The 135,627-nt window shown below is 39.3% G+C and overlaps 6 protein-coding genes across 13 annotated transcripts in view; 4 read left to right on the forward strand and 2 right to left on the reverse strand.

The window, feature by feature from the left end:
- The window catches only part of LOC133442436 (LHFPL tetraspan subfamily member 6 protein), a 60,948-nt gene extending 54,703 nt beyond the window's left edge, over nucleotides 1-6,245 (forward strand). For both annotated transcript variants that reach the window (XM_061720430.1, XM_061720431.1), the window contains exons 3-4: nucleotides 265-363; nucleotides 5,411-6,245. In XM_061720430.1, the coding sequence (XP_061576414.1) occupies nucleotides 265-363; nucleotides 5,411-5,529 (218 nt within the window). In that variant the 3' untranslated portion in view covers nucleotides 5,530-6,245. The remainder of the gene's footprint in view (nucleotides 1-264; nucleotides 364-5,410) is intronic.
- A 15,984-nt stretch (nucleotides 6,246-22,229) lies between these two features.
- Nucleotides 22,230-32,325, forward strand: nek3 (NIMA related kinase 3). Its single transcript, XM_061720432.1, has 13 exons — nucleotides 22,230-22,537; nucleotides 23,721-23,814; nucleotides 23,924-24,021; nucleotides 24,104-24,187; nucleotides 24,477-24,544; nucleotides 24,636-24,722; nucleotides 27,142-27,196; nucleotides 27,360-27,560; nucleotides 27,801-27,906; nucleotides 28,010-28,177; nucleotides 28,266-28,397; nucleotides 30,811-30,928; nucleotides 32,079-32,325. The coding sequence occupies exons 1-13, from the start codon at nucleotides 22,421-22,423 to the stop codon at nucleotides 32,143-32,145; spliced, it is 1,395 nt and encodes a 464-aa protein (XP_061576416.1). The 5' UTR covers nucleotides 22,230-22,420; the 3' UTR covers nucleotides 32,146-32,325.
- A 15,767-nt stretch (nucleotides 32,326-48,092) lies between these two features.
- lpar6a (lysophosphatidic acid receptor 6a) lies at nucleotides 48,093-50,613 on the reverse strand. Its single transcript, XM_061719751.1, has one exon. The coding sequence runs from the start codon at nucleotides 49,789-49,791 to the stop codon at nucleotides 48,706-48,708; it is 1,086 nt and encodes a 361-aa protein (XP_061575735.1). The 5' UTR covers nucleotides 49,792-50,613; the 3' UTR covers nucleotides 48,093-48,705.
- An 11,001-nt stretch (nucleotides 50,614-61,614) lies between these two features.
- Nucleotides 61,615-74,721, reverse strand: rcbtb2 (regulator of chromosome condensation (RCC1) and BTB (POZ) domain containing protein 2). 3 transcript variants are annotated; one of them, XM_061719760.1, is made up of 12 exons: nucleotides 74,640-74,721; nucleotides 73,294-73,428; nucleotides 72,223-72,373; nucleotides 71,466-71,632; nucleotides 71,205-71,363; nucleotides 70,941-71,048; nucleotides 70,712-70,854; nucleotides 68,388-68,578; nucleotides 67,559-67,685; nucleotides 64,454-64,593; nucleotides 63,569-63,699; nucleotides 61,615-63,453 (listed from the first exon to the last, which is right to left on the reverse strand). In XM_061719760.1, the coding sequence occupies exons 2-12, from the start codon at nucleotides 73,417-73,419 to the stop codon at nucleotides 63,313-63,315; spliced, it is 1,584 nt and encodes a 527-aa protein (XP_061575744.1). In that variant the 5' UTR covers nucleotides 73,420-73,428; nucleotides 74,640-74,721; the 3' UTR covers nucleotides 61,615-63,312. The 3 variants fall into 3 exon arrangements, with proteins under 3 accessions (XP_061575744.1, XP_061575742.1, XP_061575743.1); XM_061719758.1 differs by having other exon boundaries at nucleotides 74,515-74,704; XM_061719759.1 differs by lacking the exon at nucleotides 63,569-63,699 and having other exon boundaries at nucleotides 61,615-62,354; nucleotides 74,515-74,705.
- A 2,500-nt stretch (nucleotides 74,722-77,221) lies between these two features.
- Nucleotides 77,222-119,873, forward strand: fndc3a (fibronectin type III domain containing 3A). Of its 5 annotated transcripts, none has more exons than XM_061719756.1 (26): nucleotides 77,222-77,281; nucleotides 81,745-81,888; nucleotides 92,824-92,899; nucleotides 100,791-100,867; nucleotides 100,953-101,184; nucleotides 101,353-101,643; nucleotides 101,993-102,051; nucleotides 102,903-103,069; nucleotides 103,157-103,216; nucleotides 103,299-103,437; nucleotides 104,669-104,722; nucleotides 104,818-104,942; nucleotides 105,103-105,277; nucleotides 105,591-105,677; nucleotides 108,609-108,747; nucleotides 109,290-109,358; nucleotides 109,453-109,571; nucleotides 110,527-110,632; nucleotides 110,840-111,015; nucleotides 111,867-111,980; nucleotides 112,072-112,221; nucleotides 113,116-113,462; nucleotides 113,927-114,139; nucleotides 114,351-114,517; nucleotides 115,980-116,104; nucleotides 117,344-119,873. In XM_061719756.1, the coding sequence occupies exons 2-26, from the start codon at nucleotides 81,778-81,780 to the stop codon at nucleotides 117,665-117,667; spliced, it is 3,702 nt and encodes a 1,233-aa protein (XP_061575740.1). In that variant the 5' UTR covers nucleotides 77,222-77,281; nucleotides 81,745-81,777; the 3' UTR covers nucleotides 117,668-119,873. The 5 variants fall into 5 exon arrangements, with proteins under 5 accessions (XP_061575740.1, XP_061575741.1, XP_061575737.1 ...); XM_061719757.1 differs by having other exon boundaries at nucleotides 77,231-77,281; nucleotides 81,748-81,888; XM_061719753.1 differs by lacking the exon at nucleotides 77,222-77,281 and adding an exon at nucleotides 77,454-77,817.
- Nucleotides 119,874-124,777: 4,904 nt separating this feature from the next.
- On the forward strand, nucleotides 124,778-131,245 carry mlnr (motilin receptor). Its single transcript, XM_061720433.1, has 2 exons — nucleotides 124,778-125,555; nucleotides 130,938-131,245. The coding sequence occupies exons 1-2, from the start codon at nucleotides 124,778-124,780 to the stop codon at nucleotides 131,243-131,245; spliced, it is 1,086 nt and encodes a 361-aa protein (XP_061576417.1).
- The last annotated feature ends 4,382 nt before the right edge of the window (nucleotides 131,246-135,627 follow it).

Genomic DNA, 135,627 nt, shown 5'->3' on the forward strand with positions numbered 1-135,627 from the left:
TTTTCCCCCGAATGAAACGATGAGGAAAAAAAACAACCGACAAGTGGTTTTGCATTTTTTATTCTCATTCCTGAGACGCGTCTCCACAAATAGCATCTCCCAAAAGCAACACCCAAGTTCATCGAGGAGCTTGAAGATGACTTTGTCCTCACCTCCGACGAGACAAGCCGTGTTTTATCACCTCATTTTGAGATATTTCTGAGCCTGCGCTGATGTGATGACCTAAAGCAATGTCTTCATGGTTTCTCTCCGTGTCCTCCTCAGGTCTGCTCATTGGGTCGGGCTGCGCCCTCTATCCTCTGGGATGGGACAGTGAGGAAGTACAACAGACCTGCAACAACAGCTCAAACCAGTTTCAACTCGGTGAGACGTCCGCCACACACAGATTTCTTCATAAACATGATTCGTGTTTGCAGGATGTCTGAGTCTCAGAGCAAAAGAATCTATAAAAAGAAAAAAGTATGACTTGCACCTAGCCCCTGACATTGCCCTCTCTCAGAAAACCTGTGCTGTCATATATACTGTATAATATAGACATGGAAGCACTTCTGTAGTGTTTAAAATGCACAACAAAACATCAAGCAACCCTCCAGTAGCTGGTGAGTGTTTTATAGCAATAAATATGTGCTGAGAATCACTAGGAGCTAGATTTGTGCTCTGTATGCAGCTGGCATTATCAGAGCCATCTCACAGACAGTAATATGCCACTTTATCAGACACCGGGGAAGTGGAAGAGCTTTTCATACCGCAGCTGCTCCTTTAATTAATACTAATCAAATAGTGCTTGATTTTTTTACAGGTCATTTAAATATTGTATTAAACGCTGCAATATTGGCAAACACTGTAAGAGAAAAGGGGGAATCATTTTGTGTTATTGAAAAATAGATAAATAAATACTTGGGTATTTTTTCCATTAAAGGAGCATGAGGCAGGATTGAGGCAGGATTTATGAAAAAAATTCGTAAACGTAAACAGATGAGGTTGTGTTACAGAAGAGGAGCACAAGTTAAGCAGGACATTCCTTGCAACGGTTTTTCTCTATTTTTAACTGTAAACTGTTTTTTTTATGTTTATGTTTTTTTATGTTTATGTTGTTATGTTATATTTTCATGGACAGCCTTAACATTTAAAGGAGCTTGAGGCAGGATTGAGGCAGGATTTATGAAAAAAATTTGTAAACGTTTTAAGTTTTCTAGTAATAATGTCAGATGAAGCGTTCCAAACCCAAAAGAATGAGCCCTCTAGCGTATTTCTCCATTGCCTTGAACAGGCTGTGTGCTGCAAAATGCACTGCAATTGTGACCCGAATTTCCCGCGCTGTCCTGTGGATGTGACGTCACATGACGCTGCATGTGCGTTCTCCCCGTTCTCCCGTGCCGGCTTCACTGTTGGCTGCAGTACCCCCGACGGCCGTCGTGGTGAAGGGTGGCGCTAATGAGTCATTTCTTAAAAGGAGCCTCATGCTCCTTTAAGGTGGCTCATCTTGTTTTGTTCTTTGACAAACAGATTTTGCCTTTTCAAATGGAAAATGTTTGTCCTTGTGGATCACGATTTAAGCCAATTATGTTGCTTTAATTCTCCTGATCGATTTGGATGTTTGGTATTGAAATCTTACCTTGATGTTGACTCCACTAAGACACCAGGTTCATGTCTGGTGGACCATGATTACCCACAGCCAGCTTCTGAGAAATTCAACCAGCTGTTTCTGTCCCGAACATCTGGTCAAGTCTATTCTCATCATAAATTGTGAAATGGCCCCAAAAGGAAAATACATTTGTTGCTTTTGTGTTGAAATATTTCCCAAATACATACTATTTCAACCAGTAGAACTGATACACACTCATTTCGGTCACAAGACCAGACACGTACATATGCTGTAATGTTCTGGTGTGTGGAGAAGTGGCACATCTTTACTCCCAGACTTTGGCCTTTTGACTCTTTTCTCCTCATTATAAAGACAAATGGCAAACCTTGTCCTCTCATATAGTTGTCAAAGTGAAAAAAATTACTATTCTGCTAAAGTTAAGTGCAATAATCTGGCAGTGCCATTTAGAAGCATGAGAGTAAGTGGAGGCCATAACCATCATACAAATTCAAATCTGTTATTATAAAAATATGCACAAATACACATATATGTTCACATTACAAGAGCACCTATACATGCCAAGTATTAGCTGCCACTGATCACAAAAGAGCAAGGATTGTTATATGGAATACACCCACTGCATGGTAATCAAAGTTAGCTTTGGCTACCAGCTCCTTCAGTGGATCCCTGCAGATATATATCCAGAGCTGCTGTCAGACATTCACGGCTGAATATACCGTTTAACATGTTCACGGTGGTGAAATCAAACATTACTGTCACATTTAAACAGTGCTGAGATAATAGAAACAGCTGGTTCCTTCATGTAGCATGATGACTACAGATGAGGACGTGATAGTGGCTAGCCAGTTGCTGAATTGACTGTCAATCATAGGCTATTAGAAATAAATGTATTGTTTTATATAAATTCTCCTGGCATGATTAAAAAAAATCCACCCCCCCCAAGAGTTGTTTTGGGTTTGAAATCAAATGATTGAGACCAAAACGTTGTTTTTAAACCAGGCAGCAGAGATTGACTTGCTTATGGGTCAATGCCTGCTTCAATGCGTGATGCCTATATTTTCTGAAAAACAGATTTTTTTTCAATTCAAAACAGGTTTAAATGGATAAAAAAATACCACATATATAAACTACCTGTCCCATATATGGACTCACTTGAATTTTACAAAAAATACTAGTTATCTAGGATTTTGTTGATATTTTAAGCGTCAAAATGTCATGTGGTGCGACCGTCCGACCAGGACTCTTGTTTTGAAAACTTTTTTTGAAATCACTCTAAATGTATTTAAATCAATCTTCTGCCCTATATCTGGCATGATTTCTGGTTTGTCTTGTAGTGTGTGAGATTCATACACATTTGTATTTATATTTCCATCATAATATACAAACAAAGTTTGACTGATGACGTCCATTTTATGAAATATCATGTGGCGCGACCATTAAAAAACAACCATTTTTGTATAATACTGAAAACTTGTAAAAAGATGTCAAGATGTTAAGGAAATTAGTTTATTTTAATATGAATCATGGTTGCACCACATGACCATTTTTAAGGCTAGTGCCAATTAATCTTGACAAAAAAACTCTGAAATCACTTAATTTAAAATTTTTATATGAATTTTTGTGTACACAACATGCTTAATGTTTGAACTACTGCAATAGATATTCTTTATTTTATTATTTTAAAATTGACCTGTTGAAAATCCTTATTCGTCCTTGACCCTTATGCAGCCAGCCACTAGCGGCCCAATCTTAGTTCACATGAGCCTCAATCCGGAAGTTAGATGGTTGGTCCGGACCAACCTGTGGTGCTTCATTCTGAAAGTTCATCGGGTCCTTGTGTCTGATTCCCTGGCTGCCCGAGCTGCAGTGTGTAAATTGACATGAGTCCAGCACGGCCAAGCACAAAATAGACGGTCACTTCTGGTCAGAGCGGACGGTCACTTCTGGGGCTCTTCTAAACCGCTCCGTGACGCCTCCACTAGGAACGCTCTCATTGACTAGAAATGGTCACAATTCCCAGGGACGAGTGCGACAGTACAAAGCCGCTTTGCAGCCCTTCTATGCCCAGTGGGACTCATTTATCTGTCACCCTGCTGTACACTGGTGCCTACGCTGTAGAATTATTTTCATGTCTGCCCAACATGAATGAACAGAGATCTCAGCGAGAGGTTTTTGTGATGTGCTACTCTGAACAGAGGAATCAAAGGATGAATGAACATCAAGTCACTTGACACCATCTGCAACAAGGCAAAAACAGCAATTGTGTTTGCTCTTTTTACTTTAAGGGGAAGAAATGTGATTAAAAAAAACAACACTACGTTTTCTGTTATGTGAATTTCTGCTTCACACAGATTACAGCAGCTAAGATGCCGTAACTATATATAAACCTCTTCTGTGTAATTAATTTGGATATAATTCTGGAGGACTTATCTCCCTAAATATAAACAAATTTCCATTGGAATTTCAAAGCACATCCTCAGAAGTAATTATTTTGGATATTCTCTTTTCAGTTTGTTGTTTCTTCTATGAAAGAGCTGACTCTTGGTTTATTATTTCATACTACGTCAGTGAGCTCTTCACTGCTGCAGGCAAATTAATTTTTTCTTGTTTAAGACTGTTGTTGTTCCGGTTTCACCCCGTCTCTTGATGAGATGGTAATTTAACACAAAGGATGTGTTCGCAAAATGTGAATTTCCCCGTCATTAATTCATTTCTCTTTTATTAATCACCTATAGAGAAGTCAGGTCTTGCACACTTTGAATACCAGTGAATGCTCCCTTTGAAAACGATCAACAATAAATGAAGTATGAAAAAGCCAACTAACTGTTATTGACTACATTGACAGCTTTAATTAGAAAATAGACAACCTGCAGTCACATTGTGAAAACAGCTGGGACTGTCCTTTTCTCTCAAGCGTGACACTGACACCGTGAAAATTGTGCTTGTTGCTAGAAGATATGTTTCTGAGAAGTAAGCATTTTCAGTTTTGGTTTTTCAATAAGGTTTCCAACGCGAGAACACAGCTGATTCCGTCCTCTCTCTCTCTCCTTCCACCCAGCTATTAATTAAAAAACTCTATACTCACTCAGATACTCTCACAAAATCGAAAGTTTATAATGAGCCGTCCGGGCACTCATTAAAATATTTTCCGAAAACTGGAATCAAATGTCTTTCTCATCCTGTTTCAAAACGTGAGTTCCTTCCAGGATTTATGCACTATAGGCCTTATTTTAAAGTTCTACTCAACAGTTTGTCCAACTTGTGCGCTTCTTTAGCGTGCATTTGTCACAAACCAGACTGTTTGCAAATGAGGTAAAACTATGTTTTGTGCTTTTAACAAGTTTCACAGGCACAAGTGAAATGTAGTGGCAGAATGAGCAAGAATGTTCATGGGCTCGCTCAATTTTCAGTCCTTAAAACTGGCACATTGTTAAAGAAAGGAACTAAGTTTTTACACAATACATGATGTGCACTGATTATATATTTCAAATGCACACAGGGATTTTGGTTTGACATGATTTGCAAAACGTTTTATTATTATTCGATACAAGGAGGATGTTTGGAGGACCTGCAAAGTTTGTATTCTCAATGGAGCTCTATTTTTAAATCGCCAAAGTGATGTATGATTTATTAGGGGTTTCCTTCATGGCTCTATAAATGTATATCAACTTGTGCACTTCTCAAACTCTTTCCTGTCAAACATAAATCTTTCCATTCACGGGTTTTTGTAGATTTCCTGTCATTCCGACAGATGAAATAAAGACTGTAAAAACATTCTACTGATTCTTCTGCTCCGCTCTGCAGGCTCCTGTCAGATCGGCTGGGCGTACTACTGCACGGGGGCGGGGGCGGCCGGCGCCATGCTGCTCTGCACCTGGCTGTCTTGTTTTGCCGGGAAGAAGCAGAAGCAGTACCCGTACTGACGAGAGCGTCGGAGACGGGGAACAGACAAGAGACCTCGGGCGGTTTACGACAAAAGGGAGAGGACTCCGATTCCGTGGGCTCGCACCGGGTCAGCACATCAGGCACCAAAGACACCAGGTCATCATGGTGCGCTGCACATCGTGGGACACTGCTCATCTGACAGCTGCAGGGACTCTTTCAGAACACGCACACACACACACACACACTCACACACACACGGCTCTGAGAAACCGGTACTTCAATGATGAGATGTTCGTTAATGACAAATGTATGGACCAATCCTGTTTGTAAAATGTTACTTTTTATTTAACGAAAAGAGGGTTTGCTTTCTTCTTCTTTTTTGTCCTCTTCTTCTACAGTCGTTGATGTTTATGTGTTAGTGTAACCTGTGATGAACAGAGAAGTCAGATTCCCTTATTGTTACCTGAAGTGTTTTGCGTCTCCTTAATTGTGTCTTTTTCTTGCCTTAAACACGACCTGAAATGCAATAATCCTTATATTGTTTAGCAGTGCAAAACTGACTGCCTGCCTGCCTCCTCAACTCAGACTTTTCAGATTTCCAAATATTTTAAGCATAGTTTATTTAACGCATTCATAAAGATATACATTGTATATTGTATTGTATTTTATCATGTTATCACATGTTTTGTATCCACTCTCAATTTATTCTTTGTCATTCTTTCCTGTTTTGTAAATAAATGTTTACTGAAATCCAGCTTTAAAGTAGGGTTTTTTTTATTCATTGATGGATGGCTCCATGCCCTGGAGCTAAAAAAGAACAGGCATTCCCACTCTCACATTCCTACGAAGATTTTCCCACGACTTTTCCCCCCCTTTTATCTCCATTCTGTACATAAGGGACTTTTTTTCTCCCCTTTTTTTAAAACCCCCAATCAATAAAGACGATAAGGAGAGACAGCTCTGTGAATTTACCTTTCCGTTGTTATTGATGATGTAAATCTAACGACCTGTAGTCAAGACTATTTGCCTTTTGATGTTTTTTTTTTTTCTTGCTTTAAAGTCTCAGAGCCTGGGATGAAACTGTTCCCCAGGAAATTGCGCTGCTTGGCATTCGCCTGTCTATCAGCATAATGTCCAGGGACACCTCGACGCGCATGCATGGCGTGAATAACGGCACCGATAAACCTTTAGTCGCAGTTGCCACGGCTGCGTGTGTGTCATCAAAGACGTAAACTGTGCCCAGCTTTTCAGTCACTATTTTTAGCCATTTGTTTCTCTGTTGATTTTTTTTCTTTTTTTTTTTTTTTTTGCATTCCTTTGATTAACAAACACCATCTCCAAGTCCAAGTGTTCTGTGCGAAGTCAGCTCATCTACAATGCAGCTGCTCTGCGTGCATTTGGCCCTCATTAGCAGTTCCATTTCCTCGCAACACTCAGCTTCCACCACATAATGGAAACACCCCCTCTCCTCCCAGCCCCACTCGAGAAATATCTCCCTGCACATCTGATGTTTAATGTCTCTGCATTCTGCTCGCGCTCTCTGATCTACTGTGCTGATTGATATCAGCTATGAATGTTACAGAGAGTCAACCAGATGCCTCATCAGCAAAGGCTTGTGACATATTGGGGTCAAGTCGGAGCATTCCCTCCTTTATATCAGCACCTGAACCTCAGACCGACAGAATGCGGCGGTGGGCCCGATAACGCGGGCGACTGATTGTCATAAAACATGCCAAATATGCGGCTACAGAGAATTACAGCTGCTCTCATAAACGGATATCAGAAACTGCTGGAACTGAGGAGAATTTCGACTGACAAGTGTGGATGTTCACTGTCGGCGTGTAATGTGGCTATGTTGTTAGGACCACACACAAAATTAAACTCATCAGCATCATTCTCTGACATATAAGCCGCAGGATCTGTTTCTTCTTCTTTTAATTTGATCCAACTTCTAACTTTTAAGAGCAACTGCCAAACCTAAAGATGCTAAGCGTTGGGATTGAAAAATGTAATCACGTTAAACCTCAATGGAGATAAGACACAAATACAAAGTTAGCCTGAAATGAAACGTAAGAGCTTTGTGAAGGACAGGCCAGCTCCTCCGGGCTGTAATGGAGTTCTGTATCAGAAGGTTTGCCGAAGTGAAGATAACTCAAGTTAACAACAGCTTTTTACTCCGAAGCCGAGAGGAAGTTACAGAACGCATGATGTTTTTTTTCATCTCTGGTGAGAATGACAGCTTCAGGAGAAGTGAACGATCACACCATAAGGTGTAAATGCAGACAACAAATCTCTGCTGAAGATGTTGTTACGTTTACTTGCAAGCACCCATGGGAGCTCAACGCTCTTCAACTTTAGAAAGTGTCTACTGTCAGACTGGTGAGGACATTTTATTAGTTGGTGTGTGTTTTGTCTGTTTGCATATAGTTTCTCAGTTATTTAAAGGGAAAGTTTTGTTTTTTACAACCTGGACCTTATTTTTCTAGCATTTTTTATGGTCGTATACTCACCCAGAAAAGTTTGGTGTCATTTGGAGTCCTTCGGAAGATATTAGGAGTTTTGTGCGAGCCGCTTATCCATATAATGGTAGCAAATGGGGGCACAGCGGGACACAGACGATGCAGCGTCTAAATAACACATTATTGCCGCGAAACTCGTTCATTTCTTTTGCCCACTCTTGCTACATCTTAGTCCCCAGGTTTTTATTCAGTTAAACACATAATAACTCACTAACAACAAGGAAATCAGTTTGTAAACAAGACCTCTGAACTCATGACGTCATCTCTGTGCGCGCATCCCGGACAGGTTCAGCTAGACTTAAAACGGTAACTTAGACTAAAAAACGGTAAGGACGTCCATCATATTCAAAGTCGTCGTCCACAACCTCAGAATTTGACAAATATTCAGACATGTTTCAAATAACTATCAGTAAACTAACAGTAGCGAACTCCAGCTGTACACAGAGCTGTGTCTGCGATGCGCGCACAGAGATGACGTCATGAGTTCAGAGGTCTTGTTTACAAACTGATTTCCTTGTTGTTAGTGAGTTATTATGTGTTTAACTGAATAAAAACCTGGGGACTAAGATGTAGCAAGAGTGGGCAAAAGAAATGAACGAGTTTCGCGGCAATAATGTGTTATTTAGACGCTGCATCGTCTGTGTCCCGCTGTGCCCCCATTCGCTACCATTATATGGAGAAGCGGCTCGCACAAAACTCCTAATATCTTCCGAAGGACTCCAAATGACACCTAACTTTTCTGGGTGAGTATACGACCATAAAAAATGCCAGAAATAAGGTCCAGGTTGTTAAAAAACGAAACCTTCCCTTTAATATTTAGATGAAAAGGTTTTCCCACATACATATACAGTAACTGTTTCCCTTTTGTCCAGTGGCCGAACCTTTATAGCAGGAGTAGAAAACACTGGTGCATATGTGAATAACTGTGCCCAGCTGTCAGAAAAGGCCCAAATCTTTTAAGTTACACTAACTTATTCAGATAATTCTTCTTGGTTTTTGCTCATTTTTTTCCACCGATGTTGCTGCAAAATCAACATCCTCGGACGCTCTGTCTTATCATCCAGTCGGAGGATTTTCTCAGGCGTTTAACATCCATTTGAGTTATATTAGGACTAAGGAGCCTCTTCAGTGTTTGTGACATGCTTGGCAGTCTTCTAAAAAAAAAAAAAAGAGGTACGTGGACACAAGTTCCTACACTGCTTACAGGAGATGCCAATCAGCTGTGAATGTTGCTTCAGAGATCTGAGGAATACCACGCTGAAGTGGACAGGGAAGCAAAGGGGGATCCACGATAACATACACGGGACAACCCGCATCAGCAGAGAGGATCAGAGGCTGTTTCTCAAAGCTCACACAGAGGCAAAGATGGATTACAGCTCAAGCTTCAGCAACTCACCCTCAGGGATACGCTGCCCATGGTTAGCAGGGTTTTTGAATTAGTAGTCTGAAGTCAGAAAAAGGTAAAGGTCATACAGGGAGAGGGTATTTGAGCAAGGAGAGATGTCTGCTCAGCTTTAATAGTGCCAGTGTTTACCTTTCAAAGACCTTGCACACACACACACACACACACACACACATACAGGTGTTTCCAATTCTGGACGATTATACTTCTACTTGAGTTCAGAGTGAGCGGAGCGACGGCGCTCGAGGCGAGAGTCCAGAGCAGGCCGGCAGATGTTTTGGCTTCCACAGGTGATGATAACAGCATTAGCCACGGCTCACTTCCATTCAAGTGACCCACTAAGTAATGACAATGTTACACTGAGGCATGATACACAACACCAGGGCCATGAAAAACGAAACACCCCGGACCTTTTCATGTTCTTACATGCAGAGGGAACGTTTCATTTCTGCCACATTAAAGCGACACAACGGAGGCAGAGAGTCTGAGAGATGACACATAGTCCCTAACAAAGGCCTATCTGGAATAAATTAAATAATTTATGTAGATTTAAAATGGAAATGCAAGCCTTTAATGTTTTTTGATTGAACAGAGAGATGAGGGTGATAGTCCCCCCTCAGATATCCATTTTATGACTATTTACTCAGCTGCAGCTAATTTGAAGGAGAAATTAAAGTCTGGTGTTTTCAATCAATGTGACGACAGTCACGTGTGGGTTGGTGACCTGTCTATTCCCAGACCAGCAATTTCCCGAAGTCTGAGCTAGTCTGCTAATGTATGTAAAAAGAATAAATTCTTGAGCCAAAACCAGCCGCCTCAAAGCAGCTTCTTCCCCCGAGCAGACACTCTGTTGAACACTCAGGAACAGCCCCCCCCCCTCACACCGAACAAGTCAATCAACACCCTTCAGCTCATCCACCGCATGTGTGCTGCAACCTCACACTTACAATAGTGTTATTAATACATTATCATTCCTCTGAACTGCCTTGCACTATATTTATCTTTAAATATACCTGACACCACCCATTGTGTCTATTTATTTATTTGCAATTGTACATACTGTATTTATTCTCATATAATATACCACCTTCATTATATTCTTATTGTTTTGTTTTGATTGACTTTACTCCTTCATGTTTATTTTTTATCCTTATATGTTAAGTGGCTGTTGTACTTGCAAGCAAAGATTAACTGGCGTCAAATTCCTTGTTTTTGTCTGCAAACATGGCCAATAAGCTGATTCTGATTCTGATTAGATCCATCTGTAAAGAGTATGGACCTGCCAGACCATAGTCAGACAGATAATGTACATGTTGCTTCCACTGCAACTTCTTATCAACTGCAAATCAAATCTGAAAAATTTGGATAACATAGAAATTAAAAAAGAAACAAAAAATAACAAAAAACCTGAATTTACTTGGGCTTTTATTTAATTGCAGATTCACGAATGCAAGATGTTTCACGTTTTGTCTCATCAGCTTTACTTTGTGTAAATACACATCTATTTCTACATTTTTAGGCCTGCAACATACTCGAAAAGATAGAATGGTCGAGGGAAATGTGTGAAAGTCCTTGATAAGTTTAAAAACAACATTCCTCAGAAAATATTGGAAGGAAATTGCAATATTCTCTGTACATGCATATTATTATTGATTGATTGATTCAAGAAATTTTGAGGAATTTCAGTGGGTAAAGGGCCAAGAGTGAACACTTGAGGTACACAACTGTGATCCGGCAGACGTTGTTTGTCGAAAAACTGGTTGATTTACCTAAAGCTGGTTCAAAGAAATGGAAATCAAAGATTGGAAACGCTTTGTCGAGCAACACAATATGGAGCTACATTCATGAGTGCCCATTAAAGTTTTACTGGGGAAAATGCTTTACGTTAACCTTGTCAAAGGCTGACATTGACATGTCTCCAGGGCATCTTGGGAACATCTGGAGACAGTACAGTACATGTCTGTTAAAATGTGCTATTCTTCAAACCAAAAGACAATAAAGGACGATCCAAAGTGTTAATCAGCAACAAAACCCCAGATTTGTGATGCTATGTGATGGTGTCAGTGGCCTTCGCAAAGCAATTTACACTCCTGTGATGGCAGCATTAACACAGAAAAGCCCCATTTTTACTGGTGCGTGCTTCTTTTGAAATCGATGATACAACCTCCCATAATCTAATTCTGAGGTCCAACAAATGCTCTGCCATGTGAAAATGGGAGGAAATAAAAATCAGCGAAGCTGGACAATTCTGATGAACTCTGTAAATCTGAACCACTGACTAAACTACGCATTTACACACTCTGACAGCCAAAGAGAACCAAAAAGATTGTTTAAGAGTTTTTGACACTCGAACTTATTCTCTCCAGCATAAAAAGATATTTTTGTAGAAAAGGCCCCCTTTCGTGCTCTAGCACCTATCAGGTGAGCCCAAGCTGTGTGTGGAGGTGAGTCCAACTGTATCTAGCAACTGTATCTAGTATCTAGAAGTTTCCACGACATTCCACGTCCCTGCCTTTTTCGGGCTGTTCCCAGCTAGACCCCGCGGGTGTAGACCCGGCCACCAGGCTCTCGACATTGAGCCCCACCTCCAGGCCTGGCTTTAGACGGGGCCCCGGTGACCCTTATCCGGGCAAAGGTGATCCATGTTTTTGTTGTTCATAAGGGGTCTTTTGAGCTGCAGTTCGTCTGGCTCCTCACTTAGGACCTCTTGTCTTGGCTGACTCCACCTGGGGGCAAAAAGGCCAGTTCAGAGTCATTCAGAGGAGAGGCAGAAGGTTTGGGAGTATAATATATTGTTTCCATCAATAATTTTGTTTGGAGCCAAAATTCAAATCACAATTAAATTTCAGCTGATTGAGTAACCTAATGTTAGGTCAAGATGTTGTACATCTGCATGACCTACTATGCTACGGTCGTTTAATGTCTGTAGCTGGCTGCTGCGGCTATTTTACCAGACCGTCGTTACCAGTGCCCTCTTTTTGGCGGTGGCATGTTGGGGGGGCAGCGTCAGCGCGGCAGGGGCAGCCAAGATCAACAAGCTGGTGAAGAAGGCTGGCTCTGTAGTGGGAGCCAGCCTGGACAGTCTGGATGTGGTGGCGGAAAAAAGGACAAGGATGAAGCTGCATGCCATCATGGACAATCCCACCCACCCCCTAAATGGTGAACTGATGAGGATGTGGAGCACCTTCAGCCACAGACTTGTCGCCCCCCGCCAGAGCACCAAGCGTTTTGGGCAGTCATTTGTGCCTGTGGCTATTAGGCTCCACAACCAGGCGTTGCCAACGGACAATCGCAGACAGGGAAGGGGGACCTGAGGACTTGTGTTTTTGCACACTTGCCCTTTTTGCACACTACTTGCTCTTGCACATGTACTGGACTTTTATTCTTTTTTAACTGTTTTTTATTAACAATTAATCTACTCTGCTTTTTAACTTAACTCTTTTTTAACTTATTTTAACTCTTCTTAACTGTTCTGTTGCTGGCTGACAAACCGAATCTCCCTACGGGGACAATAAAGGTTTTCATTCATTCAAGGGTAGCTTTATAGGTTAAATAGTCCAGTCCAAACACTGATCCACAGTACCTCCATACAATGAAGTTACCTCGGTCAAGATACCCTGTAAGATACTTCAACAGGCACTAGATAAGTGCAGATCATTCACCATTTACCATTCAGGAGCACCAAATTAATTAATCACACCAAGCACTTCAATCCCAGGACCCCCGTTCACAAATTTCCCTATGCACACAAGTCATTCAAACTTATTTGTCAAACTGTCTCAACTAATGAAAAAGGTGTCGTCTTTAAGTATATTTGTCTGTCTAGTCCAGAGTCTCAGTATCTGTTGTCAACCAAGCTTTCTTTCTCAGATACAGTGTCTGTAATGAAAGAGATGTGGGCTACACATCTGCACCACTTTGCCAATAACAGGTCAATTTCCTCAGGATGAGATAAACAGTTAAATCTCTGATGGCCTTCAACCTGGCTAACGTCTTCTCTTCACCTCTTCACTTCATCACCTTCTCTGAATTGCTTCCTAAAAGAAGATTGACATTGAAGACTGGAGGAAAGGAGCGTGATCCTCTTTTGGTACCCCTCCCCCCCTGATGGATGACTCCTGGAAGAGGCGCGCTGGCATCGCCGTTCATGCTTCTTTAGTTTAAGCCCAGGCTCAGGCAGCAGCAGCATATCCCGGCTTGGGTGAAACCTGGTTACAGCAATTCTATACTTCACAGAAGCCAGAAGTACTGCCTCACAAATTTCCAGATATCTGTAATTATATTTCTGGGCAGATTCTCCACTGTGCACTGTGAGTTGCTCAAGGCTTGCAGAATTGGCAGAGTTTTCATTAAATGCTGAATGGTGCTCAGCAGTGCTATTTAAAAAAAAATAAAAAATAAAACTCCAACTTTATATCCTCCTCATTACCCGGAGAGTAAAACCCCCTATAGAGTTTAAACACAACAGGCAATTAAGAGTGAAAATGTTTAAGGATCCCCTTTCAGACTGACTGTAAAGTGAGATTTACGCAGAAGGGATGCAACAGCAGCGTTCTCTGATCACCTAACTAAAAACTGTCACAACACTGCTTCTGTTGGCGTAATCAGCCCTGCTCTCAGCGCTCTGCAGAACAGAGGCCTACTTTGAGAAACACGCAGGCGCTTGATCTTTCTAAAATGCTTGCAAGATGGGGAAGGTGATGGTTTATAATGATTTTTAATATGATCTGTTAAGGGTTTCAGCCAAGCTCAGAATGCTGTTCCAGGTGGTTATTGATAAAAATAAACCCCTATCAGAAATGTTTAATCAATATTTTTTTTGGCAGCTCTGTATTCACTCTTAAACAGTGAGCTCTTCTTGATACTCTTCGGTTCAAGTTCAATTCAGTTCAGTCCAGTTGGATAGTGTCAGTTTGCATGAAAATGTTTTTACAGAGAAAGTAGTTTCCGTATTTTCTGGACTATAAGCCGCACCTGTATATAAGCCGCATCCATTTTATTTAAAAAAAAAGATATGCAAGCCGCAGATATTTATGTTGTTAGCTTAGATATTTACTACATGTACAGAACCATTTTGAACTGTAAATGATGTACATGTTTGTACCTAAATAGATCCTTTCTTAACAGTGTCTTTTAACACGGCAGCAACTTTGCTGATTAAAACTGGACAGAACCAAGAGAAAATAGCCGCTATTTATTTATCTATTTATCTGTTTGAAATCTGCTTCTACCTACTTCTATCTGCTAAAGAAGAAGTAGCGTATTCTTCTTTGCATTTATTTTGTCTTAGTTTTTTTTTATAATTCCGGTTAGCACTCCCCCTAGCGGTGGAAGAAAAATCCACAGAATAGCCGCACCTTTGTATAAACTGCATGGTTCAAAACCTATGAAAAAAGTAGCGGCTTATAGTCCAGAAAATACGGTATGTGCAATTTGAGTCCAGTTAAATACAGTCCAATTTATTACAGTCATACTCCAAATTAAATTTGAATCCAGTTTGTTTCAATCTATAATTCAAGTCATCCCTATTTAAATCATCCAACCATCCATTTACTATACCTTTTAATCCTGTACAGGGTCACGGGGGTCTGCTAAAGTCTATCCCAGTTAATTACAGGAGAAACGCAGGGGTACATCCTGGACAGGTCAGCAGTCCATTGCAGGGCCACATATATAGAGAAACAACCTCACGCGCTCGCACACATACCTACGAACAATTTAAAACCGTCAATCAACCTAACATGCATGTTTTTAGATTGTTGGAGGAACTCAAAGTACCTGGAGAAAAACCCACATGGGCACAAGGAAAACATGTAATCTCCACACAGAAAGACTCCTGTCAGGCCCGGAAGTCAAACCTGGAAACATGGAAACCAACTCATTATCTTAAATATCCCCTGTGATTTAATCCCCCATGTCGAGTTTTGAACGAGCCGGTGAGTGAAAGTGAAGAGCAGGACTCCTTTTTAATAGGAGGAGGGACAGACTCAGGGAGGATGGTCATCAGACAAAACTTGTTGGGATTGAAAAGATAACAAGCACAACAACATTAGCCCGCCAAGAATTCTTGTTTTGAGAAACTGAAAGATGCCCAGTGCATCATGGGAGAGTTCTGCAGTAACGTCAACATAGAGCAATGTGACTAAATAGACGTGTCAGAGTCACGTTAGCAGGCTCTGGCTGTAATTTTTATCAAGAGTGGAATGTGTAAATCTAATTGCAAACATACCGATGGCGCCTGCTGCCAAAACCCAAACAGAAAGTTGGTTCCACAAGAAAGGAAGCTGAATAATGAGGGCTCTGCCTCAACTTCTACTCTTGGAAACTTCAGGAACAACATGTAAGCCTGCAGCCTGAGAGCAAAGTGCTCTGTTTGAACTGGAAATTGTTGAGTTAATGATGGACCTTTGCCCTTAATATATATATATATATATATATATATATATATATATATATATATATATATATATATATATATATATATATATATATATATATATATATATATATATATTCTGGTTTAAATAAGGAGTCGATGCAAAGAAACTATAATTAGGGGGAAATGGGACGTTGTCTGTTAATTCTCATCACGTCCCTCACTCCCACATTTTTGGATTAGCTGGAGGCTTTCATATCATCGTACATCATTGCTAACTGTAAAACTTAACTGCAAACAGCTGTTTTTGGCTCCATGTTCCTATCAGCCACCTGACATTAACAGTTAATAAAAGGTGCGATTCATTCAGCCAGAGTACAATGTTCCTCTGCACTCCATCATAAAGGAAGCAACACATCTTTAACCACAGAAGATATCTTTTTTTTTAAAAAAACAACTCATTTGTCTTCAACAATGGGTTTCACATTCCACCAAGAGTGCTGTGCACAAACGCTGTAAACATGCTCTCATAAAACCTCTTTATTTAATAATTGTCAGACCTGAAAATAGCAGTCAACCTGGAGAAAAGAAAAAAACCTGGAAATCAAGCAGCAGCAGAAGAGGGATACTTACGTGGACTAAAACGTTCTTTAAATGATTCCCGCTGGTAAATACAGGCAACCATTAAGTTATTAAGTACAGACATCCACAGTTTATGACTTCATTTCCTCCAGCATTTCGTTTTTTTTCCCCTGTTACATTTTCATCTGGCATTTTTGTGATTCTCAGAGGGTTCTGTAGTGCAGTAAATGTTCCCCAAAATTGTTAACATGCCTCCAAAGACTGGGAAAGTACCCCTCAAAAATGTGCAATATAACATGGAAAGTATTTAATACATAGAAGTGGCTTAATAATGCCCTGTAAAAATGTGTGTAAAAAAATGCTCATTCTTTGTCTCACAAAGCTCTTATTTCATCTTAGACATTACAGAAGTGTTATTTTCCTGATCATCCCAGAGGAAAATCTGAAGATTTTCTTCCGAGGGAGACTGCACAGGTCTAGACTCTGATGCATTCATGGAATGAGGCTGTTTGTCTGGATAAGGTTTCAGATGATGAAATTGTTTGGTCTTTTTCGCTTCCTGTAAGTCTGATATGTGCTTTTAAGAGCTCCATCAAGGCTCCTGAAACTGCTGCTTCGAACATTACTGAAGTCTGTGTCATTAAAGGGTTTGCTGTTGTGTGAGCATGCGTAAGTGTTTTAACTCCTCTTCAAGCAGTATTTGAAGGGGAAGCTGCTGCTGCATGGGAGTGCCATTAACATATTGGGGTGGGTATGGCTGGGGATGGAGGCGGAGGAAGAAGAGGAGATGTGACTTGTCTGCAAAAATGTTTAGATAGGTGGCAAGTGTCAGAGTAAACTCCGTGGGAATGCCAGGATGGAGGTTTTCCCAGAATTTTGCATTGTGACAGTGTGGTATTGTGAGTGGTTATGGCTGAGTGCTGTTGGTTATGCATCAGCCTCAAAGAAAAGTCTTTGTAAATATTCTATTCCCCCAATTCTGAAGCCTCATCATGTGAGACTTTCCAGCTCCTTATTGAGACTCTGTGGCTCCAGGGAAGCCGATCATTGTCATGTGTTTTCATAAATGCTTTCTTGCAAAAGTTTCCTGCAAAACTGGAAGCCATTTTGGATGTGAAATTAATTTCAACTGTAAACACTTTCTTCCCAAGTTTCTACTTTCATCACCTGTAATGATGGAAACATAACAAATATTTATTTGGTGTATTACATGCCGTTGCAGGAAAAGCACTTACCAATAAAAAAGAAGCCATAAAAAAGATGACTCAAACCAGACCTTCTATTTTTAGATTGCCGTAGTATAACATATAACCTTATTGTAGAAATGAACCACATTATCCAAGAAACTACACGAAAGAAAGATTTGAAGAAATCTGTGAGAAATGGAGGCTGGAGCTGTGTATGAATCATTTCCTGGGTTTTCTGCTCTTAATGAAAAAAAAAAACAAAAAACAAAGAGGAATCATGATGTGAAAGTATTTTCCTTGAGACATCTTCAAAGTATTTGGTCATTCCACAGAAAGAAAGAAATATATATATATATATATATTTATATATATATATATATATATATATATATATATATATATATATATATATATATATATATATATATATATATATATATATATATATATATATATATATATATATATATATATATATATATATATATATTATTTTATTTTATTTATTTATTTTTTAATATTTTGCAGATAATACATGTTATTCAAACTTTTATGTTGATAGGGATTTGAATGCTGGGATTATGCTTGTAATAGTTGACCTGTTTTAAATTTAGGCAAACTTCAGATTTTTTTTCCTGGGATTTTAGTCCCAGTCAGTCTCGGGTCTCAATAAAATTTGCTCAATCAGTTTGTCAAGAGGGCTAGTGAATGACAACCTTCACTCTCACGTATGCACAAGACATTTACATCTGCTGCAACATCATGTTGCATATAAATATTTATTCATTTATTTTAAAAGGTTCTTTTGTCTATTTCGGCACTAACCCACCATCTATATGCAGACAGCTGAAAAAATAAATAAAACTAAAGTATAACTTTTGGTAAAATTACGTAAAAACTTTTGATTATGCTCCAAAAATGCCTCCACATCTTTAAAAATACAAATTAGCAGGTTTGTTTTCTTTCATTGACTCCCATTCCCTGTACCTGATTATCAAGATGATTTCATTCATAATCCTTTTGGTTCATCTGTTCATTGCTTTTGAAACACTGATCTTTTTTAAGATGTGGGCAGAGATCTAAGACGAGCTCCAACTTTGATGTTTCCTAATGAACCACCTGGTATCACTGAACAACAGTCTGTCTTGCTCTTCATACTTTTATTTGCTGTTTTCATGATATATCTCGCAGGGACATAATTTTGATATATGATCTATTGTACTCTAAAATGTGTCACCCAAAAAACAAAAATGACATTACGGTATATTGCAGCAGTATTTCATAGACACACATAAATACATGCATGCATCTGTGGTACTTAATGGGTCTCTGATGAACTGAAGTGCTCACGTTCTCAGACAATGACTTTCCAGCTGTGTTCACGACCGAACACTTAATTCCTTTCAATATAGTATAATCTTTCCTTTGAAATGAGGTTGGAAAGGTCGTCATCTTGATCCCCGGTCTGCGACAAAGCGTCCTTGGGCAGGATGCTGAACCCTACATTGTCTCCAATATGCTTATTCAGTGTCTCTGATAGTGGAGTGCATATATAAGCAGTGTATAAGTGCTTCTGTTAAATGGGCCACCGATTATAAAGTGCTTTGTGGAACACGGGGAGAGTTAAAAGGCTCTAAGTAATAAGTGCAGACCATTTAACGTTTACCATGTGACCGGAGTAGTGTACTCAAACATCCACGCTGAGCTCGGAAGTACTAAAAGTTAAAGTGGGAGATATTTCAAACAGTGGGAATGAAAGGGCTGAGATCTTGTGGGACTTCCAGATCGAGACTGATGCGCTGGTTAAGGCTCACTAGCTGGACATTGTAGTGGTTGACACACAAGGCGGCGATGATGGATGCACCAATCCCAAGACGACAGCCAGATGAAGAAGAAGGATCACAAGAGGCCCTGAAAAATACTAAGGGTTGAGAGGATGGGACATGAAAGCAACGGGAGAGCGGCTCCAGCAGATATCCAAGAACAACATCAGACAAGTGCAGGACCGGGAAATGCTCTGTAGGATACTTTGTAGAATATTTAAGTTTCCAGGTATCTGGTGGAGCACCCTGTTTGTTTTCAAGATGATGCTCTTCTCATCAGGATGCCATGTGAAGTGAAGTGAAGCCAGAATATTCTCTTTCAAGAGCATGATAAAAGTCTTGCAGGCATGAATCTGAATAAAAAATATAAATATATATAAATATATAAATATAATATATAAAAAATGTAAAAAATATAATATATAAAAAAATGGAATTAAAAAAATATAAACGATCAATAGATAATTCTTAATAGGTTTCTTCATCAGTGCAGCATGCAGGCCCGTGGGAGTCCAACCAGCTTGAGAAATGTTTACTCTAAAGGAATTTCATGTCATTTAATGTGATTTAATGTTTTTGTTGTTGTTATTGTTGCTCTACAGCTGCTTCATGTCGATATTTTGAAATTTATGAAGCGGCACAAACTAGGGAAGAAAAAGTCACAGCATCTGACTGATGCCATATGTTGTCATTTCTGATTTAAAGCCTATCAGCATCACAGACACAACAGCAATGCCCACTGTTGGAACAATTCGTTCATTACACCTCTTTTAAGTCGCAAATTAATCATTACACCAGATGCAAGACATTGCCCTCAACCATTTATCTGGAGAAACTCTGTTGAGATTTTTTAAGGGCTGCCTCCAGACCTAATGAGGCATCTTTTCACAAGCCGAGAAAAAAGCAAAAAACGCACACCGCATTTCCCCAAAACAGCTTGAGCAGCTTAATCCTGGAGCCCTGAACAAACCGCACCACATTGCCTCATTATTGTCTTTATTGTCCTCCAGTGGCTGACCATTTGCTGAGACGAGGAACCAGAACACTGCCCAAAAGCAAAAAGTACAAGGTAATAATGTACATATGACAAACTACACCCGCTATACTGTAGTTCACCAGCAATCTGTTTTGTTTGCATGGCACAGGGAGGGACATTTGCTGAACACTGAAATGTGTTTTCAAGTTTCTGCACCTGAAATGACAAATCACATACGCTGTAATTTGTCCAAGCGATTCACAAATTGACTCTTGCATTTCATTCATTAATGTGTGATAAGGAAATCAATCAGCAGATAATTTGCTTCAGCTGTGTAATCCATCACACTAAATGTCAACTCTCTGCTATTTGCTTATGTGTGGAGAGGTTTTTAAAAAAAAAATAAATAAATAAAAAATTCAGCACAGTGTTGTAATTTCATTATTTTAGCTTATGGATGTGAAAGAAAACCAGTGGAGGCTTTGAACAGATCACATGCAAATAAAGTCACAGCTAGAGGACACACAGATCATCTCCTCTGTTCTGTGGGAGCTTAAGCTTATTCAGCAGACTCCCTAAGAATGAAATATAATGAACCCACTGGATTGGAGATTTCTTCACTCCAAATATGGCCTGAGTAAATGCATTACATAGATTTTGGCTTGAAAGTGTTTGGCGAATAATGTCTTCTACACCTGACTGTTGACAGAAGGCTGGGATGGTGCCAGCAGACCACCCTGACTAAGAATAGGAAGAAGTGAGGATGGATGGATGGATGGATGGATGGATGGATGGATGGATGGATGGATGGACTCAATATCACATCTTTGCCACATCCTTGATGCCAGAATCATGTGAAAGAAGAAATTTAACTCTTTTTCATTCTGAATCATCTGCACGTTGGTGTATATATCTTCATATCTTTAAAACCTCTTTTCCACACTTGCAGATTGAGAAAGAAAAATGCCTCTCTGCAGCTTTTGTCTCTTAGACTGTACTGTTGCAGGGCCTTGAGATGCCATTCGTCATGATTTGGCACTATACATAAAGCTGAATTGATTTTGAACTGTCAGCACACCACTTTTATTTATTCATTTATTAGTTTTTTGTTTGGCTTTTTTCTAATTAGGCAAGATACCTTAGCTAATATCAAAAAGTCTCCATCAATATGAACTAACATTAAGCTACTCCTGGTATGGCTCTTCTTACACTGATGCCACAGCACAGGATCAGATTTTTACACATAGGTCTTCTCTCCTTCTTTCTTTTTCTTTTTTTTTTTTGTGTATGCTGCAGAGGAACATCTCAGCTACTCTCATTACATTTCCATCACGGCTCTCTACTTTTCTTTTTTTTTTTTTTATCTCTCTGCTGCCAGGAGGTGATCCCGCATCCAGACACATTCTGTCTGCTTCTAATGTGTGTTTAGTATTTATTTCAGGAGAAAAGCCTGTCCTTCCTCACTTTGAGGTCAGTACCTAAATAGATCACCAACACTATCCAAGGACCACTCCGGAACGGTATTTTTATTTTATTTTTTTCTGGCAGGGCATGTAATCCAGAGACATGAAACAGAACTGTTTTGTGGTGTAGTGGTGCTTGGGCGGATTGAACTATTTTTGAATTGTCAACATTTAAACTTTTCAACAGTCATATAAAATATAATGAATGTGAAACAGATACAAAACAACGAATCAGAGGAGAATTACTACAGAACAATTTCCAGTTTAAGGTGAATTATGAGTTATAGAAAAAAAAAAGGGGGAATTTATATTTAAGGAATTGAGATCTGCTGCCATCTAGCTGCCGTCCTGCGTACAGCGCGGCTGCGTCACGCATGACGTCATACAATAATAAGGAAGCTGCAACCAAACAAGTAAACACGCAGCAGGAGGAATACGTTTGTCCTCTTTTTTCCCTGATTGGAGTGTCATTTCAAGTTCTTAGGGCTAAAGCAACAAGGTCTGCCATTAAAGAGGGCCAGAGATTGTTTATTGCCCATGTTTATTCCGCGTGCTTTGTGTTTTGTTTCCCCTCTTTTGTGTTGTGCTTTGTAGGCGCTGAATGGAGAAGTATTGTCAGCTGAGAGTCCTTGGGGAAGGCTCTTTCGGTCGGGCTGTGTTAGTTCAGCAAAAAAACACTCGGGAAAAATGTGTAGTCAAGGAAATCCAGTTGCCAAAGGTGCGTGCAAGCGAAGGTTAAGATGCAGCCTGCATATTTTAGGTCTGTCCTCGTATTGTATTGTGCAATATTAATGGAAAATAACCCCTTCACTGTGGAATGTGAACATATAATAATGCAAAATGTGATAACCAAACCTTGATATAAGCATGGATGCAAAAAAATGATCTTTTCACTGATGTATACTAGGGATGGGCGGTATGGACTAAAAAAATTATCACGATAATTTCTGGCAATTATCCCGATAACGATAAAAATGACGATTAAAAAAAAAGACCAATTCAACTCCACCTTTGTAACTATAAAGCTATCACCACATTCAGTCTTTGGAGCCCCCAAAACACTGCTCTAAAAGAATACTAAATACTACTAAACTACACCAATTAAATTGCAAAACTGCAAAAACTGTAATGACTCAAATGAAACAAGTTTGAAATGTAAGAACAGATTCAACATTTATTCAAACTGTATGGCTTAAACAGTGGGATAACAGTGCAAACATCTAAAGTACCATTGTCCTTCAAGTTTTCTTAGCTTATAAAATCACAAAGTAGAAAAAAATACAACCCGATAAATAAAGAAACAGGACAAATAAATAAAAGTTCACTGAAAATAAAATCCAATCAGTGATGAACTCTTCTAATATAAATAAAATGTGCAAATTAAACTGGTTGGAACTTGCCACAAATTAGATACTATTGCAAATATTTTTTCGTAATAGTCAAACGTTATATCAAAATGTAACAACCATTTCCTTCTGTTTTTGCAGACTCTGCATATAATAGATGATGTTTGCTCCTCGTCTCTCTTTATAAATCCAAACCAGTTCCAGAGCTGGAGCCTCGTTTAACAACGAGCTCCTCGCTCTCAGATCCGCCTTCCGCCATGTTTGTTACACAAAAACGTCATCAACAGGAATTTATTGTTTTTACCGCGAGATGACAAATTCTTACCGTGGGGAATTTTTTTGACGGTATATCGTGAACGGTAAAATATCACCCATTCCTAATGTATACAGAGATGCTCAGGATACACCTGATTATATTAGGATCCAGACTGTGATTTGAAACTGAGGTCCAATGTCATTATGCAGCTTGCTGATACCAGATTGCTGCTGATACACAAACACTGTTTGTTTTGCATAACAGCCAGTGTATTAATGCGTTCATTTGCATGTTTATAGAGTCAGTCCAAATTGGCCAATTCAAGGAGAGAAGCCATCCTGCTGTCCAAAATGAAGCATCCTAATATTGTTGCCTTTAGGGAGGAATTTGAAGGTAACCGGCAAACACAATTCTCCCTTGAAAACGTATTACAAGATGGTTAGGGAGATACAGTTGGGATTGTTTGGATTGCAGAATAGGGAATGTGATTGTGTTTGTGCAGTGGACGGCCTCCTGTGCATTGTTATGGAGTACTGCGGTGGAGGAGATCTGCTCCAGAGGATTCGGCAACAGAAAAGCACCCAGTTCTCTGTTGATCATGTAAGTCTTTAATGCCTGTAGCCATGACTGTAGATATCCATCTGTTGCCTTATTCTTAATGATTTCTGTTTTAATTTCATAGATCCTGAAGTGGTTTGCGCAAATGTGTGCAGGTACAAAACATATCCACGATAAACGGGTTTTACACAGAGATTTGAAGTCCAAGGTATGATATTGTAGTTTATTTTGATCACACTTAATAATGAAAACTTTTTCAGGCTTATTAGATTTTGTCTATGAAGGAAGATAATTTAAACCAGAAGTCACTTATTTAGTTAACTGGTTGGGCGTGTGTTGATGGAGTCTCATCAGCTGAGCAATGTGGAATGAAATGAAAGAAAACAGGTTACCTGATTGCGATAAGAACATTATTTCCCACTTATGCATAATATAATCACCTTTTCCTCAGTTGGCTGCTTGTGTTAAATCAGTTTCCCTCTCGTTTCCTCCCACAGAACATTTTCCTGACGGATGATGGTTCACTCAAGCTGGGGGACTTTGGCTCGGCGTGTATTCTCAACAGGTACACCAAGCGACAGCATCGGCCCCTTTCAGATTAGGCACCCGGTGCTTTATTTATCTGTTTTTAAACTCGATTTGTAAATTTCTTCCAGCTCAAATGCTTATGCCAACACGTATGTTGGCACACCATACTACGTGGCCCCGGAAATCTGGGACAACAAGCCGTACAATAATAAGAGGTACGATACGGTGGTTGTTATGTTTTTGGGCTTTTTGTTTCTAATCCAAAAATAATATGTTTTCAACTCTATGAATGTTTCCAACCCATCAGCAGTACCTACATGTTCAAGGAATAGGCCAGGGGTCTGCAAAGCCTTGTAGCAGTCACACTGAATTTTTCAAGCCATTTATAAAAACTGAATGAAAAGGTGTGCTGAATTCCTGATAGCAAGGCGGACGTTTCCTCTTCTCTTCAGGAGTATGTGGTGTCTAGGATTTGTAAACATTATTTTAAACTGCCTACAGGACAGTTGGGAGGGAGGGGGAGGGGGAACTTGCAGGAACTGTGCTCACAAACCTCCAGATTCAGAAAGAGTTCATGTCCAAATACCAGAGGTGTCAAGTAACGAAGTACAAATACTTCGTTACCTTACTTAAGTAGAAATGTTGGTTATCTATACTTCACTGGAGTAATTACGACTTTTTTACTTTTACTCCTTACATTTTCACGCAATTATCTGTACTTTTTACTCCTTACATTTTAAAAACAGCCTCGTTACTTTATTTTATTTCGGCCTTTAAAAAAAACTATCCAGTTAAATTGCTCCATCCAGATAGAGTGAATTTGGTTGTGGTTGTTTCAGATGTTCTTGTCCAGTTTTGTTCTTACATCCGTTCCCTCAGATTCCTGCAACTAAACTTGGATGTACATTCCAATAAAGGTTAGGATAAATGATAACATGCCTCTGAAGTTTGACTTTTTGCACCATTACAATACTTATAGGCAACTAGTCATCATATCTTCTGCTCTCTGAAACACATGTTAATGCTCAATAGTACACATATATGGTTCTTTAATATATTTGCATTATACTAAGATGCATTCATTTTCAATGGCTTTTGTCCTTAATGGCTTTTTTCCCCCTTACATTACTTTTACTTTTATACTTTAAGTAGTTTTGAAACCAGTACTTTTGTACTTTTACTTGAGTAAAAAACTTGAGTTGATACTTCAACTTCTACAGGAGTATTTTTAAACTCTAGTATCTATACTTCTACCTGAGTAATGAATGTGAATACTTTTGACACCTCTGCCAAATAGTGACCTGCATTTTTAAACGCAGCACAAACAGGATTTATTCCAGCAGATAAGAGTGGTGATGCATAAACGCCAGCAGGTGGTGCTGGAACACCCAGAAATACTTACTGGTGACGATGCAAGGACGTCTTAAAACACTGCTGATCAGTATTTATGGATGCTGCTGTAAATATGATTTATCCCTAGTATTTGAGCTGGATGCGTATACACAAGGGGGTGATGTGGAAGCATCCAATAACATTTATTATGGGACATTCACAATAATGACTGTTGATTTTTGAAGCATTAAAGGGTTTTCTGCTGCTGCTGTCAGACAGTTCAGGCAGACGGTCTCCTCCACGGATCACTGAGGCTCGATTTAGGTGTCAAGTCTTTTGTAAATTCCTTTTTCTTTAGTTTCTTCTCTATTACCCTGACACTAATATGCTTTAACAATTGTGGATATTCCCCCCTTATGACACTGATATAACTCGTTTTTTCCCAGTGTAGTTTGGGTGTCAACATAGTATCGGTTTTCCTGGTTCTGAATGCTGTTTTTTTTGGACTGTGCGTCCAAAAAGCAAAATACCGTCTCTTAAGTTCGTCATTGGCTCTGAACCAGCGCTTGAATCCCGTAACAGGCCTCTAACAGAGATTTTTCTGAGGCCATTCTGTGGTTTTCTCTACAAAAGTTTATTTTAATTGCAGTTCTCCTTAAAGAAGTTATAACTAGCCAAACTGTTTTGAGTCTTTTTCCCTCCATACAGAGATTTCTCAAATTCTGCAGTCTGCTAATGAGTTTATGCACATTGGGTGTTGAAATATTACTGGGACAGTCGCCAGCAACTGATATGGAGGATGAATAAATATAGCACAATAATGAATTATTCATATAATCTTTTGCAGAATAAAATACTTTTTTAAAGCCCTGTTAAGTTACTCATCTGTAATCATACATCGGGTTAAAATCTCTTTGTTTACAGTGATTTATTGCCTTTAGCTCAAATAAAAAAAAAGAATGATTGGCTTCAAATTCCAAATGATTATCTTTTTAAAAAAAATCAATAATACCAATAAAAGTTCTGAATTTAACAGGGATATGTTATCTTTTAGTGTTAATGTAGCTTTAATAAGACATGAAAATCATTGCATTGTTTTTCTTTATTTACATTTGAAAAATAGTCCTTATTTTGTTATTTTGCGTGTCACTCTCAAAAAAATGCATCCAGTTTTTCTGTCGGCTCGTGTTCTCAGCTCCGTGGTGGTTATGTAACCTGGAGTTTTGTGTCTCCCTGACTGCCGGTACATGACGAACGTCTGCTGTGAATGAATAAACACCTCTCTGTCTTTGCGCTCCGCAGTGATGTGTGGTCGCTGGGCTGCGTCCTCTACGAGCTGTGCACCCTGCGGCACCCGGTACGCCCCCCAGATGTCGTGTGTGTGTCTCTGTGGGAAAACGGCCACAGCCAAGCGCTGATGGAGGCCTGATATGCTCAGCTCAGTTAGATACACTATTGCGTGTTTTTAGTGGCTCGTGGTTTGTTGTCTCAGAGATCCTCACGTCTCTTTCTGTGTCCAGTTCCAGGCTCAAAGCTGGAAGAGCTTGATCCTGAAGGTGTGTCGGGGGGCGTACCCCCCGCTCCCCAACCACCTGCCCTACGAGCTGCAGTACTTGGTCAAGCAGATGTTCAAGACCAACCCAAAAGACCGGCCGTCCGTGCACACCATCTTGACCTCTCACCGGGTTTCTCGACTCCTGCGCTCACATCTTTCCTCGCAGGTAAAAGCTCCCGCTTCCTGTTCAGTGTCAGTTTCTCAGTCGGCTGAAACTGAAGTGATTGTTATAACATCCACCGCAGCAACAACAACAACAACACGCTAAAGTGCGTTTAAACTCTTACGCAACTTCCTCAGCTGAGTCACCCCATGAGGAATTCGACCTCTGACAAGCTGCTGTTAGTTCAGATGGTGTCGGGGCTCATATTATGTATTTGATTTAGCTGCTCTGAAACCTTTACAGAACACGGAGGCGGGGGAGGCGGGGAGGCAGTGGAACAAGGACGAGGGGAAGAAGGTGGCTCATTTTCTGGCTGAGAAGAGTTTAATAAAATCATCCACATTTGAAGGTACACTCCGCTCCAGACTCCCCGTGACATCATGATGTAAGGGTTATATATAAGTTATTTGTGAGAGGATGAGCACATGTCTCCCAAATAATTGTTTACCCAGGCATGGAGTCACCCAGAGCCTGCTGTGAAAGCACAGAGCCCGCTTCTCGAAAACAGTGGGGGACTGAGCCGCCGGACGCCGTGCTGCAGGCCCTGGCCAACGCCAGCCTGGTTTCATCAGACAGCATGGCATCAGCTGGCCGGACAAACACCGGCTCTACCCATAAAAGTACAACAACAGAAGCTGTTTAATTTCCTGAGATGTACGAAGGAAAACTTTGGAGAATGAAGGTTCTTTCTTCCTTCTGTTTTTCCAGGTGTCTCGGAGAAGCCGGCGGACGGCAGGTCGAGGAGAGAATGGGACAGAAATCCTCCGGAGAGGCTTCTAAATCTGTTGGAGAAAGCCCAAATACACGAAGGCTTCAGCACCTTTTTAATAAAAAGGGGAGGTTTGTGAATGTTTCTTGATATATAGTCATATAAAACCTTTCACATAAAAGAGCACAGGAAGAAAAACCACCTGGTTTTTTAAGCTCAACCTCAAATAAGTACAGCACATGATGAGTAGTCGGTGTCAAACTTAGTGTACTCCATAATTCAGCAGCTTGTAAAATCACTCTTGGCAACAATAACTGACAGTAATCACTTTCTCTGCGATGTAATCAGTCTTTTCACATACAAGGAGGAATTTTGTTTCTTCTTTACAACATTCTTTTTTTAAATTTATTTAAATTTGCAAGCATTTGCTCTTAATGTCCTACACAACACTTCACTTAAGTTGAAGTAAGTAGGCTTTGAATGATGTCATGTTTTTTTTTTTTTTTTTTTTTTCAGCAAATTTCTCTGTTGTTGATGTGATGATGGGTTTGATATCTCTGTCCTCGCACGTGATTCCATTTCAACCAGGCTCCAGGTGTCAGATGCCCTCAAACTTTGACTATAGACCACTTTGATTTACAGAGGAGTTAATTGTTCACTTAGTGAGTGCAAGGTGCCTGGGTCCTGTGGCTGCTAAGGAAACCAAAATCATCATCCATCCACCAAAGTGTTTTACACTTTGCATGAGTTTTTTGTGCCGATTCGCTCTTTGATTTTTACTAAATATGGCACCATGCTTTATGGCCTGTACCTTTGGTGGGGTGTTGTCTGTCCAAAGGACTTGGTTCCACACGGTTTGTGGTTTGATAAAAGGAACCCTGGCTATTAAGACATGTAGGTCTTAAAAGATAAATGTTGGTATCAATTATAACAATGTGATATAAAAAACCTTGTTGATGTCTTCGTTTTTATAAAATTTGAAAATATAATTTAACTCGTAGGTCGCCATTGTTGTTTACACCGCAATGCATTCTGGGTAGTGACGTCAGACGGTGGCTCCTGCTGGCCCCCGAACACTGTTTTGACACCCAGAAACAGATGAAAACACAGCTAAACAGGTGACGGCGCAACAGAAACACAGATGAAAATGCAGCTAATCATTAAGGTGACGGCGCACCTACAAAAAAGTAAAAAAAAAAAAAAAAAAAAGTACAGCACCATACAGCATGAACTACAAAAACACGATAAAACTCAGACAGACTAACCGACCACACGTTTCAACTAGCAGATAGCCGATGCTACAATAAAAACCCCAGCCAGATCTGGCGTCATTAAATTAAATAAAGATGTTCTTGCCTATTTGACGGGAAGTCTGCGCCTCCCGTTTCGTCAAAGTCCCGGGCCAGTCCCCTCAGCCTCTGGTCTATCATCAAACGGTGGACCCAGCACCGAGGCCGGTTTTAGTGGGGCGGCAGGGGTGGGCTATGCCCAACCAAACGTGCATCCTGCCCACCGGCGTTAAACTAACGCGGCTTATCTTCCCACAGCCACCGCTCTACGTCATCGCCCCCAGAATGCATTGCGCAGGTAGAACATGGCGCCTCCCGCAGGTCAAAATATGTGATAAACATGGTAGATTTTTAAAGCAATTAGATTATTTTATGTGTTTCTAACAACATATTTTAGTATAAGAGAACAATTGTGGCTAATTAGGGACTACAAGTCTTAATAACCAGGGTTCCTTTTAAGATGCAACTTCTCAAACATCGGCCAGTTTTGTTTTTTTGTCTGCAATGTTCAATCATTTTTCTAATTCTAGAGTCATCAACGTCAGCAGTGATCATGCTAACTGAGGCCTGTAGACCCTGAGATGCAGCTGTTGTTTTTTGTTTTCCACTTTCACTGAGCATCACATAGTTTGCCTCAGGATACACTTGCTGGGATATCAACTCCTGGGAGGATTGGCATCTGTCTTGAATGTTTTCCATCTGCCAATAATCTTTCTCTCTGTACAGCGATAGACTCCAAATTGTTGGGAAATGGCTTTATAACCCTTCCCACGTTGAAGGGCCCAATATTTGCTTCTGGAAGGTCATTGCTGATGTCTTTCCCCTTTGGCACAATGTTAACATAAATCTGAGTAATCCAGATCATCAAAATGCCTTCTGGATTCATAGAGGTGCTCACACTTGCAGGTGACTAATTAATCACATGGAAGGAGTAAATGTGTACTTTAAATGGACCTTTTCTCCATTTATGGTTAGTTTTTGTCAAAATGACATACTGTAATATTCCATACGTTGTTGTTCACCTGAAATTGTTTTTATGTCATTTTAAGACCAGATAAGGACCAAATAATATTTTCAAATGTATATCCTGACACACAAACCACCAGATTAAAAAGGGGCATATTTTTTTTCATATAATTGTTGGAGCCATAGAGCATGTTTAAAGTAGTTTATTTACCTAAACATCTGAAAAAGGAGCATTGCAGTGTTGTAGCTGGCATAAAAGGCTCTGTATGCCCATGATTTCTATTTTTAGATGATGACCCTCTGGTGGGACCCCTCTCCCAGCCTCGGGGTGATGATACAGACGGCCCAGAGCCGGAAGTGGACACAGACGAGTACAGACTCCAGCCGCGCTCGGATGACGAGGACACGTAAGACTTATTGTTATATTTTGCCTGGCGTCACCAGTATTTGCATGACCAAACATGTGATATGGTGCATTAAAAGGACAAAAAACGAAATCAGCTGTTAGCTGTGAGTTCCTTTTTCTTCTTTTTACATCTTGACACAGCTTTAAAAGGTCACAGCAGTGTTTCAGTGTGGTTTAGCTCCCCGTGCAAAAACATGAAAGTGCAAGAGGCGTTTTATAGTCTTTACAAAATGTGGTGGACGGTGCAATATACACGGGGTATATCATGAGGCCAATGTGTGAACAGTGACGCAGTTTTTGTTTTTAGCTGTTTACCAAAAACACAATCTAACTTCCATACTAAGATTACAAACTCGTCAAAAGTTGCTGTGAAATGTCCTCTGATAATATCCTGTGTGTGAATAAAAAATCAAAAAAGATATTAAAAAAAAAAAAAAAAAAAGATTACAAACTCGGCTTTAAAAGTCCTTCTTTATTTATTTATTTTAAAGAAGTGAGGTGGGAACTGTTCAAACACAGAGCCACACAAGGACTTCATTGTCTCAAAACAAGTGAAACCACAGTTTCAAAGTGGTTTGGTTGAATGCTACACTGGGGATTTTTCTGCTGTCACTTTGCCTTCCCAAGGGCCAATCGTTGTAACTATGTTCTCAAACAAATCACATTGGTGTGGCCTTACTGCTAAATCCTGCAGCATACAGCTGATTTACTTTTGTAGCATGCTTTGCTACATTTGACTGAAACGGAAGATACGATATAATCAGGGGTGCTCGAGGCTCGATGCCCGGTGTCCTGCGTGTTTTAGATTTTTCCCTGAATAAACACACCTAATTCTTATCATCAGCTTGTCATCAAGGTCTGCCCAGGTCTGTTAATGACACAGCACTGTCTATCAGGGAGTGTTGAAGCAGGGAAACATCTAAAAACATGCAGGACGCTGAGCCTGGAGCACCGACTACGTGCACCTCTGGCTATAATCCTGTACATCTGCCGTCACAGCTTCAGTGGGTTTTACAGGCGATGCTGTTGCTTCAGTTTTTTTGCTGCAAGGCTGATGCATGTATGGGCTGTGCTTGATTTGTATCAGCTTATATAATGAGAGTCGTATGTGTATTGTTAAAATGTGTTGTATTGTGTATCTTTCCTCACAGGGACTTTGAGGAAGAATCTCCATGCGACTGGATGGATGAAGTGGAGAAAATGTTTTCAGAACACTAAAGCCCCTTTCCCTCTGAGTTTATACAATCACCCCACTGCGATTCTTAATGTTTACATTGCTTCTTTTTTTTTTTTTTTACAAATCTTAAACAATATTCCTGATGCTATTTTAAGCACTCATTTTATAAAACTGATGACTTTTGATTGCTGCAACAAACATTTGCTCTGAATTTGTTTGATTAAAACTTCTATAAAGATGTCTGGGCAGTGTGTGTGTGTTTGTGTGCTGTTTCTGATTTGGCTAGAATATGTGATGTTTGGGTGACCAGTAATTACATTCCCAGTGTACCGAAGGCTGTCTGGAAGCAGCTGCTCGGCTCTTCGTGAAGGCAGGAAATATTAGGCTCAGAAGATTGGAGCCTCCACAGGGTCACATTGTGAGCCTGCCAGCACTTTTTGGAAGTTTGTTTCCTTTGCAAAATGGAAAGTAGACTAAACATGCTCAGCCGCTGACATTGTCCGCCTTTTATTCTCTTGATGAAACACCACAAACCACAAACCCCTTTTACCATTGTGTCATTTTTTTTAATTTATTGAGACATTGGTGGAGGTTCGGGGATTATATACAGTCATGACCTTCCCATGTAAGATGGTAATTATGTGCCACTAGGTGGCATTAAAACAATTTAGAGCCTTTCGATGATTAAACTCTTACTGAAGCTCCTTTGGTATAAAATATTAGCTGTGCCAGTTTGAAAAACAGTTGTGATCAGATCTGATCTTTATTGTCCCTCATGGTAAATTTGGTTCTCAGTAGTGGCAATGTTAATATAAAAACACTATACAAAATGCATGACAGCACATGACACCGCAGACACAACCTAACAATGAGATATAAATGTCTTCTCATTTGTTGGCACAGTGTAAAAGTAGAACCTGCTACTGTCTTTGTTTGGCCAAATTAAAAGCTTGTGAGTGGAAGCGGACAATATTACAACCGTATGTTTGGCATCAGAGACGCAAAAGTCAAGCCTCGCCCATGACAATTCGGGCTCGACAGGATATAGATATAAACCATTGAGTCAACAAAGCCATAACGGTGCTGATTCATCAACAGTCACAGCAGAGGTGGATTATCCTGCTCCCAACGTTGAAACATCCCATTGGCTGGATGAAGAGCGCCACACCACCAGTCTATCTGCCCTATTGAGGAAGCTTTGTGCTGCAGCTCAGCTCTTATCTTGAAGGCGCAATGAATCAACATCCAGGGCCTGCAGTTCAGCCCCCTGCCCAGTTCTTTTTTTTTTTTTTTTAGAAATTATTTTTCATTTCCCTTTGCCCCCCCCAAAAGATGTTCATGTTCAGAAAAGATACAGATAAACCAGCACGGCATAGTTGCTGGAGTTTCCATGTCAGCATGCTCTGTGTCCTGCAGATAGGAGGGTCTCCCATCACAGGTCATGCTGTATTAGACAACTCTGTTTTATCCAAATAAGGCTAAAACAACAATTAAAACATGTTTCACTCTTCAGACATACTTATAGTTGTCAATTTCACTTGAATACACTTGAAAGACATTCAGGCATAGATTTTAATCAAAGAAGGAAACATTTCTGATTTCACCATTATTATACTTGTAAACATATTTGCCTATTTGTGAAAGAAAGGGTCGCTCTCAGGAGTTCAGTGAATTCCAGCGTGGACCTGTGATAGGAAGCCACCTGTGCAACAAATCCAGTCCTGACATTTCCTCGCTCATAAATTTTCCACAGCCAACTGTCAGCTGTATTATAACGTGGAAGTGTTTGGGAACTGCTGCGGTAGGCCGCATAAACTGACGGAACGGGGTCAGCAGATGCTGAGGCGCATAGTGCGAAAAGGTTGGCAACTTTCTGCAGGGTCAATCGCTACGGACCTCCAAACTTCATGTGGCCTTCAGATTAGCTCAGGAACTGTGAGCAGAGAGCTTCATGGAAAGGGTTTCCGTGGCTGAGCAGCTGCATCCAGGCCAGACATCACCAAGTGCAATGCAAAGTATTGGATGTGGTGGTGTAAAAGCACGTCACCACTGGACTCTAGAGCAGAGTAACGAATCGCACTTCTCCATCTGGCAATCTGATGGACCAGTCTGGGTTTGGCGGCTGCCAGGAGAACGGTACTTGTTTAGTTTAGTTTAGTTTATTTTGTTTTGGTCATTTACATTTTAAGATGTTTGCATATACAGTACACACTGTATATGTACAGTATACACACAGGTATAAATATATATATTATATATATATGTACACATTTCCTTTTTTTTTGGCCAAAAAGGTATAGGCTGAAGCCTCATGGCTTATTTTGCCTATCCTTTTCAACAAAAGGCAGACTTCAGAAACAAAAGATACCAATAAGAAAAAAACGGAACGAACGAACAAAACAAAGAAAATAAACAAAGAAGAGAAAAAAAATAAATGTGGTCACTCACGATTGAGGACAGCTGCAGGAGGAAAGTTGCATAATTTAGACAGTTTAATATGAAGATAATTTATATTAGTGTTTTATATTTATCCATTATTTTAGATTTATAATTTTTTTTAAATTTGTAAATTGAGCTACTTTTTTTAATTCCTCATCCAGGCAGTTCCACAGCTTCACCCCTTCGACACTGATACACCTTGACATTTTTTTTGTTCTTGGCCATTTCTGCTCAAAAATGCCATAGCCCCTTAGGTTGTGCCTGCTTTCCCTCACCTGGAACAACTCCAGGATACAGTGTGGGAGCATCTGGTTGTGTGCCTTGTACATTGTTATTGCTGTCTTGAATTTGATTAAATCGTATAATTTTATGGTGTTTGACCGGATGAAAAGTGGATTTGTTGGTGAGTAGTATTCAGCATGGTTGACAATTCTGATTGCTTTTTTTTTGGAGTAGAAATATTGGATTTATATTTGTTTGATAGTTGTTCCCCCATATTTCCACACAGTAACTGATGTGTGTCTGATTATGCCGAGTGTAAAGTTTGGTGGAGGGGGGATTATGGTATGGGGTTGTTTTTCAGGAGCTGGGCCTGGCCCCTTAGTTCCAGTTAAAGGAACTACAGAGGACATGTTGGACAATTCCATGCTCCCAACTTTGAGGGAACAGTTTGGAGCTGGCCCCTTCCTCTTCCAACATGACTGCACCAGCGCACAAAGCAAGGTCCTTCTGGAAGAATGGTCAAAAACTCCCATAAACACACTCCTAAACCTTGTGGACAGCCTTTCCCAGAGGAGTTGAACCTGTTATAGCTGCAAAGGGTGGACCGACATCATATTGAACTCTATGAATTAGGAATGGGATATCACTTACGTTTATATCAAGTCAAGGCAGGTGAGCAAATACTTTTGGCAATATAGTGTAGTTAAAAACAGTCTGCATCCCTACATGCTTGATTTTATACACATGTAGCCATGGAAGTGATCGGAACACCTGATTCTGATTATTTGGATGAGTGAGCAAATACTGTTGGCAATATGGTGTGTATCTAATATACTTAAACACAACAGTATTACAGATTTGTTTTGGTGGAAATGGGGATTGTGTGCTGCAGACTAAATTAAAAAAAAGATCATGCAGACTTTTGTGAGCAACACATCCAAAATCCTGGATATCTGACAGTATCCTGTTGGTGTCACTGACCTCGCCAAAGGGCATTTCTGTGATGGAAGTCCGAATGCATAATGGCATGAGGGTACAGGTACTGGATTGGCCTGCCAGCAGTCCTGACCTTTCTTCTTTAAAGAAGTGGAGGATTTTGAAACCAAAGATGTGACTATGATGACATTATTCTGCTAAGCTACAGTATTTCCACCCGTCCATCTCCCAGAGACAATACTACCTACTACCTTTTGCGTCATTTACGTGCTGAAATTCCTCAAGAATCTTGACTCAGTTTGTTTATATTATGCTCAACAGAGAGACAAGAATGGAAACCTCTTCCAATCTGTCTTTAAACAATATTTTTTTTAAGTTTTAAGGATTTTTTCACACGTGTTGAAAGAAAGAAATATTTTCTTAAAAATAAATAAATAGATAAATACCTATCTAATTTTTTTGGATGGATGGATGGATGGATGGATGGATGGATGGATGGATGGATGGATGATGGATGGATGGATGGATGGATGGATGGATGGATGGATGGATGATGGATGGATGGATGGATGGATGGATGGATGGATGATGGATGGAGGAAATGTGTTGTAGGCCTGAAATACAAAAACAACACGTATAGAGATTAAATAAAGTTGATGAAAAGAAAACTGAAATATCTTGATATCATACTATTTGAAATTAGATAAAAGTCAAAACATGTGGGAATACTGGTATGTTATTCATTCTTCCTTTCATTTCCTTTATTTCTAATTTAGCAATTTCCATAATCGTCCCATTGTACCTCGTAAAATACAGAACCAAAGAAGCAGATGAACAGCAACTTCCTCCTGCAGGAAGGATGTGAAATTGTATCTTTTGTATCTCTTTGGACATAAAAGATCAGAAAAAAAATGTCTATTTGAATAAGAGGTTTTGGTGTATCTGTGTTACTAAATCGGTTTGATGGACCAAATCGATGTGTCATTTAAAATGCAGCTTTTTTTATGATTCGACTCGATGCTCTGAGTCAGATCATTGACACCACTGAGAAGTCAAGTGTGCCAGAGCGCTTTTGGTGTTACCACGCAGTCATCGCACCTCTGTGTATGCGAGAAAACCACAGCTCTCAGGAGTCGCGACCCCCGTGCAAATGCCCAAACCCGAGAGAAACGTGCAAAGCTGAGGTACACTTTGTGATGTAGCATTTCCTTTTCTCTCTCTTTGTGCAGTCGATTTGAAGTCTGCTACATCCTGTATACCGCCTCTTCTCTGACTTGCACTGGAGCTGCATTTTACTTGCTCAAGAGTCTAATCTGAAGTGATTCATTTATTCTCTTCCTGCCTGTCCCCGTGACCTGATAGCGAACAATCGACATCCCTTCCTAATCAACTGATGCACAGAAGACCTTTCATTTTGTCTATCTGGTAACTTGTCCGCACACCTCAACCCTCAAGCTTCTGTCATCGCCGTTGATGAAGTATTGACGCCCACTATCCGTGACAATCTCTGTTCATTCCCCTTTTGTCTCCCTGCCTCCCTGTTTTTGTGGCCTGCTTTTCGAGCGTCCCCAGTTTCACTCAGGAAGAGCTCCGCAGATGCAAGATGACCCAATGATCTCTGTCTGGCTACTGATGCTTAGAAAGCCATTTTCTATCAAAAGCCTCTGTTTTCTCTGCAGCTTTTTTTTTTTTTTTTTTTGCTGTGTTTGTGCTTTACACTGTCAGACATTCATTACTGTATTTAGGTTTTGTTATTGACTTTTATAGCTTCTCTGGTATCCTGAGGACAGTGAAAACCTGCTGCCATGACTCATCCAGTATAGAGAAGTGCTGTTTATTCTTCATGGGGTGCAGCTCTTCCTGTTAATAACAAAGCACTTTGGCGCTACAGTTGGGAGTCTCTTTGCAACTATAAATATGAGGGCTGTCATTGTCGTGATTATTTAGAAGCTATACAGTGACCCTCTATTGTCTGCTACCAGTATTCTGATGCCCCGCAGCACACAATGGAGACTGGTGTTGCCCAGTAGGGGGTTTTTTGGGAGTTTTTTTTGTGCAACAATGCATCAGCATTGCAAAGTAAAAGGATCACTGACAGTTCCATTTGGATCCTGGGTCATGCAAAGCTCTGTGGAGGTTGCAGGGCCTGCTCTTTAAATACGCTTGGCGGCACTCGTTCCTGTGAGCCCTGATGAGCCGCTGCACCTCTGGTTGGGGGTCACTGGCTCTGCTGGCGTGTCTCTTTGCCATCCTTCCTTTTAGCCAATAATAGATCAAGTACAGACAAGATATTCAACAGAGAGGCTTCCTCTTAAAAGCAGGTCACAGAAATCTATTATGTCCCCATTTTTGAGTCAGTTAAAGGAGCTTGAGGCCGGATTGTGGCAAGATTTATGAAAAAAATCTGTATACATTTTAAGTTTTCTAGTAATAATGTCAGATGAAGCGTTCCAAACCCAAAAGAATGTTTCCTCTAGTGTATCTCTCTGTTGCTTTGAACAGGCTGTGTGCTGCAAAATGTGCTGCAATTCGGTCCCGAATTTCCCGCGCTGGGCTGCGGATGTGACGTCACATGACGCTGCATGCGCGTTCTCCTCGTTCTCCCGTGCCGGCTTCACTGTTGGCTGCAGTACCCCCGACGGCCGTCGTGGTGAAGGGTGGCGCTAGAGAGTCTCATTTCTTAAAAGGAGCCTCAAGCTCCTTTAATGTCGTTAAATTATAAAAAAAAAAGTATTGTTTTTTTGCTGTTCGGCTAAACTTTCCTGACCTGTTTACTGATCTGTCTAATGTTCTAATGTGCGTATAACAATTTTCACTGTTATTGGTGGATTAGTGTTAGGATCCATCTCATAAGCTGAAACATAAAGGGGTGACTGAACAGATTTTGGAAGAATAAGGGGTTCTGTTGGAAAAAAAAGTGGAAGAAGGAAGTGAAAAAAACAAACAGAACGGCATCAGCAAGAGTGATGGTCTCATGGCCTTATCTTCACAGCCACTTAAGACAGTTAACTGTTTGAAGTCGGTCCACCATCAAAGAGGCTGGAGACTGCAAGTGAGAGAAAAGAAAAACACCAGCCCCTACTGTTCTATGGATGCGAGCGGATTATGCCCCTTGAAATGATGTTCTTTTATGGCTAGAGACTTCATATCTCACCTGTGTTGTTGGTTTGCTCAGTCAGCATGATACGATCGTGCCTGTGCCGATGAGATAACATTTCCTGTTGTTGTCATTTATTGTAAACAGCTTTCTGCGATCTGTGAACTGTGAGGTGTTTAAAAGCTGGGAAAAAAAAAGAAAGATAACAGGGGAAAATCCAATTTTGGCCAGCCGACTCCGCAGAAGCTTCCACTGATCGCAGTGACAGCACAGAAAAAACACCGTATGGTTGCCCAGGTGGTTTGGTTACATACAACCAAACAGGCAACAACATGTTCATGTTGGAACAGAGAATCTCACAGGACAACTTCAGACAAAGCACGATCCGTTACTGTCAGTTGTTAATGTTGGTTTAAATCAGTGAACGCCACTTCCTGAGTTTATCAAACCATCAGAGCTGTGGGGTTATTTCCCACAGTGAAAACCAAAGTATTTAGTACTGGTAGAAGACTTTCATGGTAATATAATACCAAAAAATATTGGATCATGGTTTTGTCTTGTCACATTAAAACAAACTGACCATTAACAGATCTAATGACCCTTACAGGAGCAAAACCTTTTTATTTCCTCTTGCACAATATACAGCAGCAATATGCTTTTTTTTCATTCACGCCATTATTATAACTGAGCAGTTTGGCACAACTTGACTGAATAATGCAGCGTACAGTGCTCTGTGGTTTCAGGGCCTTCCGTGCACCAGAACCAAAGGCGTACTGAGTTATTGTAAACTTACCTATTAAATATTATTAGCTTTAAATGATCATCATGGAAAACCATTTTGCTTAGAAGGTTTCAGTCACACACATAGACATACACACTGGCTTGTTCACCTGCATGCTTGCTCTGTAGATTTTGGGGTTAGTTAGTCGCGGTAGTTTAGCTTAGACTGTGATCGGATCTCGAGATTTGGGTCGATCGCTGCTCGTGTTTTGGTCGGCTCCGTGTCGGTTTTGTGTTTCGTTTGTGGTTTTTGTTGCAGATTTCCAGCATTCGACGCGTGCCTCTGTGTGCTCTTGCTTCCTGGATTGGCAGTGGATGTCACCCCCCCCCCCCCCACCCCCACAAAAAAAAACAACTCACTGGGTTTGTATGTGTATGTGTGTGCGTATGTATGCGTATATATATATGTATATATATTAAATATAGTAATAATGCACATATATATGCCTTAGGTTTTTACCGGCATGGTATCAACCATTAATATGTGTGCAGACAAGGTAAAAAAAAAAAAAGAAAAAAAAGAAGGTTTCAGTCTACACACTATAAAGTTCAAGAAAATGATTTTATTCATGGTATAGGTCAGGGGTCGGCAACCCAAAATGTTGAAAGAGCCATATTGGACCAAAAACACAAAAAACAAATATGTCTGGAGCCGCAAAAAATGAAAAGTCTAAGCCTTAGAGTGAAGGCAACACATGCTGCATGTATCTATATTAGTTATAACTGGTGGAAGATTTTTTTTTTCATTATGCACAAGTGTGCAGCAAAGTCGAAATGTCGAGATTAATGTTGGAGTACAATCTTGAGGAAAAAGTTGAAATGTCAAGATTATATTGAAGTACAATCTTGAGAAAAAAGTCGAAATGTCAAGATTAATGTTGAAGTACAATCTTGAGAAAAAAGTTGAAATGTCAAGAAAAAAGTTGAAATGTTGAGAAAAAAGTCGAAATGTCGAGAAAAAAGTCAAAATTTCAACAAAAAAGTTGAAATGTCGAGATTAATGTTGAAGTAAAATCTCGAGAAAAAAGTCGAAATGTTGAGAAAAAGTCAAAATGTCGAAAAAAAGTCAAAATTTTGAGAAAAAAGTCGAAATGTTGCGATTAAAAAGGAAAGAAAAAAGGAAGAAAAAAAAGAGAAAAAAGCAAAAAAGAAGGAAAAAAGAAGAGAAAACCAGGAAAAAAAGAAGCAAAAGAAAAAAGGAAAAAAGAAGAGAAAACCAGGAAAAAAAGAAGCAAAAGAAAAAAGAAAAAAGAAGAAAAAAAGGTCAAACATTTTTGAAAAAGCTCCAGGGAGCCACTAGGGCGGCGCTAAAGAGCCACATGTGGCTCTAGAGCCGCAGGTTGCCAACCCTTGGTATAGGTGGTAAAATCTGGGGCGGCAGTGGCTCAGGTGGTAGAACAGTCATCTGTCCTTGTGTCCTTGTGTCCTTGTGTCCTTGGGCCAGACACTTTACCTTCATTGCCTCCAGTGAGGGCCTTGTTGGTGTGTGAATGTGTATGAATGACCGGTGCTGGTTGGAGAGGCCGTTGGCGCGGATTGGCTGCCGCGTTTCCATCAGTCTGCCCCAGGGCAGCTGTTTCTACACATGTAGTTTACCATCTCCAAGTATAAATGAGGAGTGAATTAATAATATATGACCTCGGGTTGCTTGAAAGGCACTATATAAATGCAAGTTATTATTAAAAGGTGTAAATAATTCCTCCTGTGTGGTATTAAGATCAAATATAACAATCAAGAGTCTGTAGGTGGCATTATGTTGTGGTGCTGAGTGACGTGTTTGCGCCTTTCTAAGCATCTAGGTCTTATTTGTCTTCTACCTGGAACTAATTTGGTGGATTATTTTGCGGCGGTAGATAACCTCTGGGCTACTGATGAAGCCTTTCCTTCCAAGAAGCCAGAGTGTCATTGGATTGTCTCCCTGGCATTCAGGTTAAAAAAACATAAACAAAAGTGAAAGATGAACTCTGGGCTCTCCGAGTTATGTCCACCCACCATTTGAACAAACACCAATCTGTTTTTAAAAACAGGAATCGATAGCGTAAACAATCCACATAATTAAATCTAAGAGCTACTTCCAACCGCGGCTCTCGGACAAGTGGAGGCTGAGCAGATGAGGGAATTAAACGGTAATTCTCCACGGCACCAGGAGACTGGATTCTGCCGAGGACGAGAGGGAGAGTATTGTGTGGTCTGAGAGGCTCTGCAGAATTCCTCATAAGGAACATGCTGACCTCGGGGCTGACCTGAAAGCGTCGGCTTTTATGCATGTCTGTGCGCTGGAGTGTGTTTATACATTTTTGCCGTTGCATTATAGGGGCAGGGGATTACTAATCCTGCCGTGCGCTTGGTGGAACCACTGTTATAATACACAGTAAGAAGATTTTGAGTAACATAAAGACTGTTATGAAACCGTTCAATATTTCCATTGCATTTTCTGCCGTAAACAAATGGATGATCACTCAGCTGGTTCACATTCTTAGGTAATCTTGGGCCCAATTCGTAGTGGCCTAAGAAACCAACGGTAGGATATATGCTTCTTGGAAGGTTTGAATCAGTGACCCCTCCTGTCTTTAGGATGTCACATGCATCATTGGGCTGTTCCCTCTGATTAGAAGCTGTAACCACCGCAAAGGATTAATGTCTTTGCATTGGCTGCTCAGCCATTGTTTAAATCCACAGAAGCTTCTAAAGGAAGGACTTCCAGTAAAGGAAATCCCAACATCAAGCAGAACACACCCAGTTTTCTTTTGTTTCGCCTCATGCCATGCCATACAGTACATGCTCGGCCAGGCTGAAGCGCCCGAGTGGCCACGCAGGAAGCGCTGTTACATCTCATCTCCCATCTGCAACAAATTTCCATCAATAATAATGTCATTTAGCCAGAGGTGGGTAGTAACGAGTTACATTTACTCCGTTACATTTACTTGAGTGAATTTTGGGAAATTTTGTACTTTTAGGAGTAGTTTTGAATCACTATACTTTTTACTTTTACTTGAGTAGATTTGTGAAGAAGAAACTACTTACTCTGCTACATTAGGCTACAATGAGCTCGTTACTTTTCTTTTATCCCCTTCGCGTACGCGCCAATCTCATGACATCACTGAGTGATTCTTTGGGAAAAATGTTTGTTTTTGCATGTTTTGTCACATTTACACAGACTCAAACACACACAGAGTTTCTATGAGTTCATGGGCTTGTTCTAGTTCTGCCTGGTTAAAAAAGAAAAGTACAAAGGCTTGAAATTTTGTGCTACTTGTGCTTAATTTATTTTTTTATTCTGTTATTTTATTTATTTTATTATTTATTAAAGTACTTGAATTTACGTTAAGCTTATTTTAATTTAAGCTATTTTTTTTATTAATTTTAATTTATTTTATTATTTTATTGATTTAATTTGCCTGAAGATGATTATTTTTTGTCTGTTTGAATGGTTGTGTTAAAAAAATAAATCAGACGTTCCTCAGTACTTGAGTAGTTTTTTCACCAAGTACTTTTTTACTTTTACTCAAGTAATTATTTGGATGACTACTTTTTACTTGAGTCATATTATTCTGAAGTAACATTACTTTTACTTGAGTACAATTTTTGGCTACTCTACCCACCTCTGCATTTAGCAGACGCTTTTATCCAAAGCGACTTACATCTGAGAGAACAAACACACGGGGAGCAATTAGGGTTAGGGGCCTTGCTCAGGGGAACAGGGTAGTTCATCTTGGTTGCCATTCTGGGGTTTAAACCTGGGACCTCCAGCCCCAAGCCCTCATCTGTAGCCACTACACCACCACTCTCCCTTTACCCATCGGGGTAAATAAATATCCACGGGACTTCCCACCGCCACCGGGTTTCTCGGAATCGATCGAGTCACAACTGTTCCCTCTGGTTCAACTTACTGTGACATCTCATGCTGTGACATGAAGCATTTGAGCTCAATGCAAAACTGTAGATGCATTGCTGATGAGTAACCATAAGATACCGCCCACTCATGCGTCCCTCATGCACCCACAGGTGTAATCCCCACTATCAGTTTCTATTTTCACAGAAATCATGCTTTCCTGGTATGACTTTCCGTTGTTTGACTAAGACAACCATCCCTCTCGGTGATTAATCCTCCCTCTGTCAGATTTATGCACTATGTTCTTGGCTTATACACTAATGCCACACAGGCAGGCCGTAACAGGTTGAATTCTTTCCTTGAGGAAAAGACTTATCAGTTCATCTAACATATAAACATGCTGGCACCGTTCAAAGATTTCTTGTTAAATGTGATTTATTTGTCTTGATCAAGTATCCTGAGTGCACTGTTGAGAAATCTGGGAGGCCAGGATCAACTGTACTCGGCTTAACAAGCAGAACACTCTGCACACCACACGCATATTTTCAGAAACAGCACTGTACCCCTGATGTAGGGAGTGTTTCACTAACATGCTACTCCTGCTCTTTGTTTCACTCCTGAGATGCTGTGCAGCCAAGAGCTGATCAGGTCACATCATTTCTCAAAGGACTGATAAGAAATGTTTACAGTTCAAGGCGGCAGGGAGTTGAGGAAGATTACACGTGACGGGTCGGTCTGTTATGTTCTCTAACTACCTCCAAGCAGTCCGTTCCAGTCCGCTTGTTATGAGTTGTTTATTAATTTCCCCGTTCAAAGGTTAATAAAGTATTTTCGAATTTGAATTGAATTGGTTTGAATTAGTTTGCTCCCTCCAGGTCTGGAATGAGTTGAGCTGTTGTCGTGATAACATCTTTCTTCTTTTTTTTGGTTTCAAATCGCATCCTGAATTCTGATTACTGGAGGTAATCATTTCTGTGTCCTCACTGGCTCCTCCCTCCCAGCCAGCAAAGTTGTCTTGCATTCTGCATCTCTGCTCGTTATCCTCCCTGTTCTCCTCTCCCCAGACAAAGATAAACTTTCTTTACAAAAAAGAAAACCCACATTTTTCCTCAAAACTAGAGGAATTCAAGTCTCGCAGATGTCTCAGAGAAAATGGCGCACTAATCTAAATAAGGCTGATAACAAACATGTTCCTCCTTAATTTAGGCAGGGTGAATGGTTGATTATGCTCCGCAGAGACCCCCTTCCCCCAGATCCTGCAGAGGCGCTTCCCTCGTCGTGTGACCCGGAGCTGGAGAGGGAATCTGAGGATGAGGACCTTACGGCTGACCCCGCCCAAACTCCTTTCCCCTGAAAACACACACAAAACTGAGATCTCCATCAGTGTTGCACCAGAAATGACTCCCGGTAGGGCTGGGCGATATATATCGAGATTTTAATATATATCGATATATTTTCAAACACGATATGGTACGAGACAATATCGTTTATATCGATTTAAAAAAAAAAAAAAAAAAAAAAAAAAATTATGATTTTGATATAGCTTATTTTGTGACAAATTGACTTGAATGTTTTATTTGAGATTTGCACAAATGTTTTGTCATTTGCACAACTGTCAACCTCAGTGGAAAAGTCTGCCTGTTACTGTCTACATTGTATTAATTGCACAGTGTATTTTAATTTAATTGTTATGCAGGAAAGGGATATTTGTTTTATTTTATTCAAGAAGCATTTTTATTCTATATATGCAGGCAGTTTATTTTTATTTCATTTGTTTAATACATTTTGATATTGTGCAGACCTCTGTTAATAAAGGTACCTGTGTGACATTTGGCACGTGGCTTTGTATTAAAACTGACTGTTTTTTTAAGGGTTTGCCTCAGAAAAAAAATGAAGCTAACAGAGATGCTATGCTATAATGCTTTGGGGGAAACCCCAATTAAGGCACAGAAAAAATATCGAGATATATATCGAGTATCGCCATTCAGCTAGAAAATATTGAGATATGACTTTTGGTCCATATCGCCCAACCCTAACTCCCGGTGAGGATTTTTATCAGTGTGAGGGGGGTGTAGGGATTTGACAGGGTGATTTTTTTGTCTTCACAAAGACTCAGATTTACGGTGATGACCCTGATGCCAGATGCTGAGCCCAAACGCTCTTCTTGTTTTTAGTGACCTCGGACGATTCCAGTGGTCATATTTAGAAGACCTTGTATCTTCATGCCGATTTGTAGAGCTTTAGTAGACAAAACGACATCTACCAAACCTCGCTGGATGTTGTAAATCCATCAAAATGTGAATTTCCTTTACTTTTTTCTATTACATTGACACAAACTAATCTGACACTTCCTCACTCTGTCCCCCGCTGAGCAAGGAAGCTGAAAAAGCACTGCAGAACAGAACGTATGTGACGACAAGCAGGGCTGCATCTGTGTTTTCTCATCCTGCAGCCTGCTAGGAAGGAAAGGTCAGCCTGATTAGATAACAACTGTGTATGCAAAGAAGCCTGCTGGGCTAACGTACGGGTCCCCAATCTGATGCAGACGCTTTATTCTCGCATTAGACTTTGGCAGATACACGTCAATAAATGAGAGCTTTTCAGGGGTCACGTCAATAGTTGTACACGTGGAAGGTACAAATATAGGCAAAATCTTCAGAAGGAACTGGATATTTATTTTCCTCCTCTTGGTGAATATCAAAATATTAGTAATTTTAGTGATTGTATCTTTATGAGTAAAGTATATTTAGTCTTTTGGCCCTTCACCAGATCCATGATGCCCAGTTTACATTTGGTCATGTTACCTTTTGCGTGGATTCTAGTTTGTTTTCACAACAGTCCTGGTGTTTAACCTCACCCTTGACTCATATATGATCTCAGAGCCAGATCTGGTCGGGGTATTAATAAAGTGTCGCTGACTGACCCCTTGAGCTATGTCTATAAACTTAGAGCACCATGTGCGTTCTGTTATTCTCCGTCATGCCGTGACGATTCCTCACTGACTCCATCGCTCGTAAAGTTTTCCACACTGTGATTAACAGTTAAACACATCGTTTTACTTAATAAAGTGTAACTATTAGCTCTATCTTTTTATGACGGAGCTCCACAACATTTTCTAGTACTTTTCTTGACTCACAGTTTGCTAAATGTAACACTTTTTTTTTTTTTTTAAACCAGCCTTTTGAAGTTACAAGCTTTTCTGAGAGCTTTGCTGGGGTGTGAATATACCGGTATGTAATATATTAACATGACTTCCTGTTTGTCGATTACACATGACACCTTCTGCAACCTGTTTGCAGATGTAGGAGCGTGGACGGCATGAGAAGCAAAGGTTATGCGTCTGTTTTGTAAATATTGTGGTCATTAACAGTTTAGGGTTGTGAGTAATAACAGTGGACATAAGTATGAAAAAAGCCTCAAGCTTTTCATAATTTGTGTGCGCATGTTGCTGGAAGAACATGTGGTTGATGTTCTGAGGTGGAAAGTACAAAAGAATACGTAAACGGTAAAAAAATAAATAAAAGAAACATTTCCAAGTAGTGTGGAATCTTTGCATAATGTACTCTTGAACGTCTTTAATGCCACTCAAGTAGGCTGTTTTGTGAGAGCATGAACAGTCTTTGATCAAGAACACCATATTGTCTGTACATGAAGTAGATTTTGATTCAAATTAGTCTGCAACAAGCAGCCATCAGATCAGTGTAACTGGATTTTTTCTTTATTTTGCCTTACATTTTCACAACTTTACATCATTATTTAAAACTTTCATCCCATTTTATGAGAACATCCAACGCTTTTAACTAAGACAGGAATGTTTAAACCCATCCTTTGATTTACTTGCATTGTTTTTAAGACAAAAACAGATTTTACTTTCTTCTTTTTTTATATAATCATGGGACAAGTTGTTCTTTTATAAACTGTGACACATGGCTTTTAAAAAAAGCATTTCTCTGTTTTATTGTGCAGCTCTAAAGACCGTTTTGATCTGGTGAAGGGGCACAGCCTTGTCAGTTTAAATCAAAAACACCACGTCCTTGCGAAGGAGGGAAGATAAAGTGCTGCAGGATGATAAAATGAAATTCCAGTCTGGGTTAAGGAAAACAAACACCACAGCGGTTTAACTCCTCTCCAGTGTCAGTTTGTCCACTCAGTTGGGCTTTAGGCAGTTGTCGTTGCAGCGTACAGGGTACTTACACCCACGCTGGCTTGTTTTTTTTTGTTTTTTTTTCCCCCTTCCACAACATCTGTCCTGATGTTTTTACATGCCTAAGAGTGTGAACAGCTTGCACTTGTCAGCTACCATCAATTAAGACTTCCTCTCTTCAACTACTGGTTGCCACACAGGAAGCTGCAACTCCCCGGTTGGAGTGACTCAGACTTCATCCAGCCTTCTACTTCCACTTCTTCACCTCCCTCTTGGAAGTAGGACAAACACCAGAGAGGAAGTTAAGCACTTAAACTGTTAAGTCTCAACTACTCGGTATAGCGTGCTACAACAAACACTCACCTGCCCTGTGCAAACGGGTGATTAACAACTGATCTAATAAGTTTTAAAGTTAAAAAGACAACGGGTTATGATTTTTTCCCATTATGTCCCATTTAAGTTAAACAGTCAAGATCACGTTATATTTGATCCATAATTTTTCTCTTCATGTAAATGAAAAAGGTTTCAGGTGAAATAGTCGTTTTTAACAGCAAATGGCTTTTATTTATGACAGTTGGTGTGAGTGCAGTATGAGAAACTGTCAGTGCATTTTATGTTCAGTAATGAGATAATAAAAAGGATGCCAGAGCAGTGAAGGCACTTGGTGACTTAACAGCAATTCACAATTTTTACACACAAAGAAAGTCCTGTACATCTATAGTTTGTTATAGCTTCTTTTCTTGTTAATTTAATAGATTACATCCTAAAGTTAGCACCACAACTTACCATAGATATACAGACATACAGGCACGTGAAGCAGTAAATATCATAACTGTCCTGCAGTTCAGTGATCTCATTCCCTTCTAGGTCACTGACAGAGTAATTGTGTTTAACACAATTACAGTATATTCCACAGGAAAGGGATGTTAGTAAGTAGTAATAACAAATCCACAGTTGTTAGCAAGGGGCCACGCAGCAATACTGCAAAGCAGAGCTGTCAAATCCACGCTTCCAAACATTTGCCCTGAGATGAAAAGATAAAGAGTCCCATAAAAAAAAATTAAAATCCATCTCCTATTGTCTCACGGTGGCTTGCCTTTTTCAGGAATGGATGGATTTCAGCTTCAAGCTGGGGCGTCGCAACTCTGCTGTCACACTGAAGACTCGTTGTGGAAGACTTTAGCTTTGAGGCTCCTTAAGCTCCACTGCAGAGTGGAGGTGGCTTCAGACTGCATGGCCTCGGAGAACCTGGCATCGAACGAACGGTTGACCTGAGACTTCCTCTTCATGGAGTTCTGGATGGTCTCCGAGGTGAAGTAGTAGATGATGGGGTCGAAGCAGCAGTTGGTTACAGCTATGCACAGCGCTATGGGGTAGATGGTTCGAACCACAGACTCCACGAAGCAGCCGTCCAATGTCTTCGTCCGAACCAGGGCGTAAAAGACTAAGTTTACATTGTAGGGGATGAAGCAGAAACAAAAGATGGAGAGGTGCACGATTATCATCCGCAAAATCTTTGCTTTGTTCACCCTCCCGCCGTGGCTGGCGGTTTGCGGCCTGCGAAGAGTCTGCAACACCATGATGGAGCAGCACACGTTGAGAAGCAAGGGGATGACGAAGCCCACAGTCTCTATGAAGATCACCACTTTAGACAGGTGAGATTTCCACTGCTTGGAGGAAAAGTTCTCAAAGCAGAAGATGGTTTTGGCGTTTTCGTGGTTCGGGGGGCTCTCCAACAAGAACCCGGTGGGCAGACTCCCCGACAGCACCAAAACCCACACGGTGGCGCACACTATTTTAGCGTTGCGCTTGGTCCTTAGCGTTGTTGAGCGGAAAGGGTGCACGATGGCCAAGAAGCGGTCCACGCTGATGCAGGTGAGGAACAGCATGCTTCCGTACATGTTGGTGTAGAAGAGCGAGACGGACACTTTACAGAGCGTGGTCCCGAAGGGCCAGCTCTTGTTGATGAAGTAAAACACCCTGAGCGGCAGCGTGAAGACAAACAGCAGGTCAGACACCACCAGGTTGATCATGTAGGTCGTGGTCTCATTCCTCAGTTTCAGAGAGCAGGTGAATATATAAATAGCCACGACATTGGTGATAAGTCCAATTACAAACACAATGCTGAAGACCGTGCTGTACATTGGGTATTTGAATTCATCGTTCTTTTCGCAGCCGATGGCTTGTCCATTCAATTTCTGGGTGATATTGTCCATCAAGTTTGTAGTGTTGTTCATTATGAGAGAGAGAACTGTGGGGGTCTGTTATGTAATAGCTTTATAACAAAAGGCCTGCCCTGCACAATGAACCGACCATGAATGAATAGCAAGGAACAGAACAGTCCAACACCCAAAATGCACCGAAAGGTTCTCACACCATTAGTTCAAATGTTGTTTCCCAGCAAATCTTATCCATTTTGCAGATGACTGGAGAACGTGGTCGACGTGATTAACTCTCTGGTGCCTTGATGTAATTATTTTGGGGGGTTACTCCACATTGCAAAAGATCCCTCCCAGAGGACAGAGACCCAGGCTGGAGCTTCTTCCCCTCCCCCTGCGCCGACTCTCTCAACCAGGCTGCACCCCACAAAGTACAGGCCGGCTCACTTTTACTTACTCAGATAAACCCGTCACACAAGTGTGAGCCTCCTTTTAGCTCAAATGGTCCATCATCAGCAAGGGTTGCTGAGCCAACAAAGGGAACAGTGACTAATCCTCCTCCGAGTCCCTTGAAGAGTTGTCCTCAGGAATAGATTCCTTCTCTTTGCCAAAACACACTCCTGTGTTTTTGCCCGTTTCAGCTCCAAAGCAGTGCAAGGTTTCCACCTCTCCCCGAGTCCTTACTGTGTACCACCATGTTGGCTCCCAAGAGCAGAACTAAAGCTTGACTTGATCCTTCTGGTCTCTTTATGAGAATGTGAATGTCTCTCAGAGATTGCCTCCAGAAGCTCAGCTCTCTCTTTCTCTCTTTAACAGACTGAGTGAGTTTCTCAGGCTCTGCCTCAGGTTGCCTCTGGGGCTTTTGCTCTGCACTCACCACACTCAGTGTCAGTCAGTCTCCACTTCTGCTTTGTGCCGGTATCGCAGACAGTTTTTGTATTTTGAGTGGAGGGGATAGAAGCTCCGCCCACTGGTTTCTGTGCACCTCCTCCTCTTTTGTTTGCTCTTACAGTCAAAAAGAGAAGAAAAAAAAGAGCAAAATCCTCACTACATTCTGAAATGGGTGCCTTTGACTTATTGAACATTCTTCAATACATCTACAAACCAAGTGTTTTGAGTTATTATTGGATCTTAAGTGGAAGAACTGTGGACTGATGAGGTTAAATCATTTATTTTAAGAAAACCTAGACTAGTGTCTGTATTTTAGACCGAAAACAAGTGCATCAAGTTAAATTACAAGTTGAAATATACAACTTAAACTAAGAAGGTGCATTGACTTGGCAAATTTAGGGTACTTCTTTATTTGTACTTTACATATAAAGTACAAATAAAGTAAATTTATATATATATATATATATATATATATATATATATATATATATATATATGTGTGTGTGTATATATATATATATATATATATATATATATATATATATATATATGTGTGTGTGTTAAAGCTCTCCACCCTGGATGATTATTTTTACACTGAGCGGCTGCATTTACGAGGCTCAACTGAATCCTTCCTCCGCCACTAGGCTACATGACAGTGGTAAAAAAAAATATTTTTTTAAATCTGTACAGCCACTGATAAAGACAGGAGATCAAAAGTGCCTGAGAAGATATCTGAAAAACACTGGAAGTGCCTGAGCTAACCGCCTCCACAGGTTGGATGGGGGTAGACGAATATTCAGCTGCGTCTTTGCGCCTCGCAGCCTGTGTGGGTAGAAGAAGAGTTTTTTTTTGTCTTCTTTTACAGGGAACATAAGTAAGAAGAAAATTAATGTGATGCCATTTAACTTTCTCTGTGTGACGCTGATGCAGAATTTGCACTGAGGTTCTTCTTAAACTGCAACAGCTGGTTAGACAGCTGGTCAAAACTTTGGTTTATCTGCTGTGAATGAAGAGCTCAGCAGGGAGGAATGTTGGGTTTTACAACTCTTAGATAACTTCACAGACCTCTTAGCTTCTTTATGACCCAGAGAAAAAAACAGGCGAATAGTCAGCCAACCAAGTAACCAGTCTACCCTGAGTCTACCTCTGATATTATCACTACTTTCTTTTTTTTGCTTTGTTTTTTAAAAATTTTTTATAGAGGCCGAAAAAATAAACAGATATGCATAGTAGTTTAAACTTTGATAAAACAAAATGACTAGGGTTGGGGGTGCCTGAGAACTTTGCCCAGCACGGTGTACACACACATATACACGGTTTAAGGGCAAACAGGTGGTGTAATTGGGTTAGACATGGGTAAAGGAGATGCAGGTGGCATCAATCAAGGAGGACAGTGAACGGTGAAGGCAATGCTGGAGGGAAGGACTACAATAACAAAACACAGAACGGAGGTTCTGGAAGAACATTCCAGCGATAGAGAGGAGTATAAGCTTTAATTAATTGGTATAAACTTTTATAAGGGGCCAAAGCAATGTGGCACAGGCTGCCTCAGTGAGCACCACAGCCTCTGTCAATAGATTCACAAGGAGTATCTGTGGCCTGTGCTTCTAACACAGGGGTATTCAACTGGCGGCCCGCGGGCCACTTGCGGCCCGCCAGGAGCTTTTATGTGGCCCAAGGTCATATTTCAAAAAAGGGGGGGAAAGTAGTGTTGTCCCGATCGATCGGACGTCACTTCCGGCCGGCAAGTGAAACTAATGGCACTTTTGCACTCGGCCCGACTCGGCTCGTCACGCCTCTACCCGCCTCTACCCGTGTGTTTTTCCACAGCCAGGTGAGAAGTGGGGGGGTTGGGGTGAAGCTGCTGTGACGTACTTGATTGCGCAACCGCTTTGTTCATGTCGGCACTGATCAGAAATCAGCTGGAGCCGCGAGCGGCTGAGAGTAAAACAGCCCGTCTACATCCCTTTTTTAAGTCTCTCGACAGTCACCAGGTTTGTGAACATCTGCACCTCAGAGTTGGATCACCAAACAGACGTTTTGCGCTTTATAATAAAATCGCTGCGAGCCGCGGGTCACTCTCGCGCTGACTCCCGCTTCCTGATTCAAACGTCTGACGGCCCCGCCCCCCGACCAATCAGAGGCGCGGAGGGTGGTGACGTCCCCGCCCCCCGACCAATCAGTGGCGCGGAGGGTGGTGACGTCAGAAATAGTCCCTGCTCAGCCCCGTATAGAACCTCGCGGAAATGGTTACAGAAAAAAGTATCGGCTTGGAGCAGCTCTACCCGTCTCAGCTCTAGTGCAAAAGGGCAAAACGGGTAGAACCGAGTTAAGGCGGTACTAATGCAAAAGCGCCATAACATGGTTTACATATTGCATTTTGTTAATTAATAACAGTTTAAGATGCTTGGTAGCCTTTTCAGTTGGTTAATGATTCATTGGACAGTGTTTGTACATGTTAATCTCTGTTGGAGATGTTTTTTACTACTTCAGATTTTTTGCCAGTGTTGCACAGTGATAATGTTTGTCACATTATTTGTTATTAACCTCAGTTTATAGAGGACTTGTTTACATCATTAGGCTTCTAGGATTGGCCTGAATTTTTGAACTTTGCATTTCAGACAGACTTCTAAGCCTCCTATAATTTCATGTGATTGTTTTGTTTTGCTGATATAATGCACAGATGTGTCATAAATAAAGGAGCTTATGGTTAATATTTTGGTTGCTTATTTATAACATCAAACTGGCTACTATGGACTGAAATGCTTGTGCTCAATGCTTAATATAATATTCAAATAAGGAAATCTTGGTGGAAAGTGGTGCTTTGTCATTATGGCGTGTTTTATTAAAAGTAGGTCAATATCAAGTTCATTAAGTTTGCACAATGCATGGTTTCAAAATGAACTTGCATTTAAAATAATATTTCTTTATCTGAATATAATATTTAACATTCACAATTACTAAATCTGGAGACAATTAATACATAATTCATATGTAAACTAGACATATATTCTCCTGCTCATCCCTGTGCACAAATGTATTATATATACATAAATCTTCGTCTTTGAGTGCAAAATACATTTTGAAAACCCCCAAATTTTCCGCCTGCGCAGTGCGGCTTCTCCATACAGTCCTTTTGCAGATGTGGCCCCCTGAATAATCTAGTTGAAGACCCCTGTTCTAACACCTTCCTATTTTTTCATAAATATACTGTACCAAGTACTGGAAGCTGAGGCCATGATATCGTCTTTTGCAGCTAATTACAGTAGCTTGAGCAACATACTGTAGTCAACTTAGTCTTACAACAAGGTGGCGGTGACAGGAAGGAGATGCATTCTTGTTAGGCATTTTCTGTTACACTTATGAAGTTAAAATTATTTGAGTTTGTCTGACTGTACTATCACATGCGTGGAATGGCATCTTTGAGCAGGCTTTTAGACTCGCTTCAAGGACTCTGATTTGAATCAGAAATCAGAATCAGAAATCGCTTTATTTTGCCAAATGTAGAATGTACACAGGAATTTGACCTGGTAAAAACCATAGACATATATACATAGACGCCGCATCGAATGCCGCCGCCCACTGAAGTGACGTGCCTATAGGTCCGCCATCTTGGTACAGACCACGCGCCACGGCAATGCATTACATCTATGGAGGAGCGGCGTTTCTACACACACAAAAGTGATCATAAATGATGTTGTGAAGCTAATTTCACGTGATTTGTTTGTCAAACGTCACACATTACAGACACACATAGATAAAACTAAACGAAAAGAAAGAAAAGAACCCAGAAAACGTTCAATGTTCAGGTCTTTATTTACTATACAAGTATTTACCATATAATTGTTTCTATTGCCATTACTATTATTATTAATATTATATTATATTGACATATATTATATATACATATATATTATATATTATATTATATGTTAACATTATATTAACATAATAGAACATAATTATTATTGTTACTATTGCTACTACATTCTATTATTGTTATATCACTATCATCATTAGATGATTATAATAAATATAATGTATACTATCATATATATATATATATATATATATATATATATACATATGTCTATATATTTATTTATATCTATCTATCTATCTATCTATCTATCTATCTATCTATCTATCTATCTATCTCGATCTATCTATCTATACCTATATATCTCTCTATCTATCTATCTATTTCTATATCTCGATCTATCTATATCTATATATCTCTCTATCTATCTATATATCTCTATCTATATATCTCTATCTATCTATAGTATAATACAAGCCTTTCACAGATTCTAGCTAAAACCCCTGAAAGAGAACGGTTTTGCACAGTTTCTGTCTTGTGCTACCACTCTGGTATTTGAGTGAGGTGACTTTTGCAATGTGGTGCAGCCTAATTTTGAGAAACACAGACACCACCACTTTCAGTAGGTTGGAATGGTGGTTGTCAATGCCAAACTGTGTGTATAATATATAATATATATGTGTATATATAATATATGTTAATATAATATAATATTAATAATAATAGTAATGGCAATAGAAACAATTATATAGTAAATACTTGTATAGTAAATAAAGACCTGAACATTGAACGTTTTCTGGGTTCTTTTCTTTCTTTTCTTTTTGTTTTATCTGTCTGTAATGTGTGACGTTTGACAAACAAATCACGTGAAATTAGCTTCACAACATCATTTATGATCACTTTTGTGTGTGTAGAAACGCCGCTCCTCCATAGATGTAATGCATTGCCGTGGCGAGTGGTCTGTACCGAGATGGCGGACCTATAGGCAAGTCCAGCCACAGTGGATGCGGCGTCTATGTATATATGTCTATGGTAAAAACAGCTCCACTAAGCAATAAATTAATAAAATGGAAAAAAAATATTTTTTTTCTTAGTATATATATAAAGTAAGTAAAAAATATATAATATGTACAATAAGCAGAAGTATTTACAGGATATAATTGTTCTTTAAGTGTTCTTTAAGTGTCTTTAGAGCGGCGGGGCTGGGGGGCTGAGATGACTTTATTTAGGAGGGGGGTGGCCTGGTGGAAAAAATGTTCAATTGAATCTGCCAACTCAAATTGAATTTTAAAGGACATGAAACTTGACTTGGACTTGGATAATATCTAACTTGAGTTAAATATCAAATTTCATACCCATGTTCTGGAATAAACTGACGGCTCTAAAATGCCAGGAAGAAAAATAGCGTTCACTGATTATCCGAGAAGTGGTGAAGTTCGATGTGCAGAAAAACAATCTTCGAGGAGGTAATGGCGGCAAATTCCAACTTCAGTTGTCATCTGGCAAGCATTCGCCCCGAGAAGCAAGTGTTAAGGTAATGGTTTTTGCTCAAATTATAGCAAGGGCGGAGCGACAGAGACAGCAGGGTGCTTGCTGAATTTGATGAACTAGAGTTAAAACTCAATTGCGTTTTCTTTCACAGCCTGCCAGCCTGCTGCTACCACGCAGAGCTGCAGCTGTAGCTGATGATGTTAAAATGGGCCAAACTCTGTAACATTAACAGAGACTGTTTGTCAGCAGGAACCAGCCATGCTCAAGGGGTTCAGTTGGACATTCAGCTAAGCTGTTCATTTGTAAGTAAATGTACATTTGATCAATTTCAATGTTCCTCACTTTGGATAAAAACAGCTAAGACCTAGACTATAAATGTTTAAGAAGAGTTAATATGCAAGGACTACTAAAAAATTCATTTTATATTTGTGTCATTTGGACTGCACTGGACTTGGATCAATGCTGAACTCGACGTGGCCCAGAGTTTTCTTTAATGAACTGAACTTGACTTGAACCCGAACACTGGGAACTCGATACTGGACTCATACTTGAAGCTGTGTCACTGGATTAGAGCAATTTATGAGTCTTGTCAGAAGCTCAGAATTCCTATTTATTTCAACGTACTGTAGGTCGATTGCCTCAAGTGTCAATATTGATTTTGCTGCACTTTCTGTTCCCACTCAAAACTACTTCACGTGTCAAGTCATTAGGCTGAAAAAGGAGCATAATCGCCACCTATCAAAGAGGAGTTGGACATACTTCAGTCGATAAATCGATTCCCCTCTTGTGTCTGTGCCCAAGTGGGGCAATAATTCAGTCAAAGTCAAATTCAGAGTGACTGTTTGAGTCAAATATGAAGCTGCCTGGCTGTCAGTAAAGCAACTCTTGACTTATGGCAGGGGTCGGCAACCCGCGGCTCCAGAGCCGCATGCGGATCTTTAGCGCTGCCCCTAGTGGCTCCTGGAGCTTTTTCAAAAATGTTTCACCTTTTTTTCCTTTTTTTCTTCTTTTTTGCTTCTTCTTTTTTTCTTCCTTTTTTTCTCTTTCTTTTATCTTTTTTTCCTTTTTTTCTTTCTTTTCTTGTTTTTTTTGCTTTTTTCTTCTTTTTTTCCTTTTTTCCCTTTTTTCTTCTTTTTTTCTTCCTTTTTTCTCTTTCTTTGTCTTTATTTTCTCTTTTTTTTCTTTCTTTTCTTGTTTTTTTTTTCTTTTTTCTTCTTTCTTTCCTTTTTTCCACTTTTTTTTCTTCCTTTTTCCTTTCCTTTTTAATCTCGACATTTCGACTTTTTTCTCAACAGTTCGACTTTTTTCTCAACATTTGAACTTTTTTCTCGAGATTGTACTTCAACATTAATCTCAACATTTTGACTTTTTTCTCTAAATTTTGACTTTTTTCTCCACATTTTGACTTTTTTTCGACATTTCTCCTTTCACCATTTGTCTTCATTTTAAGGCTGATACAAGACCTTTCATTTTTTACGGCTCCAGACATATTCGTTTTTTGTGTTTTTGGTCCAATATGGCTCTTTCAACATTTTGGGTTGCCGACCCCTGACTTATGGGAACAAAACCTTTTGAATTGGAGCAAAACATCATAATTATAGGATAGCCTCAGATGTTTGTTATTGGTTGCAACAATATTTTCCTGACTCTCACAATTAGGGACATGACACTAATGCAAATACGGCTGCAGAGTTACCAACAATAGCCAAACAAATGAAGGAAAATCACACACAGAATCAAAGACACGCAGGGTGTTTTATGGCTACTGAGCCTCTCTTTGTCAGTCCTCCGCTAAACAAACATCATCGCGCGAGATGCTCAAGAAAAACCTTCACTATTGTCTTACACTTGCAAAATAGTTCCACTCAGCGCATAAAAACAAGCTCTTCACATGCAAGTATGCGGTCGCTAAACAAAAACATGTGCCTGAAATCCCTGGACTGTTACATTTTTCACAATGGCAGGAAACTGTCTGGCACCTTCAAGGCCAAGACTGAAGACATGATGTTGTTGTGTAACGACCACCAGCAGCAGGCACAAGTGTGGTCGGACCCAGGATTCACATGTATGACAAAGGCTATAATAAGGCATCCCCGAGTAATGATGAGAGCAGCAAAAGAAATGCTCTGATCCTTAATCAAAATAGCAGCATCATAATGTCGAGAATGTTGTGTAAAAGCCTTGCATTGAAAACGTTTCTGAAGTAACGGTATGCAAGTAAAATGTACATAAAGTGCATTTAGAGTGTTTCAGTACCCTGCTTTGCTTCAATCACGGACAACATTTTTATGCATGTTGCTGTGGATATTTATTTATATATTTATCCATTGTTTATAAGAGTATCAGGAATTAGGAAAATGCCTACAAAACCTTCAAATTTTAATGAAAAACGCTAAGTTTGGATGAATGGTTTTCTCCAGGCAGAAATAAACTGATCAAAGGCAACTAATAAAATATCTAAGACATTAGAAGGGACTATGGAAATCCCTTCAAAAGATAAAACCTTTTATTGTTCTCATTGAAAGTTTTGGAGGTGAAAACCCATAGAAACCCAGGAAAGCCCTCATCACCCTGGCTGATCCAACCCATCGGCTTTTGTTTGCGCCGCTTCCCTCTGGCTGCAGATTTGTAACGTAAAAAAAGGAACAATAGTTAAAGTACACATATGTTCTTGTTGCTGTTAGCTGACTTGATATCCAAAGTGAATATTTTTAGTTTCGTCTATTCTTTGTGTATCTCTTTTTCCTGTCTAATTTATTTGTTGTTATCCACATTGTTTCCCTTTCGTGCTGGCTGTGAAACCAATTGCCCCCCTGGGGACAATAAAGATCTCCTTTATATCTTCATCAAGGACAAAGATATCACACTCACAGGCGATTTCAAATGACCAGCTACTCTAACATGCGTGTCTTTGGACTGTGGGAAGAATTTGAGCGGCCAGAGAGTGAAACCAGGAACCTTGTAGCTGTGATGCAACCACCAACCAGCTGAAGGAGAACATCTGTTACAATTCCCATCAATATGACCAAAATAAATGCGCCGTAGAACCAAAACATTGTGTAGTATGTTCTCTAAAGCAGAACTGCACTTGCCAAAGGTTTGAGGTAATTCTTACAACCTTCTATCTGTATTAACTAGTGAATGTCATTGTTGCTGCCGGGTGAATTTGCTTTGAGCAAGGTAATCTATGCTTAATCAATTCATTTTCAAAAATATGAACTGTCAGTTTAATTCAAAAGAGAATATTGCATTTCAACAGACAAGAAAAGAGATGTTGCTTTTTACTTTACAAACTGAAAAACATACCTTACTGTCAGCAGTGAAACATACTGTATACACATCATTCATTTTAGATGCACTGGGATTGAGGAATGATGCACAAGTGCTGTGCTGCTTCACACACATACCAGAAAAGGCCCAAATATAAAATTCAACAAATTCTTTTTTGTTAAAAAAAAAGGAAAGAGAATAGGAAAATAGGTTTTACTAACAAAATGATGGATTTCCTAAGTAATGGCATGCATGTGCACGCTGGGTTTATAGATACTAAAACCTTGTTTCCCTCTGAGGTGGGGAAAAAACAAAACTCAGATAAGGTTTTTTTCCCCTGCATGGAACCTCTTCGAGATGTTACAATAGAGGAAAAATAAAGATAAGTCTGACTCATGACATACTTTATATGTACAGTAAACTTTGCTAGAAAATCATATAAAAAGTGAAAGTCAAACCATGTGGGCAATGCACCAAATAGTCCCACGCACGCTGCAACCAAAGGTGCACGATTCAAAACGAGCCACAACACACTGTGGTTGATAGTGTCAGATACGATTAAAAGTCACCGTTGTAGCACGGCATCAACTGTAAGCCACTTGCAACACGTTCAGTCAGTCTGCTTCCAACCCAGGAGGTATTTGTTGTAAATCTTGTCTAGAATATTGTTAAATATAAAGAGAGAAACACATGGGTATGTGCCCATATTTGGAAATCAAAGACATTAGTTATGGTTCTCTTTTTTTTTTGCCTTTTTTCCCCCCTGCCATTTATTTTAATTGAGCAAGAGCATAACTGGTCAAGCATTCAGTTGAGCAGACTGCAGACTGTTGCATGACAGATTTAAATGGGGTTCAAGGTTAAATTAAACTTTACATAAATACTGTGGAAGTCCACTAAAGTTATTTTGATATAAAGTTAGTTTTCAGGTTCTGCGGCTACATAAATCGGGTAGAAAAAAAAGAAAAAAAGAGCTAATACTGCACAGGCCAGTGATGGAGTGCCGACAGGAATAAACCGGGTGAAGAGCCGACCACACGGGAGCCACAGACCGATGCCGAGCAAAGCGAAGTAGGTGATGTGCTGTTTTTTTTCATTTCTTACCCACAACTTCTCACAAACACAGGGGGTGATGCTTTATTTTTGGAGCAGACTAGACTGAACCACAAATAAATAAAAAGAAAAAGACTTTTGGTTTTTATGTGATTTTGAAATAAAACTGCAGGGTAATAAAGATATTCAACCCCTCCAAACTGCTTGAGCGCAACATCCTCTATTTTGATTTACTCGTGCATTTCCATCATATGGTACTTCAAAAATACTGGACACTTTTCTTTATACCACTCTCTCCTACAGTACATTAATCACCAAAGGGCTTAACTTGTGGGCAGATAGTTCATGAGAGACTGAGCAGGGAAATTTGTACATGGCAGAGGGCCAGTTACCGTTAGCGCTGTGTACACTTCCTCATTTGCCATTTCCAGCCGTTTAAGTTGCATCAGCTCTTCTGGGTAATTATCACGACACTTAAAACATAATTTAGTTCAGTACTACCCATAATAAAATAATTGGTAAAATAAATCTACCGGTACATCATTTACTATGAAATACCTCTATCAATAATGTGAGTGAGCTCATGGATTAAATCATCATTGCTAATAGCAAAGTGTTGCAATCCACTGAATTATTTATGCTTTTTAGGTATTTCAGTCAGCAGAAAATCCTCCAAGAATCTTTTGAACCATCTTTAAAAACATTAGTACAGAAATAACTTGTTGGAGTAGCTATTTATGTGAATAAAGTATGTGTGTTATCACCACAAATGTATTGATTTGACTTCCATCACAATACATATCGTCATTGTTTGGCTTCACTATGAAGCCAGAAAAATAAAAGTACTCTGAAGACATACTGAAGCCTCAAATAAACTCCACCTATTCTGGATCCCTCTAGGATTTAATGTTTAATGTGTTAATGTCTTATTTTAAACACATGCATCAAGACTCGGCTGAAGCCCGACTGAAACATTTAGGTGTCTAAAAGCTCACTTTCGGGTGTGCAGGTATACACATATCAGGCAAAAGGTCACTGTGGCAGGAAGAAGTAAAACTGCGACTGCTGGTTTTCCAACACACGCAAGTCTGCCATTACATCATGTGTTCAAATCAATGCTGCCACTTCCCGTGTCACTGCAACACATACTATGTTGTACAGAAAGAACTGAGTGTCGTCTACATTTCACTTAATGATCCCAAGCTTTGCATCATTGCAAGTATAAAATGCGTCCGTGGCTACTTTCAAAGCAACTGTTTAAAAAAAAAAAAAAGGAACTTTCAGGTAACCGTGCAGTAACGATGTGAATAAGTTGAGTCATATATAAAACATACTGCCCCCTGACGGCTGCTATTTGAAGAACAGTTACCATGGTGTGTTTTGAAAGTTTTTTCTTTTTATTTCAATACATCTACATGACATTGTCAAATATTTATTCGTGCCACTTACAGCAGCTCACAGCACTTTCGTTTTCCTATAGAAAATAAGTACACAGTGGAAATTTTGAGTAATTATCAAGAAAAAAAAAATGCACCAGAAATGTTCTAAATGGCTTGTTAAATTAATAGTACGTAAGCTTTTAGTTACATTCTGTTTAGACTGATTTAACAAGCTGAGATTTAAATGCCTTGTGGGCCAGTAAGAGACTGAAATGCAATCTGTTGGCAATTTCACTAAGATGACATTATTTCATCACCACAAGGTGCTATCAGGGGAGACATATAAAGAAATACTTGTAAAAAGAAACCAAATGCTGCCAATGAGGTAAGCAAAATATTAATAAAAACAAACCAAAAAAAAGCTGTAAACATACCAAGGAAATTAAAGTGGAAAAAAACAAAACGGCTGCACCGAGGGGAAACACAGGAATCAACATGAGGGTATGAGTCAAGCTCCTACTGCGATCCAAAAGTTAGTCAACACAGATACCAAGCAGTTACCACAGGTTTGGATCCCATACGAGCAACGGGTGAGTACATAAAACGAAAGTGGCAAAAAAAACACATTCACTACGTGTGAGATTAACATGAATAAGACACAAACTATTCGGAAACAAAAATAGGTGTGCATGTTGCAGTGGAGTCAGAAGAGCAGCGTGGATGTTTGCCTCCTCAGCCTAGAAAGCAGGAGAACACAGACATCCAAATAAAACACTGTTACACAGAGGCCAGAATAGATTAAGTCAGTGTTTATTAATGCTTCAGCAATTTATTTAATAGACTAGAAAGGTATTTATTGAGAGGACACTGCTCAACTGTGCACCTCTAATCTGCTTGGCTGTGCTGAGCTACATGTGCCTAAAAGGATTGTAAACAAGAGACCTTGCTTTGCTCTGTCGTTTACTTGACGACACCATTTTTTAAATTAGTCCAAGCATACATTTTTGCTTCATCCCAGATGCTAAGCGGTCACAAGCCAGCGTGGTCCCATGATGCCGGTCCCAAGTCCGGATACACTGAGACACTGAGACGTCAGGAATGGCATCTGAAGTAAAACTTATTCTGATCAATATGTGGAACATAATGATCCGCTGCAGCGAGTGAAAGAAGTAGCCCTGCTTCGTTCTTTATTTTTACATCTTTTTAATATTTTATAATCACTTAATATCTATAATAGGCCAATAAGAGCTAGGTTGGGTTATACAAAAAAAGTTAAATCAATGTGAAGGCTTAATTCATAGCTGAATACTTTGCTTCTGATAACCTGACGTCTAAGCTGGTCAAACATGACAGGCGCTGTAACAGAAACCAGCCTTGGATGCAGAAGAAAAATAAAATCGTCTAACTACTGTGGCACATGTTCTCGTTCAGCCTCTTCACCGTCTGCTTCTTACTGGACAGACGGTGTATCCCAATGTTTAAGCCCCACTCCAAAGTGTTTGGACAAGGTTTAGAGCAGTCACACCAGAGCATCGGCTAGCGGGTGAAACCGTAAACCATCGGCCTCTTCAGCGTTCACATCCCCTCGGACGAGTCTTTGAAGAAGCTGACTGGGCCTCTGTTTACTCTGCCCGGCTCTCCTCTGTGGGATTAGTTCACGTCGTCTCGAATCCCTCACCGTGGGGGCTTCTCTAGTCAGTTTTTGAAGGCCCCGTAGCGACTGGCTTTACTAATGAAGTTCTTGAGCAGGTCATGATCCATTTCTGCAAAGGCCAGGGTCTGCGTGACAGCTGTAAGGTGGTTGACGCAAAACTTGAAGCAGAACTCCTCCAGGTCCTAGAAATGAAGAGGGCTATCTGGTCAGTGCTGAGGAGGATAACTGACTAGCTACTGTGCAGGCAGGCACCCACCAGCATGGTGTTTGATGCGTGTCAAGGGGCTAAGAGCTTACCCGCGCCTCATACTTGACGGCGGCAGAGAGCAGAGTGACGGCATTCTCTTCAGAAATGCCCCGCTTGATTGTTTCCTGACACAACCTTTTTAGTCTTGTCTCTCTGTAGAACGTAGCCAAGTCCAGCAGCCCTGCACAAGCAAGATCGACACACAGCTCAATATGTTCAGGACTTCTGCACTGATTTGTTCATGTGTTCTGGTTGGGGCTGGGAGATATATCGAGATTTTAATATATATCGATATATTTTCAAACACGATATGGTACGAGACAATATCGTTTATATCGATTTAAAAAAAAAAAAAAAAAAAAAAAATAACATTTTTTTTTATGATTTTGATATAGCTTATTTTGTGACAAAATGACTTGAATGTTTTATTTGAGATTTGCACAAATGTTTTGTTATTTGCACAACTGTCAACCTCAGTGGAAAAGTCTGCCTGTTACTGTCTACATTGTATTAATTGCACAGTGTATTTTCATTTAATTGTTATGCAGGAAAGGGATATTTGTTTTATTTTATTCAAGAAGCATTTTTATTCTATATATGCAGGCAGTTTATTTTTATTTCATTTGTTTTATACATTTTGATATTGTGCAGACCTCTGTTAATAAAGGAACCTGTGTGACATTTGGCACGAGGCTTTGTACTAAAACTGACTGTTTTTTTAAGGGTTTGCCTCAGAAAAAAATGAAGCTAACAGAGATGCTATGCTATAATGCTTTGGGGGAAACCCCAATTATGGCACAGAAAAAATATCGAGATATATATCGAGTATCGCCATTTAGCTAGAAAATATCGAGATATGACTTTTGGTCCATATCGCCCAGCCCTAGTTCTGCTTCTATCAGACGGGAGAGAATGTGGCCCACGTTAATGCTTACCAATAGCATCCTCTGGTGGCAGGTTAATGGTATCTGTGTAGAGATACTCCAGAAAGGCTCTGTACACCAGGTAGGAGAACTGGTGGATTTCAATGGCATCTTCGTCCGTTTCGTTCAACAATGCACGGAAGTGCTCACACCTGGAGAGCGGACAAAAGGGCCGGATTATTCTCCTGACAAGACAATGTGCTGGCCTATCTTTTACAACGATTGTCAAATAAACATGACTGCAGTTCATGACCGAGTGCTCAGTCTGGTTATTTTCAAGATCAAACCTAATTTGTTTTCAGAAAGGAAATCAGCAGGAGCTGCAAAGAAACCAAAACATTAGGAAAATAATTAAATAGCGTAATAAACAGCATAGATACAGTGCGTACAGTTAGACCCAGGAACTATTTGGACTCTGACAAATGATTAGCTGTTTGTTTTGTTTTACCAGCGCATATTCAGTTACTGTAAATTAATGAATATGTGCTGAAGGAGCAGACTCTCAGCACATTCAGACCATATTCAGTAACAGGCAACAGTGGTGGGTGAGTTCAGGAACCTTTCCAGAAAAAAAGGAGCATTCTTAGCATTCATTCAAGTGAAGAAAACTGTGCAGGGAGTAGACACATCACTACCAAGGTCTAACACTGAGGGAAGACTTTGCAGGAATAAATAAAAAAGGTTCACTACTGGGTGCAAGCTACTAAGAAGAAGAAGAAAAAAGAATCAATCTGAAAAAGCCAAAACCCAACTTGCAATTAAAATCAAGCTAATCAAAAGAAGAAAAAGTACGTAAACAATGCCTCACTGATCCACAACACACAGTCACCTGTAAAACAAATGGAAGCAGAGTTAATACAGATTTTTTTAATAATATAATAGAATACAGGAACCCCCGGCTGATTTCTAAGATGTATTAAGATAAACTGTCAGCTTATGTTCAGACTAATGCAGCAAAGCTGACCGCACAGATCGATAAATACACTGCAAAAACAACATTAGTGTTTTTGAGGGTAAGAGACCCCCCCCCCCCCCCTGGTCATCCCGCTGCTGCTTCCACCTGCCTGCTGTGTGCTGCTGACGTCCCCCCCTTATGAGCCTGGTCCTGCTCAAGGTTTCTTCCTCCTAAAGGGGAGTTTTTCCTTGCCTCTTTTTGGCTTAAGGCTTTTCTCCCACTAGGGGAGTTTTTACCTTCCATTGTTTATGTAATAATTGCTCGGGGGTCATGTTCTGGGTCTCTGGAAAGTGTCTAGAGACAACATCTGTTGTATTACACGCTATACAAATAAAATTGAATTGAGACAGTTGGGACAAATCGCCTCATCACAACCAATTTAGGCGGCATTTCACTCGATGAAGACAAAACAAAAAGGACCTACAGAGAAACAATAAGCGAAGACAGCTGCAGCGAAAACCTGGTAAAGCATCACAAAAGAGAAAAGACACCTGCTCTTTGGTGACGTTTGTGGCTTCCAGACGTCACGCAGTGATAGACTGCAAAGGATTCTCAACGAGCAAAGCAATAACAAATTACATATGAACTCCTGTAGAAAGTGTGATAATTTGATCCATTAGTCATTTGTACAAAAACTGCTCCAAGAACCGTATGTATATACAGGACTGTCTCAGAAAATTAGAATATTGTGATAAAGTCCTTTATTTTCTGTAATACAAAAATGTCATACATTCTGGATTCATTACAAATCAACTGAAATATTGCAAGCCTTTTATTATTTTAATATTGCTGATCATGGTTTACAGCTTAAGAAAACTCAACTATCCTATCTCAAAAAATTTGAATATTCTGGGAATCTTAATCTTAAACTGTAAGCCATAATCAGCAATATTAAAATAATAAAAGGCTTGAAATATTTCAGTTGATTTGTAATGAATCCAGAATGTATGACATTATTTTTTTTTTTTTTTTTTTTTTAAATTGCATTACAGAAAATAAAGAACTTTATCACAATATTCAAATTTTCTGAGTCAGTCCTGTATAGTCTTATAAAAATTATTTTATACATGTTTTCTTTTGCATTTGCAGTTACTTCAGTATATTTTCTGTGCTGTGAGGCAGGATCAATAAAGCATCTCTCATATCTACAGATTCACCTCTCCCAACCCCAGACTCATTTCAAGGTTATCATACAGTTAAGGGGTCAAAGTGGCAGCACTCTGCCAAAAAAATTATAGCCCACAGTCCTTTTCTTGATTTGCTCCTTATGGACCTCTGCTTTAGACACTCCGATTTCATTTTTCATCTTCTCTCCTCTCCCTCGCTGCAAATCTCCCCCGACTGTTAACACCGAGTTCCCAGACACTCCAAACAACTCGGTCTTCATCCTCTGGGGGATTTTTAAAGTGTCCTTTGCACGAGAGCTTGCCAAAAGCAGAAGGTTTTTTCAGCTTTTCATATTAGTGTGAGCGCAAGCACCGAGGGTGACGATGCAGACAGCCTGGCTCCTTCCTGCTGACAGTGCCAAAGAGCAAGTGACAGGAATGCAGGTACTCCGTGTTCAAGTGTGGTTATAAAAAGAAACACGGCAAACAATAGGCCGTTCTCGGCTTCTCCGTGACTAACAGGAAACGCTGTCTAGCAGATGCAGTTTAAATATAGGAAAGCAGTGTGGATGTAAAAGTAATTCTCAGAGGATAATAGCTCTCTGCCTGCCGACTTGATTGCAGCAAAATTAAGCAATTCTTTCTTGCCTTAGTGTTACTAAAATTATCAATTACATAACTGTGTGTTTCTCTTCCCCCCTGTGGTATGCTGGTGTGTCAAGGCTTCTCATTACTCCTGATCAAGCACAATCTCTGATTCATGGAGAACAAAAAAAAAAAAACGCATGTGACCAAAATGAAAGTCCAGTTAAAGAAGAAAGAATAAATGGAAGAAAACCCACATTCAAGAAAATACTTTAACCCGACTTCAAAGAGAAAGACCTGGAGACAAAGTTTCTGTTCATGATATGAACCAGAAAGTAATTCCGAATGTGTACACCAAAGCAGCCTTGAAGCCTTGAAGGCAGCCCAGGAACTCGTGACAGCTCTTCCCAGACAACAGACTACATATTTGCCCGAATCACATCCGTATTAATAAAAAGCCATAATGTCTACCTGATCTTCAGCAGGGCTTTGTGAACATGGATGCATTTTCCATCCACCAAGAACTTCAGGTCGGAAATCTCTGGACTGTCAAACTCCTTCTTCAAAGACTGGGCAACAGTCAGGTAGTCGTCTCCATCTGGCAAAAACAACACACAAATGTGAGGATTTTTTCATTTTTATTAATATTAACAAACATTAGTGCTACACTTCATGTCTACTTTAAAGACTTACAGTTGACTTATTTTATTTTAAATATACTGCATACACAGGATGTGTAGAGTATGATATAATGCAGTTCAGCTTAGAGAAGCAATGTTTAAAAGTCACTCCTTTAAAAGCTCCAGATACGACTCCCTCCAGTACACAATTAAAAGGCAACACTCGGCAATCGCTGATTTAATTGGATGTCACCATTTATTTTTCTCCAATTACAAATTAAATGAGTTATAAAAGAAGGAAAGCACTGATGAGACAAGTCATTACATTATTGGCTCATTAATCTAACAGATTTTAAAGCTGGAAGTAATTAACTTAAAAAAAAAAAAAAAGACTAAAACAGAAATGAAGCTCAAAAAACATGTTCAAGATTTTCTTTTTTTTTTTTTTTTTTTTTACATAAGGAGGAAACAGTGTTTCCTGTTTATTTCTTTGACCGGTTCCAGGAATTTGCACCTATGACACACAGATATGTGCCTACTGCATAATGATCTCTAATGGTCAAAGGGTAAATAAGGCAATTTTAAAAATTCAAAAAAAAAATCTCTTAATTATCGAGAATAGCCGACCTCTGGAAACCTGTCTCGGCTCTGGGATTCTTTGGTTTCTGCAACATTCATACCTACTGACAGGAGGTGCCACGTGACGGCCGGCGTGGCGAAGCAGGCGAACACGTCGTCTGTGCTGCTGAAATGCGTGAGGTGAGGACTGGACACGGCCTGACCTCGGCACTGACCCCACATCAGGACCTGACCGCTCTGCGTCTTGGCCGCTGACGTGTGGCTGGTGTGACATGCCGCCACCTCCACCATCCTGGCAACCAAAATCAGAATTCAAGCGTTTCCAGCACCTTCTCGTGAAATTTGTCCATTGTGGTAAGTTAGACAGGTCGAACTAAACCATGCTACAGTTGGCAAGGAGAAACACTTCACCGTTAAACCGTTCCAGGATTTTATACCATGTACAGTTCTTAGGCTTACATACAAGGACATAGACAAACATAATTTAGCCCAGGCCAGATTTTGAAATTACCGGTAGGTAAATACAACCTCAGATGAACAACTCAATACATTAGACCATTTCATCATTTATCAGAAACTAATTCAAATGGATATATAATACTGTGTGATAAACTAAATAAGTGGCTGCTGGGTGCAACTAATCAAATTAACTTGATTAATAGCAAATGTGAGCACCTCACACACTTGTTTAAAAAAAAATGTGAGCTCCTCTGTAAAAGTGTGTGTGTGTGTGTGTGTGTGTGTGTGTGTGTGTGTGTGTGTGTGTGTGTACGGTACACACATTCTTTCCTCTAAGCAGAAGAGACATCAGTAATGATAAAAGAATGAACTGAGAAGCAATAACTGTTGCCCGTCAACCTGGGGAACTTTAATTACCACCAAAAAATACTGTGGAAACTCAGAGAAACTGCAAAAATATCCATTGTCTACTTCCAAGACTCTACAGCATGTTGACTGCTAATGTTCATGAGCAAAACAAATGATCAAGCTTGGCCTATTAGGGTATGTGGAGAGTACAAAACTAATTCTACTTAAAAAGTACATGGCAGCACAGCTTAGGCTTCTACCTGGACCAACCACAATAGTTGTAATTGCGTGATACACAGCCATACATAACAGGTGTAAACAGCATTACTAACTCTCAAAGCACTGTAGAATGGAGGCGGCGCTGGGGCTGCTCATAGACACCGATTCAACCATAAACTCTACTGTAATCCAAAGTACGCTCTTTTCCAATGTGTGGTCATCAGTCATGACAGATAAAGCTTGGCAGATACTGAATCGTGGAACAAAGGAAAAGTCCTCGGTACACCAGCAACTTCATAACAAACTGTCCGGAAGAGAAAAGAATCAAGTCGTTTTTTTAGATCCAGACCTCAATCAGACTGAAATATTATGGCAGGACCTGAAAACAGCTGTGTTTAAATCAAGGCTTCCAAACTTAAGTGAATTGAGGAAACACTAAAAGGAAGAGAGAACCGTTCATTCTTGCTTACACATCACCCGTGACAAGCTGCTAGTACACGCTTGTTTTCCACACTCTGGACTGTTGACCCAGAGTACGTAAAATCAAATCATTATTTATCTCTTCTCTCCTTATAGCCTCACCGTTCCACCTGGCTTCCCTTCAGTCTGACACATGTATTGCACCTTGCTGTGGCCAGCCTTCATTCCTCTCCTTTCCACTGAATACCTCCACCTATCGTAGAGGTGACTGGGAGATTGGGTTTCTGAATTTAGGATATTGTAGGAGACCGGTTTAATTATGCCTTGATCTCGTTAATTGGTTGTTTGTGTTGTATTTATTTTGTCTTTTCTTTCTTTCTTTATTTATTATTTTAATTTTTACAGGGCATATATGATATGATATTGTGAGGAAGGGACAGGACTAAATAAGCGTTCTGCTTCCTCCTGTTCCCTCTCGAACACATTGTTTTGCTGTGTGTTATATTTTTGATTGAGACTGTTAAATTGTTTTGCTTTTTTTATATTTTGATGCTTTTAAATTTGATGGATTTTGTTGTGTTCGAGACAAAGCAAACAATAAAAAAAATAAAAAAACCTATCTAGATGTTCCTCCACTTGGTCCTACACGACATAAGAGATTGATAAAGTCACATTAAATACCAATACTTCAACTCAAGGCTGCTAGAGATGGCTCAACAGGCTGTTGAATTATAGGTTGTGTTTATGTCTTCACACACTCTTTTTGCATTTTTATCTTATTTGATGGTTTTTTTCTTATATGAATAATGAAACGAGCAATTGTGACATGCAGTTGTTCATCTGAGTTTACATTTGAATAATTTAAAGTTCTGGTAAAGATAGATTGGGGGGGGGGTCAGAGTGGGAAAAAAAAGGTGTATTTTATTTGTCACTCCCACTGATATAGCGTTCTTTAGAATAGGAAAAAGAAAATACTTGCCTCTCTTTGTCTGTATTTATTAGAGTGGGGACCGCTTGGTTACTTTTATTGCCAGTTCCCAGCTGTCCATAGGAATTGGCTCCCCAGGCATAAACAAACCCCTCATCTGTAAGAGCCAGAGTGTGTGCATATCCACAAGCTACCTGTATTTGGAAGAAAGGTAGTGTGTTAAAGGGAACCACAAGAGAAATAAGTAGTTTTGTAAGACTACATGGGCTCTTAACTTTACCTGGACTACGTTGATGCCTTGCAGGGCAGCGATCCTGCACGGCGTCTGCTGATTTCCATTGTTGCCCAGACCTAGCTGTCCATTGCAATTGTAGCCCCAACCATAGATCTAAAAACGAAAAGATGGGGATGTTTTTGTATATTTATAGCTCACTGTTAAAGCCATATTATAAAATATTCTGTAAACTACTTCTTTATTTGCTCCAGAACTGAATTCTAGACACGTAATCCTAGTAAATATCTTCCAACTGATGTTCCAAGTTACCTCTCCGTTGTCGAGAACAGCCATAGAGCAGAGTTGGCCGCAGGCTATGTTGACCACCACTTTGTTCTGCAGGCAGCTGCTAACCCGCCGCGGTGTTGGCTGATTCGCAGTAGACCCCGAACCTACTTGGCCTGAGTTGTTGTAACCCCAAGCGAACACCTGGACAAAGAGATACAAGTTTGTTTTTTCCCCCCCGAGTAATACACAGAATAAACAGAAAAAAATAAAACTAAAGTGGGAAGAGAAGAGAGGATGACCTACCTCTCCATCACCGGTGAGAGCAATGGTGTGGTGGGAACCACAGGCTACTTCTGTCACTCTCTTGCTCAGGAGGTTGGTGGACACCAGGGAAGGGGTCAATCCATGGTTAGTTGTCCCATTTCCCAGTTGGCTGTAGCCATTATGACCCCAGGCAAAGACCTCACCATCTGCACAACAGCAGATACACTTTTATTCATGTTTTCACCGCGGTTAATATTTTATCCAGACAAAAAAAAAAAAGAAAAAGGAAGAAGGTAATAAGCAGCCAACTACACATTTATGGCCGTGGCATAATACCACTCTATTTCATATCAAATATTCAAGTTGTCACTTGCATTTATGAAGCTTAAATAATGAATAATATTAAATCCTGTGTCAACCTCTGTAATTGTTTGTGTAGAAAGGGACAGATATATAACAAAGTAGAGAAAAGGGTAGCAGGCTAACAGGTAACGTAACTACTACCAGCAGAAAAAAGTATAACGATACTAGGATTAAAAAGACAATAAAAGTTAAAAATTCAGCTCAAGTCAAGTAGAGTGACACTGCTGAGTAGTATCTAAATATTTAACTAAGTGCAACATGTAAACTCTAGCATTAAACAATTTGAATTTTCAGTTTAAACATTTAGACAGCAATGGGAAAACACATCGAGTGTGGTCTTGTTTTCATGGGCTCCCATTCCTCTACCTCCCGCGGAAATTTCCTCAGGGGATAAACAAATCTTTTGCAAACTATTCTCTTCTAGACTGATTACCTGCAGTAGCGATAACCACATGTGGTCCTGTTCCATAGCTTAGGGACACAATCTTCTTTCCACACAAAACATCAATCCTCCGTGGCTCAATAGTGCTTTGAAGATCTCCGAGCCCCAAACAGCCACTGCAGTTGGTGCCTAAAGCAAAAACCTGCGGACACCGAACATTACAGCTGAAGTGACTGTTTCTTAAAAAAAATTAACAGATATAATGCTACGCACTAGTGTTTACAGATATCCATACTAGCCATTAAAAATATGTTAGAAGAACAGGCTCAGAGTACACTGCAGTTTTTTTTTTATTATTGTAGATTTGCATCTATTTAAACCTATTCATTTAATCCTTCTTCATAAAATAGAAAAAAGTACAAATTGTCTGTTTGTAAGTACCATTATTATGAAAATACACTCATTTGTGGAATTTTGATGAAGGTGTAATGTAATGGGAAAGTTTTTTTTTTTCCTTTTGTTCGGACATTTGCGCTATATACTTCCTCTGCGATAACAGTATAATTATCTTCATTTTTAATTTTCTCTATACATCTTTGTCAAATGATCAATTCAGCCCAACAACACCAACTAAACCTTCAACCAGTTTGTAATAATTTGCGTGAAAAGTACTTTCCCAAAGTCGAACACTAACACACAGAAAGTAAAGTCAACTATGACAAAAGGCCAAATTATCCTTATTTTGATTTTACATAATTTTTCCGCACAGCAATCTGCTCCAAAACACTGTCCATTAAAGCCACATGGATAAACAAATGAGTAAGGACGGACAGATGAACCACGCATAGCGCCTCTCCGAGGGATGAAAATAGAGATTGCCTAGGTATTAGGCCAATATGGCTAAAGATAGACTCATTCTATCTGCTTATCTCTGTGCCGAGAACTGCCCCTTATATCATCCAGAGAGGGAGAAGGCTGAAGCATGTTTTTATGCACTTCTTAAAAAATGAAATAAACACTTGAATCAATGTCTTGGAAGCAGATTAACTCTGTCAAGTCTGGCAGCACATCTTAGTTCTAACAGGAGGATTAAGGCACCTTTGCTTAAAACTCAAAAGTTACCTCATCATTAACTGTGACATAGAGAGCTTCATTAGCAGCGCTGCCAAAGACACAAGCTTGCCGGATAAGTCGCAGTTCCTCAGGAGGAAGGAGTGCAAACACTGGCCACTTCCCCACGTCCAGCATGCTACTTAGCTTTGGAGAGAGAAAAAAACATCGTCAAACAGATTGAATACAAGCTTGAAGTAATGACAAAGCCACTGTTTATGGGCATTTGTGGTCGTGTTACTCAGATGCATAGAAAACTAAAAATGTCTACAACTAATTTCCCTTCTTTTTCTTTTTTTTAATCCATAAAAGAAAGGTCATGCATGTACATTACTGCAGCACAGACTGTGTCTGGGTTCTGAGCCCATGAAACGTGCATGCATAAACAAATGTATGCATGCTGACAAAACATATACACATTTAAGTGGGTTTCTCAGAAAGGTGCACATTATGACCCAAGAAAGCACTTTGTTTTCATACTAACTTATTAATATGCTACACGTTATGTGCCTCGTATTCGTGGAAAACCTGGTTTAAAAAAGGGTTTTCAAGAGGTTCGACAAAAATATGCTGATTGCACACTGATGGATCAGTATTAACTTTATGCAGATGTCATATGTAAATCAGTCAGAGGAGGCAAAGCAGAATTTTTTGTTATTCTTACACTCCACTTAAAAATACATTATTTATGCACATAACTTGAAATAAAATTGCTATAATGGAGTATTTTTAGTCCTTTACTGGTACATGAGTGGAAGCAAAGTAATGTACTTGAAATGTAATGTACTTGAATAAACACTTACAACTATGAATTACTTTTTTGTTTTTGCCTACTACTGACACTGGACTTGGTAAAAATACAACACCCCCCACACACATAAAATAACCCATTTTAACGCGGGTAAATCATGGACCAATGTACAGAAAATCCACATCTAAAACCTAAAGTTCAAATAACTTTTCTAAGTGTCTGAAAAGCATGTTTTCTTTAAACTGTCAAAAGTGCAGCTACTTTCACATGAGTATACAAGTTACACTTAGCGTGGATCCAGCCCCCTCTACCACAAGGTGCAGCCCACAAGCAAGCAGCGTGACAGTTTTTAATATAATATGCAATATGTGCAGAAACTATGAAGTAAAAGAGCACAATCCCGCAAGAAACATTGCAGCTAACTAGCGTGAAGAGTCTTGTTGACGTCGGAAACATCTCCTGCTCCCATCTGTTGACGTTACCTTGCTGTTGTTTCAGCTAGTGTTCCCTCCCTGGTGTGGGGTTTTATAATCAACGATTACGCCTCAAAATATTCTGAAGGAATCATATCTGCGGTGTGAAACTAGGGTTTTGTCTACGGCTGTACCTCGCTGCTGCTGCTAGCCTCGGTGGCTACATCACCGCGGATAAAAAAACACGCCGGCTTTACTTCCGACACTCTGCTGCTGCGTTCAGGGAAGCTCGGAGCTTTCAGTCTCTCAGGTTTAGAAACAGAATCAGAATCAGGTTTATTGGCCGGTCAAAATCAGGTCAAACAAGACAGGGAATGTGACTCGGTTATATTCGCTCACTGTACAGTAGATACACAAATGACAGCTCTTATTAACATATATATACTTTTTTTTAAATTAAAGGTGCAGCAGTATGAGGTAGACATGGTTATTGAAAGGTGCATTGTTACAGCATATGATTGTGATTATTATTATTATTATTATTATTATTATCATCATCATCATCATCATCATCACCATCATCATCATCATCATCATCATCATCATCATCATCATCATCATCATTATTATTATTATTATTATTATTATTATTATCATCATTATCATTATTAGTAGTAGTAGTAGTAGTAGTATCATAATAATAACAACAACAATAATAATAATAATAATAATAATAATAATAATAATAATTATTATTATTATTATTATTATTATTATTATTATTATTGCACAGGGATTGATTACTGTGAGACTCTATGAGTAATGAGAGTTCATCAATCAATCAATCAATCAATCACATTTTATTTGTATAGCACCTTTCATCCAGGTACATGAAATACAAAGTGCTTAACATTTTGACTGAAAAATAAGCATAATAAAAACTAAAATAAAAACTGGGAGACCAATGCACACTGACATACAATATAGTTAATTAAAATGAAATAATGATAAAAGTTCAAGAATTAAGACAAAAAAATAATCAGCCCCAACAATAAAATATAATAATAATAAAAACATTACAAGAAACAGATAAATAAATAAAACAAATACCTCTAAAAAATGTTAAACAGAATAAAACTATAAAATTATAAAATTCAGAGCAACAGTTTGGGGGAAAAAAGTGTCTCTTTACGATAATTCTGTGAGCGTTGTAGTGTAAAGATTTTACAGATTTTGCAAAGATGTTCAATGGAATTTTTTTCTTATCCATTACCTCAGACTCACAAGTTATTATTACATGTTTGTAACTCTTCTGGACTAGCACTACCATTTTTTACTCATTTTTTTTTAGGTGTTGTATGTTTTTTATATATTGTGTTTGATAGTTTGTTTCACTGTGATTGTATGACTCTTTGTGCTGCCTCTTGCCCTGGTCGTCGTTGTAAATGAGAAACTGTTCTCAACTGACTTACCTGGTTAAATAAAGGTTAAATGAATAAATACAAAAAATATTGTTTAATTCAAGTATCAATATTTTAGAAAATAGTGATTGTGATACTTCATGCTCAAATCATTAAAGTAGCTGCAATTTTCCTGATGCACAGCGTTTTGTAATGTGTATGCGTTTTGTAATGTGTATGTGTACACAAATGCGTTTGTACATCTTCCCTCACAATAATCCTCCATAGCTGCATATCACGTGCTTTTTCTTCTACTGTTTACTATTTAATGATGTATAACACAGCTATATGACACCTGAAATGTAATTTTTGATGTTGTGAATTTGATCCCTAGCATTATTCAGATCTCTTCTGCTGTTATTCAAAAAGCTCTTATTGTGAAAATAGCATGTACAAATATTAGAAAAAAAAATAAGAAGCATTTAGTAAATATTTAACTTTCATTAAAGTTGCATTAAGGAGTTATTTTTTTATTGTTGATTTCACTGATTACAGTGGAGGGGAAAGGTAGTCTGTATAAAGTCCATTAGGTGGAGCTCTGGATAGTCTGAACGCCTGTGTGTCTTTGCATCAGCACTGAGGCTTTCTTGACCCATATCCAAATACACTGTTTCATCAGAGTTAGAGTTTTCATGTTCAGCGTTTGACAGACATATTACACACTTGGCAGATATATTTTTTTTAAATTTCATTTCATTTTTATTTATTCCATATCATGGAAATAGTTCACATATGTTCCATTCCATGTTGGAAAAGGGGCAAGAAGAAGCCCCTTTCTCAAAAAAATAAAACAATTCATATGAAGATGGTCTGTCCGTCTGTTCAACAATCACTACTTATATAATACCAAAAAAAAGAAATAATGAAAAAAACAAAACATATATATATAACGAGCTTTTGATAACTACTTGGATGTTTTGATTGATAGATAGATAGATAGATAGATAGATAGATAGATAGATAGATAGATAGATAGATAGATAGATAGATAGATAGATAGATAGATAGATAGATAGATAGATAGATAGATAGATAGATAGATAGATAGATAGATAGATAGATAGATAGATAGATAGATAGATAGATAGATAGATTTTTTTTTTTTTTTTTGCCTTATGCAAAGAAGCTTTTTTTAAGTGAAGGAAACAGGGTCAAAGTGAAAGCACGGTGAATATTTGGCTTTACGTGCAACAATATGCAACTGAGAAGCTCTGGAAATCCCGTGGTGTCAAAACTGACCCCAGGAAGATCGATTATACAACATGCAAAAATAGTTCTCTCTTCGCTTCATTGCACACATATTTGTCTGCGGCTGACTCGGACGAACCGGTCACAGACACGTCAACCATACGGTCTTCCTCTAAAGTCATGAACATGTAAGTAAACAAACGAAGCCTTTTAATGCAACAACTCATCCCGATTGCATAAAACGACAGGAGGCGAATTGAACAACGTGAGAAGTTTTAAAATATTTTTTCTCCGCAATCTTGGAATTTGGGATTCGTCTTTAGAGTTGCTCGTTTGCGCATGCGCACTAAGCCCTGCAAGCGATGGCGAAATTCCTGCCTTTTATTCGAGGAACAGGGTTGGATGGAAAGTTATCTCGATAAAACTAGCAGCCAGGCTGGCATTATCGATTTTGTAGCTTCTATAATTGCTTGCTACGTCCTTTGATCTGTTTAATCCTGCAGTCGCGACAAGGCATCGCGCTTTACACGAGGAGAGAAAACACATCACACTGCTAACTAGCCCTAGGTAGCTTACGCTAGCATGTCACATTCTGCCTTTTCTTGTGTTTATCCAGGTAGCTAGCGAGTTATCAGTCTCAGGTAGCAGGTCGTCGTAGCGTGTTGACATTAGACATTCCGGGGAAAGCTGCATTGGGAACATCGCTGCTGTGCCAGGTGACTAAGTGAGTAACATTAGCTGCTCCATTCCTCTCTGTGCTGCACCAGTCTGTCATTTCTGTCTCCAGAGGAGATTAACACTACCTGTCAGGTTATTTCATGTCAGAATGATGGCTAAAAGGTTATGTTGCTCTCGGATAACAGACAGCTGTGACATAACGCTGACATGGCGCACACCTGTGGCCAAGGTAAACAATCATGCTGGTGCAATAAGGTGGCTGACTTATCTGAAACAAAACATGAGAAAATCTGTCTTTGCTTTAGTATTCACGTTATATGTTTGCAGATTACTCTGCCAAACTGTTAAAATGTGACTTTCTTTTCTTCTTTTTCTTGTGTTAGCCAGGTGGGGAACTCTCACTGAGATGCTTCACATGCAGGACTGTCAGGAAATTAGAATATTGTGATAAAGTCCTTTTTTTTTCTGTAATGCAATTAAAAAAAACAAAAATGTCATACATTCTGGATTCATTACAAATCAACTGAAATATTGCAAGCCTTTTATTATTTTAATATAGCTGATTATGGCTTACAGTTTAAGATTAAGATTCCCAGAATATTCTAATTTTTTGAGATAGGATATTTGAGTTTTCTTAAACTAAGAATGTATCACATTTTTGTTTTTGTAATTGCATTACAGAAAATCACAATATTCTATTTTTCTGAGGCAGTCCTGTATGGATGCACAGCTGTTACTGCTGTTTGGCGTTTTAAAAGTGCCAGACAGTGAGACAGCAAGAAAAAAAAATCCCCCAGTAATGCAGATGTAGTTATGGATCAAATTCAATGTTTAGACTTTTTTCGAGCAAATTTACAATTTTCAAATCTGACACACTTGTGATTTTCTTGGATGTTGGACTAATTCATTAAGGAGGTAAACTATTTATAAAGCTTTCCAAGTGTCGTATCGTTTGACTGCGTCAGTGAAAAACTGTAAATGAAAACTGAAACCCAGATGTTATGCCCTTGTGAGCAACTCCCTCAGCCACAAACAAATGTTATGTACAGTCAGGGAAACAACAGATGTCACCACGGTTTGGATATAAAAGTTATGGTTACTGTGTGCCAATACAGAAGGCAGCACTTTGTCTTTGGTGTCACCACACATGAACAAAACATTTGAGTCAGATGGGGCTTTGAAGCAGTTTCTAATGGGATGTTGGTGTGATTCATTCTGCCTTTAAACTTTAAAAGCCAGATCTTTTTTTTTTTTTTTTTTTCTCAAAGAGGGCATAGGAGCAAAGTGGGGGGAAGTACCTTTGATAGGATAGGATGAACAGCCTGTTACTCATGGAAGCATTTAAATACTGTAATAATAAAAGAAAAAAGCCCTAAAACATTCTTTCACATTTTAAAAATAACAGGGAAGTTTTGACCTCATCAAATGAATGACAGGTGGGTGGTCAGGGGAAAAACGAAAGATAAGTGGCTGAATGTCGGCATTCCCCTTTATGATTCTTCAGTTGACTAACTTTGAGTTAGCTGCCGGGAGTGAGGTTTCAGATTATCATTTACAACTTGAACAGGAGGTTTGTAGAGCTCTTTGTTGACTGATTGCTGTGACTTGTTGGCCTACGGGAGAGAGAGGCTGCCATTCATCTTAAGCCTGCTAATAATACCAGGCTAATCTCATGTCAGTCCTGCACTATAGCAGCAGTTCACTCAAATCTAGTTCATTGACCATCTGACTGTAAACTGACTTTGTTGTTTAAGCATAAGGAGGGGAGGGGCTAAAGATAACAGATAAGCCAGATCACTGTGAGATTTAAGAGCGCATGCGCCACAGTGTAATTAGGTTCAAGGACACATGTTATACATTTGCCACAATGCTGGTTAGCCATGTAACCCCCAGTTCCCCCCCAACCCCCCACCCAATCCCCTTTCAGACATATAACTTTGTCGACAGCTTTTACTCTGTTTGTCATGTAGAGGGTGAGAGAAGAAACTGGACAGCACAGCGTACTTGCCTCTGTTATCAAGAAGAGGAGCTGGAAAACTGTCTCCAAATGAGAGGGAGAGCAGTTTTCCATATGCTGCCGTTTGTTTTTATTAATTAGTATTTAAGCATATAATTTCATACAGTTTGCCTTTGTCCTTCACTCTAACTTTGCATCACGAGGTTTGTTTTTAAATGCATCATCATTTGGTGGGTGAATTGAACAAGATTTTTTTTTATCATGTGGCTTTTTATTTGCATGTATTAAGTATTGAAATATGGAGAATTTGATTTTACAAAGACGTTAGAGATTTTCTAGTCTAAACATTTACATCAGTCGGTTTTCCGGGTAGATTTTATAGGGCTGGGCCATTTGCGCATGTTTCCATTATCTGGAACATAATGGCCTTCAATCTCAAATGCTAAAACCGCAGTGTATGTTGTTTTAAATATAATAATAATAATAATAATAATAATAATAATAATAATAATAATTAATAAAAAACAAGTAGCATCCATTGTTGACGTGTTTTTCTTCTTTTTATTATTTTGCTGGCAGTTTACGAACAGCAAAAAATGCGTATTACCTCCACCTGGTGGTCGGCCGCACTATTTTTCAGTCAATTCAATTAAATTAAATTTTATTTATATAGCGTCTATTACAATAGAAGTTGTCTCTAGGCGCTTTCCAGAGACCCAGAACATGACCCCCGTGTCGAAGGTTCTTGTATGATTCTTCAGTGTGGGGCCGAGGAGACTGTGGTCCCTGTTAGAGGTTCCTGTCTGGAGGATTTACCCTGAACTCATGCTAGTGGAAACGCGCCGTATGATTCGTTGTTACCTAAACTACTCTAGAAACTTGCATGTTATCACTTCAGTAACAATTGATAGATACAGAGAGAGAACATTTTTGACCATTTCTTTATGAAATGCTCTGCTCAAAACAACTACTTCAAGGCTGGTTTGTTTGCTTGCTTTTTCAGGGTGTATTTTTGGTTCATGGTTTTCCATATATTTATATGTAAATTGTTTTCCAAACTGAAAGAAATAAATTGGATGGCCTTCTTCTATGTCTGTAATCGGTCTTGTTATAAAGTGAATGGTACAGTTTAAATAACATGGCTCTTTAAAGAGTCCAGTTTATCAACTCATAGTGCAAACTGACGGTACTTTAAAATCCAGCTCATTACATTTCAACTTGCATCCATATCTGGCATTGCAGCAGTATTTTGCCTAAGGTCTGCTTACATTATAGATGCCCCCCCCCCCTTCATTTCCATTAAACACAGTCCTCATACTATCATAAAACTTTCACCAACATTTTTGATTAAAAAAATGTATTTACAATATTAACTTAAAAATGTATATTTTAACAAGACAATTTTTAGTAACAAGACAATTATTATTATCCTATATTTGTTTTCAATATAAAAAACAATATTTTTTGAAATCATTTTAGTTATTGAAAGAGACATTTTGTTGTATTTAAGTGTGACCATTTTTCTTAGTTCTGAGCAGGCCTGTGCAATGATTTTGTAAATCTGATCCCTAAATTAGCCTTTAATGTGTCCATGTGAAGCAAATGTCACAGTTTCATCTAACCTACTGGTTGCATCCAGCCCAAATTTGCTAAGAATTGTTTGTTTGAAAAAGTGTTAGTGTTTAATGTAGTGACGTTTTAGATATACTGTGGTAAAATGCTGTTAAGGAGCATCACCAGAGCAGGCTGGTGAGTGTTGGCACATGATTTTCTACCATCACCTCTGCCTGTAAGCAGCTCTGCTTACAGCACTCTGAGGAAGTTAGTTCACATGTGCAACTCAATCATTTTACATTAAATCACAGCTCCAGTCAAACCAGACAATGTTATATGGGATTTTATCACGCTCTAACCGCTGGTTGACATGTAATCTTAACGGGTGTTATTTCAGCCTGTTTCTTGACGTCATATACCATACTATGTACCCTTTCACTGATAACTGTCTCTTTGTTGTAGCAGTACCTCTTCAGTGGTGTGAATGAGGGAGACATGGCAGACCGCACGCCACCTCTGGAGTCTGGCCAACTTCTCAACCCTGACCTCCCAATTCTGGCCTCACCACCACCCCCAGCCATGGTCAATGGGGAGGGTCCCCAGCAGGTACATACAGACCTCTGTGCTTTAAGTCACACTTGCTGGATTTGGACTTTCATGCAATTGACATTTAGCAAAAAGCTATGTAATTACAGTTGAGAGAAATGGTGTCTACTACTTCAGCTGCTGTTCTGAGATTCAATTCACATTCTCTCTGTCTGCCATTCTCTCTATATACACCTATACGCATATGTATTTATTAACTTAATTTCATTTATTTCATGGCCCAACCACCTAAAAGTTAGTTGCAATTTATATATTTGGAGAAAAAAAACCATTCACTGTTAGTTTTGTGCCGTTGCAAAAATGATTTGTGATAACATCTAGATCCTTTTGTGAAACCTTTTTTTTTCTCAGGCTTGTTTCAGTTGCTAAATAAACTGTGCAAATATTGTTCTTACTCAGTCAAGTATTGAAACAACCCAAAAAGATCTTGAGTTCCTGCCACCAGTTGCTCTTTAATTGTATTTCATACACAACAGGTGCATGCTGGTAAACACACCCATCTCTCTCAGTTTTTATAGCAGTTTTGCCTTCTGTGTACAGGATATTGGTTGATATTCCCATCATGCCACCTCAGTATCAGAGTGAGGCTGAATGACCTTGACAAGTCACGATAGTTTTCTTGTCATGTTGATGATTACTAGTCTGATTTGCTAGAGTTTCCCCGACTTCCTGGGGATAGCACTAAACCCACAATTATATATTTTCAGTTATTTTCTCAGTCCTTATGTTGTTTGTCTTGATAACACTAATATGGGCACTGCCAAATGTTCTTGCCGCTCCACCTATCTCTGTCATTTTCCACTGCACAGTGGAAAAACCCTTCCCTGAATCGGGCTTTGTTCACATAGAGATCAAATTTTGCCCACATGCTCACCTGCGAGGGCAGCGTTCTCATTTAATTCTCTTACCTTACTACCTCCCCCAACGGTTCCCTGATTGCCTGAACATGCCCCTTGTGACTGTTTACACTCGTTTTATGGGAGCTAAAGGAATAAAATGCTACTGTTGCTTCCTGGCTTATATCATTACCACCCTGCTGCCCAGACCCATTTTTGAGACGGCATGTTCATGATAGTTGAAATTGGAATAACAGTTGCATGGGTTTTTCCAATGATCTTTCAATGTTTGTGTTTCATTCTCCGAAGTATCATTGCCAACATTCGTGCCATGTTGTTATTTACAAGAACAATTTGTTGTTACTGAGATATTTTGTGGTTTAATATTTACAATGCGTGTTTTGCTGATGAATTTATTGGATAGAGTATTTTGAAAATGTAATCGCTATTACGTTTAACTCCTCAAATATGATGGCTTCTAGTCTTTATTACAATTGAGAGTAGGGACTTGAATTTGAATTAGTATATAAGGTTAGTAGTTTTGAGGTGTGAAATTATAATTGGGTTTTTTTTAATCTAAATATCAGTCTTCTGTAAACATTATTTAATGTTGTCCACAACCTTAGACATTTACTGTAAAATTTTGTATTTATAAACTTTGATTTTCCATGACATGTTTTAATGATGGTATTCACAAACCATTATTAATGGTTTATAAGTGTCTTAAACTATAACATGGGTTAAGACAGAGTTCTAAGAAGCACTTGCAAAAAAAATGTTTTAAACATTAAGAGTCTCGCATAAAGAGGGTAATTTTTCCCGCTGTGCGGAACAATGGAGAGTGACACACAGGATGACATTTTTTGCATCATGAATAATGTATGTGGATTTTTTTTCTTTTTTCCATTAAAATGTTGCTAGTAGTACTACATATTCCCTACTGTGAGTCAATATTTTCAACAACTGGGTGCCTGCACTTCCATAGTAGATGGTGTGGCAGGAGGTTTGCATTAGGTTGAATTTTCCTAATGGTGACATTGCAATCAACGCTTAATGCTGCATAATAAAGTTTACAGTAGTTTTATGGTGTACAATTGTTGAAGCAGAGTGTGGTGAGAGATGCATCTAGGTTTTAAAGTCTGTGTTGGTTGTCTTTTGGTTTCCGTTGATGTATTTATATATTGAATTTATTATCCCATAGATATTGATGTCTTTATATCCATCTTTAAAGTCTCTCTGTAAAAGTTATAAGCGTTAAAATGTAATCTCGGATTGAGGGAGTTCGTAGCTTCTATGTAGAGGGCACATTTGGCAAAGGCAATTAAACGTAACAGATTTTGGTGTCAAAGTCTGATTCCCCTAAAAAAAAACCAAATGTCTGATGTTGGGAATATAACGCGTCATTGTTGAACTGATGCTCTGAGCTGAATTTAGCTTATGTGTGTTGTGTGTCTGAGAAGGTGCTTATCACGGCAGATGCAGAGTGAGGGACTACTGGAGGGTCTGGGCCCTGACAGAATGAGGCAGGACCGTGGTGACAGTGAAGAGGATTCACATCGATGGCTGACCCCTCTGTTTCTGACCTTTCAGTTAGAGAAGCAGCAAAGACACTTCATTCCTTGTTCTTGGCTTTTTTTATCCAAGGCCTGGCTTGGTATTATCGCTCTATTGGACCAATTATTCTGAGTCAGAGAGGAAGCTGTTGTCTTGGGGTCATTACCTGAGATGATTCCTTTTAAGAGATGACTTTGGCTATGATTCACTGCTTCCTTCCACTTAAGCTTCCCTCCCCCCTTTGGTTTTTCCTGCTCTTGCCATTTGGTTTGTAACTAAATTGGTAACAGAAGAATCGGGCTGTTTCTGTCAATGTTTAAACTTAGCTAATGGCTTACGCACTTAGCTTTTGAATGTGCTGATGGATGTATATATTTTATCCATGTTGTTCATTATCCTTTTTGATTAGACCTGCCGTTTAATGTTTTTGTACTTGTTATGCCTGTGTCTTTATGTTGCTGTGTCTATGGATATCTTGTCCTTGCTGTAATCTGACGTGTGATAGGAGATCAGGATCATTTCTTGGTATTTGGTTTTGACAAATTGTTGGGTAGGTGTTATGTTAGTGGCTTTGTATAGATTTTTAGTCTAACATGTTAACATAAAGTATCATCCAAATTATGTTTTATATATTTTAACCAAAGTTTTATTGAGATTAACTGCTTTTTATCTGGTCATGTGTAAAAGCACTCCGCAGCGAATTGTAATTTCAGAAAATGAGCAGGAAACACACAACCAGAAATGTGTGTGTACTGCTTCAGGCTATGTGTCCTGCGTGGGTAAGTGAGACCTGCCTCTTAATAAAGCTGTCTGTAGTACTGTCCTTGTATTCCATAGCTGGACAGAGGAGACAGGGCCTTGGACATTTTCCCTTCACAAGTTGCCGCAGGGCTTGAGATGTTGTGACAAAAATGCAACCCACTCTTGTCTCCTCTTCGGCCACTGCATCATCTGTGAAGACCGGGGTGAACCCACTATTTGTCAACTAATGTGAGGAGGCGGACATTGCATGAGTCAGCAGCATTGAGGGCACTTTATTTTATGCCAGTAATACAAAACACATTAGTTTAGGAACGCTGAAAAAACCCTGATGCACTAGGCGCTCTTTTAGTGATGGTGAAAGACCCACTAGCATAATATTGGTGTCATTGTTGTGACTACAGACTACATGATCTTTCTCCATTGAGTTCAGACTTTGGCTGGGCAGCATATTTGATAAAATTGGCCCTTTGTCTGTGCAGCCTTCAAGGCTAACCTTGCAACGAGCATTTTATGGCTCATGGACAACAACTCGTGCATAACCAAAATGTTCCACCTTAAAGTGCCTGTTTTGGTTCACAGGTTGTGTTGAATTGAAGAACTTTACTCCCATCCAGATTGTCATCTACTCATGTTTGGCAATGAATAGACTTTTTAAAATTCTAGTTTCTCAGCTTAAGCACTTCATATCTGTGGCCAACTAGTTTTCTTCCCCCATGAAATTTACATTTATTTATTTTTGTCTAAACAACCTGTGTCAGCCATGTTGTGAAGTAACAATTTTAACCTTAAATGAAGTGTTGGTACGATATGTTTTGTGCTTGTATTAATGCTTTAAGTACAATATAAAAAAGCAGTTTTCTTATAAAATAAAAAAAAATGATCGTACCATTTTGCTTTTTGTTGCTTTTTCAGCGTGGATTTTTATTTTTCTGTGGTGGCATTTAGTTCATTTATTCTGAACCAACACAATCAGAGTCTGTTTTGCTCTTAAATATAATGTGCGTCACTGCAGCAATATAAGAAGCTAATTTTATAATTCTTTTGTCTACTTTTTATAAAATATTTATGCAAGGAATGCTACTAATTTAAATCTTGTTTTGGAAAAAAAAGGAAGAATAATATCAATAAATAAGAATTAACCACAGCGTTGCAGAGCTTCTCGTCATTTCGAAACAAGTTGGCTTAATGTCCCTGTAAAGATCTCTCTTGAATGTTAAAAAAAATGCTCTCAAATGATGAAACATTTCAATGCACTGAGGGAAAAATTTGGAGGTGCAAAATTAGGAGAGAGTTTTACAGAAAAGTATAAACATTTTCAGGAATAAATGAATCAACAGCTGTTTGACTTGCATTTAAAAAAAAGAAAAAAAAGAAAAAAGCACAGTAGGAAAATGTGACCAGTCATGCTAATAACAGTGAGAATTAAAAAATAACTGCCCCTGACTTGGTTTGTTTCTAACATGGGCTGTAATCCTAAAGGAAATGCTAGAAACATACGCACTTTATAATGTCCAGGAGAAGTTTTCTTTTGCAGCTGAAAGTTAAACTTCTTGTCACAAAAATACCTTGTTTTTATGTGGATATTTTTATGTATTTTAAAAAAAAGAAGAAAATATGTTGATTACCAAAAAATTAGAATGTAAAAGATATTTGTTTGTGCTTCATTGTGAACACAAAATTGCAATAATGTGTTATTTTTAAATTATTTTTTTTGTCATATAGTAATAAAGTCAGGTAAAAACAAGAAAATCAAACAGGACTGAACAAAAATCTAACATGAACATAAAAATTCCCCTTGGTGCAACGCTACTTCATACAACTATTTGCTACTATAATCACATTACACACAATTAAAATTGATTCACTGTGTCAGCTGTGGTTGGTGAATGCTGATGAGTTCATAGAAAAATCCTGTAGGATTAAAAGGTAATATGAAAAGTAATTCACGGAATGAGGATTTTGCAGGAATATTTAGTTAATTAAGATAAGACATCAGAGATTATGACTGACTTTGTGCCTTTATTTCATGGTTGCACTGGTAAATAAATCCTCCGTCTTGTGACTTTGTTCTAAGAAGATATACAAGAACTCATGAACTCATTGACCTCCCGTCGGCATACATATATTGTGGGGATCTAATTGCTTTGACTCATTATTGCACACGCAAGTGTAAGCCATCATCTGCAGGGAGACTGTTAGTTCCTGGCAGGAATCTGTGTCTCATTTGGCTCTTGTTTTCTGTCCACCCAGCTGCTATGTCGCATCAGGACACGGTAAACAATTAAGAGGAACAAATAGAGAGAAACCTGAACTCTGAGTCACCGGTAGAAAGAATACGTCAGAGCCAACCGCCATGACGACAGAACAGGCCCATTCAATAGGGTAATAAAACACAAGAGTGACAGTGTGTGCTCATTCTCACTCCCTTTGCATAAAATGTAATCTTTGCAGTGGCTGGAACCATTGGTATAGCTTAATGTGACTTTGAATCCAATTTTTCTTTTTCTTTTCAGTTGAGGGAGAAAAATAATTTATTCATGTGACTAAGAGACAATGGCTCAGTGCACTGCTTGGTCATCTGTTTAAAAGTGACCTTTCAGTAACCAAGAAATGTGTTATTCTGTCAGTCTACTTGCAAAATAAGTCACCTAACGGCTGTGATCTGATAGCAGGATTGCACCAGCAGTGTTGCTGTGGCCTGTTTTTAAATATATTCCACATGAATTAGTGAAATCAGTTTTCCATCTGAGCTCGGTGGGTGTGAAACCGTTTATTTTTGTTTGCCAAGTAGAGTTATCAGCAGAGGAACTTCCCTTACGTAAAAAGGTATCAATCTTTAACTGTTTCCCTTTTTCCTCCTCGGCACATCAGTTTGTATACAGGATATGTTGCATGCAACTTCTCAAATTTGCAGACTTTTCTTCATTAAAACAACCTCTGAAATTTGGGAGCTGGGGATTTAAAACATTTTTTTGTAAATAAAAACATAAAGAACCAGTTTGGGCATAAAAAAATAATGCTGGAAGTGAAAAAAAAACATTGTAAGCACTTGAAAAGAAATCTTAAGAGCAAATACAGCTGGCACATCAATAATTTGAGATTTAGACTGCTGAATGTTATTTTTAATATCTGAAAATGTAGAACTAAAGGGGTTTTTATATCAGGGTTTTGCTGTCCTCATCATAAAAGAGAGAATATTGCTACATAAGTCTGTTTTTTTTATAAAACAATGTATTTATTGTAATAATTATAAAAGTACTCTTTTTTTTTTTTTTTTTTTAGCAAGATTAGCAATGGCAATATTTGCCATCTTGCTATTTGTGGTCGCACAAATGGCTAAATTCCCATAAAAATGTTAGTTTACGTGATTTCTCCTGTTTTGTTATCAGACAGACGATGACGATGACGATGACTTTTAAATTACAAAAATGAAACCCATAAAGACTGTCTGTAATAAATCCCCATTACCTGATCCTTAAACTTGTATGGAGGCAAAACCACTATGGACTGTCGCTGTTTTTTGTTCTTTAGTCATTAGTCATTATTGCATTCATTAAATGCATATTATACAAAACCGCACACTCTAATGCAATCTTGTTGTCTGTGTGAAAGTTTCTAAATGTGTACAGCTCAGATCAGCATTTCTTTTAAAAACCTATTTATTAACCGTAATATCCCACACGGAGGCTCTTAAACAGATGGCAAGCACTTGAGGACAAGAAGAAAATGGTGCAAAATTTCTATTCAGTGTGATTTTTATTTTTACTCAGCATCCAACATCTATTTTTAAGATTTGCAGTGATGGAGGGAAACGACTGCAACTAGTGATGTTTAGGAAGATATAAAACTGAAATTACATATAACATAGAAGTAATATAACACGTTATGTTTTGTTTAAAATTGCCATGTTGTATAAAAAAACTACAATTAAAAATATTTACAGTTTAAAAATCATCAATTATCAGGATTAGCCAAGAACATTTCCATCAGTGCTTCTCTTAAAGAATTAAGGTCTTGAAGGAAAAGCGAGGGCTTGCTGGGCTACTGGAGCCTCTTCAGTTGGAGGAAGCCCAACAGGATATATTGTATATGGTTTTTCTCTTTTTTAAATTAAATTTAAAGTAACATTTGGCATAAAAGTTAGCAAGTTTTCTACTTTTGGGCTTTGGATGAAGAGATTTGATTCGATAATTATCTTAATGTAGAATGTGTAATTTAAAATTTAAACCATGAAATTGTGAGTATTTGCTTTTGAGCTTTTGGACGAAGTGATATTATGCCATTCAGGTTAAACATGTATAAAATGTTTTTTGTTTTTTTTATACTACTGTTTATGCAGCATATTTATTGAGCATGAATTGCTGGAAACTAGATCCCAATTGGATTTAATGTTAAGTCTATAATGATCTGCAGTTGTAAAAAAACAGAAATTCAATTATTAAGTGGATTGTATGTCTGATGAGCATATTAGATTGTTAATGAACACCATATTCAAAGTCTTGTTAGTGTCTGTGCTAAGTAAACTGAAGTTTGTTTTTTTATCACTCTTCTTTCCTAATTCATTTTATTCTTTTTCCCCGAGGTGCTCTTGCTTCTTGGACCCGTTATACTTTGTCTCTGAGTATTGCTTGCAGCTATTTTTGTATAACCGCTGCAGTCCGTTTTCTTCTATATTCAACACAGTGTAAAACAAATCGCAGGATTGCAGTTTGAAGAGGTTTTTGATGTACTGTTTGCTCAGGCAGCATCAGTAATGCAGAGTTTATGTAAACTAGACACATTCTGAGCCAGTGATCAGCACTGTCACTTTAAGGAGCAGCCCATTCAGATTAAATAAGGATGAATGTTCCAGCGGCATTGTACTTGCAAGCTGTGTTTATTGTGTCACTATACAAATAATGTCCCTGTTTTGATTGTGAGCATGCTGCTTTGTAATCTTTGAAGACGGCGGCGAACTCGAGGCTGCAATTGTCACCAGTGCTGGATTTCTGCAATAGAACTCCCACTACCTCATCTCCTCATTGATCGGAGTATCAAGAGGATGTATGGCGTGCTCTGTGAATGGGAGAGAGAGTCACAGAGAGTATGAGGGGGTGGGAGAGAAGCGAGACAGGGAGGCAGAGGGACTCTAGCTCAGTGGTGTATGTCAGCTTCAGAAACTGCGTGGGTCGCTCATCTCCCTCACGCCATTGTTGTTGTTGTAAAAAAAAAAAAAAAAAGAACAAAGGATTCCCTACGCTATCGACCCCTTATATGCTTGCCGTCTCAGCTGTGCTATGATCACACCCTGATGGAATGCTATTGAAATTAACCATATCAAGGAGCACAGCAGCTGTTAACTGAGCTGGCATACAGTCAGTGACAAAGGCAAAAAGGAAGCAGTATAGCAAATTGAGGCATCATCTAAAGTCCTCCTCATTTTTTTTTTTTAGTCCTGTTTCTATGGGCTCATCTGCCTCTTCTTCCGAAGAGTGACCACTGCTGTTTAGGTTACAATCTTCTCTGTGAAGGTTTGGCGCGGACATCGCTGTTGCTTATTTGTTGAAGGGGTTGCTGTGGATACTGACGGCAGGGAGGCTGCACTGGAGCCAGAGGCAGGAGTGAACAAGCCGCCTGCTGCAGAGTGTGCCTCTATCGGAGCAGATGTCGCCGAACCAGAATAAGCAAACATGAGATTGACACCACTCTTTCTGTGAAGGCTCCATCCCAGGGCTCGAGACTGCGCGCCGTATCACTGCTATTGCTCCACCTTTCCAGTCCGTTCCTGGACTATATTCAGGAGTTGACAAGTGGAGGATTTAAAAGGAAAGCTCAGCCAGATGTGTTTGCATGGCAGGTTATGTGGTTTCTCGTGAGGGTTAGGTGAAATGGTGGAGGGTCCGCTTGACCCTGGAACGTCTTTTCCCCTGTGACCGTGTGAATAGTGACGCTTGAATGGGAGAAAGCAATGCGGGCAACAGTAAGTAGTAGTAACATCTTCTACGAGCAGAATTTTCTTACTTTTGTATTCATTTATTTATTTTTATTTGTATTTTTTATAACATATAATGCACTTTAAAATCTGATTTTTAACTGTAATTCCTGATCTAAAATGAAATAGAACAGCTATGTTTTGTTTTTTTTTTGCTGTTTTTTTTTTTCTTTTTGTTTTTGTGCTTCACACCCATTACAGAAAAAAACAAACCTACACATGTACCTGACTGAAGTGTCTAAACTTAGCCTCGGTTGCCCCTCCCACAACCACCATCATACTACACACAGCGGTGACGCTGCTTGCGTGGGTTTGTGTGAACATACGAAACTGTGTGTGTGGCAGTCAGAGGGCTCTTTCCTATCTCTGCTGAGCACATGAATGGAAGCAGTGTCAGAGATGGAGGTGCTGATGATTTCAGTGCACGAAGACAGCCATAGCCAAAGCCTTTTGCCAGAGGAGTGTAGATTCTATGACAGCGACTTCCACAAGAGTGAGGTATCTAGTGCCCACACACAGTGGCAGGAAACAAACAACCTAATTATGCTTGCTTTTTAAGTTTTTAGAGAATGTTGACATTTTAGGAGATTTGGAAGAAGTCTGAGTTTATATTAACAGCATCAGAACAGTTGTTTAAGGGCATTTAAATAGTTATCTGCTCATCATTTTGGTATTATTTGGTTGTAAAAAGATTTTAATTGTCAGAAACATTGTTTTTGCATGGGAAATGTATATCATCTTTAGTGCTTCTTTTTCCATATGTTAGTTCTTCTTTAGGCTGTATTGTCTTTTGTAAAGATCAAATACTGTGACTCATTGTCTGTCAGATGGAAATATGTACCTGACATTTTCAGATGAACTTAATGTCCTTTTTTTCTGCATTAAATTCAGCTATTAAAAGGGGAAACTGTCTAGGAGATTGTTGTTGCTTTTATTATTTTCAACTTGAAATGCCAAATATTGATTAACTTCATTCTTTATATTGTGCATATTTTGTTTTTCACATAATTTTCATTTTTATACAATAGGCTGTTTTTGTCTACTATATACAATAGAAAGTGTAAAGGTTTTTTTTCATGTGCCATGTTGTGGAATCACTTGTACTGAGTCTTTTTGTATGCAGGGACCCTGAATACAGATGGCCAAAATCATGTTTTTATGCACATATTTAAAGACTCTGTTATGCTCCAAATAGCCAAATGAATAACTTATCTTTCCACTGTCAATTAAAAAAAAAAAAAGTAGATGTTCTCGACAAGCCGCAAGGTTATGACAAATCTTTAACAGTTGTGGCAACTTATAAAATCTACAGACTATGACTATGGCAATACAAAAGTGCTATATGTGGTGTATAGCACTGTATTCTTTATTAAATACCCCAGGTTGTATATAACCATGCAACATCAACTTTTGTAGGGTTGGGGTTAGACCGACCACTCAGACCCTAGATTTCAGTGTGCAGCAATGTAAGTTGAGGTAGTGTATTATAGTTTCTTGGCAGAAAAATTCACAATTTGTTTTTCATTTCTCTTTTACCCCCCTCTCTTCCTCTTCACAATCAAATGTGAAAGTTTTTATGACATTTTAAGCCAAACTATATCAAAGCTAAGTGGTTGGTTGGTTCAAATAAAGAGTTATTCACAATATGGGGCTCCCATCTTAATATGCAGACCAGATGTGTTTGAACGTATGACAGATGTAACGGTTTCATAATTTTTGTATTTATTTGTTCAATTGCAAAAAAAAATAGGAACATTTCCAATATAACATATAAATGACACATTTTTTTTTTATTTTTTTTTTTCTCTCCAGGTAATCCTGGTGCAGGTAAACCCAGGTGAGGCCTTCACTATTCGACGAGAGGATGGTCAGTTTCAATGTATCCCAGGTAAGACTGCTATTCTGTTAAAGGTCCAGCATGTAGGTGGTAGTGACATCTGTTGTGGCTCATATTGCAAATTTCAACCCACTAAATGCCCATAAACAGAGGCAGCATTTAACAGTCCCACACTACACCCAGAATGGGCGTTGACCATTCTGGGCTAAAGTAGTACCATGATACAACATGTCGTAATGGCAATGACAGTGGCTTTCAGGATTTTTTTTTCATTTTTTTTCCCCAAAGGTATCAAATGCCGTTATCATGGGATTCTAGACTATTGGAAACATAGTTATGGGTATAATAGTCTACATGTCCATTTCCATAAACGATAAACACCAGAGGTTATGCGATTCTGGATTTAAATTCATGCTTTAAAATCATTCAGACAGGAAACAGAATTTAAGTGTAAAATATTACTGATATATATATATATATAGGCGTGTATCAGTAATATTTTACACTTAAATTCTATATATATATATATATATATATATATATATATTATATATTGTTTTGACTACGCATCATGTTAATTGGTAAAAACAGAAAAGATTTCAGCTTTTCAGCCTCCATCAATGAGAATGAGCCAGAAAGAAACGGATGTCATTTTTAAGCAGCGATACAGACCAACCAAGGATTTTGTGCACCTTTTTTTTTTTTTTTTTTTTTTTAAGGTGTGGTGAAGGTATACAGTGGCACGTTGTATTATGCAAGCAACTGTTACTTTTATCTAACCGTTTCCTTACCTCCACTGGTAATGACACAGATGTTTGCAAATGAATGGCAGAGGTGACCGATTAAATAACAGTGTAGCAACGGACAGATGTCCTTGCATACATTGATTGCAAAAGGAAACGGTGGATTATGGCTGTTAGATTCTTGCACAGCCTTATTATTTGGTATATTTAGCAACTGTCACCTCAAGTCAATCAGCTGTTTTCCCTCCATGTCTTGATAAGAGGGCTTTTGGTCACACTGTAATGAGATTTTTTTCTTTTTTTTTTTTTACAGACATTATGCACAAACTTAATACATAGATCTAAATGTAGGTTTTAGATTTGTTTGCATACTGTAAATGTTTTTTCATGTTTGAACTAACCATTAAAAGATCCTTCCTCACAACCTATCTGTGTAAGTGAAGAAGGCGAAGGAAAAACTGTTTCTTTTTAAAGGAAGATGATTGTTAAACACAAAACCTTCGATGTAGCACAATAGACCTTGACTTCCATAAGGAACAGAGTCTTTGGTCAGTGTGAAAAGAAAATTATTACAGAAAGCAAAACTAATGTTCATAAGGTTGCACGATTACTTTTCAAATGCAGAAATAAACACTTTTTACACTTATACTTTAATAGGCAATCTGAAAAGTAAAAAAACAAAGGTACATAAATACATTCATTATCCATGCCCACATTCTTCATGCTCAGTGCACTCTTGATGTTCAGTTTGACTGCCGAAAAAATAAATGAAATAAACAGGTGGCCTTATTACACCGTTTAGTGGATGGGTTATTGCAGAAAGGTGGCATCTAAGTAAGACATTTTACTCTGTCTTCTGTCTCCGTCATTTCTCTTTCCACAGTTTGTATGTACCTCTAGCATTTTGTTGAGACCATGAATATAAAATTGCCGGAGTGATTTTAGAGGGTAGTCTTGCGGGCCATAATCCGAAAAAAGAGAACTGTGAACTAACCTGTGTTGCCCTTTCTATTAAAAGCCACCTTTTTCTTTGATTTTTTTCTATCTTTAATTGTTGGCTTGATATAAAAAGAAAGTCAAATGTATTGACCAAAATGTATCAGCTTCCTCTCAGGAAAATGGCATGTCTGTAGCCTTTGTCAAGCTGTGGCAACCTCGTGGCATTTTTTGAATAGCCTCTTGTTTTCAAAGTTAGTTGATAAAGCAGCAAAAGAAGAGATATAAGGGGATGCTGCGCTGCCAAGATGCCGTCATACATTGTGTTCACAGCAAGGTGACTTCGGGCCTGTTTTTCTCTGACTGAGTTCCCACACCAGACCGCTATTACAAGCTGAACTTCCTAATAGGGAGCAGGGATACATAGTTTTTCCATCAGAGGAGAAACATGGAACTAAGAGATGCCACATAGATCAGTGTGACTGCTACTAACTGGCCTGTCACAGGGTGCACTCATCTCTCTGTGACGTGAATAGAGGGATGACTCACCGCTTGCAGAGCAAGGAGGGAGGAAGAAGAGTGTGGGTTTGTTTGTGTGTGTGCGGGAAAGTGCGTATGTGGTCGGTTTGGTTTGTTATGAGAACACTACTGACTTTCTGTCGTGCATATATGCAAGCTTCCATCTTTATAAATCTATTAAATCTATAAAAAATGTTCATTTTTATAGTGTATATATATTTATATTGCCTGTTTCTTATTTTGTTTTTACATAGCCTTTTACATGTGTGCACTTTTATGGAGCTGCTGTTTAATCTCATTATATTATTATAATGACAATAAAGGCTTTCTTTTCTATTCTATTAATCCAGTAGTGTACTGATTGGTCAAAATGACAAAAGTACAAACCTAGAACGACCTGGTTTACGTGTTGTTTGGTTTTATAGAATTTTCTGTTTCATCTCAATTTTTGTTTTCGGACTGTTTTTTATCGGAAATGGAAGGTCAGCTAATTAGAGAAGCCATTTAGCATACTTGTGTTCACCGTCCCCTTTGCCTTAAGAGGAGCTTTATATGCGAGTGGACGTATCCTCATAACTCCACCTCAAGTGTTTCCTGTGTTAAACTCTCTCAGAATCCACCACATGCCAGATCAGAATGCTGTATCACTGGCATCTGTATAGCCACCCGATAAGTGTGGTGAATGATGATAGAAGTCAGCATCAGGACCATTGTGCTGAGTAGATCCACTTCTTTATCTGAGTTAGTCTGCTAGTGATTCACCATTACTTAGGATTGATGATTCATTCTCTGGGTGATGGCATGAAGTACTGTCTACTTCCACTGAGTTTTTTTTTAGCCTGATAGATATTTGCCACAAAAGTTTAGGCAGACGTTTGGGGATCTTCTTGACGGGAAGCTTCTTTGGAAAGTCAGACGTGTCCTCATACATCTACTGTGGCTCAGACTGTTATTATCTTGCAAGCTTTGATTCACATTTTATTTTGTGGTCAGCGCTTTTGTCTACTTATGCATTTTCTCTGTCTATCTTATTCCCTAATCTTGCAGCAGGTGTGGGACCTATTTTGTTTCTGTGGTTTGTATATACTACTGAGGGCCTGAATCTTAGTAGACACACACTGTTCAGATATATTGAAGCACTAAAGGTAATGTAATAACTTTAGGTTTAGTGTTGTTAAGCTTCATTGTCTGAAGTAAACTCATGACACCAGTGCAATTAAGTTTAATTAACCTTAGCACTAGCAAGTTTATCTGAGGTAGAGACTGCATGCTACATAACGACTATGATTAAATACATTTAGGTAACTTCCTCAGAGTTGCAAGGATTGTTGCTTTGGTTCACCTTAGAACAAATGTAGATGTCCTTGTGGGCGTTAAATTGGCAGCTTAATCCAGAGCAGGCATTTGCACTCTTTTGCACTGTCTCTTTTGGGTTTAGAAAGTGGAATGAAATAACTCCATTGCCCATCCTCTCAGGATACCTGGAATTGGTAGTAACATACTCCAGGGAGCATTGTTGTGAAATAAAACAAAAAAGGTGAGTTCAGGATCTTAGGGTTTTCTTGCAGCTAAAAGCTGTAAATGTCTAAGTTCTGGTCCTTGTATAGCTAATACTCAACAGCCATGGGCTCATCTGCATTTAAATGGCAGGGCGTATCGGTAGTGCAATGCTATGAATGACAATTCACCTAAACATACAAAGTCTTGCAGTGTACTAACAAATAGTTTAGGATACAAACCAAACTCTTCACATACGTTTAACTTGATTGGACTGCAGAGACAAGACTCATTAAAGCCTTCCTTTTATCCTCCACAGCTCCCCCACCTATAATGTTAAATAATAAGAAAACATGTTTGAAACCTATTGTTTTTTCCTCTGAGTCATGAATGGGATGTCCGGAGCAGGATGATTATATTTCAACCCACCTGTTTTTGTTTTTGTGAAATCGTCTATCTTTGGGAGGTTAAATATGTTCTTACAGGATGGAAATAGCTGGGAAGCGGTGGGCTTAAAGTAGAATCTGTATCTCCTAAACAGACTCGTATAATTAATTATTAAAAATAAATAAATAAATCCAGCCCCTGCAGTCATGGCCTCTTCTCTTTTGCTTCGGTTAAATCCAGTTTAGAGCAGCAGCTGCAGCAGCAGAGTGCGATGGTCTGTAATAAGCTCAAACACGAAGGTTACGATTCCTTTAAACGTAATTCATACCGGTAGTATGGCATGCACCGTGTGTGTTGCTTGATATAGTTAGAAATCAAGTTTACAAACACCTAAAGAAAAACAGGTACTTATATTAAGCTCCCATGTTTATTTGCCACGCAGCTTCCTCCCGTAGGATCTGGTTTATACAAACAGAAACCGTTTCCCCTTTTGATTTCCTCTGCCTCCATCTGGCTGGATTGGCAGTAGTTGGATGCAAACCAGCATGTTTTGGAAAAGTAGCCTGGCCGAGGGCGAGTACACATGCATGGCTGCATAATCAGCTAATAGAATGTTACTGCACATTACTGCTTTGCTAATTGATGGAACATGTTTCCTGCCTGCAAGAAAAATGGGCTAAAACGGGCTATTTTGTCAGAATGTCACCAAACAAAAATATCGATGATGGTTTAACATAGTAATTATTACGTTTCTTCATTGAAAAGCTCAGTACTTGGTCTCTTTCACTTGCTTGGCAATAATTATTATGTTACGTGTCTCTATTCACTGTATTGATTATAACTTGTAATTTATCTTCATCCACAAATAATTACGCACATACACACCATCTTTTTTTAAGCTGTTTTTTGATCACTGTAATCGCCCACATTAAAACAGTCTCTTCGGTTTATCTTTTTTTTTTTTTCTTGCCTGTCTATTAACTCAGGCAGCCTCTGTGTTGCATATCCTCCCTGCTTCATTTCATCCTCCTGATCTAGTCAAGGGTTCATTTATGCATCTGATTAAACATGATAGTTTGCTTGGATTATTTTCATTATTTCAGCTTCACATCTATAAAGTTTCTCCGGTTTTGCGTTATACTTCCGAAGACGTGTGAGAAATCCCACCTGTGTTACTACCTCTGGTTTTTCAGACTAGACGAAACCAGTTCTCTAAAAGTGTCTTTGCAACCTTAGCGTATCTTTGTATACGTGTTTGTGTGTGTGTGTGTGTGTGTTTGAATTTGTAGAACATGTATCTGACCTTTAAGCCCCCCTCCACACACACACACACACCCAGACACACACAAACACCCACACACACACACACAAGGACAACCAATGTTTTTTTCTCATGGCTGCTTCCTCTGGAAGGCTGGCACTCCACAGCCACGTCAGCACTACCAACGCTTTAGTTGACTCAAGGGAGGGGGAGGGAGATGTGGCCTTTTTTTATTTATTTATTTTTTCCTTTTTTTTTTTTCCTCTTAACAGATCTCTGTCGGTGCTCGTGCGTCATTTTGATATAAAACAGTTCGTCCCCGCCCCCCACCCTTCCTCCTCCCTACCTTTTGTCTCTTTCTGCTACAGTGGCATTAGGGTCCCTCATCACAGCTTTCACACCTTGCCAGTTTCTTTTATCCCCACTGACTCCAAGTCTGCATACGCGTAGGCTTTCAATCTAAATGGACGACACGAGACGCTAATGTGATTCATCTCATCTGTTAGTCAGCATCAGCAGCACTAAGTAGAATTGCCTTAATCACTGAATAGGTTAGGTGCACAGCTGAGCACTTTGTAGCATAATATACTCCTAATTTGCCCTAAAAATGAAAAGTTAACAGTAAACACTTCTGAAATCCCACTCAAATTATAATGTAATATGAAATCAATAATGTCTGAACATGTGCGATTGCCTTCATTCAGGGCGAGCTCCTCAGAGCTCACTGAATTGAGGATTCGTCCTTGTGCATGTCGTGTTCTTTAGTAAGATTCGCTTTGTATTTTACCTTTTCAATTCCAATATTGCAGCCCCATCGTTGGCTATTTCATGTAAGAACATTTATGAGCAGGTAGCAGGTGCCTTCCAGTAACTTCGGTCTGCTTATTGCAGTTATGGCGCGCTGCAACGCCGATATTGATGTGTTTTTGTTACGGCCTCACTGACTGATAGCATGGTACACTGGGTCAGAAGGATAAGATCATAATGTGGTTATAGCGCGCCAGGTTCCTGACACCATTAAATCTTAAAAGATGTGTGTATGGTTTGGATACACTCGGTGCAATACGTTAGGCAGCTGTTGCCCTGCTTCTCTCTATTAATTGATACTTACCACCGATATATTTTTAAATTGCAACCGTTACTCACCTGATAAAAGAGTTTTAACCTCTCTCTGTGCAGACTGACCCTCTCTTGATCTACTGGGTCTTCGTAATTATGTCCCACCACCTTTAACCTATTTTTCTTTTTTTTTTGCAAGTGACTTAAATTGCAACTTAAAGCAATTTTAATGCACTTTTTTATGAGCAGTGTTCAGCCTCCAGCTATACAGGCATGAGCTGACCCTCTTTGGTTAGCAGTTAGCACATGTTGACTATCAGACAGATGCAGGTCCTGCATGTCTCCCATATCGCTCCTTCTGTAATCCTTCCATCACAAAACTAATTTGCTATAATGCCTTGCAAACAGCCTGCCTTTTTCTGCTTTAAAGTACAGCTGTGAACTTTAAACTTGAGTCACTCTTTCAGGTGTACACCCAGTTGTTTATACAAACCCTGCAATAAATTCTGCTTTTATGCTCGTTGCCATTTTTTACTGATGTTGATGTGTGCTGGAGAGACATTTCTTTTTTGTATTTTACAAACGTGGGCAGAACATTTAGAAAATACCCTCACACGAGAAACCTCACTCTCCAAAAAGTAAAATAGGTCGGTTCAACTGCTTTAGTTCAAATACGCTACCCACCACAGTCAATATATCTGCCTGAGCTTTCATCCACGAGAGCTGGAGGCTGAACATCGTACGTACGGGAGTGAGGCCAAGTGGCGGTGGAAGTGTAGGAGGATTCAGTGTGTCATTACATAGGTTGTGCTGTAGCCTTGAATCCATAACGGTGCCACATTTGGAGGCTTGTAAGACCATTGTCAATAAAATAAAGGAACACTCTCTGTGTGGTCTGGGATTTCAGTGAGCTCTTCTACTTACCTATGATTTCTGGTGTTACGGCACATTGTTTTTGCTTTACAAGAGTAATGTGCTCGTGTGCATACTTGGCTCAGGGATGGCTCTCTGTTTCTCCGTCCAAGGCTTTATGCTGAGCTTTCTCTTCTCTGACCTGAGCTGAGCTAAGCTGTTGAACTGGCCTCCACAACGCGGCAGGAAACCTTGTTTCTCAGCACTTTTGTAAAGTAGTCTTGCATTTTACAGTATTTATTAAAAAAAAAAAAGAAGGCATTTCTTAGCCTCTTCTAGGTAGGTATTTAAAAGATAAGTAATTGAAGAGTGAAATTACTTGGTGGGGATTTTCCCCTACAGGGGTTCAGACTAGTTAAAACTTGCCAATTGACATATGGCATATTTTGCAAAATGTGAGGGATTTTTTTTTTATGTTAGCAGAGAGTTAGGACTGTAGTCAGCAAATCAGTGTCTATATTCGATTTGTCATTCTGAGATGCTTCTTCTATCACTGTTTTGGTTCATGCTACTTCTTGAATGAACATTTTCTTGCCTTTGTACAACCCTTCCACCCACAATTACAGCAGATAAATCATCTGGTTGTCCCGAGAGAGACAGATTTATCTCCTTTCCTCCTCCTCCACAGGTCCTGCTCAGGTTCCCATGATGTCTCCAAATGGTTCAGTGCCTCCAATCTATGTGCCTCCTGGATACGTTTCACAGGTAATAAGAATTATTTCCCGCCCGATGCTTGTGACCCTCATCTTATCTAAACTCTTGGATCGTCGTGTCTCTTCATTCCTTCTAGATCATAGAAGAGAACGGAGTGCGGCGGGTTCTGGTTTTACCTCAGCAGCCAGATTTCCACCCAGGGGGACATTCCCCTCTCCACCATCCTCCCCCTCCACCCCATGCGCACCTGCCTGCCTTCATCCCACACCCTGCCATGATGCCCCCACCTCACTTGTACCCAGGCATGGCAGACTTGAGCTCCCAGTATATTTCCCAGTACCATCCAGCTCACATCTTCTCAGAGCAGGGTGAGTTGGAGCCAGTACTAGCCGACTATTTTTTTTCTTTTTACCGTGTTTATAAAATCTATGCAGATAATTGTAACCCAAGACATATTTGGTCAGTCACCTTCTTCCTGTGCTTATTTTCTTTTGTCTTTTTTTCATAATAAATCCGAGCTCTTTTCATCCTTTCAGTCTCTACAGATTCTCACCCACAACATGGACGCCCGTCGTTCGTTCACAGGGACGAGAGAGCGAGCAAAACGCATGAACGCCTTCAGAAGAAGCTGAAGGAGCGTCAGGGAGGTGGAGGAGGAGGACAAGTGAAGGACAGCCCTCCGCCGTCACCGCAGAAGTCCTGCAGCAGTCCTCCCACGGTGGACATTCATAATGGGATTGGAGGGAAAGTGCTGGACGCAGAGCACAGGCAGGCGGTAGCCTGCTCTGAAAAGCCGAGTGGCAAGGGAAAGAATGGAGAGTCAAGAGGTAAGGGGGATTCAGGGCAGAGATTTATCAAGTTTTGCAGCTTGAACAATTGATGAAGAATTGAATGCTGCCCTGTGGTTACAGCGGTTAATTAAAACTTGTCACCTCAGGATTGGGGACATCTTGGGGCAGTCTAACACTAACATCATAGCATGTAGAAGAAATTAGGTTGCTTTTATTTGTTGGTTGGGAATTCATCTTATTTCTCAAACCTTTGATTTTTTTTTTCTTTAATTTAATTAAGTCCATGTTATTTTTGTCTCAAACCTTTGATTTTTTTTTCTTTCTTTAATTTGATTAAGTCCATGTTATTTTTGTCTAAATTCACCTTCTCTTTCTCTCTCTTCAGAGCTGGACAAAGAGGCTCAGGCCCTGCTTGCACTTCTGAGTACCGTCAGTAAACCTGTGGTTGGTATTCACTGCTACTTCCTTTTATTTTGTCTTTAAGAGATATGGTATTTTTTATATTAAAGTTCATATTGGGAATCATATTTCCAAGTATGGCAACAAGCATCTATGCTAATAACTGTTGTATTTTTTGGTTGATAATCAACTTGCCTCGACATCTCTCTGCTGCCAGTCTTGAGGAGGAAAGCATAGATTAAAAAATATACATTTATCACACCTTATCATTTTATATAGCTCTTCAAGTAGTTTGGCTGTTGGTAAATACACTGAAGACAGAATTTCCATGACCTCATAAGATTAGATTTTACATACATTGTCTCTAAGGTATGACTTACTTAGAAATTTAACTGAAAAGGTCTGCAAGAAAGACAGTACAGTTACAATAGATACAAGAAATTCAAGAAAAGTGTAGATTCAGTAGGATGTCTAAACCCCCCCCCCCAACTCTTGAACAATATTCTCTACTTTGTTAAAGGGCGGTGTGAGAATTGAACTGTGGAAAGTAAAGCACTAAGGTGAAGCCTCAGGGCGCAGGGTTGGAGTTACAGACTTGACCTCATTGAGTTCTTACACATACGAACCCCTCCTGCAGTCTGTCTCAGCTATTTTTAAACCTCCTCCAAACAGAATGATAAAATCTCAGTATAGTACAGCACATCCCTGCAGCTGAAAAGCCTTCTCTCAACGCTGCAACTGCTTGTGTTTTGGATCACTGTCCACCTTCCCCCAATGAAAACTGTAGTCGTTAGTCTAAATACACAAGAGTTGTGCATTTTCTTTATGATAAAATGAAGTGAAAGCTTTCCTCTTCTCCTATGTAACGAGTGACCCATGAAACTTTGATGTGCTAGGTCTCAGACATCCAGGCTCGGGGAGCAGCAGTCGGCTGGAGTGCTCCCACCAGGCCCGAGAACGAGAATGGCAGCATGGAGGATGACTGCAGCCCCCCAGAGCCCTTCAACTTCGAGGTCTCCATCTCGGTTACCGGCAAAGACGGAAAATACCAGAGCATGTATTGGTGAGTGCGAGCAACAAGATACCACAAGGCTCAGTGCCAACCAGTGTCAGTTATCTGAATAACATTTTCTCTTTTCCCGTGTTTCAGTGGGGAAGAACTAAGTGCAACTTTAGAAGGCCTTCGACCGGCGACAGACTATCACGTCAGGTTGGGGATAACTTACCGCCTGCTTTAACTGGTGTTATTACACACGGGGGCTTCGTGTAAACATTTAGTTTTTTTTTCTCAGGGTCCAGGCGATGTGTAACTGTTTACTGGGAAGCCCATCAGAGGGTGTGAGCTTCACAACACTGAGCTGCGAGCCGGATCCTCCCAATCCTCCCAGGAAAGCCAGTGGGACCAAGAACACACTTGTACTCCAGTGGAAGGTACAGCAAAGTTACACTGAAATATGTTTAATTACTGGAGTCATTTCCTGTCACATGTAAGAGAGAAGCTGGATGAAACAGAAATGCCATAATTCTATCACCATTTAAAAAAAAAAACAAAACAAAACACCATTGTTCTCCTTTCTTCTGTTGTACTTTAATGATCCCTGAATGTATCATTATTTCCACCGGTTGTTTACTTCAAGGCAATTAAATTCAAGTGAGCATATTTCAGGGTCTGTCTCTTAACATTAATATCAGGGCTTTAGTTCCAAATAGAAACACAACTGCACTACTATTGATATATCTTGCTTTAACAGAAAATGAAAAGAGAGAGATGGTAATGGCCCTAATCTGAAAAATCTTTATAAATGAACCTCCCCACTACCCCTTCACATGATAAATGTGGGTTATACAGCTGTTGTTAGATCTTTACTACATAAGCAGCATAACATGAATATCAAAAAATGTTTCTTCTTTGTGACCGAGTCATTAAATATCTAAATACTATTTCATTGTTTAGAGTTTAAATGAAAAACTTCAAGAATGTAAGATAACTATGACCAAATGAATTTGGATTATTTGTAAGGTTATTGGTTTGTGTCCGCTGACCTTTTTGATATTAGTAGTGAAACATTAGTTTCACTTGATATGATAAGTACAAAAAGGTTCATGACAAGGTTCTGGAAAGTACATTTGGGGTGTACCAAAAATGAGTCACAGCTAGTGTGGGACGGTTATCACTGATTATGTACATACTCATTAGATCAGTATGATATACATATCTGGAAAGAATTTAGGAAAGACCAATGTTATACATATCCAGAGTAATTGCATCATGGCCTTATTGAGTGTTTATACTAAGAAAAATCTGCATGTGGATATAATAATAGTATCTGTGCAGTTAAAAAAGATAAAGTCTTACACATGTGAGCAGATTTTTGCATCAATGTCTTTGAGATTGGATGCAAGATCTTCTTCCAGTCTTGGTGAATATCTGTGATAACCCCCCTGAATATTGAACAGTTTTGATCCATCTGCATCTGCTACGGGTAACGGGATTATCCTCTGCTTAGAACCGGATGACACACCAAGAACTCCTGTCTGACTTATTTTTTACCTTTCTAGGTCAAGTTGTCAGAAACTAGAACTTCTCAATCATGTCAGTCGTTGATGTATCAGCCTAATGCGGTGTTAGTATCATAAATATTGATAACTGATTCATCAACAGGCTCCATGTGACAATGGCTCCAAAATTCAGAACTACATTCTTCAGTGGGACGAGGTAAAATTAGATTTCTCTTTTAAACTGTGTTTTGTGATACATTTCTGAAGGGGATTCCTTCCTGCTCGTTCTTTAACCAAACATGTTATCTTCAGGGGAAGGGCACAGGTATTTTTGAGCAGTGCTACTATGGACCTCAGAAGCAGTACAGAGTGACCAAGCTGACCCCGGCTTCAAGATACTCCTTCCGCCTTGCAGCAAAAAACGACATGGGTGTAAGGTGGGCATATCAACAGTGTGGCGCCATCATCCTCGTCCGTTTGGATGTTACTGTTTCTTCCATTCGCTGTCTCCATCTGTATGTGCGCGTGTTGCGTCTCTCACTCTGTCTCTGCCTCCCATTCTTTCCCATGTTCTGTCTCTCTCTTTGCCCTCCCCAGCGAGTTCAGTGAAGTGGTGGACCTGTTCACCTCATGCAGTGTGCCGTTGCCACCCTTCCCTCCAGAGCTGGAGATGGCAGGAGTGACCTGGCTGTGTCTGAAGTGGCAGAGGCCCAGCAGCTCTCCAAAAGAAGACGACATCTACTATATTCTGGAGATGGAAGAGGAGGGTTTGGTATGTGTGTCTGTTCAATATCATGTTGTTTTGTTTGGATTTTATTTATTGGCTTCATTTCTTTGTTAGGATTTTACACAATTAGTAAAGGAAACTTAAAAATATACGGTCTTAATAACAGACAGTAGATGCATTATTGATTAAGGATCCTAGTTTGGTTCAATAGTGACTTGAGGAATTCTTTTATTACAGAAAAGAAAAGAAAAACCTTATTCAACACACACTCTTTTATGTGACACTTTTGCTCAACGACACTTGTGTGTTTTGGCTCATCTGATCTGTTTTCGTTCTCCCTCGTTTGTCTTCGTCCCAGGGATACGGCTTCCAGCCAAGGCATGACGGCGAGGAGCTCTCCTGCACCGTGAGGGACCTCCACAGGAGCACCAAGTACAAGTTTAGGGTAAGCGAGTTCTTTGAGGCGTTCATTCAGAGCTGGTTATCTGCAGGTTTAATTTAAGAAGTGGAGTGTCTCCGTGTGGAGGGGGCAGACCTCAGACAGGGAGGGGTGCCGAGGCGCACGTTGGCCCTATGACTCATCTGCGTACAGGATTCTGCCAGCAGAGCAGTGGGCAACTGACGGCGTCAGCAGGACGCCAGTGTTGATCACATGTAGAGCCCCAGTGAGGGGATAGTTGAGCAAAGCGTTTGACCGATACGTAGCCCTCTGCCTGGCAGTTATGCCGCAGAGTATTGAGACAGAATGCTGTTTTTCTGTGTTTCTTCCTCACTCTGTACAGTTTGTACTGCAAGATCAGATCTCTGTCATAAAGAACAAATATGAAAGATTTATCAAGTATATTTATTCTCTAGGTTTTTGTGAACAAAAATCAACTCTGCAACACTAGAAATTGAAGGCCTTTATAAATATTTTGGTCATTTTCAATTTGACATGCGAAACACTCTTCAGTGGAGTTCAGTTCACCTGTGTGAAGTGTCATTGCTTGTTAAAAAAACCTGTGAAATTTGTCAAGAAGTGCACATGGTTTTTTTTGTTGCAATGAACACTTCCACTTTATTTTGTCGCAGTTCTACATCCCACCCTGCTGCTGCTTTACGCCGTGACTAATTGACAGGAAGTGAGTAACTGCGGCTGCAATTTTTAATTATGAAAACAGACACACAATTCAATCCTATTTTAGTAACTGTAAAAACTACAGCGCCCATGTGGTGTAGGCGTTTTATTTATTATAAAAAACACATTTTGAAGATTTATGTCTTCAGTCGCAGCCGCTGCGGTTGGGTTCGAACACTTTGTACAGATGGGAGAAAAAAAGTCATGAAACAGTTATTGACACTGGATGAAAATACATCTAGAATTGCTAAAATATTATTTCGGCAGTTGTTTTGTTTTTATTTTTGTAATTACTTTTTACAAAGTCATCATTCAGTATCGCTGCAGCATTTTATTGGCAGTAGGACCATTTTCAACTGAAACTGGCAGCTGCGTCACAGGTATTTGCTGTGGTTTCTTTCATAATAGCCGTTATTTTCCTGCAGCTGCTCTTTTTCCTTTTAACTGCCTTGGTCCTCCACAACATGAAAGCAAATGATTGTATAGAATGGTTAAAAGAAATGGTGAGCTGTACTCATGAATCTGTGCCATCTCCCTCCTAAACATGATACTGATAGAAAAGTACTTTATGGACCAAACGCACTACCGTTATGTTTCTATGATGGCGTCATCCCAATTACCCTGCTGTACAGAGTGAGGGAAGGCGGAGTGCTGCGCTCTCCTCCTTTGTTCTGTATATGGATGAGTTGCACTCAGCAGGCTGACAGAGACTTTTATATTATTGTAGATGTTTCTCACTGAAATGAAAATCCAACTAAAGCTGTACTGGCTCATGTCAGAAATGCAGTTCTTGTGGTGCCTGAACAGTTCTATTGATGCTCGGTAGCATTTGGTGTTTGTTTGAAGTAATTCTGGCTCCAGACTAACTGAATGTGCATCTGAATGTGCCATACGCTCCATCGTGCGCACCCAGGTTGGCAGATCAGTCGCTGCTTGTTGTTCCAAAGACAAAGAGGGAGAAGAGAGGTGATTTTCAGTCATCGCACCAAAACTTTGGAATGAGCTGCCTTTGTACATCAGACAGACTATGACTCACTTCCTGTTTTCAAATCCTCTCTTAAAGCGTGTTTATTCTCTTTGGCTTTTAACTCCCTTTGCCACAACAGTTTTATCTGCATTTTGATTTCCAGCAGGCTGACCTGCTCATGTTAAAGTTACATTTTATCTTTTTTATTTCCATTTTTTTTTTTAAAGCTTTTTAACAATTTATGGATCTGGTTGAATACAAAACAGCGCAAATGTTCAAAGCAAGGAATAATCTACTACCAAAAAATATCAGAGGAATGTTCACAGAGAGAGAAAGGGCCTATAATCTAAGGGGAGAACTACATTTTAGAAAACATAAAGTACGAACAACAATGAAAAGCATGTGCATATCTGTGGAGTGACTCCGTGGAACAGTTTGGAGCAGGAAATGAAACAAAGTAATAACATAAATCTGTTTAAAAAGAAATACAAAAAATTATTTATAAACAGTGTGAAAAACAAATAAAATAGGGAAAAAGGTATATTATACTTGCTTAAGATATGTTCAGATATTTATGTAGTATATATTATCTGTTGAGAGGGATAGTTAAAATTATGTAATATATGTTATATATTTATTGGGTATGTAGCACATATATATTTATAGGGATATTTATGTAGTTTATATAGTGTATATTTATATAGATGTATATAATAGTTGTATTTTCTAGATATTAATATAATATTTATGTAATATTTATATTGTCTATATACTTATATGGATAATTATGTAATAATAGGCATGTTTACGGAGTATTTATTTATATGATATTGTGTAGATATAATAATAGCAATAATGTAAATCCATAGAGTTATAAAGGGGTAGGAACTAGGAAAAAGTGTACACTTCTTCCTACTCCTTTTTTTCGAACATATGTTAATATGAAGATGTAAATATTTATCTTTTTATTAATGTTTATCTTTTTATTATTATTTTTACTTTCATTTTATGTTCGAAATAAAACATTCATTCATTCATTCATTCATTCACAACACAGTTTTAAGATGTTGACTTAATTGTTCCAAATTGCTGTTTTCTCTTTCTATCTTATTCTTCTATTGTTTTGTCTTTATTTATTTTATTTATCCAGGTGTTGCATCTCTGAGTTTAATTAATAGTTTCTGTCCGGCTGTCTAATGGCCATTCTACGTTTACCATCACTGACCGCTTAGGCGGATTGTGTTGACATGAATTGCGACTGACCACTGGCTCTGTTTGTGCACTTTCACCAGGTGGTAGCATACAACTCGGAAGGAAAGAGTAATCCCAGTCAGGTGGTTGAGTTCATCACAAAGCCAGACATCCCCAGCAGTCCCTGCAGGCCTGTCATCAAGGGAAGAGTGCTGCCCAACAGCTTCAAAATGGCCTGGGGTGAGCGTTCTTCCAAGTTCCCCTTCTTAAAGCCCATCAGTCTTCCGTATAGTTGACATCCTGGCAAATCAGTTTACTGATCTGCTTTTCTCACGGAGCTCTTCTCCCTGACACTAGATGAGACTGATGGCATCCAAGGAAGTCTATACAACATATGATGGACAATTCTCTCCCGTATTTAGACATCTGCAAGAATCTTTCATACACCGTTGTAGCAAAACGCATCCCTCAGGGGTGTGCATTTCTGTTCATACCCTCATTTTTCAAACTGGAAATCGTGTCAAAATGATTTCTGATGCAAAAAGAGGTCCAGGACAAATATATTGTTGTCGGATTGTGTTTACCTTACATTTGTGTTTTTGGAAATGTGAAAAAAATCACATATTAACCCATCAAGAACTGACATTGTGTCGGTCATTGTGTGTTGTTCTGCTTGAGAATACATTTAAAACATATTCCTAAAAAACTTACTTGAGGATAACTGAAAGCAGCAGAATGTTTTAGATAATGATGCTGACCTATTGCTCGTCTTGCTATACCAGAGTGCCCTAAAGATAATGGTGGAGCAGAAGTCACAAAGTATGTTGTGGAGCTGTCGGAGGGCTTAAGCGGTGAGTTACCTCAACTTGGAGCAAAGCTGCTGAGACTATCTGTTTGGGATATTGACGGTGGGTTCACTGTGGTTTGCTCTGTTTCTGTTTTCAGGCTCGTCATGGGGGCTGGTGTACTCGGGGCCAGCGTCGGAACATGTGTGTGACGGTTTGAAGCCCGGCTGCTCCTACCAAACACGCGTTTACTGTATAAGCGAGGGGGGGCAGAGCCCGGTGAGTCATAAGGCACATCTGCACAGCTTTGTGCTTCCGCTCACGAATTCAGAGAGTTTGATTACTTACAATTGAGTTGCATTGTCGGGGGAAACATTCACACATTTGCATATAAATGGCAAGATAGTTATTCATATTAAACTGTAATTCAGACTTGATTACCTTAACCTTTACCGTCAAAGTTAGTGGCCTATTTTCTACTGCAGCTTTCTAAATCCTATTGTATTTATCTGTTCTACTTTCCTCCTTATTTTATTATTATTTATATGTTTCTTAGATATTACTTAAACTGCATCTGTTAGTACAGGCAGCCAATGTTTATTACAATCTTTTTTTTTAACTCAAACACTTCCAGATATTCTTTTTATTTATGGCCAGTTTTGATAAGATATTGTCATTTAGCCAGTCTCCTGTGGTTGGAGATCAGATTTTGCTTCCTGGTGTGAAAGTACACGAAAAGCCTGCGAGTTGATTAACCCTCAATGCATGTGTCAGAGGATATTTTTCTTAATTAGTTCAATTCACAGATGCTCTTGATTAATTTCTGTCAGTTGTTTGCTCATGCATTTATTTATTTTTTCCGCGATGGAGCTGGAAAGGAGACGCATGACTCATTGTTGCTTGTTTGTGCTTTTTACTGTGGCACAATGTGACATCCAGCTCACGTTTTTGCTTTGTCACGAAAGTTGAGTCTATTTTTTGCCTGCAAACTAATCTAACTTTATCCAGGGAAAACGGCACATTTCTCCTCATGCCCGTGTAGCTTTTTTAAACAATACTTTCACTTTTGTCTCCTCTCCGGTCTGTTGTAGCCTGAATCAGCCTGATAAGCTGCTGAAAATGACAATTGCATCCACTGTCTTTTGTTAGGGCGGAGGAGGGAGAGGATGGTGTGAGATTGTCAATTTGTTATTTTTCTGCGGGTCTTAATTAGTGTGTTGTATTCCCTTGCAAGCTGTCAGAGACCCTGCAGGTCCAGACTCCCGCGGTGCCCCCAGGGTCCTGCCAGCCCCCTCGACTGGTGGGCAAGCCCAAATCCAGGGAGGTGCAACTGCGCTGGGGTGAGTCATTCTTCTGAAATTTAGATCTGTGTGGGATGTGTCTCTAGCTCACTTGATGCATGTATTAATCTAATGTGTTTTAGTGAGTTTTACTAAGGCAGTGCTTTCAACTTTGTGTGCGTTTTTATCCTTGTACATGCGCATGGTATTGTTCTTTATGGGAAAATGGTGCATGGATTTATAACCTGTTGTGTGAAATCTTCTCAGGCGCCCCTCAGATAGATGGAGGAAGCTCAGTGACCTGCTACAGCGTAGAAATGAGTGGGCCACAGTCTGAGGAGAGCCGAGAGGTTTATCAGGGTCCAGAGCTGGACTGCTCTGTGGGAGGGTTAATGCCTGGCAAAACCTACAGCTTCCGGCTCAAGGCAGCAAACAAGGCTGGGGTGAGAAAAACTGTTAAAACCCATCTGTCAGTGACTGGAGGATGGCTTACTCTCGTCATAAATCTATTTTAATATCGGCTGGTAAATTATTCTTTTTTATTATGATTATACTTAGGGCTGGGGATCGATTCAAATGTCAAGATTCGATTCCGATTCTTAAGATTCAGAATCGATTATCAAGATTTGATTCGATTCGATTCAGATATTGATTTGGGTTAGTGTTATTAAAACAGTTTTTTCAGCTGTTGCATGAATTATATGACTGTAGTTATGCAAAATATTACTAGTAGTATTATATTGAGATTCAACAGCAAGTATTGGCAGCTAATGATGCTGTAAGGACCAATCAGCTCCCAGAATGCTGATAGAACTGCTTTCAGAAACATCATGTGGAGCAGAATTACCAAACAGATCCAGGGAGGAAACAGAGACGGATGAAATCGGTTTTATTTTTTCCATTTTCGGTCTATTCTTGTTTTTAATTTTGGAGCATTTGGTTTTTAGCATTTTTTGCAAATGTAACCCCAAGACATTATATAAAGTAATGAAATATAGACAATTTATGCAATTATAACCTAACACTTCAATGTTTTCATACCTTTAAACATATTTAAAGGCAAAAACATGGCACCAGTTATTCTCGTGTCCAACAAAACATTCCTTTTTTGGGGATAAACAAAGAAATAACCAAAAGTTGTAATGTAATGATAAAAAAAAAAGAAACATAAATAAATAAAAAAAAAATTAAAAAAAATTTAAAAAAATCGATCTTTAGACATATGAATCGATTTAGAATCGGGAAATCGATTTTTTTCAACACAGGCCTAATTATACTTCCTTTGTGCACGTAGTTTGGTCCCCTTTCGGATCGCTGTGAGGTTACAACGGGCCCTGGAGCCCCTGAGCAGTGCAAGACCCCTTCAACCACATGCAAATCCCCCAGCTGTGTTGTTGTGAGCTGGGAGGTAAGATCGGCTTCTTCATTCTTAGAGCGTAATAGGAAAAATTACACAAAATTGCTGCCTGTAATCTGAACTCATCGTCACTGACCTGTAGGCACCGTCTTGCAATGGAGCTCCGGTGACGGAGTACCGTTTGGAGTGGGGAGCAGCAGAAGGCACCATGCAGGTGTGCTACAGCGGACCAGCTCTCAGCCATGAAATGAAGGGGCTGCAGCCTGCAACCAACTACTTCTGTCGGGTGCAGGTGAGAACTAACACTCTGTCACCTGCGTTTTAGTTTCTCCACAATTATTTTAAAGAAACTGTTATCGTATCTCACAGCGTATTAAGAATCCTGTAATTTCTGACCCTTTAAAAACTGATTAATACTGTGATGGTTTAGCAAGTAGGATGATGTGCATAGACTCCTCTATTCTGTGAAGGAGAAAAGAATATCCATCACTGCTATGCACTTTTCTTTTGTTTTTTTTTGCATAATTTCAATAGTTTTATTACGGAGCGTATTAAAAAGTTTGTTTCTTCCTTATTTTGGAGAATCATTCTTTGGGGCTTTTTTTTTTTAATCGATTTGAAAAACATCCACATCAACAGAAAGCAGGATGATTGTTTTATTTCAATCGACATTTGTGTAGGCGTAGTTTAAAAAAAAATTGAATTATTACATTTTATATTCTATCTATTCTCTAGTCACCTGCTTTTTAGTTTCTCCATAACTATTTTAAAGAAACTTTTATTGTATCTCACAGCGTATAAAGAATTAATACTATGATGTTTTAACAAGTAGGATGATGTGCATAGACTCCTCCACCCTGTGAAAGAGATATGCTTCTTAGAAGACCATATCCATTACTGCGATGCACTTTTGTTTTTTTTTGGCATGATTTCAATAGTTTTATTATGGATCCTGTTAAAAAAAATGTTTTTTTTCCTTATTTTGGAGAATCATTCTTTGGGGCTTAATTCTTTTATTGATTTGAAAGACATCAACAGAAAGCAGGGTGATTGTTTTATTTTAATAGACATTTGTGTAGGCGTAGTTTAAAAAAAAATGTAATTACATTCTATGTTCTATATATTCTCTTGAGCTCCACCCTGTGGCCAAACAGAAGCGTGACATGTGCGACGTCCTGTGTTGCAGGCTGCCAACGTGGCTGGTGCGGGCCCCTTCAGCGAGGCAGTGCTGTGCCAGACGCCTTGCTCTGTGCCTGCAACCGTCAGCAGCATTTATGTGCTGAAAGAGTCTGAGCTGCGCGGCTACGAGACGCCGGCAGATGCTGATGAAGATGAGGACGAGGAGGGCAGTGGTTCCCGGTTACCGCCCGTCTTCTCTCCGTCCACCTGCCTGGGTATTAGTTGGGATGCTCCGTGTGATCACGGCTCTGAGATCACATCCTACCTAATCGACCTTGGGGAGAAACAGCCCATTGTTGTCGGCCCCGTCAACAAATACATCATCCAGCATCTCCAGCCTGACACCAGCTACAGGTTGGTTCTTCGCCCGCTGTCTCACATGGTTGGCAAATGCTGCCCGCATTACACTTGCACCGCACAGCGTTGAACTTTTCAGATGTCAGCTCGAGCTTACAGGTTGAAACAGTTGCATCGCTAAGTTTCACCTTAACGCCAGCTGCCGGGCTAGCAGCCGCTTAAAAAGCAGTTTGTGTCCTGGCTTGTCTCATTTTCTGTACTTCCTTTTGTTGTTTCGATCCTGTGGTGCTGCATATTGTTCTGAAGCAGTGCATATTGGATTTTTTGAGAAATTGAGGCTGAGTAACTGAGTTTAAAATGAGTTGCATGGTGATATCAAATCTGTAAAGTGTCAGAATTCAACTGCTGGAGATGAAGCGTGATTAATCCCTCTTTGACAGTCTCTGCAGTGTTTTCCACAGAGTAAGATTGGTCTTCTTCAGCTCTCTGATGTCGTTACTTGTCCTCGTCTCCTCACTCAGGATCCGAATCCAAGCCCTGAACAGTCTGGGCACGGGGCCCTTCAGTCACACCTTTAAGCTGAAGACCAAGCCCCTGCCCCCGCAGCCTCCCCGCCTGGAGTGCACCGCCTTCAGCCACCAGACCCTCAGGCTCAAGTGGGGTGACGGCCCCGCCAAAGCTGCCGCCTCAGAGGCCCTCCAGTATCAGCTGCAGATGGAGGACAAGAGCGGCCGGTCAGTCGCCCTTTAGTCAGGCGAGAGGGGGAAATGAAATGAGAAATGAACAAATGGCAATTAAAGTAATGCACCAGATAACGAACGGTGCCCAGGCCTCCGTGTAATTCTTTTACGGGGGGAGTCGTTGAGCTACGGTAGATTTCTTCTCCAACAGTTACCCGTTCCTCTTTAAATCCTTTTCTCTGCTTCCATGTTCCTGTCATTGCAGATTTATATCCTTGTATAAAGGACCATGCAACACACACAAAGTCCAGAGACTTAATGAGTCTACCTCTTACACGTTCCGCATCCAGGCCTTTAACGAGGCGGGCGAAGGGCCCTTCTCCAATGTTTACACATTCACCACCCCACGCTCTCCTCCAGCTCCACTGAAAGGTACGGTCAGCAACTCTCCCGTGTTCCACTCTGCTCTTTTCATTCTCTTACATTACTTGTCTAATGTGCAACAGTTCGAATTTTCAACACAAACACTTTCTGCCGGTAGCCGGTGTGAACAGCCTTTAAGTTCATTTGACCAGAGCTTGGCCTGCGTTTCAGTCAAATCCTGCAGCTGCAGAGTCACTCGTCAATCGTCAGTCAATGAGTCAGGTTGTGTCTGTTCTTTCGCAGCCTCTTTAAAGCCTTTTTTTTTTCTCTTGGAAACGGAGTCAATAATCAGGGTGTAAGCTTTTGTGAATCTGCTAGTCATGTGCCAGACTGTCAGTGTTTCTCAGCATTGTTCGTTTCCCCACCATAAAGTCGCCTCATGGAGTTTTACAGTCTAAGATAGGTGTTTGGCATAAAGTCTAAAAGCAGTAAAAGATTAAGCTTGATTGTTTTTTGATTGGCAAAGCACTTTCACAGTCTTGTTTAAAGTGCCACCTACCTAATTCAGCGTTTGATTGAGTCATGGCCTCTGCAAATGGGCAGAGGTCATATGCAGTTAAGCTTTACGGAGCTTTGATGTCTTTTTTTTTTTGCTATTTAGCCTATTTAAATTAGCAAGAAACTGGAATCACATCTTCAAACAGCTTTTTCAGCAGTTTTTTTTGTTGTTCTATATTTCTATTTTTAGATGTTAGTCATCCTGAATGGTGAACATATTCTTCCCCAAAATAACCTCTCAACCACCTTAACAGCAGTAATGAGGCACTACACCTCTGAGAGAGGAAACAAATAGGTTTTCAGTTTCCTTTTATAATAATAATAATGTTTTGTGATACATTGCAGGTCATTCAGACAAATGCTTAAGTCAAGAGGTCTGTCATAAATTACTGTGTTCTTTTTAACACCATGAAGTACTTTTCAGATTGAGTCAGTAGTTCCTAACGAGAGCTATTCTTCTAAAACTCAGCAGTACAGTAATCTGTCGCTATAACGCGGTTCACCTCTCACGGCCTCGCTGCTTCACGGATTTGCATTGTGCACTGTGTTCTGGATTCTGATTGGCTAAACAGTCTCCCCGCTTCTTCACTTCCTGTGTATCAATAACGTTACGGTTTAATATGTACATGTACGCAAAACAGCTTGCCAAATTTGAGTTTTCAAATTTTCTCTAAAATCCATAATGTTGACAAAATGTTCTGCACCGATTCTCCAGTTCAAATCCAATTACTCGGGTCGCGGTGGGGCGGTGCTGATATACGCAATTTAAGCCTTGTTTAATAATTGTTAAACTACTTCACATATTTCACCTATCACGGATTGTTTTTGGAACGTAACCCCCGTTTGCGAAAAACAAGGGATCACTGTCATTCATGTTCCTCTCGGTGAGAAATGGACCCCTTTTGGCAAATATTATTTGTTACTCTGCGTTGAATTGTCTTTGTCTCGCTGTCGTCCCATCTCCCTCCTCCAGCCCCTAAAGTGGAGCGTCTAGACGACAACTCGTGCGACGTCACATGGGAGGCCCTGTCGCTCATGAAGGGGGACCCAGTTATCTACACCCTACAGTGCATGACCGGAAACTCAGAGTTCAAGCAGGTATGTGTGTGCGTTACCTTCGGCTGACCCGTCTTTCATCACCTTTATGCAGATGAGGGTACAGATGGATTCAGTGTCTTAATGTTTTCACTGTGGCGTTGCAGCGTTCAGTTTGAGCCGCCGCTGGTTTGAAATTGCTTTCGATGCAGAAGTCATTGATCAAGGAGGCGTCTCAGGTGCCTCGGCCCTGCCAACACATTCATCTCTCAAAATGCCCCATGGCCATGTTAACATGGAATAATGGCGCTGCAGCTTTATGCTAATGTCACCAGATTATATGTGGCAATTGAATCAGGAAATTGAAGCATGTGGCGATTCTTCCTCATTGTCGGCATCAGTGGTCCACGTTAAAGACAGGAGAATTATTCAGGCGCCCCAGCCGGGCCATTGTGGCTCGGCTGCTCTGAATGAGATCCAGTTATATATATTTAATACTGCTTTTATGCAATCATCTCTTATCCGGAGCAGATTTTTGTTTCCCTTCCTTAAAATATCTGTTTTATAACGATGATATCTTGGTTCAGTTTCACTCTTGAAACAACCAGAACAGACTATCATTCTTGCTAACAATGACTGTGTTTCCAGCATCAATAACCCTTTTAAAACCCGAATATTGGCAATAACCCGAATTTGCACGGCCATGTAAAAACCATATTCCGGTTTTTAAAAACCTGAATATGACCCCTGGGTTACTCCTTTTAAAACCCGAATATTGGGTCATGTAAACGCCAAACGGAATATCCCCATCAAACAGAACAGGAATTTGTTTTCTGCACATGCTCTGTTCACAAGGAATCCTGGTCTTTTGAGTCCAGGAAGTTCTTATAAACACGGAGAAACACAAGACCAGGAGGAGACTAATCACTTTATGAATGTAATGAAGGATATTAACATTTCTGCATTTGTAGACGGTAGAAAGTAACGGGATAGCCAGATTTACAAGAAGGTGAGCGAAAAGTTGCGCGAAGCAGCATTTGTTTTGAATTTCGATACAGGAAGAAGAAGTGGAAATGACGCTAATTACGTCATCACGTTCTCCACGCGTCGCTGGTTTGATCGGGATATCCCGAATGATTAATCACCATGTTTACAGGGATAACCCTGTTTGCTCACGAATGTAAACGGAATATTCCAAATGTTTCAGTAACCGGAATATTAGCAATAACCCGAATTTTGACTCTATGTAAACGTAGTCATTGAGGTCTTTATCACCCCTCTCCTTTACCGTCCCGTCCACAGATCTACAAAGGCTCTGCTACGTCCTTCAACGCTCAGAACCTGCAGCCCAGCAGCGACCATCGCTTCAGAGTATGCGGCATCAGGCAGTGCCAGGACGCCACGGAGCTGAGCGGACCCTACAGCCCCACGGTGACGCTCTCTCCTCAGCGGAACGACGTGGCGCTGAGCAGCAGCGCAGCCAGAGATGGGTCTAGGACCAGCACGGAGTCTAACCGAACGAGACAGAGCCTCACAGACGAGCAGTGCGCTTTCCTCCTCCTCATGGTTTTTGCCGTCATCGCCATCCTCATCGCTTTTGTCATCCAGTACTTTGTCATTAAATGAGCGATTTGCGCCACCCAGCTGCAGGGTTATAGCTTTATTCTTCCCTTCCCCCCACCTATATCTCTGTTGTTTCGTATTCTTTGTTTTGTACTGTTAACTGTTTTCCGGTTTCAACAGAGTTAATCGCGTTAGCTGAAATGGGGTGCAGCAGGAAGATGTGCTAGTGAGTGAGAGCTGAACAGCAGTCATAAATTGAGGATGTAACATCTCATTTGGCACCTGTGATACCTTCCGGACCCTCCTGCCTTTTTCACCCTGCCCCAAGTTTGTGGCGTCCATTGTTCAGTCCCCAGTCCATAACGATTAGCCTCCTGTGCAAAAGGAACTCAGAAAGCATAGGGTTACGGTTTATTATGGGGAGAGGGTTAGGAGGAGGGGGGGGTAGTAGTGCATATATGTATAGAAGTAGTAATTATTTATATTTCCATTTATGCGTCCAGTATGAAATTGTTTTCGATGGTGTTCCAAGAATAGTGTGTAGGTGTGTCGTTAGCCTATGTGCTGTCTGCTCATGGGACCTGATGGGCCAGTGTTTGCACAGCGAGGCCAGATGTGTATACTGTATGTAGTTTGTGCCACGGCGGTACACAGCTGGAAGGGCTCCAGGGCCAGATGAAGGGACGGGACTCCCCCTCAAGCAGGAGTTTGCGAGTTGAGACCAGTGTGAGAAGTAAAAGAGAAAAATTTCACAACAAATTACAGTTTTCACAGTTTAGAACGTTCATTTCGCACTTTCCAACCTTTTTGATGCTCAGAATGTTTAAGGATGCAAAAATGACTGGAGAAATGTTAGTATATTTTTGTACAGTGAGGACACGGAGATCTGTAGGTTTGAGGACGAAAAAAAAAAAAAGTATAAAGTTAGAAAACAAAAACCAAACTAACAGTGAATTCTAATTATTTTTACTATCATATAGTTATACTGTAGCTTGTTTTTACAATCATGCAGCTGCTTTACTCTGAAATATTGCTGTTCAGCACAAAAAATGTATGCTTTCTCGTATGTTTTGTTTGATTTTGTTCCCCCTGGTAATTGATTTTGCACCTTAGTGGAAGAAAATCTCGACTGACTGCGTTTTGGTCTTGTGATGCATTTTATAAAATACACTTTGAGATTGTGCAAGCCCTACTTGTGTTTTGGGTGTTTTAAAAGTTGTAGTATCACATAATGTGTCACTGAAACAGCTAAATATATCAAACCAACAAAAAGGTTAATAAAAAAAAAAATTCAAAAAAAAGAAAGGAAAAAAAGAAAAGGATGTACCAGTTGTTTCAGAGGCCTTAATTGGAGAGGAAAACATGTTGGGAGAATTTTTTTTTCTTTCCTAATTTCTTAAGTTTTGATGTTTTTTCTTTTAGTGTTAGAAAACACTAAAATGTGTTTTATTTGTTTTACTTTTGCAACATTCTTTGATGTTAGTCGACGTATGTAATCACGAGAGAAATGAAAAGTAGTTCTATATATTAAGATTTATTTTGGTTTCTTTTGTCAGGTCATACATGTGTGAAGTATATTTTTTTATAATATTGAAGTAATATAAGTTAATACTCTCCACAGAAGATGATAAATCTTGAGTAGTCATAAATCATGGAGCGCAAATGGCGGATACTAAATGTGTTATCACGTACTTCCTGTGAATCTAAATTTGCCTTTTTCTCTGTGTTAAGTATTCGTAAGCGATGGCTGGGGTCTAGATCTGCCTGTAAGGGTCTAGTGTTGTTTTGGTTCTGGGCCGATCACTGCGTTTGCAACTGTTGAAAATGAGATGCAGGTACCGAGCAAGGAGTCCTGAGTAAATTACATGATTTGGTCCTTCAGACATTCTACAAATGTCTTTATGTCAGTTTAAGAATTCAAACTCCTTATTTTTGATAGCGATTGCAACGTGCCATTTTGAAACCTCTCCACCGTGGGCATCGCTGCCTTTGGCCGAGGAAAAAAAAACAACAAAAATGCTACAAAAATGAGTAAAATATGCACAAAAATAGAGACCATTTTTATGTAATTTTAATGTTTGCAGTTACCTCATACACCGTACATTCCAAAATGAAAATTTGTTATACTATACATACTACCAGACATATCACTTTACAATGTTCATTATGGGAAACTGTATAATCATAGATGTGTATCTAAAGTGTATCTGTATAGCCATGATATCTACAAAGGATCCATGCACAATAAAAGATTTATAATTCTTCATCATGTTTGACTTTTGAGAAGGTTTTTCTTCGGTTTACAATCGGTTCCCAAGCACCCGGTTTTGTCTGAATAGCAGAGTTTTTTGTAAAGAAAGTGACTAAAGTGTTTCAGGTGAATCAATCTGCAGACGTCAGAGCTTTTTCTCCATTTCAAAGACATCCAAGTGTGGAACCAGATGAACAAAACCTCTAGTATCCACACTTCAAAGCTTTTTTTATAGTGAAGTTTATTGTCTGGAATTGGGTTAAATGCTTCTTTTTTTTTTTGCTTTAATTTAATGACAAATAAGTATGCAACACGCACATAAAGGTCTCCAGAGTCTCTGAACATTCAATTTCTCCTTGTAAAGCTTAGTTGTGTGACATTTACTCAGTCAGTTCTGTGATCCAGGCACAGCTTCAGTGACGGAAAAAGTGACCTTCAATTATCGGCCTTGAATTCTTCAGAGGGGAGGAAAACTCAGTCGCAGTCAAAATAAAATGTTGACAAATAAGTTCCCAGCCTCTCGGCCAAGAAAACCCATACCAACCTGCTTTATTAAAGGCCCAACATTATAACTCCTCCAGAATTTGGTAAGTGTCCCGAGAATTAATGACTTTAATTTACTGAATGGGCAGTTTCAGTATCTGTCGGTAAATGGAAGATGACGTTCACGCCTCTGCTTTCTTCCACTTTCGTTCCTCCTTTTATTTGTGGCAAAAATTAAAAAAAAAAGCTGTAAATTGTGCCCATGAACTGCTCAGCTGTGACGTCCAGGGGTGCAGATCCAATGTCAGGATTGGGGGGGACACCAACGTCATTTTAATTTTAAATTTTTTGCCAATATGCAACTCATACCATGCCATAAATTGGTAAAGGCTCGCCAAAAAATACTGCAGGAATCATTTATTGTGCTTACCTTTCTTGTTTATATGTCCTAAACAGCCAACAGTGTGTGTCACTGCTTACTTAACTGTTATATTTGTAAATCATAATTTTAAGGATTTTGGGCATGTAGTGTCTACTCATCTCAAATTCTTCTCACCATCTTCCTTTTATCCTATGGGACTACTTTATGCACGATCAATTGATATATGGATGAAATATGGAGCCCTAAACAAGTTGTTTAAACTAACTGATGATGTTTTAACACAGTTATGCAGGAGAGAGAGTGGGAGGCCGGAGGCAGGAGTTCTCAAAAAACAAGGATTTATTAACAAAAAGGCAAGAACCAAAAAACAAAGGCAATACAAGGCAAATTTATTTATATAGCACAATTCGCTGCTTAGCGGGATCAAAACTCACAGGAACAGGGATCAAAAAACTAGAGCAAATGGACTGTGGAAGCACAGTACGGAACCACAAGGAGCAAGGGAATGACAAGGCCAGATATACACAGGGGGGGAATGTCAAACCCTGACAAAATGCACCGTGGATGTATTATTTTTTTAGAAATATATTTTTAATAAATATTCTACATATTCAACCTTTAAGTCTGAAAATACATTTGTTCAATTTTGAATAATTTAGGGTATTTTTATTGGGGGGGACAATTCATGTTTTTCAGAAATTGGGGGGGACATGTCCCCCCCGTCCCCCCCGGGATCTGCACCCATGGTGACGTCACTATTTATACTGAGGTTTTTATCGATGGACTGAGCGTTTTGATACAGTCCTCCCACAGGTGTCCAAGGTTTGGAAGTAGATTTGAAAAAAGACAGTCTACTTTCTGTTACCTGCATGGTTTAATCTGGGTTGCTGGATTGCTAACCTTTTCACTCTAAAGCCAACATTTTTCAGTTGTACTTCTTCAGAGTTGTAGGAGTAGTACAAAGTACGAAGTTGATGAGTCACACAATGAAGGTCTGGGAACAGCTCATGGAAGGAAATAACGGAACAAGTTGTGAGCGGCAGGATTGATGTCTAGAAATGGGACTAAAAATACAGTGCAGGATGTGGAGATTGTCTTTCGGGAGTGACAAGGACGTATAGTATTGAAAACAAACGCCTCCGAGGATCAGCAGGGTTGGATATCCTGGATATGAAGGGAGAGAGGCTACATTGAGATGGTTTGGGGGCCCAAATGGGAGAAAGAGAGACTATATTGGTGGAAAGGATGCTGGAGATGGAGATGGGGCTGCAGGCAGGAGAAAAAAGGGGAAAATATAAAGAGGATGTTTCTGGATGTGGTGGAAGAATCTAAAAGGCAGTTGGTTGGTGTGACAGAGGAAGATGGAGCAGACGAGGCGTGATTGAAATGGATGATCTGCTGTGCTAACCTCTGAAGGGAAACCCTGAAAGAAGAAGAAGAAGAAAAGACAGCCACATCCCCTCAAAGCAAAACAGAATTCTAAAAGATTCAAAAACTGAAAGTCCATAACAGAATCTGCTATGATCAGTTAATTTTGACAGCTTTTCACCCAAATGATTTGCAAAAGATATGCACCCGTCTGAATATTTGACGGTTTTCTTCTGTTGTCCATCTTTCCCTTCCTTTATTTCCACCTTTATTTGATAACTTGAAGCAAAACGATGGATCCCCGGCCATTTTTGAAGATGACTGGAGAATATTGAGCACCGCATATCAAGAATTCATGGTTGAATTCTGCTTGGTTTTCAGAGTTCATCCCTGCAGCTGCACATAATCTCATTGTGTGTGTGTGTATGTGTGTGTGAGAGACACTCCTGAACGAAGGCCTCTGGACTAAGATGCAGTTCCTGTTCAGTGCGTACACGCCCCCCAGCAGTGGAAGCACAACCTCCATGATTAATGAGGGGAGAGCTTGCTCCCTCTTCTTGGTTGCTGATTTCTGTTCAACGCTGGCGTTTGTTGACAGACGGGGTGGAGACTCTTGGCAGATAGAAAAGAAATGTTTGTGTTCTTTCCATAAAAAGACCAGCTTTCAGGGTGGTGATGCTTGACTTGAGTGAAGGGTGGCAGGAGGGATGCCCTCCATCGTCCCAGCTGATGATCAACTCAGTGCTCACATGCACAAATAAACCTCAATGTGGTGTGTCTCTAGTTGTAAAGGTTCATTTAGTTCTGGTGATGTGATATCTCTAAACCAGCAGAGCACCGCAGTGACCATACAAGTTAATCAAATTTAAAATAAAAAGGGGAAACCTGCAGCAACTCTGTGACTTTGCCGTTAATGCTGAGATTAAACCTATCATTATTTTTTCTTGAGCCTTTCTCATTTTTCCTCCCTGCTTTTCCTCCCTAAAACATCTGAAAATTCAAATGAAAATATTGCAAACATCAAACAGGATTAAAAGAAAAATCAAATCAGAACTTTTAAAAATATTTTAATGCATTTCTTTACCTAATTTGTTTGTATTTGTGTTTCCGCTCTAAGATCCATGTTATAACACTCCTTGCACATATTCAACCTCCAAACAGCAAAGTTCAGTATTTCTTCTTGCATCCTTCTGCACCTTTTGCCATATTTCTTTATTAATGCTTTCATGGTTGTTTTATTTTATTTGGGCCACCTAAATGAGAGGAGGAGATGGGGTCATGCAATTATGCAGACACGGTGCTAAATCTTCCAGTGGTCACCTTAAAGTCAACATTACAACACTAATTGATGTGTCAATCAATACATTTTGAGCTTTCGTTATAATAATTTCATACATATTCTTAATCAGTTCACCTCCTCTCGATGTTACTATGTGTTCTCAGAAAGGAGCATCGATTCCCTCCACCTTTTATCTTTTGCACTTGTGTGTCCCGTCGTCATTTGATTATGAAGATTGCTGAGAGACACACACACACACACACACACACACACACACACACACACACACATATGCAGTCGGCAACCCCCACTGTTGATGCTTTAGTCCTCGGGGTGGTGTGGAGGAGGCGCTCCGTCCTTCGTCTCTCAGTAGAATCAACTGGTTGTTGAGGATCAGGACGGGCTCGGCTGCTGCTGCTCGCCGTGCACCACACACACGCTGACCTGACCAGGACTGAGAAAAGCAAAAAAAAAGCTTGGACACTCCAGCTCCACTTCACAGGTGAGACTTCTTTGCTACCTTTCTTTTTTATTTGACTATTTTATTTATTTTTATTTTATTAGTTTGCACACAATAAAATTAACACTTGCAATCAAAATAGTGAAACAAATGTGACAGGAGAGGTCAAAAAGCCAACAGGCTTATGCAACGGACCTCCCCTCAATTTAGGAAGTAAAACAGTAATTACAAAAAATCAAAAAACAAAAACAACAAGACGAAGACTATAAACAAAAACAAAGAAGGTTTGACTACATAGTTACAGATCATCAACACACACAAAAAAAAAACAACCAAACAAACAAAAAAAACACAAAGAAAACTTGACATTTTTTAAATGTGAATTAAATGAGATGATAAATTTCTTTTAAAAATCTCTAGAGAAGCAGAGCTTTTGATAATGTGAGATTTGGAGTTCCATATCTGTACACCACGATATCTGAGGGAAAACTGGCCGTGTTTAGTTTTATAAAAAGGAAAATGAAAATGATTGACCTGTCTAGTATTATATGAATGTATTTGAGAATTATAAGTGAAAAAAATACTAAACGATAGTGGTAAAGAAAAAGGCAAAAACATATGTTTGTATAAAAACACACATATCTGATGAATATTTATGTCATATACTGAAAGAAGTTTGAGTTTTCTGAACAACTATTTATTGATTGTATTGACTTCTCACCATTTACACCTGGTGTACCTAATAATGTATTATTTGAGGTTTGTACCATTTTACAGCACTTTATTTGACAATAAACTAACTTTTGTCTGATCAACAAGAGAATAATTGTTAGTTTAACTGAAGATAAAAAGGTGATGTTTATTGGCATAGGATAAAATATCTGAAGCAAGCTTCCATGTGTGTGTAACAGCAGCTCAGTGAGGCCGGTTTCCCCCTCAGGGAGGTTGGCATGCCCTGGGCCAGACCCCCGGTGGACCTCCATGCTGGTGGAGCAAAGGCCATGGACAACATAGACGACCACCACTACGAGGGCTCCCTGTTCCCCACGTCCACCCTCATCCCGGTCACCGTCATCTGCATCCTCATCTTCGTGGTGGGGGTGACGGGCAACACCATGACCATCCTCATCATCCAGCACTTCAAGGACATGAAGACCACCACCAACCTGTACCTGTCCAGCATGGCGGTGTCCGACCTCATCATCTTCCTCTGCCTGCCCTTTGACCTGTACCGCCTGTGGAAGTACGTGCCCTGGCTCTTCGGGGAGGCCGTGTGCCGCTTTTATCACTACATCTTCGAAGGCTGCACCTCGGCCACCATCCTCCACATCACGGCCCTGAGCATCGAGCGCTACCTGGCCATCAGCTTCCCCCTCTGGAGCAAGGTGGTGGTGACCCGACGCAGGGTCCAGTACATCATCCTGGCCCTGTGGGGCTTCGCCCTGGTCTCCGCCGCGCCCACTCTCTTCCTGGTGGGGGTGGAGTACGATAACGACACCCACCCCGACTACAACACGGGCCAGTGCAAGCACACCAGCTACGCCATCAGCTCCGGGCAGCTGCACATCATGCTCTGGGTGTCCACCACCTACTTCTTCTGCCCCATGCTCTGCCTCGTCCTCCTCTACGGCTCCATCGGGTGCAAGCTGTGGAAGAGCAAGAATGACTTGCAAGGCACCTGCACGCTGGCCCGGGAGAGGTCACACCGGCAAACGGTCAAGATCCTGGGTGAGTTGTGCCTGAGGCATCGTGTGTGTTTCAGAGCTCCCATCCAGGCGTAACTCAGGCAACATTCAGATTGAAACAAAAGAAAAAACAAGTGGATAATAATACTTGAATGGCAAACACCTTTCCATTCTCTTGCTGAATTTGTGTCAAAGTGGTAATTTAGTCCTCTTAATCTTTACATGTCAATCAACCCTAATTGTCCAATTACAATCAATACTATAACAAATTTAAGGATCACATGTGTCCAAAATGCCTCACGCATCAAAGAGTAGATTTTGTGCTCAGCGTATGACTCGATAATGCTTCAAATTATCACAACGAACATAATCTGAATTATTAATGTGAGTGAATGTATGGGGAAGTGTGTCCAAACTTCTGTACTGTGTAAATATATATATATATATATATATATATATATATATATATATATATATATATATATATATATATATAAATATATATATATATATATATATCGTATTTTCTGGACTATAAGCCGCTACTTTTTTCATAGGTTTTGAACCATGCGGCTTATACAAAGGTGCGGCTATTCTGTGGATTTTTCTTCCACCGCTCGGGCGCTCTAACCGGAATTAGAATAAAAACTAAGACAAAATAAATGCAAAGAAGAATACGCTACTTCTTCTTTAGCAGATATAAGTAGGTAGAAGCAGATTTCAAACAGATAAATAGATAAATAAAAACCGGTTATTTTCTCTTGCTTCTGTCCCGTTTTAATCAGCAAAGTTGCTGCCGTGTTAAAAGACACTGTTAGGAAAGGATCTATTTAGGTACAAACATGTACATCATTTACAGTTCAAAATGGTTCTGATTTTGTGCTCAGCGTGCTCAGGTAAATGTCTAATCTAACAACATAAATATCTGCGGCTTGCATATCTTTTTTTTTAAATAGAGCGGATGCGGCTTATATACAGGTGCGGCTTGTATATCTTTTTTTAATTGTTTTTTTACAAATAGAGCGGATGCGGCTTATATACATGTGCGGCTTATAGTCCAGAAAATACGGTGTGTGTATATATATATATATATATATATATATATATATATATATATATATATATATATATATATATACACACACAAACACACCGGAGAGATCTTCTTTAATATCACTTCCAGGATGCTACGGATTATGTTTTTGATGGGAAATAAGATCTTTCACCTCCAGTAACATCAAACCACTAAGATACCGTGTCGAATAGGATCCCCTAGGAGATTATTTTCTTGCAAGAATATTATTGCGTTGTTAAACTGAACACATTAGTGCAGGTATGATTATGGATTTCAGACAGATTATGAAGGTGGTTTTCACACCAGTTCACCTCAGCAGCGATGCTCTAGTGCAGCTTCACTTAAATATGCATTAGTATATGAGGAATGAGGAATTACAGGACCCAGGTTTGGGTAGGAGATCATCTGGAATCACTCAGATTCACAGATGTAATGCTTACTCAACACTTAAGTAAACTTTAAACCGACACTTTTCTCTCTCTAAATTATTTAATGTTTACTATTTATCTGTTGCATTGCTTTATATTGAAATAAATATCAACCCTACACGTGTTAAACTAGTTAAGACTAGTTAAACTTGAAGTAACTGAACTCATTCTTATCAGTCTCCAAAGGGAAATTGTATCGTTGCAGTATAAACTGAAAATAAATAAATAAATAAAAATGAAAAAAAAAATGGTCATCAAACTGTCAGAAAAGAGAAAGTCTGGTAGAGAGGAGGCATGTTTGAAATCAGCAGGAATCGCCATAAATGTGTTGAGCTGTTGTGGTTGTTGCTTGGCAACAGCCGAACCGACGATGTAACCCACAGCATTTGCAGATAAAGCAGATGAACTCGCTCAGCAGACAACGTGGAGTAAACCTTAACAGCCAGCGGTTTCATATTCAAGGTGCAAACACATTTCTTCACATTAACACGTCCAGGATTATTGTAGTCTCACATGCGTTACTCGTACTACACTGGATACTGAATACACAGTATGTCCCTGCAGTCATATATCTATGATACTTCAGTCCTGACAGCTTAGTCTTCATCGCTGCTGCACCCTCTTGTGTGTGATATGATGAAATTATTTAAGCTTCCACCTCTTGCTCTCTGGTTTACTCCTGCCCCTCTTCTTTGGCCTCAACTTTTCTGGATGTGTGGACTTATTCTGGATGTTACTTTGGCTTTAAGGATTTCAATCTGGTGCTGCCATATTTAAAAAGCGTCATCATTGTAAACAAAAGTTGGCAAGTGCTAAAATTAGCAGCAAAAATCCCATCGGTAGCAAAATGTTTCACTTTTTTGACGGGGAAAAAATATGAAGTACAGAATCTAAAGAAGATGCAAAGAAAGGCAAACTATGCTGAGAGCCACTGCAGCAGCTGCCACTGGTGGGGTGTTATTCTAACCGCTCAAAAGTTAGACATAAAATGTGAAGTTTCACATTTGTACTTTGCAAATAAGTCCCCCAAAAAATAATATGGAAAAAGAAAAAGCTTAAACCCCAAATGAATCTGTTTACGCAATCAGTGTGTGTATCTGAGACCAAAGCAAAAATGCTGTTGGATTTCTGATGTTGTATTCAAGCTTTGGAAGCTTGTGCTATTTTATTTTTAAACAGCTATTTGTAGTAACTATTTTAAGTTAGAAAAAAAGAAAACAAAAACATATCCATCTCTCCTGGAGAACAATGACAGATTATGGCTCCACTCTGGCCCTGACAGAGAGTAAACTGGTGCTGTTTGTGTGCTGTTGCTGATATGATCTGGCCAATTAGTCTGAAATCATGTCCTGCCACTCCACATTCAAATTAGTTTAATTTGCAGCTCTGGAATATTGTGCAGGAAACCCAGTTTTATAGGAAAAGACCATAGTGATGCCAATCCAAATTAAGCAAACGTTTTATCAGGTCTTTCACTGACTGAGTACAAACTGTACAGAGCGCACCATGTCCAAACTATAGACGGCTTTGGGTGAATAACAAATTAGATCGTCGTCAGAGAGCAAGATAAATCAGCCTTAATGGAAGTTGTCTTGGTCCTGGGTGGCTTTTCAGTTTGCTGATGTCACACCTCCCATGAATCACTAGGTGGCCACTGTGGCACCTGCTCACCTGCAGGGCTGATGTTTTATTTATTGTCTTTGCAGAAATGACCACCCACATTACAAACCGATGAGTTTTATCTGCAGGGTGTTTCTCAATCAATACCAGTTACCTGGAGATTAGCTCAAACCTCAGGCAGAAGTCTTGCTGTGATCTTTGTTGGATCTGAAGAGAGGTGCTTGCTCAGAAGAGCGTTTTTTTTTTTTTTTTGAGCCATGGTTTTGCTCATTTGCCTCAGTGATCAAGACTCGCTGCAAGCGTTATTGTTTGTGTGGAGATCGGGAGAGGTTCTTGCTCTTATGTGTTTTGTAAAAGCCTCTGCTCATCACTACACGTCAAAGGTGACCACAGCAGACAGATTAACCAAAAGGCTTGAAGATCGATTGCGTTAATCAGATCCTCATTATAAACAAGACTATTATAATGATATTAATTAATAATTTATTTGTTTTAATCCCCTATTTGTTTTATTTTATGTTGCGTGTAAATGTTTTATATATGTATGTTTGTCTTTTTATGTTTTAGCACTGACTGATGGCACTTTTAATTTCGTCGTTATATAACAATGACAATAAAGATCTTATCTAAATCTTATCTTTAAATGCAGTCAGTTGCAACTTGGTCAAAGGAGATTTTTCTGTATTTTTGTGAAGTATTTGTAATTTTGTCTTTTCTTTGATTTGAACTAAATAAGGTTTTCTTTTGGAAAAATAAGAAATATATTTTTTTAGTTATACAGATGCCATAAACCATCAGATACAGTATGAGCAAAGTACTTTACTTTTAGGAATAAACATATTATTTGTCTTAGAATATTTCTGTTATGCCTCATGTGGTAAGGCAAGTGTAGCACTAGGTATTATAAGTAAACAAGCCGTACTTGTGTATAATATATATAATTACTGTCTGCTGAGTCTGAGCTGTGGCTCTGAGCGCAGTCTGATCTTGGGATAAGCTTGCAGGGACATGAACTGACAGGAAGGACATGAAACTGGCTTGAATGTTGAGAATTTTTACTCTTCTATTTTTCTAACTCTTCTTAAAACCCATTTTTATTCTTTGGCTTTTTATTTCAGCGAGACCTGGTTTCTTTATTTAATCATATGTATTTTATTTGGTCTTGTTTTTCTTAAATATATCCATACATTTTCTATACCCGCTTTATCCTTTGCATGGTCAGAGGGGTCTGCTGGAGCCTACCCAGCTCATTACAGGCGAGAGGCAGGGGTTCACCTGGACAGGTCGCCAGTCTATCGCAGGGCCTTTTAAATATGTTTTTATATATATCAAGTTTTTAACTGCTTTATGTTTTTCATAGTCCCTAATATTTCGGTGCAGCCCTCTTTTTCCAGCTGTCGTTGTTTAATGGATGTCAAATTCTTTGCAAAACAACTTTTAATCTGTTGATGTCTTTCCTACTTGGCGTTATATTAATACACATCTAAACCTTCTAGACCCATTATTGTTTTTTTCACACTTGCTGATGATTATTAATGAAGTTAATTTGTAACACCAAAATGCTACTCCCTTACTTTAATTGGTAAAAGTAAAGGTGTGTACGTTTAGTTTTCTACATGCTGCTTGTCCATTTTGACTTAGTCTGTGTGGGAAAAAAAAAGGAATGTCACGCTGTAAAATGTCATGTTTTCAGATGGCTACACATTATTTTAACACCTGCTAAGGACTTTTTTTTAAATGATACCCTGATAGATACAGCATTGGAATTGACACAAGGTACACATTTCGTTTTTTGCATATATGTAAAGTGCCTTTTGCAGACTGTTTCATGGCCAAATGTGTTATCATGCGTAATGTGCAGATACAGGACTGTCTCAGAAAATTAGAATATTGTGATAAAGTTCTTTATTTTCTGTAATGCAATTAAAAAAACTAAAATGTCATACATTCTAGATTCATTACAAATCAACTGAAATATTGCAAGCCTTTTATTATTTTAATACTGCTGATTATGGTTTACAGTTTAAGATTAAGATTCCCAGAATATTAACATTTTTTGAGATAGGATATTTGAGTTTTCTTAAGCTGTAAGCCATGATCAGCAATATTAAAATAATAAAAGGCTTGCAATATTTGATTTGTAATGAATCCAGAATGAATGACATTTTTGTTTTTTTAATTGCATTACAGAAAATAAAGAACTTTATCACAATATTAAAATTTTCTGAGACAGTCCTGTATATGAGCGACAACCAAAATGCTAAAAGTCCTTAACTCCCTCCATGTTCTTCCCCCCTCTCAGTGGTGGTGGTGCTGGCCTTCATCATCTGCTGGCTGCCCTACCACATCGGCAGAAACCTCTTCGCCCAGGTCGACGACTACGAGACGGCCATGCTGAGCCAGAACTTCAACATGGCCTCCATGGTGCTCTGCTACCTCAGCGCCTCCATCAACCCCGTCGTCTACAACCTCATGTCCCGGAAGTACAGGGCCGCGGCCAAGCGCCTCTTCCTGCTGAGCCAGCGGCCCGGAGAGGTGCACCGCAGCCAGAGGCAGCTCTGCGTCACCGATCACATCTCCACCCTGAACCAAAGCCTAACTGGCGTCTGAGCGGTTACTCTCTTGGGAGAGCTTGCTTGGTCCGTCTAAAGTTAAGGGGTTACGGTTCTGGGGCTGGAGAGGAAACTAGGAGGAGGATGTGTCGCAGAGATACGTTATCTTCAAGGGGGGGGAAACGGGGCTGAGCTCCACTCCACTTCAAAGCAAATTCCCGTTTATTACTCCTCAGTGACGTTTTTCCACACTCATACATGATAGTGATTGTCTGCCCTGTTATATTATAGGTTTGTCATAAAAATATGCATTCAGTGTCTCCGTTATCATGCCATGCAGAAGTATTTATCTTGAGAATGTTGTTGCCCTTTTGCTTACACTCACTTCTTGCATAATTTCAGTAAATCTCATTTGGTTTGTGACCATGATCACAGTTTCACTCCACATTGGTGTTGATGCACGGCACTAATCAGTTTCACAGTAATCCAGAGAAAAAGAGCTGGATCCCCACCTGAACCCAAAGGCTTTTTTATCTCCCTGTTGGTCGTGACGAGTCAGGATGTTGGGCAGAAAAAACTAAGAAAGCACATCAACAGGTGGCCTGTACAGTTAGGGTGAGGAAGAAAAGGAAAGAAAAGTACATGGTTTAAATATTCATAAAGACGTGGTTATAGGATGCTGTCACATTTTATGGACGTGCACTGTAAAGTTTTAGCATCTTACAATGTCCTGTGACCCTTTATGTTTTTGACATGTGGACAAACGCTCCTCTTACACTCTTTATTGTGACACTTAATGACGGGTCATTTTTGACTGTTCTCTGCCTCGTGCTGGAGTATGAACGGGTTTGTTTCTTGTATGCTAAACCATGGTTGTAATGTTTGTTGGTTTGTCATAAATCTAGATAAAAAAAAAAGAAAAAAGTAAAGCCAGTATCAATGGGCCATTAATTGTGCTGATCTGAAAGATGATATTGTAGTGTGTGTGTGTACGACGGAGTATTAGGGCCAAACTAAGACAAAAAAAATTCATTCATTCATTCATTCATAAACAATTCATTCATTCAAAATTGGAAATTACGAGAATAAAGTCACAATATAATGAGAATAAAGTCGTAATGTTGCGAGAATAAAGTTGTAATAGAATAAAGTCGTAATATTATGAGAATAAAGTCTTAAAATTACGAGAATAAAGTCGTAATATTATGAGAATAAAGTCGTAATGTTGCGAGAATAAAGTCGTAATAGAATAAAGTCGTAATATTATGAGAATAAAGTCTTAAAATTACGAGAATAAAGTCGTAATGTTGCGAGAATAAAGTCGTAATAGAATAAAGTCGTAATATTATGAGAATAAAGTCTTAAAATTACGAGAATAAAGTCGTAATGTTGCGAGAATAAAGTCGTAATATTATGAGAATAAAGTCGTAATATTATGAGAATAAAGTCGTAATATTACGAGAATAAAGTCGTAAAATTACGAGAATAAACTCGTAACATTACGAGAATAAAGTCGTAATGTTGCGAGAATAAAGTCGTAATATTATGAGAATATAATTTATGAGAACTCTAACAGGAAGAGCTTCTTTTCCCTGTGTTAAAATGAGGAATATTGAGCATCTTGTGAAGTTATATTTATATATTTATAATATATTACGACTTTATTCTCGTAATATTATGACTTTATTCTCGTAATTTTACGACTTTATTCTCGTAATATTATGACTTTATTCTCGTAATTTTACGACTTTATTCTCGTAATTTTACGACTTTATTCTCGTAATATTATGACTTTATTCTCGTAATTTTACAACTTTATTCTCGTAATATTATGACTTTATTCTCGTAATTTTACGACTTTATTCTCATTACATTATGACTTTATTCTCGTAATTTCCTTTTTTTGTTTTTTTGTTTGGCCCTAATACTCCGTCGTATGTGTGTGTGTGTGTGTGTGTGTGTGTGTGTATAAATTGAACACACATTTGGTGTAAGCAAATTACAGTGAAAATGGGGTCCTCGTTGTCTGTGTGTGGTGCCGCAGCCACCTGAGCCCGGAGCTTTGGGGTGTGCGTACGTGCCGGTCCTCACATGTAATCTGACATGGCTATTACTATGTATTAAATGGGCTCTGAGTTAGATTTACGCAGGCCTGCATCACCACATTCAAAGTAATGACTGCTATAAGAGCGTTCAAATGGGGGAACAATGATATAAGCTCGTGAGCAGCAGACATTATTACCTTCACTGCCTTTAGTTACATAGTCTCTTGATCGATCACAGGATTCCTCTTTGATATATGGATTTGGATTTGAAACTTTACATTTTTACACGAGCCTGCACCTTCAAGAAAGGAAATGTCAAAGTTATGTATTTTAATCCTTACCACTTCTAGAATAAAAGTCGTTCCTCCAGGCTATGCCTGTCATAAGCCTACATCTTGCTCTCTAAAAGGTCCTGTCATGATTTTCTCCTTGAATCACAAACACTCTGAGCTGACTTCATCCATATGACGCTTCACAGAGCCATTCATCTCTTCACCGGAGGAGCTGAAACGGTCCGTGAAAGTACATATCCCACAGACCATTCTGCCATCGCCTGGGGAAAAGATCAACAAGCGGCACGACTCCTGTCTTGGTTATTTTCTTTACTGATAATAAAGAGAGAGTTGCTGCGAGCAGTTGGTCCAGAGCTGTCAGCACCTGCTGAAATCATTCTTTATTAGGAAGTATCTACATTGTTGTCATTCAGTTTAAGCATTATTTTTCATTTCATTTCATTTTTATTTATTCCGATCATGGAAATATGCAAACAAAAGAAACAAACAAGTAAAATGACAACACAATCAAACGCATATTCCATAACCAGAAAGGAGCAGGAAGAAGAAAATCTTATTATACCTGCCCCTCCCTCAAAACAAAATTGAACAATAATAACAGATGGTCTGCACAATTACTTAGTTAATATCACAAGGAAAGAAAAACAAGAAAATAAAAGATAGATTGTCTGTCTCCATACTAATATATTATAAATTTTGACTATTTCATCCATACATTGGTATTTTTTTCTGTTTACATTTATTTTTAAACTGAAATATGTTTAGATTTTTAGATTGAATGTAATCATACAAGAATTGAAGGATTTACAAACTTTGAGAAAATTAAAATCTTACTTTTTATTTTATAATGGACTTTTATAATGGATTTTTGAGTGATATAATTTGACTTTATTAACAATATAATAATTGTGATTACCAGCTCCTAAGGGTTGCTTTCATAAAACTAAAATCTGAAAATAGATAAATAAATCATATGAATAAAATAATATTACTACTTTACTAAATGAGTGCTGACTTGTTTAGTTTGTCAACTCAAATGAATATAATGCATATAACGTGCACCGGACTGTAGGTTTGCACACATATCCCCTTAAAACGCCAAATTGTTCCTCACTGCCATGCAGTTCATTCTTGTTTTCATGCCTTAATGAAACTTGGTTCCATTCTTTTTTAAATTAATTTATATATTTATTCAAGTTCTTCACAATAATTTAAGTGTATTTATCTTTCCTGCCACAAGAGGGCGGTAAAGCTTTGGCGTCGTGGGGCTTCTACGTCAACAAAATGACAAGTGGTAGTAATTTAGATTGGTTATACGTTGCTTTTACAAGACAACATAATAATATAGCAATAAAACAAGGTTAAATGATGGTTATGTCAGAAAATAAGGACTCAATACAAATAGATCAGAAGAGCTGTGTAAAATATGACAGATCATAAACACTAAAAACAACACTTTATTGCTCTCACCTTCCCCTTTAGGAAATATTTGTCAGCTCCCACAAATTAGGAGTAACATATATTCACTTCCTGTTTGTCTCTGTACCTACAAGAGTGTGAGACGGGGCAGCTGTGCTTAAACAGATGTCACTGAGAAATGGACAAGTCTCTCCTCAAAGCCCAAAGGATTCCCGGCCTTCCCTGCCGTTCTCTGTCGCTGTGACTCCTGGATAAATCTCCTTTTCTCTGTCTCTCCAAAATTACAACCTTTCCCCACCCCAGGATAACTGTGAGGTCATCTAAAACTACAACTGCCGTCTGTGAAACCTGTAATGGAGATTCCAGGCGATCTGGAATAACAGTCATCCGGAGGTGTGAGATCATTTGTATTGTGTGAACACCAAAGCTCGTAATGGTGGGTGTGACTCAACCTTCCTCATCCTTGCGTGCTCTCACTTCTGTGCCATAAAGAGTCAGACGTGCACCAGAACAGAACCATCCTTGCTCTCTTGTTTGGACCACTGGGTGATAGAGATAACATAAACCCAAATATTCCTCGTGCAGGCCCTGCAGCACTTTAATACTGGTGACAGTGATGATGCTCTTAATTTATAAATCACTTACCGCCTCAGCTTTAAAGGTTTTGTAGCACCCAGAATCCA

The sequence above is a fragment of the Cololabis saira genome, chromosome 4, assembly GCF_033807715.1.
Source record: "Cololabis saira isolate AMF1-May2022 chromosome 4, fColSai1.1, whole genome shotgun sequence".
In the NCBI taxonomy this organism is placed as follows: domain Eukaryota; kingdom Metazoa; phylum Chordata; class Actinopteri; order Beloniformes; family Belonidae; genus Cololabis; species Cololabis saira.

Bases quoted from the DNA above. Each gene is read 5' to 3' on its own strand.
- nek3 (XM_061720432.1), top strand. From the start codon at position 22,421: ATGGAGAAGTATTGTCAGCTGAGAGTCCTTGGGGAAGGCTCTTTCGGT. The intron at 24,723-27,141 runs GTACGATACGGT...TGCGCTCCGCAG, and splicing joins AAGCCGTACAATAATAAGAG to TGATGTGTGGTCGCTGGGCT. The intron at 30,929-32,078 runs GTAAGACTTATT...CTTTCCTCACAG, and splicing joins CGCTCGGATGACGAGGACAC to GGACTTTGAGGAAGAATCTC.
- lpar6a (XM_061719751.1), bottom strand. From the start codon at position 49,791: ATGAACAACACTACAAACTTGATGGACAATATCACCCAGAAATTGAAT.
- rcbtb2 (XM_061719760.1), bottom strand. From the start codon at position 73,419: ATGCTGGACGTGGGGAAGTGGCCAGTGTTTGCACTCCTTCCTCCTGAG. The intron at 71,633-72,222 runs GTAATCAGTCTA...GCTGTTGTGCAG, and splicing joins TGTGGTTATCGCTACTGCAG to ATGGTGAGGTCTTTGCCTGG. The intron at 64,594-67,558 runs GTAGACATTATG...TCCGCTCTCCAG, and splicing joins AAAGCCCTGCTGAAGATCAG to GTGTGAGCACTTCCGTGCAT.
- fndc3a (XM_061719752.1), top strand. From the start codon at position 91,393: ATGGAAGCAGTGTCAGAGATGGAGGTGCTGATGATTTCAGTGCACGAA. The intron at 103,070-103,156 runs GTGAGTGCGAGC...CCCGTGTTTCAG, and splicing joins AAATACCAGAGCATGTATTG to TGGGGAAGAACTAAGTGCAA. The intron at 112,222-113,115 runs GTGAGAACTAAC...CCTGTGTTGCAG, and splicing joins ACTACTTCTGTCGGGTGCAG to GCTGCCAACGTGGCTGGTGC.
- mlnr (XM_061720433.1), top strand. From the start codon at position 124,778: ATGCCCTGGGCCAGACCCCCGGTGGACCTCCATGCTGGTGGAGCAAAG. The intron at 125,556-130,937 runs GTGAGTTGTGCC...CCCCCCTCTCAG, and splicing joins GCAAACGGTCAAGATCCTGG to TGGTGGTGGTGCTGGCCTTC.